Source organism: Callithrix jacchus, chromosome 4 (genome assembly GCF_049354715.1).
Source record: "Callithrix jacchus isolate 240 chromosome 4, calJac240_pri, whole genome shotgun sequence".
NCBI lineage: Eukaryota > Metazoa > Chordata > Mammalia > Primates > Cebidae > Callithrix > Callithrix jacchus.
The window spans coordinates 145,863,878-146,005,040 of NC_133505.1; the positions used below are offsets into that span (position 1 = coordinate 145,863,878).

Sequence of the window (141,163 nt, forward strand, 5' to 3'; positions counted from 1 at the left end):
CCACCTGTGCAAATTGGGAACCATGCTGTCCACCTTGCAGGTTTAAACAATTTTAAGATTAAATAAACTTATACAAAAAAATCATATGTCAAGCCTGTAATCCCAGCACTTTGGGAGGCCAAGGCGGGTGGATCACGAGGTCAAGAGATCAAGACCATCCCGGTCAACATGGTGAAGCCCTGTCTCTACTAAAAATATAAAAAATTAGCTGGGCATGGTGGCACGTGCCTGTAATCCCAGCTACTCAGGAGGCTGAGGCAGGAGAATTGCCTGAACCCAGGAGGCGGCGGTTGTGGTGAGCCGAGATTGCACCATTGCACTCCAGCCTGGGTAACAAGAGCAAAACTCCGTCTCAAAAAAAAAAAAAAAAAAAAAATCATTTGGAATAAGGTAGGTGGCCAATACATGTTAGTTTCTTTTCTCTTGATTTTGACATTGCAGAACCACAGACTCAAAGTCTGATAGGCACCCTGACAGGTGTGACCATGGGCCAAGTATTGCTAATTGTGCAGGCTTCCAAAGGGACTGCACAGGTCTCTGGAGTCAGACTGCCTGGGCTCAGAACCACTCAATAGCTTTCTGAGCTGGGAGAAGTTACTTATTCTCTCTGTGACTCATATTTCTTACCTATCAAAGAAGATAGCAATGTCCATGCACAGGGGTTTTGGAGTGCTAAGTGAAAAAATCCACATAAGGCATTTGGGATGATCTGAGAAGGGCAGGACTGAGGTGAAGTTCATGGAGATAAAGTTTCAGGGACATTAAGATAGTCATCTCTGGAGTTACCTGGCTAGGTTTTGGTCAATGGTAGCACCAGAGGGCAGCATGGTGATTGCAAGGCCCTCCCAGGCTCTGTGGATGATTTTAAATGAGCCACAGCAGCCTTCTAAGGAGACTTTGTGGCATAAGTATGGAACCTGGGAATGGCCCCTTCTGCTTAAATAAAATGCCCATCCAACCCAGTTCACTCCCTTAGGGCTAGCTTTGGATGGGGAGCCTTTACTTCAAATTCTACTGTTTATTTTCTTATTTGCTTATTTTCTTATTCCATCATCAAAATGTAGCCTAGTTGGGTACAGTGGCTCACACTTGTAATCCCAGCACTTTGAGAGGGGATGGTGGGTGGATCTCTTGAACACAGGAGTTCGAGACTAGCCTGGGCAACATGGAGAAACCCTATCTCTACAAAAAACACAAAAATTAGCTGGGCATGGTGGTACATGCTAATAGTCTCAGTTACTCAAGAGGCTGAGGTGGGAGGATGGTTTAAGCCTGGAGGCAGAGGTTGCAGTGAGCCGAGACAGTGTCACTGCACTCTAGCCTTTGTGACAGAACAAGATCCTGCCTCATGGTGGATCATGAGGTCAGGAGATCAAGACCATCCTGGCCAACAGGGTGAAACTCTGTCTCTACTAAAAATACAAAAAATTGGCCAGGCGTGGTGGTGTGCACCTGTAGTCCCAGCTACTCAAGAGGCTGAGGCAGGGGAATCTCTCAAACTCAGGAGGCAGAGGTTGTAGTGAGCCAAGATTGCACCATTGTACTCCAGCCTGGCGACAGAGCAAGACTCCATTTCAAAAAAAAAAGGTCCTGCCTCAAAATAAATAAGTAAAATAAAAAATAGAAAGAAATGTATTGGCTCGTATAGCCAAGAGGTGCCAGGGTTGAATCCATAGCCTCAGAGAAGTAATCAGGATCCCATAATGCCACTTTCCTCTGTGCTGGTGTCATAGGTTTGAGATGAAGATTTCGAATGCAGCGAGTCTGCTGGGGAGTGCTCTCAATAGAAGCACGGCTAAGAAGGGTAAAGGAAGCAAGACTGTGCAGTGGGAGGCAGCTGATTCTGTGATGAGCTCTGGTTTCAAATAACCCTATCAAAGGTTGTCTGGTCTTGAGGGAAGGGGACTGGGCCTTTATAAGCTCTAAGCCCCACAGCCATCAATCCTTGGGTGAGGTGGCTTTTCTGGCTGAGGGCAATTCATGGAGAACAACTCAGCTGAGGGCCATCAGCTGCCAATATTTCAAGCAGCTGAGAAAATCAGTGCCTCTGTCCAGAGGGAGTGATTTGGGTAGCAAGCCATGCATCCAGTACAGTTGTCTTTATTTTCAGGCAGCGTCTGTCCATGTGCCCCCCAAGATGGCTGCCCGCAGTTAGGCTTACATGGTGGTTCTCAGCCCCTGCAGTCTTTCCTGATCTTAACAGTGAAAGTCCTAGTGAGGATTTTGATTAGCTTGATTTGAGTCATGTGGCCATCCCTAAACCAATCATAATGCCGGGGCAACAGGCTTCTCTGATTGTTTAAGTCTGGATTGTATGTCTGTTCCTGGAAGTCGTGGTGATTACTGGAAAAGATTACTGAAACGAGGTTTTCAGTTCAAAACTAACAGTTGCTTATACAAGCTATGTTATGGGTTAAGTAGCAGAGCCATGCACAAATTCCTCTCTTGAAGTCCCACCCTCACTCCCACAGAATGTGATCTTATTTGGAAACAAGGTTTTTATAGAGGTAGTCAAGTTAAAATGAGGTCATTGGGGTGAGCTCGAATCCAACTCCTCATGCAGGAGGTGAAATTTGGACACAGCCAGCCATGCAGGGAGAATGCCATGGGCACATGAAGATGGCCGTCTACAAGGCAGAGAGAAAGAGAGGCCTGGAATAGCTCTTCACTTCACAGCCCTAGAAGAAAGAAACCCTGCCAAAACTTTGATTTCAGACTTTCTAGTCTCCAGAACTGTGACATAATACATTTGTGTCAGACGCTCTCTTTGTGGTACTTTGTTACAGCAACCCCAGCAAACTAATAAGAATCTGATGAGATTAAAGTTTTTAGGCCACAGGATTTCCTGAGGCCATAATGTGGATGTTAAAATAGGTTATTTGTCTTATTAATTTTGCCTGTCTAGTACTTAGTGGATTTGTCAGAGGTGTTTGAACCAAAGCAACTCCATCTTGAATAGGGGCCGGGTAAAATAAGGCTGAGACCTACTGGGCATTCTAAGTTACAGGCTGAGACAGGAGGTTGGCACAAGACACAGGTCACAAAGACCTCGCTGACAAAACAGCTTGCTGTAAAGAAGCCAGCCAAAACCCACCAAGACCAAGATGACAACAAGTGTGACCTCTGGTCAACCTCACTGCTACATTCCCACCAGTACCATGGCAGTTTACCAGTACCATGGCAGTTTACCAGTGCCATGGCAACATCAGGAAGTTATCCTATATGGTCTAAAAAGGGGAGGCATGAATAATCCGCTCCTTGTTTAGCATAGCATCAAAAAATAACCATAAAAGTGGGGAGCCATCAGCCCTTGGATTTGCTCTGTCTATGGAGAAGCCATTCTTTTATTCCTTTACTTTCTTAATAAACTTGTTTTCACTTTACTGTATGGACTTGCCCTGAATTTTTTCTTGTGTGAGATCCAAGAAGGCTCTGTTGGGGTCCGAATTGGGATCCCTTTCCAGTAACTTTGTTCTGGCGACCACGAAAGGGACAATACTGAGGAAAGCCCCAAGCTGACGGCTAGCTTTGGGTAAGTGGTGGGGTCCAGTAACAGGTTGAAACATCAAATTGCCCAAAGAAAGTGGCCCATTTTGCTCTGCTCAAGTGTAATCTATGTTACCTCTTCTCAAGTAAGATTTCATGAGAGGATTAAGCTAGGAAGCATTCAATGTACACAATGAATTAACTTCTTTCTTTCTTTTTTTGTTTTGAGTCAATCTCACTCTATTGCCCAGGCCAGAGTGCAGTGGCACAATCTCGGCTCACTGCAACCTCCACCTCCGGGTTCAAGTGATTCTCCTGCCTCAGCCTCCCAAGTAGCTGGGATTACAGGCACCCACCACCACACCTGGCTAATTTTTGTATTTTCAGTAGGGACGGAGTTTCACCATGTTGGCCAGGCTGATCTTGAACTCCTGACCTCAGGTGATCCACCTGCCTTGGCCTCCCAAAGTGCTGGGATTACAGGTGTGAGCCACCGCACCCGGCTGCATTAACTTCTTTCTTATGTGTCTGTAATGGCAGTAGCAGTGTATCATTTGGAGGGAAGGGTGCAATTGAGACATAATCAAAATCATTTTCTCACAGAACTCCAATTGAGAAAGGTCAGTAGGCTCTAGTGGTACCAAACACATCTAACTCATACATTTCTACTTGGATTTGCACCAGTTATCATTTACGCACATGGCAGTTATCGTGGCCTGACAAGCCAACATCACTGAGTAGAAGCAATTGGGAAGGGTAGCCTGTGGACACAAAAATAAAAAATTTCATGTCATCTTGAGTTCATAAGAAGGGGAAATCCCTAAATGGCAGAGACTGAGAGCAATATGCACAAGCTAAAAAAAACTTTGACAGTCCCAAGTTGAGGTATTATCAGATTCAGTACTGGCTTAATAACTTAAAAGTAATTTTAATTTTAATAGCCCAGAGACATTCTGTGCTATTCGCCTATTCTTGTCTATCTGTTTTGTACATTGCTCTCTCATGATCTGTTTATTCTTATGCCAGCCCAGATACAATGGGATATATAATAAGTCCTCAATGTCATGGATGGGAAACTGTAACTTTAAGCCCAATAATATGGAACAGATCCTTGTATAATATCATTTCCTTCAATGTCGCTAGTAATAAAGTTGATGAGAAAAAAAATTGTTTGTTTGAGACAGTCTCACTCTGTCACCCAGACTGGAGTGCAATGTCATGATTTCCGCTCACTGCAACCTCTGCCTTCACCTCCCAGGTTTAAGTGATTCTTCTGTCTCAGCCTCCGGGGTAGCTAGGATTACAGGCATGCTACACCACATCTGACTAATTTTTGTATTTTTAGTAGAAACGGGGTTTTGCCATGTTGGCCAGGCTGATCTTGAACTCCTGACCTCAAGTGATCTGCCTGCTTCAGCCTCCCAAAGTGCTGGGATTACAGGCATGAGCCACTGCGCCCAGCCAAAATTGTTTTTTTTTATACATTGTTTCACGCAAAGTCACAGTTTCCAAGAACCTATCCAAGTCCTTAAGTGAAGACTGACTTTTTTAACAGCTGGAATGTCTAATTTCTTTATATTACCCTTGATTTTCATTTTAAAAGTTTAATCTCACTCATTTCTCCAGCTAAAAATAAAACTTTTTTAGATCCTCTTCCAAATTCCGTGCAACGGTGATTGGGTCATGATAAATCCATAAATTAATTTGAAAATACTGACATCTTCATAACAGCTGGGCTTCCATCAACTCACACAATGTGTTCCCTCCAGTTATTTGTTTCTTTTTATTTGAAACTTAGATTCAGAGAGTTGAGTCAAGCATGCTCCTCATCATCTTTAGTTTGTACAAAGCTACTCTCTTATTTTGCTTGTTTTAAATCACTTTTCACGTCTGAGGAATTCCATCTGTAGCCATAGAGAATCAAGGTGACCTTGACTGTGGACACCTGACATTGAGAGAGGCGCAACAAGAGAAACGAGAAACAGGGGCAGCTCTGCTCTTCCTGGATCTCAGTCGCTGGATTTGCTTTATTAGAGAGTCCTGACTCCATCCTGAACTCTGATTCAGATACCTCTAAAGTGAACTTCAGGCTGGGTGCGGTGGCTCACACCTGTAATCCTGGCACTTTGGGAGGCTGAGGTGCATGGATCACCTGAGGTCAGGAGTTTGAGACCAGCCTGACCAACATGGTGAAACCCTGTCTCTACTAAAAATACAAAAAAATTACCCAGGTGTGGTGATGGGTGCCTGTAACCTTAGCTACTTGGGAGGCTGAGTCAGGAGAATCACTTGAACTCGGGAGGCGGAGGTAGCAGTGAGCCGAGACTGCGCCACCGCACTCCAGCCTGGGTGACAGAGAGACACTCTGTCTCAAAAACAAAAAGGAAAACTAACTAACTAAATAAATAAATAAAGTGCACTTCAGAACCTTTCACCACTGCTTGTCTCAAGAATCTTTGGCTTATTGTCGTTGCGACCAACAAGTAAGGGGTTCTAGGTGGGCTTTTTCTTGTATGCACAATTGGACAGGGCCCTGCTCCCAACACCACTTGCCTCTCCCCTTCCCTGTCACCTCCTTTCTGGGGCTTCCCTTCTGATTCTAAAGTATTGATAAATTTCAGAATCTGCGTGGTGCCCATTTATGATGGTGCAACTTAAAAGTACGAAGAAGTCAGCTCCTTGTGGGGCCGTCCACTGTCCAGTGGAGTTAGGAGCTGTTGGATAGGCTGTCCTGATATTCAATCATTTAAAAAGCTCCCTGGAAAACGGAGGCTCCTGTCAGATCTGGTAGTCTATCTCTTTGGATACCAAAGGATGACACGCCTGGTAATTCACTCTATTGTTGCTCTCCCTCCTTCCCATCTTGGCTCTTTGTCCGTTCTCTTCTTCCTAGGCTTGTATGTTCTAATAAAATAGTAGCACATGAACTTTTGCTTCAGGCTTTGGTTTCTAGGGGATCCAATCTAAGACAGATTTTGTAAAGTAGCTTTTTTTTTTTTGAGATAGAGTATTGCTCTGATGCCCAGGCTGGAGTGCAGTGGCACAATCTTGGCTCACTGCAACCTCCACCTCCTGGGTTCAAGTGATTTTCTTGCCTCAGCCTCCTGAGTATCTGGGATTACAGGCATCCACCACCATGCCTGGCTAATTTTTGTATCTCAGTAGAGACGGGGTTTCACCATGTTGGGCAGTCTGGTCTTAAACTCCTGATCTCAAGTGATCTGCCTGCCTCGGCTTCCCGAAGTGCTGGGATTATAGGCATGAGCCACCTTGCTGGGCCACATAGATTTGTTTCCTTATAAAAACTCACCTTTTTGCCTAGCTAGTTTACATAGATTTCTGTTACTTGCAAACAAACAAAATAATTAATATGTCTTTTATGATTATTTATTTTCCATTTTTCTGGAGAAAATACTTAGGATTTTTTTTCCCCAAAAGTTGATGTGGCAGGATAGCTCTTTGATTCCGTGTATATGTATCATTTTTCCCTTTAAGAAATACAGTTTGAGTATAGACCTATGGCATAGTCACAAAATCTGTTATCCTTAAAAGTTTGCGGAAATATTATTTTCAACAACCTGTCTAGCAGCTGAGAAGTCTGATGCCACTATGATTCTTCTCTTTTCCAGTATGTTTTTGGATTTAAAAGAAATAATTTGAGGTCAGAAATTTCGTGATCATATGTACAACTGTGCCTTTGTGTCCTCTGGGAAACAGATGCTGAGAAGCTATTTTAAATGCAGGAGATTTATTAGTGTATAAAGCTTGGTAAAAATAAAATGAGTGGGGAAAAAGGTTGGTTAGGGAAATCATAGATTCCAAAACAGAGCTGATACTTCTCAATCAACTGTGTCAATTTGGTTTTATCTGTTCTCTCTTTTCCAATAAGTTTTGAAAATTTGTGGTCAGCCAATGATACTCATCCATATTTTCTTTTTCATTTACCTTTTAAAAGAATTCAATGGACTATGTGGTAAAAGGATGGTAAACGTGCACTCAGTCTGCCATTTAAAAGTATTCAAGAACTTTCTGTGTGTGTGTGTGTGTGTGTGTGTGTGTAAAACAAACTTGCTTTCCATGAAAAGCTTTACAAAGTTACATTTCCACAATCTGAGTATCAGTGAGAATATTTCACTGTAACATATCCACAGTTGGGTTTTATTAGACAAACAAATAAAATATTTAATTTTATAGACATATATGCTTAAAATGTGCAATCGTCTTTAGTAAGGTGAAACTTTTATCTTTCTAATATGGAAAAATTTCTAGCATATCCAAAAGTAGGGAGAATTGTATGAAGAATCCCGTGTGCTCATTACCCAGTTTCACCAATTATCAGTTGCTCCAGGAACCAAGGTAAATGTTTTGCTAAATATGTATTAGCTATTGTATTTCTTTCTTTGTAAATTTTTTAATGCTTCTAACTAGCTGTTTTCTTGGATTTTGGGGTTTTTCCTGTAAAAAAGTATACACTACTTAGAAATTAATGTTATTTTCTCTCTGTCATAATATTGTTGCAAATATTTTTATCACATATTTTTCTTTTGATTTTCTGTTGTGTTATATTGAATTTTTAATTTGTTTGCTAAATGGAATAATGTAGGGTTGTTATGATTTTTAAAAATTGTTATTTAATTATCCAGCACCACATATTTAAAAAAACTAACAGTCCTTATTTCAGAATAATAATATTGCAGGTTAGGAAAAAGTTCTAATTATAAAAGGAAAGAAAAAAAAAGAAAAATGTTCTAATTATTTTCTAGATTTTGAGATTTTCCATTAGCGTTTTTTTCATAAAAGGAAGTTTATTGCAACATTATCTTTTTAAAAAAAGCCTGTATTTTTAGAACAAATCTAGATTTACAGAAAAATTGGAAAGACTACACAGAGTTCCCATGAATGCCATACCCAGTTCCTCCTACTTCTACCAACTGACATTAGTATTCATACAACTAACGAACCAATCCTCACATATTAACAAATGCATTTACTCACATTTTATGTAATGTTGTTTTTCTGTCCCAGGGTTCCATCCAGGAGACTGTGTTACATTTAGGCATCATCTCCTTAGCTCCATTTGGCTATGATCATATTTCTCAGAATTTATTTGTTTTTGATGATCTTGGCAGGTTTGAGAAGTGGTCAGATATTTTGTGTAATGTCCTTCTACTGGGATTTGTCTGATGCATGTCTCAACTGGGGTTTTGGGTTTGGGGGAGGAAAACTGTAGAGGTCAAGTGCTATTTCATCACATTATCTCAAGGACACATAGCAGCACGACTTATCCCTGTTGATTATGACTGATCAGCTGGCTGAGGGAGTGTTTGTCAGGTTTCTCTACTATGAAGATGCTTTTGTTTCCCTCTCCGTATTACATTCTCTAAGAGGGAGTCACTTTATGCAGCCCACACTTGAAGGCTGGGGAGTTATGCTCCCCCACAGGGGTGCAGCTTCTACACAAATTATTTGGAATTGTTCTCCCTAGAATTTTATCTTTTCTCCCCCCAATTTATTTATTTAATCATTTATTTATGTAGTATCGGTAGTGACAGGAGGTAGCCAAATGATTAGGTGGATAGCGACAGGTTCCCAGTGAAATCCCACCTCCAAGCCAAAGAGAGTTTAAAGCCTGAAAGCCAAACTACAAATTAAATCCCCAGGTTTGGTTGAGAACTTGTCCTCCTGTTTGGCACCCTTTCCTCTAATCCCCACCCCTCACCTATTTTACATATACTTACCCTTTCCTAATTTGTTTTCTACACTGTCATGCCCACCTTTGAATGGTGTCTTCACTTTAACCTTTTTTGCATACTCACAAGCCAATCAGCATGCATGCCCCATCCTGTGCCTATAAAGACCCCAGACTCAGTCAGTGGAGGTGGAAGTGGCCTGACTTCGGTGAAGATGACCTGACCTTCCTGGCCCCTTTGTAGCTCCCCTGGCTGCTGACAGCCATTTTCATCACTCAAAATTCTCTGTCTTCACTATCCTTCAGTTATCTATGTGGCCTCATTCTTCTTGGATGCTGGACAAGAGCTCGGGATCCACTGAGTACGGGTACCCTGAAAATGTTGTCACACTGGCCCTTTACCCTCACTGGCAAAGGGCAGTCACCCTATGCAATGAGGCAAGAGGCAAACTGAGCTGCTATCACAGTGCTGTCCATCAGACTGCAGATGGTGGAACTAAAAGAGCACCGTGACACCCCCTCTGGGGCTTCAGGGTCATAATCGGACACTGTCACCTGGGCATGACCATGTTCCCTTCAAGGCAACACACCTGGTCTGATCACAGGCCCCCACGGAGCTTGCTCCTGTGTTGACACCCAGAGCAGTCATTTGGAGCAGTCATCACCTGCTCACATGCTCCCTGCTGCAAGGGGCTGAGCGTGGTGGGCCAAGTAGAGGCAGTGCCCCTGCCACAAGTCTGGTGAAGGGGCCTAGAAAAATCTCGCATCAGTATGGATTCATAAAGATTTATTGTATATTTTGTGTTATAATCCAATGTTATTTCTTTTAGTTGCTGTTGTTGAAGAAATTGTTCCAGCTTTGGCCATTGGAAGCTCTTTCCTTTGACTCCTGGGTCCTTTTGACTACTCTCATTGTTTATGTGTGTTGGGAGGCAGGCAGGGGCTGCCTAATTTAATGCTTTCTGGCACTACAAGATGTTCCAGGTCCATCTTGTATATTTCCTGTTTCAATCTTAGAATCAGCCATTTCACCAAGGTGCTCTGGTTACTTTTATTGGAAAATGATATTAGAAACCAAGATGTGGGTGCTAAGTGTGCTTGTTACTCCAGTTTTATTGTTTCTAGCCCTCTTAGCCAATAATGCAAGAAAATATATGTGTGTATATTTCCTGTATATACACATACACACACCCCTATACATATTTCTATATGTAACCATCTGTAGCTATATTAAGCTAAAAATGAATTCATATTGATGCCTCCAACTTTATTCCTTTACCACTAAGATCACACTAGACTCTCCCCTTGCTTATCTGTAACCTCCAACTTCAACAGTGAGAAATCTGGCTCCTACCATCTGCCATGTGTTTACTTCATTGTTCAAATACAGTATACATGTAGAATAGTAGCAGAATTGGTAAACTGTGTGGGAAACAACTTTCTCAGCTAGAGGTCTAGTGCCTATGTAGTTTCTTTCATCTTTAGTTTTGCAGACTTTGCTCATTTCCAAAGTTTGAGGTCAGCACCTGAAACATTTGTAAAGCTGTTTCATGCATTTGTTGTATAGTTAGATTGTTTTGTCACATTCTGGATTCCATCCCGGGATTCCCCTGAACTCCCAGTTTTGTTTTAATTTTCTTACATAATTTCACTCTTTAACAAAATAATTCTTTTCCTCAACATCTAATTTGTAAGGCTTTATCACACATTAAAATCTTGTGTCTACTAATATCTGTAGTTCTTTGCTTACTGTGCGTGTGGTACATAAACCTCCTATCTAGCAGTTAAATAAAAATTGATTTCAAGTTAGAGGAGAGAAAAATATGAAAATTCCTTGGAAGCACTATCCTACAATCCAGGCTGATAGGATTCCTAGAGAATAAAACAAGTTTATTGGCATACACAGAAAGTTACAAAACATATCGTTAACTATGGGTGAGAGAAGATACAACAAAGATTTATACCCCCAGGAATTTGAAATATAAAGTAAACAAGGAAATAAAATATTAAAAAGTAAGTAAAACACAAATAGTGATGATTTTGGGGGGAGTTAACAAAAAATAGCTACATGTTAAACTAGTTACATGAGAGATGAGAGAGTGTTTGCGAATATAGGTAGCTCAGGTTCTCCTATTGTCATGTGTGAGGTCCCAAGTTACTAACGAATTTATATATTTTTTATACTTTAAGTTCTGCGGTACATGTGCAGATTGTGCAGGATTGTTACATAGGTATACATATGCCATGGTGGTTTGTTGCATCCATCCCCCTGTCATCTACATTAGGTATTTCTCCCAATGTTATCCTTCCCCAATCCCCCCACCACCTGCTATCCCTCGCCTAGCTCTCCCAGTCCCCAACAGACCCCAGTATGTGATGTTTCCCTCCCTGTGTCCATGTGTTCTCCTTGTTCAACACCCACTTATGAGTGAGAACATGCAGGGTTTGGTTTTCTGGTCTTGGCTCAGTTTGCTGTGAATGATGGTTTCCAGCTTCATCCATGTCCCTGCAAAAGACATGAACTCATCCTTTTTTATGGCTGCATAGTATTCCATGGTGTATATGTGCCACATTTTCTTTATCCAGTCTGTCACTGATGGGCATTTGGGTTGGTTCCAAGTCTTGGCTATTGAAAACAGTGCCACAATGAACATATGTGTGCCTGTGCCTTTATAACAGAATGATTTATAATCCTTTGGGTATATACCCAGTAATAGGATTGCTGGGTCAAATGGTATTTCTAATTCTAGATCCTTGAGGAAGTGCCACACTGTCTTCCACAAGAGTTGAACTAATTTACACTCCCACCAACAGTGTAAAAGTGTTCCTGTTTCTCCACATCCTCTCCGGCATCTGTGGTCTTCAGATTTTTTAATGGGGTTATTTGGTTTTTTTTTTTTTTTGCAAATTTGTTTAAGTTCTTTGTAGGTTCTGGATATTAGCCCTTTGTCAGATGGGTAGATTGCAAAAAAATTTTTCCCATTCTATTGATTACTGGTTCACTCTAATAAGAGTTTCTTTTGCTATGCAGAAGCTCTTAAGTTTAATTAGATCCCATTTGTGTATTTTTGTTGCCATTGCTTTTAGTGTTTTAGTCATGAAGTCCTTGACTATGCCTATGTCCTGAATGGTATTGCCTAGGTTTTCTTCTAGGGTTTTTATGGTATTAGGTCTTATGTTTAAATCTTTAATCCATCTGGAGTTAATTTTTGTATAAGGTATAAGGAATGGGTCCAGTTTCTGCTTTCCACACATGGCTAGCCAGTTTTCCCAACACCATTTATTAAATAGGAAATCCTTTCCCCATTGCTTGATTTTGTCAGGTTTGTCAAAGATCAGATGGTTGTAGATGTGTGGTGTTACTTCTGAGGACTCTGTTCTGTTCCATTGGTCTGTATCTCTGTTTTGGTACCAATACCATGCTGCTTTGATTACTGTAGCCTTGTAGTATAGTTTGAAATCATGTAGCATGATGCCTCCAGCTTTGTCTTTTTTTTTTGCTTAGGATTGTCTTGGCCATGCAGGCTCTTTTTTTGGTTTCATATAAAGTTTAAGGTGGTTTTTTCCAGTTCTGTGAAGAAAGTCAATGGTAGCTTGATGGGGATAGCATTGAATCTATGAGTTATTTGGGCAGTATGGCCATTTTCATGATATTGATTCTTCCTAACCATGAGCATGAAATGTTTTTCCATCTGTTTGTGTCCTCTCTTATTTCCTTGAGCAGTGGTTTGTATCATGATCATGTCAGCTTCATCCCAGGGATGCAAGACTGGTTCAACATATGTAAATCTATAAACGTAATCCATCACATAAACAGAACCAAAGACAAAAACCACATGATTATCTCAATAGATGCAGAGAAGGTCTTCGACAAAATTCAACAGCCCTTTATGCTAAAAACTCTCAATAAACTAGGTATTGATAGAACGTATCTCAAAATAATAAAAGCTATTTATGACAAACCCACAGCCAATACCATACTGAACAGGCAAAAACTGGAAGCATTCCATTTGAAAACTGGTGCGAGACAAGGATGCCCTCTCTCACCACTCCTATTCAACATAGTATTGGAAGTTCTAGCCAGAGCAATCAGGCAAGAAAAAGAAATAAAGGGTATTCAAATAGGAAAGGAGGAAGTCAAATTGCCTCTGTTTGCAGATGACATGATTGTATATCTAGAAGACCCCATTGTCTCAGCCCAAAATCTCCTTAAACTGATAAGCAACTTCAGCAAAGTCTCAGGATACAAAATCAATGTGCAGAAATCACAAGCATTCCTATACACCAATAACAGACAGAGAGTCACATCAAGAACGAACTCCCATTCACAATTGTTACAAAGAGAATAAAATACCTAGGAATACAACTAACAAGGGTTGTGAAGGACCTCTTCAAGGAGACCTACAAACCACTGCTCAATGAATTTAGATTTTGTTAAATGTCTGGGCAAAGTAGTTCCACCAAGGGCTGATTCTAGGTCTTAATGAAAATGAGCACTTTGACAAATAAATTGTGTACTGTTGCATTTTACTGTGTTAAGCTCTAAGCATTACAGAGAACATCAGACAGGCAGATGTGTAGTGAGCATGGTTTTCTAGTTCCTCCAAAGATTCACAGACGTGCCTGAGTGGGCAGAGGTTTTCCACCATTTTAGGATAAGGTAATGTTTACCATGCCTCTTGTACACCAGTTTCTAATGCTACAACATAATTACCTTTTATGTTTGCAAATGCTGCCGTTAGGTAGCTGTATCATTGAACTTCCGTTTCTGGGTACACAAGTTATGAATAATGTCTAGGCTATGATTGTATGCAACTAGTTATCTCCTGGGTTGCAAAGCTGAAGAGTGATTGGGTAAGACAAGCTTGGCCAGAACTTATCATAGCCTGTTGCAAATCTAAGAACAAAATGAAACTAATTGGAATACTATAAAGTAAGATTTCTAAAACAGTTGAAGAATAAAAGGAAATGTAGAAAACGAAATTCACCAAAAAGAAGTCAGGAAAGAAGAAAGAGAAAAAGGAGGAAGAAGAAGAAATGAAAAAGGCATATTAAAAGCACAAAATAAGAGGCTAAAATTAAATCGAAATATATAATGTATTAAAACACATTGAATATAAATGAATTAATAGAGTATTTAAAAACCAGAGATTGTCAGATTGAATTTTAAAAGCCCAGTTAAATGGGCAAGGCTCAGTGGTTCACGCCTGTAATCCCAGCACTTTGGGAGGCTGAGGCAAGTGGATCACTTGAGGTCAGGAGTTCAAAACCAGGCTGGACATCATGGCAAAATTCTGTCTCTGCTAAAGATACAAAAATCAGTGGGGAGTGATGGTGGGCACCTGTAATCCCAGCTACTCAGGGTTGAGGCATGAGAATCACTGGAATCTAGGAGGTAGAGGTTGCAATGAGCTGAGATTGAGCCACTGCACAATAGACATGGTGACAGATTGAGACTGTCCCAAAAAAAAAAAAAAATGCTGTTACACACTTATTACACTGAACACAGGATAGCATGGAGACACTGTAAATAAATAAATAGAAAAATCATACCAGAAAAATCTCAATCCAAAAAAAACTGGTATAACTGTAGTAATTCCAGAGAAATAGACTGTAAAGAAAAAAAGAGTGTTATTAGTTACAAAGAGGATCATTACATAATAATACAATGAACCATTCATTAGGAAGCTTACCAACTCTAAATCTATACCTCATACAATATAGCCTTAAAATAAATATCCAAAATCTGACAGAATTACAAGAAATAGATAAATTCCTATAATTCCCTCAGTAATAAATGAAGCAGTCTAAAAGAAATAAGTAAAGTTATAGAAGGTTCATATCACACAATTTAAAAACTTGGTTTAATGGATATAAATGGAATTCTGCACACATTTAGAAAATGCTTTTCAGCCAGGTGCAGTGGCTCACGGCTATAAACCTAGCACTTTGGGAGGCTGAGGCCAGTGGATCATCTGAGGTCAGGAGTTCGAGACCAGTATGGCCAATAAGGTGAAACCCCATCTCTATAAGAATTAAAAAAATAGGCTGGGTATAGTGGTGCATGCCTGTAATCCCAACTGCTTAGGAGGCTGAGGCAGAAGAATCACTGGAACCTGGGAGGTGGGGATTTCAATGAGCCAAGATCGCGCCACTGCACTCCAGCCTGAGCAACAGAGTGAAACTCCACCTCAAAAAAAAAAAAAAAAGAAGAAAGAAAAGAAAAAGAAAATATACATGCTTTTCAAATTGTCAATATTTGAAATTATACATGCTTGAAATTTTGAATTGAAAATATACATGCTTTTCAATAGCACTGTTACAAAAATTGGATGACTACCAACTACAAAACATATTTCAACAAAAACCAAAGAATAAGTGTCATGCAGGCTACACGATCTGATGTAAGTTCAATAAAATTAGAAATTAACAAAAGATCATCAAAATCTCCATTCAATTAAAAATAAAATAATGTACCTGTGTAAGCTTAAATTATATTGATTTTTTTTTTTTGAGACAGAATCTTGCTCTGTCACCCAGGCTGGAGTGCAGTGGTGTGATCTCAGCTCACTGCAACCTCTGCCTCCCAGGTTCAAGCAATTCTCCAGCCTCAGCCTCCCAAGTAGCTAGGATTACAGATGCGTGCCACCATGCAGGGCTAATTGTATTTTTAGTAGAGATAAGGTTTCATTGTGTCAGTCAGATGGTCTTGATCTCCTGACCTCGTGATCCACCCGCGTCGGCCTATATATTTTAAAAAATTATTTATTTATTTTGAGATGGAATTTCACTCTGGTGGCCCAGGCTGGAGTGCAGTGGCACGATCTTGCCTCACTGCAACCTCTGCCTCCTGGGTTCAAGCGATTCTCCTGCCTCAGTCTCCCGAGTAGCTAGGATTATAAGCACCTGCCACCATACCTAGCTAAGTTTTGTATTTTCAGTAGAGATGGGGTTTTGCCACGTTGGCCAGGCTTGTCTTGAACTCCTGATCTCAGGTGATCCATGTGTGTCTCAAAGTGCTGGGATTACAGGTATGAGTCACCACGCCTGGCCCAAGTAATATATTTTTTTTAAAAAGAACAATGATGGCATGAATTAAACTTGCGTGTGCAATCATTTGGGAAAGAAAGTAGCCTTGAATGCACATATTAAAAAAGACAAATGTTTCAAAATGAATGTTCCAAGTATTACTCTTAAAATGTTAGAAAGGAACAAAATAGTAAACCCGAAAAATAAAAGTAGAAGGAGCCAAATAATAAAAATGAAGACTAAAATTAAGAAGTTTTAAAAATGAGTAATAAAGAGGACTAACAAAAATTAGATACTGGTTCTTTGAAAAGGTTAACAAAATAGATAAATTACTGGTGAGAAAGACAAGTAGAGTCACACCAAAAAGTTAAATGCAAAAGAGGATATAACCAACATATAATTGGTATTTTAAATTATAATAGAATATCAAGAAAAAATGTGTGCATAATTATGAGAACATACGTGAAATGTCCATTTTCTTGAAAAACATAATGTAAAAAAATTAAATAAAAAAGAAACACAACCTCCAAAGAGACCTTAGACTATTTAAGAAATTGAAACAGCAGTTTTTAAAAGTCTGGAGCTGGGTCGGGAGTGGTGGCTCACATCTATAATCCCAGCACTTTGGTAGGCTGAGGCAGGCGGATCACCTGAGGTCAGGAGTTCGAGACCAGCCTGACCAACGTGGTGAAACCCCATCTCTACAAAAAATACAAAAATTAGCTGGGCATGGTGCCGTAAGCCTGTAATCCCAGAATTGCTTGAACCCGGGAGGCAGAGGTTGTGGTGAGCTGAGATCACACTACTGCACTTCAGCCTGGGTGACACAGCGAGACTCCATCTCAAAAAAAAAGTTTGGGGCTAGAAAAATTGATCACATGGAGGTACAGAGGTTCTGTCTGAAGGACCAGAGACTGGGAAGAGTAAATGGTGTGGAGTGGAGGGAAGGGTGGATAAAGAGGGGCTGGTTAATGGGTACAAAACATGCAGTTAGATAAAGTAGGGTGTCTATAGTAAACAACAATGTATTATATTTTTCTTTTCTCTTTCTTTTTTTTTTGAGACAGAGTCTCGCTCTGTCACCAGGATGGAGTGTAGTGGTGTGATCTCAACTCACTGCAAACTCTGCCTCCTAGATTCAAGCAGTTCTCTTGCCTCAGCCTCCTGAGTAGCTGGGACTATAAGCACGTGCCACCACGCCCAGCTAATTTTTTTGTATTTTTAGCAGAGACAAGGTTTCACCATGTGGACCAGGATGGTCTCAATCTCTTGATCTCATGATCCACCCACCTTGGCCTCCTAAAGTGCTTGGATTATAGGCATGAACCACTGCACACTTGGCCAATGTATTATATTTTTCTAAAGAGCTAGAAGAGTGGACATGAAACATACCCAATACGTAGACAAGATAAATACTTGGGTGATGAACTCCCCAAATACCCTGACTTGATCATTACACATTACATGCATGTAACAAATTTCACATGTACCCCATAATGTACAAGTGTAACATGTCAAGAAAAGAAGTTTGCCTACAAACAAAAGTAAACATCCTAAGGCCGAGGTGGTTTTCTAAGCAAGTTCTACTTAATCTTCAAGCAACAGAACAGATAATCCTCATCTTATACATATAATTCCCAGAGAATAGTGAAGTAGGGACAATCCCGCCCCACCCTCCTTGGTTCATGGTATGCCAATAATATAACCTTGATTCCAAGGGCCAAATAAGGAAGGAAAATTACTGGGTAATTTTAGCTAGGGATGTAGGTACAAATGCAGCTACATGAGACTGGTTTCACTACATCATTGACTTTTCCAGCAGGGGGAGTGCATGCACAGCCTCCCTCCTGGCAGCTTTTGAGTGGTTGAGTAGATGGGCCTCCAGGATCAGGTTCTGTTTTTGAGACAGAGTCTGACTCTGTCATCCAGGATGGAGTGCAGTGGCGCTATCTCGGCTCACTGCAACCTCTGCCTCTTGGGTTCAACTGATTCTCCTCCCTCAACCTCCCGAGTAGCTGGGATTACAGGCATGCACCACCACACATGGCTAATTTTTTTTTTTCATTCTTTTAGTAGAGATGGAGTTTCACCATGTTGGCCAGACTGGTCTCGAACTCAGGTGATCCACTTGCCTCAGCCTCCCAGATTGCTGGGATTACAGGTTTGAGCCACCGCTCCCAGCCTTCAGGACCAGGTTCTGATCCAAGAACCTCCCTGATGCTCCTGAGTCTCTCACAGTATCGATAGTCAAGTTGGTACTTGTTACAGGCTGAATTATGAACCCCCCCACAGCAAACGTGTTGAAGTTCTAACCTCTAGTATCTGTGAATATGACCTTATTTGAAAATAGGGTCTTTGCAGGTGATCAAGTTAAGATAAAGTCATTAGGATGGGCCCTGATCCAATATAACTGATGTCCATAGTAAGAAGGGAAATTTGGGCTGGGCATGATGGAGCCCAAATTTCCCCTCCCCTTTGGGAGGCTGAGGCGGGTGGATCATGAGGTCAGGAGTTAAAGACTAGCCTGGCCAAGATGGTGAAACCTCATTTCTACTAAAAACAAAAAAACAAAATTTTAGCCCAGCATGGTGGTGGGTACCCGTAATCCCAGCTACTTGGGAGGCTGAGACAGAGAATTACTTGAACCTGAGAGGTGGAGTTTGCAGTGAGCCAAGATCGTGCCACTGCCCTCCAGCCTGAGCAACATGAGACTCTGTCTTAAAAACAAAAACAAAACAAAAATCTCCAAAACCAAAACCAAAACAAAACAAAATACAAAAGTTAGCCGGGTGTGGTGGCATGTACTTGTAATCCCAGCTACTCAGGAGGCTGAGGCAGTAGAATCACTTGAACCCAAGAGGCAGAGGTTGCAGTGAGTTGAGATCGAACCACTGAACTCCAGCCTGGGCAACAGAGTGAGACTGTCTTAAAAAACAAAAAAAGTAGAAGCAAGGAAGTTTCTTTTCCATTTGTTTTGAAATTTCAAATAGAATAGTTGGGTTATGTATTAGTTTGCTCTGGCTGCCATGACAAACCAGCATGAAGGGGATACTACTTTGGATGGCTTAAAACAAGAGACATGTATTGTCTGATGGTTCTTGGGGCTGGAAGTCCAACATCAAGATATTAGCAGTGCTGGTTCTGCCTGAGGGAGAATCTGTTCCACGCCTCTTGCTGAGCTTCTTCTGGTTTGCTGGCAGCCTTTGGCATTCCTTGACTTGTCAATCATCACCTTGCCTTGAACTTTACATGGCATTCTCCTTATCTGTCCAGATTTCCTCCCTCTGCCTTTTTTTTTTGCGACAGAGTCTCGTTTTTTCACCCAGGCTGGAGTTCAGTGGCATGATCTTGGCACACTGAAGCCTCTGCCTTGCAGGTTCCAGCAATTCTCCTGCCTCAGCCTTCTGAGTAGCTGGGACTACAGGTACATGCCACCACACCTGGCTAATTTTTGTAATTTTGATAGAAATGGGGTTTCACCATGTTGGCCAAGATGGTCTTGATCTCCTGACCTTGTGATCTGCCCGCCTTGGCCACCCAAAGTGTTGGGATTACAGGTGTAAGCCACAGCACCTGGCCAGATTTCCCCTTTTTATAAGGATGTAGTCATATTGAATTAGGGCCCACCCTAATGACCTCAACTTAGCTTGATCATCTAAAAGATTCTATTTCCAAATGAGGTCAAATTCACAAATACTGGGGGCTAGAACTTCAACATATTTTTGGTGGGACACAATTCAGCTTATAACAGAGTGTATGAATTTCTTATGTATATAAAAAGGGGTGTTGGTTTTAAAAAGCTAAGGACTTCAAAGCTAAATAGTGTAGCCACAGCTGATGTCTTGTCACATAGGTCCTCCTGAGATGTTCCCTAACTTGCTGGCATGAATCACATACTTAAAAGCTCTTGTTATAGAATTTCTATTCCCTACCCCTACTTACCTCAAAGAGTTAGTGTGTCAGAGGGTCCACAGGCCTTTCTGAAGTGGCTTCCACACTGTCAGTGTGTTTGGCCTTTCTGGCAAGCAATGTGAAGAATAATCACCCATTTAGTTTTCTTAAAAAATTGTTTGTGGCTAGGCACAGTGGCTCACATCTGTCTGCCCAGCACTTTGCGAGGCCAAGGCGGGCAGATCACAAGGTAAGAAGATTGAGACCATACTGGCTAACATGGTGAAACCCCATCTCTACTAAAAATACAAAAAATTAGCTGGGCGTAGTGGTGCATGCCTGTAGTCCCAGCTACCTGGGAGGCTGAGGCAGGAGAATCACTTGAACCCAGGAGGCAGAGGTTGCAGTGAGCTGAGATCATGCCACTGCACTCCAGCCTGGGCAACAGAGCAAGGCTCTGTCTCAAAACAAAAAAAAAATAATAATTTTGTAGCTACAGGAAAAAAAATAATAAGTAACTTTATTTTTTTAAAATGCTGAGGCTGGGTGCAGTGGCTTATGTCTATAATCCCAGTCAACACTCTGGGAGGCTCAGGTGGGAGGATCACTTGAGTTCAGGAGTTCAAGAGCAGCCTGGGCCACACAGTGAGACCCTGTCTCTATGAAAAAAAAGAAAATCTTTAATTAGCTGGGTGTGGTGGCACACACCTGTGCTCCCAGCTACTTGGGAGGCTGAAGCAGGGGAATCACGTGAGTGTGGCGGGTCAAGGCTGCACTGAGCCATGATTGCAATGCTGCATTCTGGCCTGGGAGGCAGAGTGAGGCTGTCTCAAAAAGAAAAATTAAAAATAAGTAACATAAATTTAAAACTGTGAATTATGCTAGCAATATGTACCCCCACCAACACACAGAGACACATGGAGAAACAAACCCACACCCCGCCCCTGCTCCACCCACACCCCTGACAGAAGCATGCATGCATATAAAACACAAGGCTGAGTCTGCTGCGGGAGAATCTTCACCAAGGAGACAGGAAGGCACCAGCTCAGTTTGGACTCTGTAGAAGGTGTCCTTGGCTCGTCTCAGCTCCTGGTGCTGGGCAGCAGATAGGATCCAAGCTGAATAGAAAAGACGTCTGTAAAACCTGGCTGTGACCACCTTCCTCTTCAGCCTCATCTACAGCCTTCTCTCCATGTGCAGAGTTGATTCCTTCTTACACATCTCTCATATAATCCATTGTTAATTACCTTCATACCATTTATGTTTCTGTTTTTAATGATAATTTTTATTTGTTTAACTCTTAATTGCTAGTTGTCCTCACTAGACCCTATGAAAGCAGAGAATAGCCTGTCTTGCTTAGTGTCTAGCGTGTAGTGCTGCCTCAGGAAGTGTTTGTTGAATGAATGACTTTGTGAATGAATTATGATTGAGAGATGGTGGCACTAAAGACAAACTGTGACTGTTTACATGTTTTTCAAGATCAGATATTACACTATTTTCACAAATCATATTAATGAGTCCAGCATACCTTATGACATTTCCACCTAAAGACAGTTAGGACCTTTTGTTCTGCCATGCCTTGCTACTTGTGAATTGTAACTGCTGGTAAAAGCTTGTTGCGTTGATTGGATGCTGGTCTACCATTTACTGATCTTTATGCATTGATTGCACAGTCCCCAAGGGAAGACAGGATAACATAGTTTGGCTGTGTCCCCACCCAAATCTCATCTTGATTTGTAGTTCCCATAATCCCCATGTGTCAGGAGAGAGACCAGTGGGAGGTAATTAAATCACAGGGGCGGTTACCTCCATGCTGTTATTGTGATAGTGAGTTCTCAGGAGATCTGATGCTTTTATAAGAAGCTTTTACCCCTTTGCTCAGCACCTGTCTCTTGTGCCACCATATGAAGAGGGACGTGTTTGCTTCCCCTTCTGCCATGATCATAGGTTTCCTGAGGCCTCCCCAGCCATGCTGAACTGTGAGTCAATTAAATCTCTTTCCTTTATAAATTACCGAGTCTCAGGAAGTTCTTTATAGCAGTGTGAGAACAGATTAATATATAGGACAAACATAACAGGAAGGTCATGTTTGATTTTCAGGTAAGTATTAAAATTTCACTCTAAATTCATTAGCTAATGAATAGTTCCTTTACATATTTTATAAACTATCCATATTTTGACTTACCTCTCTATTGAACAAAAAAGTAATATTTAAAATAGGTTGGAAAATATTTTACAATTTTTTTGAAGGAACTAGACATAATTCTTGGGCTGGGCACAGTGGCTCACGCCTGTAATCCCAGCACTTTAGGAGGCTGAGGCAGGTGGATCACAAGGTTAGGAGTTTGAGACCAGCCTGGCCAACATGATGAAACTCCGTCTCTACTAAAAATACAAAAATTAGCTGGGTGTGGTAGCGAGCACCTGTAATCCTAGCTACTCGGGAAGCTGAGACAGGAGAATCACTTGAACCTGGGAGGCAGAGGTTGCAGTGAGCCAAGATCGAGCCATTGCACTCCAGCCTGGGCAAGACTCCATCAAAAAGAAAAAAGGAACTAGACATAATCCTTAAGGTAATATTAAATTATAAAATTCAGTGGAAATGTTTTGTTAAAATGTAATCTTTCTCTCCTGCAGTCATGGGACCATCATCACAAGGACCCTTAAGAGCAATGATGCACTATTTTTGTGGATATTGGGACATTTTAAAGATCTCATTATCTTTCATTGAATGGAGTTAGAGGATCTGCTCAAGACAGGAAGTGGAAGTTGCTAGTAGTATCTATTTCCATTCATTGTGCTGCTGCAAAGTTGACATGCCATGGAAAGAGCAGATGAACAGAATCATTCCTGGGTTTTAGTATTTCTGAATCTGAGAGAGCAGACCCAGGATTAAATGGATACAGTGATAAATACAAAAAGGTAATCTGAGCCACTTGATGGCTTTGCACTAAGAGTATTTCAATTCAACTACAGTGAAATTTAATTACTACTTACTGAGTGCCTAAAGGAAACCAAGTAGGGGTCATGGGTTTCTTGGTATTCTTTAACTGCTCTCAGCTTAAAGCTTTGTTCCAACTCTGAACATAATTCACTCTTACACGTCTAAGTTTCTGACCTAATTTTGCCTCATTTTTCTTGTAATAAAATTATGCCCTGTTCTCTTTCAAAACTCTGCCCAAGCTTCATCTCCTTTAATTGGCCTCTGCAGACAAGGCAGATGAATGCCTGTTGTGGTGGAAATGTAGACCCTCAAGAGGGCCATCCTCGGTCCAGATCCTGTTCCCCAACACCTCGCACCACAGGCCCTCCCTGTACATCCTAAATCAGTGGCTCTCAATTTTGGCTGCACAATAAAATTCCCTGGGGAGCTCTGAAAAGCTTAATTTAGGAAGCCAAAGAAGAATTTTTAATCTGGTATCCCTCCGTAGCTGTAAAACAAAAACAAAAGCAAAACAAAATAAAAGAACAAAATTGGGAAAATGGAAGCTGTTAAAAAAAAAAATGGGGAGCCCAATAATCAAAAATTATGATTTAATTGGGCTAATTAAATCATAATCTCTGAAGACAAGTCTCCCACAATTTGTTTTTTAAAGTTCTTAGGGTACATAAATATTTGTTCACAGGTGAGGCTTGTCTTACACAAAGCAGGACTCTTACCTTAATATGTCTATACTTAAGTATATGTTTCTTTATTTCTCTTTGCTTTTTTGTTACATGTAATCTCACAAAATCACATGTTTTAAAGTTGTATGTGGGTACTCCAAAGAAACAGAACAATAGGGGATACACAGACATATATATGTAAAGATTTATCATGGGAGTTGGCTTTATCCCTCACAACCTGCTGTCTATAAGCTAGAGAACCAGGCAAGCTGGTGCTGTGAGTTTCAGTCGGAGTTTGAAAGCTTGAGAATCAGGTGGATGGTGCAAGTCCTGGTCTGAGCCTAGAACTCCAAGAACCAGGAATGCGGATGTCCAGGGGCAGGAGAGAAACGGAAGTCCTAGCTGAAGGAGAAAGAACAAATTCACCTTTCCTCTACCTGTTTGTTCTATTTGAGCCCTCCATGGATTAGATGGTACCCACCCACATTGCTGTGGATGGTCTTCCTTACTTGGTTTACAGATTCAAACGCTAATCTTTTCAGGAGGTACCCTCATAGACACACCTGAAACAGTGTTTTACCATGTCTCCGGGCATTCCTTAGCCCAGTGAAGTTGACATAAAACTAACCTTCATAGGAGTTGAAACATGTCATTTCTTCCAATTTACCTGTGGAAATCTCCAGCAAAGGACATATCTTACCCAGCCCATAGATTGAGAACAAAAATATCAAGATTTACTAGGCTAAAGATGTTTGGGAGATTATTGTTACGATGATGATGATTATTATTTTGGACAGAGTCTTGTTCTGTTGCCCAGGCTGGAGTGCAGAAGTAAGATCACAGCTCACTGCAGCCTCAGCCTCCCAGGCTCAAGCGATCCTCCCACCTCAGCCTCTGGGGTAGCTGGGACTACAGGTGTGTGCCACAATGCTAGCCAATTTTGTATTTTTTGTAGAGACAAAGTCTCACTATGTTACTCAGGCTGGTCTCAAACTCCTGGGCTCATATAATCTCTTGTCTCAGCCTCCCAAAGTGATAGAATTACAGCTCTGAGCCACAGTGCCTGGCCTGAAGACAGTTATTTAGAAAGCAAATTCAAAGGTCTGTTTTATTTGTAATAGCGGACCAAACTGAGCCCACAGATCACTGGAATAGTCATGATAGAGTGAACACACCTGGGCTCTGAAGTCCCGAGACTCCTTCAACTTCAGCTCCTGGGATTGTCAGGCATGTCTCAACTCTTCCTCTTTAAGTCAGTTTCCTTATTTTCAAAAATGCAGACAGTAATGCCTCGAGGCTTATTTAAGTATTAAATTGGGTAAATATTTACGAAAGTGGGTGACATATAGTTAAATTTTTTAGCAGTTATAAAATTGTGAGAACCTTCTTTCACTGACTTTAAAAGGTAAAGAGAAAAAGAACTATTTTGTATTTGAATAGGTGTTTATTATTTTGTCAGTTCTGAAGATTTTTAATATCTCAAAATTTCTCAGCATAACCTGGCTTGACCCAGCCATTTGGATTCAAACGTGTTTCTGGCATGCTTCCTAGAGCTTACATTTTTATATTCTTTGAAGCATCTGAAAGAAATATAAGCTCCACTCTTGTCCAGAAGGAATTCAGCATATTAGTTACCTATAAAAGAACAAACCTATAATGTTTACAATATATTCCTTTCAAAAATCTGTTTAGAGGAAGAAAGCAAAAGTATGAATCTATAATGTTTACAATATATTTTTTTCAAAAATTTGTTTAGAGGAAGAAGAAAATCCCCAAAGCACAAAGAAGACATGGTGATTCATCCATCACCAAGGAAGAAGGAGACTCAGCAATGCAGTGAGAGGCCAGGCACAGTGGCTCATGCCTGTAATCCCAGCACTTTCGGAGGCTGAGGTGGGTGGATCACCTGAAGTCAGAAGTTCAAGGCCAGTCTGAGCAACATGGCAAAAACCCATCTCTACTAAAAACACAAAATTAGCCAGGTGTGGTGGCGCATACCTGTAATCCCAGCTACTTGGGAGGCTGAGGCAAGAGAATCACTTGAACCTGGGAGGCAGAGGTTGCAGTGAGCCAAGATCGTGCCACTGCACTCCAGCCTGGGCAACAAGAGTAAAACTCCATCTCCAAAAAAGAAGAAAGAAAGAAAGAAAAAGAAAGAAAGAAAGAAAGAAAGAAAGAGAAAGAAAGAAAGAAAGAAAGAGAGAGAGAGAGAGGGAGGGAGGGAGGGAGGGGAGGGGAGGGGGGGGGAGGGGAGGGGAGGAGAGGAGAGGAGCGGAGAGGGGAGGGGAGGGGAGGGGAGGGGAGGGGAGGGGAGGGGAGGGGAGGGGAGGGGAGGGGAGGGGAGGGGAGGGGAGGGGAGGGGAGAGGAGAGGAGAGGAGAGGAGAGGAGAGGAGAGGAGAGGAGAGGAGAGGAGAAGAGAAGAGAAGAGAAGAGAAGAGAAGAGAAGAGAAGAGAAGAGAAGAGAAGAAATGCAGTGACAGTGTGGGCCTCAAGTCCCCAGGGCGCTTATTGCTTGTGTGTGTATATATGCGTGCATGCATGCCTGTGTGTGTGTGTTTTCTGCATGTTCCTGATGATCTTTCAGTTTGAGCCATGAAGAAAGTAAATATCAACCACTTTTCTGTTTTGCCTCCAGGAAAAATACCAGAACAGCCCAGCAGAGGTAGAAAAACAAGAGAAGATAAGATCTTAACTATCATAATGAGGACAGGCACTTGCTTTTAACCTCAGAAGCAGGGGAAGTGGCAGAGTTTGAGTGCTGCTTGCAGAATCCGGAAGCTCTACCCAAGGCTGGAGCAATGCAGATGTCTACCAAGACCTCTGATTATAAGTGACAATTTCAACATCAACGTTTTTGGACTGAAAAAGTAAATTCCATTCACTAATGGACTTTGGGGGAAAATTCTTCAAAAAATTATTTCCCTTACCTCTCCTACTCCCAAAACTTTTAACCTGCTTAACCTTAGGCTGGGGAGATTACAGAAATTAGATCAACATCAAAAATTAAATGATGAGAAAGTATTGCATTCTACTTACATGTTACAGGTCTTTAAATCTTAAATATATATGCTTAACTCTGAATATACCTTAAATAAAAGTTATAATAATGACCTATGTTATTTACTTAGGCCCAAAAATAATTGTTGGATTTAAAAGTATGTACTTATTTCACCTCTGTTAATTCCCTACTCTTTGGATCTAGGATATCTTAAATCATCACCCTATCTAATCTAAGCAACCTAAGGGATCTCCATAAATTATATTACAGCATCTTCCAGATAGCAAAACCACGATCAATGGACAGAAATTATAGAAATGCAAGATTCATCTCAACATAAAAATGAACTTTCTGGGAACCAAAAATGTCCAATAATATAGTAGACTGCCTTACAGAGTGCTTAGCTCACTGTTATAGGAGGAGCTCAAGCTATGTCTAAATGATCAGGTTAAGTCCAGAGTCAAACTAAGACTAAATGACCATCTGCTTGGGCTATTGTGGAAGGAATTCTAGTGCTTGATGAAAGGCTGGATTGCAAGGTCTCTTCCCAATATAAAACGATATGACTTTGAATAACATGAATCTGACACTGAATACTTTGGTTGGTACTGCATTTGTGATTTTAGATAATTCAGCTCATCAAGAATAAAGAGTATAGCTAATAAGCTGGAGCCCATCACATTTCATTGGGGGTCCCTTAGATGACTCTTAGTAACTTTCAAAAACTGAAATATTACCTAGTTTATGGTTTTGGATTCCATTTACATGTGTTCCTCTGGTCCCCCTTACCTCTTACCTGCCAATGTGTTCTTCTGTTTCATGTTTTACCCATTCATTATGTCAATTATACCTGATTACAGGGTACTTTCATGGAAGATTGATCTCCCTTGTAGACCTGAGTGAAATCACATATATCATTTCCACCAATAATCTTTGTGGCTGGAAGTCCTGTGCTCTGTATATGCCTCAAACATAAGGAGGGCCCTAAAAGGGTCTGTCATTAGTCCCTTGAGTCAAAAATATATTGCATAAAACATAATTTATTTCTTTTAACTCATTAGGAGCCATTTAAAAGTTGATAGCAAAGTTTATTCTTTACCGGAAAAAAAAAAAAAAAAGGTGAGGGAGGCTGCAGATAAAAGTGTCCTCCCCCTCAGCACCCAGGTGTTGCACGTCTACTAGGCATAACAGCTGGCACGGGGATATTAATAGGCAGCCATTGTTTTTGCACCTGGCTGGGGATCACAGTCTGAGACTATAACCAGTGCAGCTGCAGAGGTTCTTGTGAGATTTTTCTGAACCACAGAAATGAGAAAACAATCATTTTGATCTATGACATACTAGTCTTCATGAAATACCTCAGATATTAAAGAAGGATAAATGAAGTTAAGAGTAAAATATGATTATTTTGAACAGTCTCCAAACTATTAGTGAGCTTTTCTATTATCTTAAGAATAAAGAACATTGATTCTAAAGAAAAACAAAATAGAAGAGATATTTGAGTAAGAGAAAAATACAGCACTAGCTATTGGTATTTGGTTATGTGTAAATGTTGTGTGACTTCAGTTCTGAGAAGGTACAACTAAGACACTCATTCCAAAGGAAATGAGGATCAGGTTATGGAAAAATAAAGATATGAAAAATCTTATTTTGAACAGGAATAAAATTAGACTTTTTCTGAAAGTCTATTACATACTCCACATAAAAAGACACTGTGGAATTTCTTCCATTCCCTTCCATTCTCTCCTCTTCCATGCTGTTCCTTCCTGTGTCCTTCTGGTTTCCTTTTCCTCCCCTTTGTCCTTTTTTCTCCTTTCCTTTCTCATAGATTTCCTAAAACACTTAAAATCCTCATATAAGGTCATCTCAATCTACAAAGGTGAGAAAAAGCAGCTCTTACATAGCAGCTGCTGCACTAAGGGATACAGCATCTTCATATATTATTCAAATATAAGCTGGAATGGGCACAACAGGGTAAGTGAAGTAGAGAATAGTGTGATGGGTATTGAGAGGTAAAGAGACCACATTCTGCCAGGAGCCAGGGAAGTTCACATTGGGGAACTGGCAATGGAAACGGAACAGAGGGCAGTCCACATGTGAGGGAGTGTGGACACAGAATCCACAGGGCCTGGGCTTTCCATGGCTAAAGTTGGCAAGAGTGAGGTGAAGCCAAAGAGGACAGCCATTTTTCAATTATTTTTACTAGTTTGCCAGAGTTAAGAAAACATAAAGGAAGAATGTGTCTCTCCTCGCACATAGTTTAGGATTGAACATTACTATCGATTCCTAAAAGAAAATCTACTTCATAAGCCAGTGTTGAGAAGTTGGTATTTGACTTGCGATTTTATATACGTATGTGTGAGTAGGTGGAGACTGGGTGGGTAGAAAGTGGTTACAGGGCAATATGTTTCACTACTGGAGATTGGTCTCCTCCTCCAAATCCATTTACTCCCCCAGATCTCTCTGTCCCCCACCTGCAATGATGGGACTCTTATTCTCTTTCATCCTCCCTCCCCCTCATACAATCTCCAGCTTCTTTCTTTTTTCCTGGTTTTCTCTCCACCTACCTTTGCATTCTCATATGCAGAGAAATGTGTCTTATCCCATCTCCTCCTCACTCATCACTTAATACTGTCTTCAAGTGTCTACAGTCCTGAGGATGACTTCATGTGTGTTCAGCAAACAAAAGATCCTTTCACTAAATGGTCCACCCCCTTTATGGAGTGACAGATGAATTTTAAACACTTATTTATTTCTGGAATTTATTTCTGGGACACCCCCAAATGTTGTCAACCTTGGCATCTAAAGTACTGCTGGGTAAAGATATTAAATACAATTTTGTCATCTCAGAAAATAATTACAAGTACTCTGAGACAGAGGAGCCTATGTAAACGTTTCCAAAGGTCCTCAGGTGGTCAGCAAGGGAGATCTTAGCTTTCTCAACTGTGCCATTCATTCTCATTTTGTGCATTTTTAATTTTTAATTCTTTTGAGACAAAGTCTAGCTCTGTTGCCTAGGCTAGAGTGCAGTGGTGCAATCTTGCCACTGCAACCTCCACCTTCTAGGTTCAAGTGATTCTCCTGCCTCAGCCTCCCAAGTAGCTGGGATTACAGGCGCCTACCTACCACCATGCCCAGCTAATTTTTGTATTTTTAGTAGAGATAGATTTCACTGTGTTGGCCAGGCTGGTCCCAAACTCCTGACCTCATGATCCACCTGACTCAGCCTCCCCAAGTGCTGGGATTAAAAGCGTGAGCCACCACACCCAGCCATTTTGTGCATTTTCATCTGTGGGAACCTAACATTATCCTTAGTTATCTGGTGTTAGTGCCAATCACATTGCTGTGGAGGTCCCTTCTGCCACATACCTGCACTGAGCACAGAGGCTCCTCTGTTTCTGTTGATGAGGAAGCTAGTCATGCTACGAAAAGATTGGAACATGCTACTTTCCTTTCATACCTGGCTGAATGCTGAAGAAACCAACTATAGAAGCATATTACCTTCCTTTTATTTTTCTTTTGCTTGAAGGCAAATCTTGTTACCCCTTTTTATTAAATGAGTTGGAAAACTAAGACTTTTTCTTTGACGCCAGATATGTGGGTTATTTTATGTTTAAAATTCCCCTTTCTGTTTTACTCTTCTCTTTCTATTATTAGGTAGAAATATAACTCTTGACCATATCATTTTTTTAAAATGCAATTCTACATGGAACCAAAACCATTCTCCAAACAACATCTGTCATTTTGTGGTCTTGGATTTCTGAGGAAATCTGCTTTCACTTACTATAACTCTAACACCTTATTGATTCTTTAGACAATGACTTCTCAGATGGATAGACTCTACTTTCTTAATTTATTATTTCTTATATTTAATATCAAGGGAAAGCCAAGATATGCAAAGTAAAAAGAGAGAATCTTTCAGTTAAAATCTGCTTCGATTTTTTTTTCAAGTCAAGCTTGTTTGTTGTGATGGAATAGCCTGTTAAACACAATATCCCATCCATAATAAATATTTGCAGAAAGTTAGGTGTTTACAACAAAATGTATATATTTCCTTTAGAAACCGAATAGAAGTTTCCGGAAACTCTTCTCAATGAGATTTCTGCTTCAACCCTGAAAAATAGAAACACAGTTGTGTCCTGTTATCTCATAGCACCTTCAGCATATTTTTTGTCATTGTACTTGCCACATTATAATGAAATTGTCTTCTTAAGTAAACCTTGTAGAGTTGCTTTTACTGAATTGGGGTTTGGTTTCAAGCCATCAGCCCATTCTGAGATATAATGCAATGAAATGTAAGAGGTGAAACTATAAAAATACTAGAAGAAAACTCTTCTGGATATTGGTTTTGGCAAAGAATTCATGAGTAAGACCTTAAAAGCACAAGCAACAAAAACAAAGCAGGCAAATGGGTTTTAATTAAACAAAAGCTTCTGCACAGCAAAATAAATAATCAACACAGCGAACAGACAGCCTCCAGAATGGGAGAAAATATTTGCAAACAATGTATCCAGCAGGGGGCAAATATCCAGAATACACAAGGAACTCAAACAACTCAACCACAGCAAACCAAATAACCTCATTAAAAAGTGAGCAAAAAACATGAATAGACATTTTTCAAAAGAAGACATACAAATGGCTAACAAGCATATGAAAAAAAATGCTCAACATCACTAATCATCAGAGAAATGCAAATTAAAACTACAATAAGATACCATCATATATCAGTCAGAATGGCTATTATTAAAAAGTAAAGGCAGGATGTAGTGGCTCATGCATTCTAGTATATTGGGAGGCCAAGGCAGGTAGATCACTTGAGGCCAGGAGTTTAAGACGAGCCTGGCAAATATGGTGAAACCCCATTCCCTACCAAAATACAAAAAATTAGTTGGGTGTGTTGGCATATGATAACACCCAATTGCCTGTAATCCTAGCTACTCAGGAGGCTGAAGCATGAGAATTGCTTGAACCCAGGATGCAGAGATTGCAGGGAGCCGAGACTGTACGAGTGCATTCCAGCCTGGGAGACAGAGTGAGACTCTGTCTTAAAAACAAAAATAAAGGTAAAAATATAACAGATGTTGGCAAGGATGTGGGGTAAAAGGAATATTTATACACTGTTGGTGGGAATGTAAATTAGTACAATGTCTATAGAGAACAGTATGAAGATTTCTCAAGGAACTAAAAATAGCATTACCATTGGATCCAGTAATCCCACTGGTATCTACCCAATGAAAAGGAAATCATTATATCAAAAAGACACCTGCACAAATATGTTTATCACAACACTGTTTACGATAGCAAAGATATGGAATCAACCTAAAGTCCATTGATGGATGATAAAGAAAAGATTATATATATTTATATATACTACTCAGCCATAACAAAGAATGAAATCATATATTTTGCAGCAAGATGGCTGGAACTAGAGGGCATTATCTTAAGTGAAATAACTCAGAAATAGAAAATCAAATGCCACATATTCTCAACTATAAGTGAGAGCTAAATGATGTGTTCACATAGGCACAGAGTGTGGAATGATAGACATTGGAAACTCAGAAGGCTGGGAAGGTGGGAAAGGCACAAGTGATTACTTAATGGGTAAAATGTACCTTATTTAGGTAATAGAATAATAAACAATAAAAACCCAGACTTCACCATTACTAAATATATCCATGTAATACAATTGCATTGTACACCTTACATTTATACCAAAAAAAAGAGGTCAAAAGAAAGAAAAGAAAAAAAGCCCCACAACATTTACCATAAGGATAGTGTTGAAAATGTTCTTCAGTATATCACATACTATTTGCCTTTGGGCTGGATGCAGTGGCTCCTGCCTGTAATCCAAGCAATCTGGGAGGTCGAGGTGGGCAGATCACCTGAGGTCAGGAGTTAGAGACCAGGCTGGCCAAGGTGGTAAACCCCATCTCTACTAAAAATGCAGAAAAATAGCTGGGTGTGGTGGCATGTGTTTGTAGTTCCAGCTATTTGGGAGGCTGTAGCACAAGAATTGTTTCAATTCAGGGAGGTGGAGGTTGCAGTGGGCCCAGTTGCATTCCAGCCTGAGCAACAGAGTGAGACTTTGTCTCAAACAAACAAACAAAGAAAACAAAACAAAGCAAAAAAAGAGGGTATTTGCCTTTGAATGATCGTTGAGGGTTTTGTTTGTTTGTTTGGCCTTATGTCAGGAATAGGTATGCTATTCCTGAGCCATTGGTCTGCTTTTATCTGGTGGAACTGAAACTGTCCCAATTGTCACATGGAACTGATGTTTATGGTTTCTTTGAATAAAGGTAAAAATTAACCTCCCTTAAAACTTTCGAGAAAGTTAACATTTGTCTTATCTGAGTTCCTTTCTCAGGAAACTAACCATGAGGCCTCCCAGATAGTATCAAGGAACTGAAACTTATCAGATCACCACATCTGAACAATGAGACGCAGGACCCTTCACTCATGATCATTGGCCTAACTGACCACCTGCTTCCTGTGAACCAACTCCCTTTCCTTATCCCTTCCTAATTCCTGTTTTTCCACAACTGGTTAAAATTCTTCCCTGCTGTATAAACCCTTAGTTTTAGTCAGTCAGGGAGATGGATTTAAGACTGATCTCCTATCTTCTTGGCCATAGCACCTAATTAAAGCCTTCTTCCCTGACAATACTCATTGTCTCAGTGACTGGGTTTCTGTGTGGCAAGTAGCAAGACCTAGACTAAAACCCCAGCGTTTTGGTAACAGAACCTGTGGATTTTCTCTCCCTTGACAGAGATTGTCAAGCTTACAGCCAAATTCCTGGTGGATCCTTAGCAAATACATGCAGATCTTCATTGCATTTATTTTGTGTATTACCCTGCCTCTAGTTGTATCTGTATCTTTCTCTCACCAGGCTATGAGCTCCTTGAGAATGTACTGGGACTGTTTCTCTATCACTTTGCATTTGGATGTGGCACAGATTTCACTGTATGCTCAGTAAATATTTTTGAAGGTAAACTAAATGAAGTTGCCATTGGAAAATAAGAAGGAATCATCTGGTAATTTGAACAATGCCAGTTTTCTCTTTCATAGAAGACAAAAGGCAAAGACTGAGAATCCAATTGTCACCTACAAACAAGAAGGCAGAAGATATTCCTTACTTAAGTTGATGATAAATAAATGAATTCAATAAAACAATTCCTTGTTTTTTAACCTGTTGTGTTGTGATCATGACAATTTTGTGGCGTAAAAACCAAGGAAAATGAAAGATGCTTGTTATCTATCACAGAGCTTTGCACGTAGTTGGTACTGGATAAATACATGGTGTACCCAGTTTCTCTGAATACTAGTTTGGAAAACAGAGTCACTTAGAACACTTAACAGGAAATGTCTGGTACTTCTTTGATCTCAGATTGAAACCTAAAAACATCTCAGGAAACCATTGACACAGGATTGTCAACTTAATCCAGAGTCATACAAAAGACATCTAGCTCACTGGGCAATGTTTTTTAATGACAAAATGCCCCATTTCACCTAGAACTTTCAAGTCTTAATTTATAGTAGATTAATTTTGTCCTTTAAAAGAAAACAAACCAACATAGCAAATATTGGGTTATTTTTTCCACTTACAGGCTTTACTAGAATAGAAAATGCTAGCAATTTATTTGTGGGTACTAAAACTTATGGTAATCTTTTTTTTTCTTTTTATTTTTTTGAGATGGAGTCTCGTTCTGTCACCCAGGATGGAGTGCAACAGTGTGATATTGGCCCACTGCAACCTTCAGCTCCTGGGTTCAAGTGATTCTCCTGTCTCAGCCTCCCAAGTAGCTTGGATTACAGGCGCCTGCCACCACACCTAGCTAATTTTTGTATTTTCAGTAAAAACAGAGTTTCACCAGGTTGGCCAGGCTGGTCTTGAACTCCTGACCTCAGGTGATCCACCTGCCTCGGCCTTCCGAAGTGCTGGGATTACAGGCCCATGAGCCACTGCACCAGGCCCAGCTTTTCTTAAGATCAAATTTTTGTCTTTAAGTCCTATGATTCTTTTTTTCCCCTTAAAATGTCTCTGATATGCATCCTTTTCTTTGGTTCTCCTTTTAACTCCCTAACCCCAAATTCTCATCATCTCATCCCAACAATGATATGATAGATTTGCAGCTGGCTTCCATGTCACCGCTTTTTCTATCAAATCAATACTGAATGTTACTATCAGAGTATTTTTCCAAAATGATGTTTTCATCATATTATTCTTACCTAGTAACTTACAATAACTTCTTAGAGCTGGACAAATCAACTTCAAACTTGGGCAAAGCACTGCTTCTCGCGATCTCCTCCCATCCTGGCTCCCAGCTTTGTACACCAGAGTGCGCTCTGTTGCAATCTTAGCATCCTGCACAGGTCCTTGATACAAACTCTCCCTTTAAGGTATCTGTATCTGCATGCAACAGGAAGTGGGTTGTGGTTTGTTCTGGGATGAGGCTACAGTTGTATGTCAAAAAGGGTTTATCCTTGACCTAGAACTAGTATTGCTTTTAGAAAAAAAAAACAAAAAAAAAACTTGTTTACAGTTAAAAAGGAGACAGTTAAATAGCACTTACAGTTAAAAGGAAGAAAGGCAAATAGCAATAGGCAAAGAATATAAAATTTAAATGCTCCTGGTAATAACAACTACTACTGAGAGCCTACAATGTACTAGGCACTACACATAGGTTATCAATCTTAACTCTGAAACAGATACCATTATCCCCATTTCACAAATATCTTGCCCAAGATCACACAGCTAGCAAGCCAGAACTGCAACCCGGGAAGTCTGGCTCCATACACAGGCCCCTAACCAAAAAACTAAATAACTCTTCATTGGATCTAAAGCTGGCATCTACCCTGAAACCCGAGAAGTGCCTGCTGTAGGAAGTAACAAATGTTTTCTGCTTCTGTGCTGGAAGGAATTTCCCCTATCTTGAAGGGAAGGTTTTTTTGTTTGTTTGTTTTTTACTTAACAAAAGCACACTATACTGTGGGTCCAAACAAGACCATGTACTCGTATTACCCTTGCTTCCACTTTTGAGCAGCCCCTTTAGTTATTGCTCAGGTGTTTCATTTTACAAAGAAACCCCACAGATTAGCGAGGACAACGTTTTAACCCAAACAAGACCATTCAATACAATATTACAAATTGGAGAGTGTGGTAGGATTGGTTCAGAGTAGGGTTCATGCTGTGATCCTCTGAGGGAGACTCTTGACTAAACCCAACTTGGCAATTTTAATGGTGCAAAAAAAAAAAAATGGCTCAAGCCAGGAAAACTGGAGAATCAATATCTTGGCATTTAAAATAGAATCTTCTAGTGGAAATGTTAACACAATATACAAGTAGAGAACTATGACTAGGTGATCAATAGCATATAGGAAATGGCCATACCTAGATTTTCAGGCATAAGAAGATTTGTACATGGACGTTGCCTCCGTTGCCTATTTAATGTAACAACTTATTCATTTCCCATTGGCTCAGAAGAGCTAGTTGTGCACATCTATTCCCAACCTTGAGTTCAGTGGCTTGTGTTGATAACCTAAAATTGGCCACAGAAGGAGCATTTATACCATGGGCAACTGGAAATGCTACAAATCAGGGTTCCCTTCCACCTCCCTTCCCAGCCAGTTTAGCAACAGCACGGCACTAAAACTACCCCAAGAGTTGCTTAAAACAGCAACTATTTATTATTTCTCACAATTCTGTGGGTTGACTAGGCTCATCCGGGCAATCTGTTCCATGTGGTAAAGCCATGGTGACTCATACAGCTATATTCAGCTAAGATAGGATTTCTCAAGCTTGGCACTAGATTTGGGGCTGGATGATTGTTTGTTGTTGTGTCCTGTGCTGGGGACTGTTTAGAAGCATCTCTGGCCTCAACTTACGAGATGCTAGAAGTGACAACCAAAAATATCTCTGAACATTGCTAAATGTCCCTGAAGGCAAAGTTGCTAGGGATTGAGAACCACTGAGCTAAGAGCTTGGCTGGGGTTGGAACATGAATATACCTTCTTATCTTCCATGTGTCCATGATCTTTATTAAAGAAAAATGTTATTCATGACACTAGCTAGAGATGATAAGACAAACTTTTTTCAGGGGAACTACTACCGTGGAGTTTTATATTAGGAGAGAGAAATTGGCTCAACTCCAAACACAAGGAAAAGTGGGAATTTGTAGCCAAAGAGCAGGGATGGGAGTTAGTGGATGGAAAATTACTAAGAGGAAACATCAAGGTTGCGGGGTTGTGGCCAAACACTTGAGAGGATTCTTGCTGAAGGCAGGCCAGGCTGATCTTTGGGGATTTTTATGAAATTGGCCCCACAAGATTCTTGCTAAAATGGAACTAAGCAGGCCAAGGACAAAGCAAGGTTGGGGCCTAGTCAAAAAGAGGAATCAGAGAGGCCTGACTCAAGTTTGGCCAACAAGAGAGTCTTTGTTACCTTCTTCATGTGGCCTCTCATCATTCCGTAGTCTGGTTCAAGTTTCTTTGCGGCATAGTGGCTGGCTTTTGGGAGAGCAAAAGCAAATTGAGGGTCCAAACTAGAGCAGTTGCACTTTTGCTGCATTTCTAATTGGTCAAAGCAAGTCACAAGGCCAGGTTAGATTTAAGGGGAAGGCAAATAGACTCCACCTTTAGAAGAGAGGAGTAGCAAATTTGTGGTCATCTTTAATACATACAGTACCATGTTTGCATTTTAAGGACTTAGAACAAATATTCTGCAGGAGGAAAGGAAATCTTAAGACATAATTCTATTCAATATTGACTGAAATTAACTCCAGAACCAGACATAGCAGTCCTTATTACTGGACTAAAGGTGAAACTGTAATCAGTGATGGTAAATTTTTGTTCCATATAACAATTATAGGATAATTTAAATTTCTTAAAATGGAAGCATTATCATGAATGTTTAACTGTTTACATTATTTAGAATTAGTAATTAATGTATTATATCTTCTGACAGTTTCCGTTTTATGGTTTTGAAGATATTTCCCAAGTTTTCCAAAGAACTGGTTGTTTACTAAAGGGATCCAAGATCTGTCTTTTCACCATTGTATCAATACTCACCTGATTGCTAGTGTCAAAAGTAGACTTTTTTCTTTTCTTTTCTTTCTTTTTTTTTTTTTGAGATGGAGTCTCACTCTGTTGCCCCGGTTGGAGCGCAGTGGTGCCATCTGGGCTGACTATAACCTCTGCCTCTCAGGTTCAAGAGATTCTCCTGCCTCAGCCTCCCAAGTAGCTGGGATTACAGGCATGCACCACCACGCCCAGCTAATTCTTATATTTTTGGTAGAGATGGGGATTCACCATGTTGGTCAGGCTGGTCTCAAACTCCTGACCTCAAGTGATCCAACTGCCTCAGTCTCCCAAAGTGCTGGGATTACAGCTGTGAGCCACTGCGCCCAGCTAGAAGTAGATTTTTTAGTTGTTGTTGTTCCAACGCATTATTTCCCAAAAAAATATTGAGCAGGACTCCACTTCCACAGAATGTTAATGGGCATTACGTGTAAAAGGATTTATAGGTTATGTAAACTTGGGAAATTCTAAGTTGAGAGTAAACAGATTTCTTTACTGCTGGACTTGTTAGGTTCTTTACTATGCTAATATATATTGTGACTCATACAATATACAGTGTTTCCTAGACTTATTTTACCACAGAAATAGAGGCATGTCTTATATAACTAGTGTTCCTCAGAATATTCTTGGTAGAAATCATTCCAAGTAGAAATAAAGGAGGACGCAGAATCTTGAGAGAAAATTCTAGCCAAGATCAATCAAAATTAACTCCCAAAACCAGCCAAGCAGTAGCCTTAGCACTTAGAAGAAAATAGGTGTCCTTGAAGTAGATCCTCAGATCCAACAATGTACTAACTACACTGATTGTGTTTGTTCTAAAAGTCAATAGTTCTTTAACTACAGAGGCCTGAAACACTTAAGAATCTTTTGCAAAAGTTATTGTAAATTCATGAAATTTTATCATCCAAGATCATCAAAGATTCATGAGTTGAACCGCAGTGTGAAAAAGAAGAACTGGAATAAGTTCCTACCTTTTCCCATGCTTTTTGTCTTAGAAACTGAACTTGAAGCCCTTGAAAAGGAGAACTTAGAGTGCAAGCAGTATATTAACATATTTGTGGTAGGCAGCTTCTAAGCTGGGTTTAATGATCCTCACCCCTTCGTGTTCATGCCCTTGTGTAATCTCCACCACTTGAGCTTGGGCTAAACCTGGTTACTTGCTTCTGAGAAACAGAGTACAGCAAAAATGATGGATGTTACTTGTGAGATTAGATTACAAAAAAGATTGGCATTTGTCTTGTTTACTCTCTCACGCTCCTTGGCTTGCTCTGTTGATGAAGCTAGCTGCTCTGTTGTGAGCTGCCCCAGGCTGAGGCTCCTGTGGTAAAGAACTGAGGGGAGGTCTGGGGCCAGAAGCCCACAGGGAATTGAATCCTGCTCACAACCCTAGGAGTGAGTTTGTAAATGAATCCTCCCCCAGTTGGCTGACTGTAGCCTTGTGAGGACTCAGCTAAGCCATACCTAGATTACTGATTCACAGCAACTGTGAGGTAACAAATGTTTGTTGTTTTAAGCTGTTAAATTGTGGGGTCATTTGTTATTCAGCAATAGATAACTTGCTCCTATCAAGAGGCATTTAGAAAGGGCCAATGCTGTATAATCTAAGCCAAATCCTGCAGATAGCCTACAGAAGCACTCTTGTGGTTAAGTCATGCTTTAGAATGGCAGAATAGAAAAGTACTGATTTTAATTGGGAAGAAACAGGGGATATTGATAAAAACTAGGTGACAAAAATCTTTGAGTTTTTCAGTGCTATGCCAGAGGAGATATCAGAAATACAAGGTGTAGAAATTGGTAATTCTATGGCCACTACAATTGCTGATAAAGGTATTGCTATTATATGGCTCCTTGTTATGCAAATCTAGATCAAAATGAGTCATCCCTTTTTGGTTTAAATATTATGGTAGCTGAACATAGAAATGTAGTTTTAGAAGAATTTTTTTCTTCTTGAGGTCTGGCTGGAATTATTCCTTTTAGGTGCTCCTCTTCATTATATTTTATTGAATGAATATGCATTAAATAAACACTATATGGCAGGTCCTGCTTTAGATATAGAAGATTAACAAAGAAATCCTCACCCTCTTGAAACTTACATCCTAGTGTGGAAGGACAGAAAATAAACAAAGTTAATAAACATAAAAATAAATCTCTTAAGCTGAAAGCTGTGTCTCATGCCTGTAATCCTTTGGATTACACTTTGGGAGGCTGAGGTGGGCAGATCACGAAGTCAGGAGTTCAAGGTCAGCCTGGCCAATATGGTGAAACCCTGTCTCTACTAAAAATACAAAAATTATCTGGGCGTGGTGGTGGGTGCCTGTAATCCCAGCTACTTGGGAGGCTGAGGCAGGAGATTCACTTGAATCTGGGAGGTAGAGGTTGCAGTGAGCCGAGATGGCGCCAGTGCACTCCAGCCTGGGGGATAGAGTGAGATTCGTCTCAAAAATAAATAAATAAATCTCTTGGAGGAAGCATCCTTTTGGGGATACTGGGGTCTCAGACAGCATTGATGCTGAACTAGGACAATAGTATGAGCAAGGAAGGCACAGAGGTTTGAGTAAGCAGCAAGATCAGGGGTCACTGAGAACAAAATTCTGACTCTATTATGACTGCTTTTCTAGATCACGAAAATAATGCAAAAGTCACAACTAAAGGATGGAGAAGAGATTTTAAGGGGAAATATTTGAAAAAACTATTAATATTGGTAATCAGGAACAGCCTAAAGGGAGAGTCTATGGAATTTATTAATCAATATTATTATTTGCTTTAATATTCCATTTTTTCAAAGTTTTTTTTTTTTTTTTTTTTTTGAGATGGAGTTTCGCTGTTGTTACCCAGGCTGGAGTGCAATGGCGCGATCTTGGCTGTCCGCAACCTCCGCCTTCTGGGTTCAAGCAATTCTCCTGCCTCAGCCTCCCGAGTAGCTGGGACTACAGGCACACGCCACCATGCCCAGCAAATTTTTGTATTTTTAGTACAGACGGGGTTTCACCATGTTGACCAGGATGGTCTCGATCTCTTGACCTTGTGATCCACCCACCTCGGCCTCCCAAAGTGCTGGGATTATAGGCGTGAGCCACTGTACCCGGCCTTCAAAGTTTTTATAATCACAATTGTCATTATTCCTCAAAGAAAGCCTGTGGCCATAGAAGAAGCTATTTCCATAGGAAAAAAAACTGATGCATAAAGACAATACATTGCTCCAGGTATATTTATTTGAAGTGACTTTTTGGCAGATCAGGCATTAGTACCTTTCAACTTACCTTTCAATTGTGGACATATTCTTGTGTGCACTACTGTATTATCTGCAGAATTCCTTCTGAGTTCCTATATGATTTTTTGGATCAAGGTGTATGTTGATATTTGGGTTCTTACCTATGTTCTATGTCTTCAAGTATCCTTAACACATATATTTTGTACTTTAAACCTGAACCAAACTTAGCTGACCCCAGGAGCTCTGAAGACAGGCACAATATGTCAAATGAACAAAACTAGGGCACAGAAACAATGTCTGCTTATTTCCGTTTCAGCCCTGAAGATTAGCCCACCCCTTTCTCAAAGGTGTAAACTGTTTGCTTTTGATGCCCTTGATTTGTTGCTGTGCTTTATTTTGTTTTTCCAGAGAAGGGAGCGATAGGGTGGGTGAGGTTTGGGGGAAAGAAACCTAGGATAGAGGTATAATGTTTCTGAAGTTTATTTCAGAGCATGAGTTAATCAGGGAAATTGAAGAATTAGAAGGCAAGTGTAGATGTACAGAACAGAGTGGCTTCTTCAGTTCTTCGGAGTTCTTTATATTTCTGGAAGCTTCTGAGGGGAAGTTTCCATTGTGCCACCTGCCACCTTTTGTCCTTTGGTATGCTCTCTCTCTCTCTCTCACCTTCAGAAATGGTGGGAAAAGAGGTAGGACAGCAGGATTCCTGAGAAATTCCACACCTTACATAGAACATAGGAAATGAAGTCCTTTAACGTCACCTAAATTTTGTTCCTAACAACTTAATTTTAGTATATTGTCTTTGTAGCAATAAAATCGGAACTATTGACTCTCCATCAAATTTGACTAAAGCTAAAAATAGATTAGCGAGGTTGAGCATGGAAGAAGTGGCAAGCTTCTCCTTCCTCCTTTTCATTTTGTTTCAGTTTGAATAGAAGGAGGTGGCTCACACAATTAATCAGAACAGCAACTGGCTGGATGTCTGGGTGCTTTGAGCCAATTAGGATATTTTTGTGGAAAGTTTCCAATTCTTAAGTCTCAGTTATGTAGAGGTGGGAGGCAGCTGGTGTGAATGTCTGTCTGCAGGGTACATGCATACTAACTCTGATCCAATGGCATGATCGCAATGTGCTTATTCAAGAAAATAATTATCTCAATTTTCTTGTACTCTAACCTAAAATGTCATCATCTTCACAACTTATAAAACAACAACAAACAGAAAAAGAAAAAAAAAAAGAAACACCAAAGCTAACATCACCAACATATTTTAAGACCTCTAGTGGTATCAATAATGAAATTAAGCTAAGTCTGAATGGGCAACAGTAACTCATTATCTTCCTCCACAACTCCACTGTCCTCCCTCAGAAGTCTCCCTTTAATGAACTACCATCATCATTTCCTCTCATTTTCAGAATTTCTTGACTTCACTCTTTCATCCCTCATTTTTGGTGTCCAAGTGGCCACCAAAGCAATATCCCAGTGTGTAAGCTGTTGTGAGGAAGGTGCAGGGAGCGTATGGAGACAAGTCTAGTTTTGGGTTGTCAGAAATTTCCTAGAGAATTGACGATTTAGCTGAGACTTTAAGGTTCTAAAAAATGTAGCCAGAAAAAGAGTGCTTTAGGTATCTTCCATGCAACAAATTTTTATTGAATACTTACTGTGGGTCAGGTTTTATGTTAGACTCTGCAGCATTAGAAAGCTAGGCACAATCCCTGCTATCTTAGCACTTAGAGGATTTCAAGATAGGGGGAGAAATAGACATGAAAATATAAGCACAAAATATCCATCAATAAGGGCCTTCTAAATGCTCACTATTTTCTAACATATATTAGACAATTAAAAGTTTCATCATTTTTTTCCTATTAAACAGTCCAACCTATCCAGGGCTCCTGCTTGCTGCTCCAGGCTCTGTAATGCACTCTGCTACGGTTGCCCAGAGCTCCCAGTCAGAATTCCCTCTCCATTACCTGAATGTGGAGAGGGTACTGTGTCTTGTACTTTCCTGTCTGTATCTCTATAGTTCACAATGCAGCAGGTGAAGAGGGTCTGGAAGCAGGGAATCTAAGGCCTTTTCGTCCCCCACTTCCTACAAATACATTGAAAGGAAAACCCTAATTTTCCACACCAAAGTAACAAAAGGGCCAGAAGCTACTCCCTTTGCAAACCCTCACCTTCTTGCAACCGATCAGATGTTTGCACAGAAGTGTAACCTTTTTAACTCCACTTCAGCCTTGTGGGCAACCACTTCATTTACTTGAGGCGAGCATGAAGTGGCCAGTGGGAAACCTCCAGGGGTTATTTGGACCCGAGATGATTCTGTGTCCGGGTCCTTGAGCCACTGCTGGGGCCGCTTCCACATTGTGGAGTGTCCTTTCATTCTCAGTAAATCCCTGCTTTCTTCTTTCTGTACTTTGCTGGGCGTTTCGTCCAGCTGTTTGTTCAAAACGCCAAGAACCGGACAATTTGCAGTCAATACTCTCTAATGGTAACGACACCACCATGACAGAGCCTTTACTGAAGAGGTGAATTAAAGATTACACTATAAAAGGGGACACTGCAAAACTGTCAGCTAAACTAGTCTTTCCTCCACAGTTCGTGAGGAAAAGAACCTAATTTATACATTCAACAAATTCATGCTAGCTGTTCTCTGACGTGCCCAAGGCAGATAAAATCTATCTATGGAGGTTTCATTTGAGTGAGAGGGAGATATACAAGAAATAAGTAAACACGTACATTGCCCACATAATTAAGAGATGGAGGAGGTACACCACAGGGTGGAACTTCTGACAGGTCTCCTGGGATGGTCTCTGTGGAAGTGATGTATCTGAGCTGAGACCTGAGGGAAGGGAAGGAGTTGGGCAAAAAGGCAGAACAGAATTGCAGAAAGAGATCAAGTGGAGCTCTTCCCAGGGGTCCACTGCCCTCAGGTCACTGCCTGTCTTCACAGGTGTCACCTCATCACCTCCTGTCATAACGTGGCCACCTATCTTTCAGGACCACTCAGTCCTACCCACAGGAATGGGTTCCCCCCAAGCAGGGACTGCTTCATAGTCCAGGCATCTAGCTACATCCTTGGTGGGTCTTGCTTGAATGAACTGTTTTCATGACCAGACTGTGAAGGCTTCACATCTTCACATTCAGGGCCCTGCTGTTTATCCCCATCGTCTGGGAACTCCACCCTGTTATTTTTGTTTGTTTTTCAGACAGAGTTTTGCTCTTGTTGCCCAGGCTGGAGTGCAATGGCACGATCTGGGCTCACCACAACCTCCGCCTCCCAGGTTCAAGTGATTCTCCTGCCTCAGCCTCCCGACTAGCTGGGATTACAAGCATGGGCCACCGCGCCCGGCTTACCCTGTTTCTTTAATTACTGATACTGAATGGCATAACCTTTGAATAGGTTATTAATCCAAAATCCTTTGTTTTCCATTCTTGCTCTAATCACACAGCTTATTTTTCCAGACCATACTGTTCTAAGCCTCAATTACATTAAGGTCAGGAGGCCACCGAAAAACTCCACATGCCACCGCACTAGCGCGTGGAGCAAGTCAACAAGAGCAGCCATGATCGCCAGGGAGCCCAGGAGGCCCGGGGTGGAAACGCCTGTATGACGTCACTCGAGGTGGGCCAGCCCCGCGCATGGCGTGACGTCACGCGGGCGGTGCCGCCGGCCGTGAGGTCACCTGGTGGGCGCGGCCAGGCTGAATCCCCAGTGTCGTCACGAGACGGGGTGGGCCCAGAGCGTGTCAGCGCAGCCGAATCAAAACAAGCCGGAGACCCGCCTTTTCTCTCCGGCTCGGGAGCGTCTAGCTCGTGCCCCGGGCCCGCGGCGCCCGCGCGGCTGCGAGCCTCGGGTGGCCGCGCGCCGGCTCCAGGAAGCCGGAGAGGGCGCGGCGGCCCGTATGGCGCGGCACGGGCCGCGGGGCTAGACGGGCGCTGAGGGACCGCAGGCTTGCGTCCTCCGTTCTTTCCCGGAGCCGGCTCCACGTAGGGCCGGGAGCGGCCGCGCCGCTGGGAGCCGCCTTCGTTGACGCCGGGCACCTACCTGGACGCCCGGGAGCGAGATGCCCAACCCCAAAAACAGCAAAGGGGGCCGCAAAAACAAACGCGCCAACAGCAGCGGCGACGAGCAGGAAAATGGAGCCGGGGCCCTGGCAGCGGCGGGCGCGGCAGGAGCGGCGGCCGGGGGGGCCCTGGCGGCGGCGGCTGCAGGCTGCGGGGCGGCGGCGGCAGGCGCGCCGGGCACCGGGGGCGCGGCGGGCGCCGGGGGCGCGGGGACTGGAGCCGCGAACGCCGCGGCCGCCGCGGGGGCTGCAGCCGCGGGCGATGCTAGGAACGGTAAGAAGGGGCTGGCGGGGCGAGCGCCAACTTCCTCCCCGACGGGGACGGCGCGGTGGCGGGGCCCTGGGTGGCGCGGGTGGTGCGTGGACAATGCGAGAGTCAGGAAGTGCTCACCCCGCCCCTCCGCCCCGCCGCGGCTGCCCCTTCGTAGTCCCCACGCCTGGCGGCGGGGAAGGATCTGCGGCCCCTGCCCAGTGTCCGCGCGGGGGGCAGCCCGCGACCCACACTCCGAGGGGCGCCCGGCGGCGGCAGCGCTGCCCTGGGGCCCAGCCTACTGCCCGCGCTGGCACTGCCCCGCCTTGTGTGCCGGGCCGAAGGGAGGAAGGAAGGGAGGAAAGAGCCGCCCAAGTTGAGAAGAATGATCCGATTGAAAACTTAGGCACCGGTTCGTTCTTCCTGATGCTCCCAGGCCGCCCGTAACCCGCTGAGAGAAGGAGATCCTTAATTCTCCGCACACCCAGGCTTGCTGCGTCGATTGCCCCAGGTGAAGAGGCCTCGAGACATTTAGGGCCTGTGTGTTTGCTCTTTAATTCTCTGGCTTGCTTGAGGAAGGAAGAGAATCTGAACTTGACTTCCGTTCCCAGCCCGGAGTTAAAAAAAAATCTTTCTCTGTGTCATTCTGCTTAACATTTTCAGAAGGAAGCCTCATAGTCTTAGGTAGTGCCTGAATGCCCCTTTTGAGGGGGCACTTAAGAGCTAGCCAGGATGTGACAGGATTTGTTTTCTCACTACAGAGACACGGTTTTCGTTATAAGGTGCTGGGCAAACACTTTTACTTATTTGGACAGTTCTTTGAATTCCTTTAGTCAGGCACTTTTTCCAGGAAGACGATGTAGGTATTTTAATGAAGGTAGATTTGAATTTTTATATCTGGTTTTTAATTTACAGCCTCAGCTTTTGAAACCATTCTTTGTGTAGATGAGGCACTTTTTAAACAGGGCACCTGCCCTTATAAGCAGCCCACAGTGCTCTGAACAGAGGCGGCTGAATGTAGCCTGTTAGAACTGTAGGCCCCGTTGGCTGTGCCTCGGCAATATTGAAGTAGGGAGATTCATTTATTTATTTTCAGGAACAAACTTGTCGCATTTGAGTATGTTTGAGAATACAAGTTTTGGGCAGCCTGTGTTCTTCAGGTTCTTTTGTTTTTCTCCTGACTTTAACCTTCATTTTGGTATTGATGTGGCAGAGAGAAAGGTGCTCACACTCTGGGTGGGACAGACTTGTGGCTCAGCCATTTAGAGCTTTGTCATCTTGGAAAGGTCAGTCTTCTGAGCCTCAATTTCCTTGTTTGTAAACTTGAAAATAAATTACCCTGGCTCTCTCCTAGTGTTATTGAGAGGCTTGGAGTGCCCCTTCCCTATTATGCTCCTAGTTCTTGTTATTTTAAAGGTTACTTATATAATGAGCTTAAAGTTTCTCACAGAGTGCATGAACATTGATGACAGCTTTCATTTATTCATTCAAAAAAGATTAACCAACTGCAGTGTTACAGGTACCGTGTTCAATACTAAGGGATCCAGCGGTAATCAGGAGGACACATCCTGGTCCTCAGGGAGCTTGCCTTCCCGTTCTGGTGGTGGTTTTGGTTTGCTCTGCCCGCTTTTTCTTTGGCCTGTGTGAAGCTTCAAGTTTGCCCTTTCCTTTTTTTCTTGCTCCAAAAGATTAGACCACTTTAGGGTGGCCTGAGGAAATTTTTTTCTTAGGGTACTTGTACTTTCTAGTTTGTACATATCAAACTGGGTAAGGGTTATTCTCTGAAGTGGCCAACTCAAGAATATTTAGCAGCACAGCAAGTGTATGTCTGTGATGCTATGTTTCTGATTAGGAGCTTATTTTATCAAGCGAAAGTGGGGGAGAAAAAGGAATGGGCCCAAATTCCCATAGTCAAGATCAGAGAATATAACTTACATCAAGAGGGGTGAGCCAAATTTTATGATGCCCAGTTCTTGATTCTGACATTGTGTGAAGTCTTCGTGAATGATTCACCTTAATTTGAAGAACCCCTCACTGCAATTCTGCAGTTAATGATAACTGAACTTGGATGCTGAGGACTCCTGTGTGCAAGATCAATGAATAAGGAAATTACACATCCCTTTGTTTCTGTTTGGCTCTTTAAAGCTATACTTTATAAGGGGGAGGTGTGGGAGAGGTATTATTGGTAAATTTTTAAAGGAAGGCGCAATATTCATAATTACAATTGAACTGGTTGCAGTTATGTATCTTAAGTTACTGTTAATTATAAGGATATTGTACCTCTAATAAGAGATTTATTAGATACTAGTTTATGAGGCTTTTTTTCAGGAATTGGAGATGTATAAACCTTCAAAATTAACTAAGGACCAGCGTTTGAATTTTTAGTGTTAACATTATTATTAGTAGCATTTTAAGTGTATTTCAGTTTTTTACTTAACTGTGACATTAGATTTTGTAATTATGAATATTGCAAACAAATCAAGTAATTATTCCCAGAAAGGAGGTACTTAGTATTCTTTGAAAACTTTTGAATAGTTTGTTTTCACTGTTCAAGTCAGCTATCTATATCTGCAAACATGCAAACTTAATGATTTCAGTTAAAATTAATAGTGTTTATTTGCAGTTGTTTGGAGTTTATAGAATGGTTTTGTGTCTTGTAGCTCTTGGGCGGTGTGGCCACCAGGGCAGGGCAATATTAGCTCTTAGCTGTTCAGTTTGTCTAGTGAGCATAAACAAATACTCTATAAAAGAATATGACTAGCTAGGGAGAGCTTGGGGAAGCTATGGTATAGTTGTAGTTGAAGAAGTTGAACTGGTTGCAGTTATGTATCTTAAGTTACTATTAATTATAAGGATACTGTACCTCTAATAAGAAATTTATTAGATACTAGTTTATGAGGCTTTTTTTCAGGGATTGGAGTAAAAGAGCACTCCATCCTCTTCCTACATGGTAAACATCTGTCTGCCCATATTGTTTGCATTTTCACTGTAGGTAGACAAGATTGCCAATGGTTATATTTAGAATCTAATAATCAAAAGGTAGATACGTAGATTCATGGTGGTTCCATTAGGCCTCTACATTTTTGCTTCAGGCCTAAAAATATTTGAAACCCTGATTATAGTATATCTAGTTTTCGATGGGCCTGGATCGTAAGTACTTTTATAAATTCCCGTTATTGGATGACCATGGTTCATCACTCCACTCATTCCTGACTTGCCACCAGAACCTGTGGGCTGTAGTCTGCCTTAATTCATGGAACTGTTTCTACAGATGGAGTTCATTTACATAGTGATTGGCTTTGCATTTGGTGGACCTAGATTCAAATCTTGGCTCCTCAAATTACTTGCCACATGACCTTGGGCAAGTCATTTAGCTTTTCTGAACCTTTGTTTCTGCTTATGTAAAATGGGATTAGTGTACTTACTCATACAGATGTAGTAAAATATATCTATCTAGTAAATATATTTAAAATAAATAGATTGCATACATTAGAACAGTGTCTAACTTACACTACCAGCTTATGAAGTGTTAGCTATTTGTCTTAGATCCTGGAGATAGTGTGAGCAGAGATACATGTGCTGGAGGTTTACTGGAGGGTGCTCTTAGCATCATTCCTAGTGGAGGAGGGAAGGAAGCAGGATTGGGCAGAGGCAGGAGTTGAACTGTGATGCTTCTGTAACAGAGACCCCAGCTGATCCTCTCTTGGGGAGCTCTGGAGGTGGGATGGCCTTTCAGAGTTATCTCACCTTAAATAATAGGGGCAGGGCCTTCTTCTACACTCTCCCCTGACTCCCAGTGGACTGGTCATTTGGACTTGGGCTACCCCAAGGAAGAGAGTATGACCTTGAGGATGGCATCTCTTTACGTGGAAACCTTTATGGAAAGGGACTCAGCTGAGAGGCTTCAGCTCTGAGTGAAAGAGCCATACTTATTCCCCTAGCATTTTGGGTGTCTTCACTTAGACCACCAGTACCATTCACATAAAACTCAGATGTGGGATAAATGTTTCTCACTAACAACTAAATAAGCATTGTGGAGGAAACTGGGAATTATCCACCACTGTAACAATGTTTCTATGGGAAAATGCATTCTGAATTCCATATATCTGTTTACAAGTAGATTTTTTTTGGCATACCACCTGTTCCCTATGCACAGGATTTGTATTCTGTTACATATTTAGGCCACTAAATACACTTTTTATAACCTAGATTTGTAGTATATTTTAAATAGTTTCTTTTTAGATGTTTAATTCTACTACATTTAAATTATGTATATCCATCAGAAGGAAAATGAAAAAATGTTTGCTGTTTATTTTCAAATCAAGGAGCATCTGTTGAGGATATAAGGTATATAGAGCACCATTGTCATCTTAAAAACATTTTCTTTCCTTACCTAGAAGTCAGTTTTTTGGGTCTCAAGAAGTATTTGCCACCTTCAGATGTTGTCTATTGAAAATGCTGCCTCATGCATCAAAGATTCTTCCTGTACACTTTGCATATTAAAGTGAAGAACTCTCTGTGCTCTGCTCATGGTGCTCTACGCTCGGTCTTTTCTTTCTCTCATTCTTTACTTGTTATAGGACCTGTGACCTGCCCTTAAGTTCTAGAAACTAAACCTTCAATGTCAGTTTTTCTGTAAGTCCAAGAATATATTTTATTCCATGGAGAATTGAAAATGGGAGATAAAATGGGAAAATCTCTTGCAGCTTAATCCTCCTATGAGTTTACTTCAGGCTTTTAGCTATGAATAATTTAAAACACTTGAAGGTATCAGAAGAGATTCTTTACAGAAAAAAAAAAAATCTGTCCTAATTTTGATCACCAGCTTTTTGGCATTTTAAGTACTTTATTTATTTGAAAATATTATGTTATTTTATTATTTTGCCGGTAATAAAATAAGCATTGTAGAAAAAAGTTTTCTTTGCCTTTCTGGTTAAACACATAATTCCACCACTTAGAGATCAGCATTATTAATATTTTGATATATATTCTTGCAGCCTTTAAATTTTTTTCTCACAAGACTTTTCAAAGTACATGTATAGTTTCTGCAAAAAGAAGATCATATTTTTATATGATTTTTACACTTAGAATACTTCATGGACATTTTAGCAGAGCAATAAAATATTCTGTGCCTTGGAAATTTGATCATTCCACTATTGTTTACTTTTAGGTTCTTATTCATATATCTCTGGGCATTTGTCCACTTACTTAGTTCATGTTTTAGTTTGTTTCTGCTGCTTCAACAAAATGCCTCAGTCTGGATAATTTATAAATAATAGAAATGTATTTCTCACAGTTCTAGAAGCTGGGAAGTCCAGGGTCACAACGCCAGCAGATTCTGTAGCCGGTGAGAGCCTATTCCGTGGATGGTGTTTTCTCACAGCATCCTCACATGGCCGAAAAGTTGAAAGGGATGAACTTGTTCCCTTAAGCACTTTATGAAGGCTCTAATCCCATTCATGGGAACACTTATGGCCTAAATACCTTCTAAAGGCTCCACCTCTTAAAACTGTTGCACTGGGGAAGAAATTTCAGCATGAATCATGGAGGGACACAAACATTCAAACCATAGCATGCACTTAGGAAAAAATTCTTCCCTTTGGACTTGCTGTGTCAAAGGATATGCATATTTTTTATGACTTTTAATACATGCTGACAGATTGCTCTGTAGAAAGGCTGTACCAGTTTGACATTGCTGTGGTCAGAGTGCTTTTCCCCATGGCTTCATCATTTCCTGGTTGTTTTAAAGGCATGCTGGAGAATTGCTGGTACCCCAAAATGTCTCAGCAACTGGAGGGCCCCATTTGCATCCAGAATCTGGAGCAGATGCTGTCATACCTAGGGGGAGTTTGCAAGGCTGGTTGTATTTCTGCTGGAGACTTTACGTGGTCTTTAGTGATTTGGTGGTAAACAGATTTTAAAAAGTAGTAATGGATGCCGGGCATAGTGGCTCACACCTGTAATTCCAGCACTTTGGGAGGCCTAGGCAGGTGGATTATGAGATCAAGAGTTCGAGACCAGCCTGACCAATGTGGTGAAATCCCGTCTCTACTAGAAATATAGAAATTAGCCAGGTGTGGTGGTGGATGCCTGTAATCCCAGCTACTCAGGAGGCTGAGGCAGGAGAATCGCTTGAACCCAGGAGGCAGAGGTTGCAGGGAGCTGAGATCACGCCGTTGTATTCCAGCCTGGGTGACAGAGTGAGACTTTGTCTCAAAAAAAGAAATAGTACTAATGGTAAACAATATTTTAGTAACTGGTGATAGAGTTAGTGAAGATGAAAGCATAGACCTTTGAAATTCTGTCTGTATCATGATTCTAATCTAATGAAGTAAGGTCTGGAGTTTTTAAAGATATAGTGAAAAAGACTGGTTACTTCAGGTCTGGGTGTAAACCTAGTTGCCATACTTACTAGCAAAGTGGCTTTGGGGCAAGTTATTTAAGCTTTCTCCTCCTCCATTTTCTAAATGCAATCCTTTGGGGTGGTTTTTTTTTTTTGAAGGAAAATAATATATCTGAAAGACCTTGGCACAGGGCCTGGCAGAAATGAGCCCTGTCAACAACAGCTTTGTAAATTTTGTGGTTTGTTCAGCTTTATCCAGCTAAAAAACTTGTTAAGCCATTGTGCTGTTAACAGACTGTGAGAGACATTAGGTTAATGTGGAAAAAGACTATAGTATGGTGCAAGTTTTTATTCAAGGACTGCTTTGACTCAAAATGATTATCTACTCTTCTCTCATCTTCTCTTTCTTATCATAGTTTACTGGGAAAAAAATCAGATGCTTTAGCTAAAAATCAGCAAACAAAAAGCAACCTGTAAAAATGGGTACATCTTCCTTATGTAGAAATAAATATAAATAAGTTATTACATGTATCAAACAAGGACTGCTGTGAAAGAGCAGGAGTGTATGAGTGGCAAAATATTGGGTTAAGTGTAAGTATTGGATTTGAAGATGGAGAAGTCAAATGAGTATGTGGAGTTGTGTAGCTGAAAGGAGGTGAGGAGCCTAGGATATACTTTGGGGGATCAGCCAGGGCTTAGTGTTACTGAGAATTAAGCAAAAGACCCTTCCCTTTCTCTAGACAACTACTGGAGAGTTCATCCATTAGATCATCATTCATTGTTTAAGCACGCCTCCATTTACTACACATTTATTATGTACCTACTGTCTCCTATGACTGAGAAGTACAATGTTAAATTATACTTGGGGCATCAAAATCCACACCCTCAAGGACTCACTGTGAAGCTGGCAAAGAGATATGAGAACAACAGTAGCCATGATAATAGACTGTGGGCACCCATTGGAGAAAATGATGTCTCCTGGAGGAGGGATTTTTGGGCTGAATCTTAAAGGAAGAGAGACAGTCAATTCTAAAGATCGAGGAAGGATGTTCCAAACACAGGGAGATGAGAGAGGACCTTGAGGTTTGGTTGGTCCAGGAGTTTGTTGTGGCCAGTGTGAGGTGCCATGGTAGGACTAGAGGCTGGAAAGGGGGCTGGGCCAGTCAAATCTGGATGTTTTGTAGCAAGTGGAGAACCATCCACTTAGGTTTATAAGCAAGGACACGGTCAGCTGAATTTGAAAAGGGAGTAATCGTAGGTTGTTGACAAGTTTGTAAAATTATATATTTTTACACAATGAGTATCTTTTAATACAGCTAATAAAGGATTGGAGGTGGAGCCTACCATGGACCCTCAATTGTGGTTTTTCAGTGAAGCAGTGGGCACATGGAACATGCTGCTTTTCTGCCCAGCAGGTTGACAGTATTGCAGGATGCAAGACTGATGTATGGAAAGCCTGTCTTAATTGTGGGCAGCAGCAGCCCTCGGACAGCAGTGCTGTCTGAGCCAGTGTGATTACTAATTGAGGTTAACATCAGACAACTAGATGCCAAGGGGAGGGATTGGGACCATTTGAGCAGATGAGATTTTCTCTAGAGGTAGGGACTTCACCCTGTGGTTTATTTTTCATACCGTGATAGAAAGTATACATCTCTGTGCCTAGTTGTACTAATTATCTTGTTTTGTCATTTTATTTTTGTTAACATCTTATCAGTTTTTAAAACAATAAATTCTGGTGAAGGGAGATGCTATTATTTTGTACAGAGTGACTGTGTGTATTTTGTGTATTTCAGAAAACTTCCAGTTTTCAGTGGTTACTGAAATAACAACTTTATTTGATCAACGGGATGTTTCAGCTTAATTGTACTTGAGATCTTTTTATAAACTAGCAAAAAGTGAGTAGCATTTCTAATACTTTAAAATGTTATGATTTTTCAGACAAATTATTTTTGCTAGATTATACAGATGAGGATAATACTTGAAAGGTCTAAGAGTGAGAAATAAGATATTAAGCAGAAGTGTAAAATGTGCAAAGAGGAAGATGGAGTGTTAAATGTAGTCATATAATTGCTTAGATTGCATTTAATAAGGAATTTAGCATTGTTCTCATATACTCATAATACAGTGTATTTCATAGATTTAAATTGTCAGGGAGGAAAAAACTTTCTCTGCTCTCTTAGGCTTAGTGATTGAGGGTTTTGCAAATTAAATTGACAGGAGACAGATTACAAGATAAATGACATTTAATCACAGAAAAATGTGACTCAAAGGAGTGGTTAGAAGTGGGGGCTTGTATGTTATTTTAATAGGGGAAGGGGAGGGGAGAAAAGAACTTATGGGAAAATAGAGGACTTTTTGGAAAGATAAATGGGCCTTTAGGAGAATAGATGGAAGATACGGTAGTTTTGTGGTAATAGCAGTTTAGTGTGGTATAAAGACTTCTCATCTCTAGTGATGAGTCAGTTTTCCTTGGTTGCTCTTGGGGAGGGGATTTATGTTAATTGAATTCTTTTTGGGAGCATCTGCTTTTAGGCCAGTAAGAGATTTCAGGAGCTTAAACACTTTTGGGTCTTTAATTTTTATGCCACAGCGGCATATTCTGGACCCCTTCAAAATATATTGCCATTCAAATCATATTACTCCCACCCTCCCCCAGCCCAAGAACAATTACAGATAGATAGGAAAAGATGGCCTAGGTGTTATAATTCACATTTCTTTTTGTTTCATTTTATTGGAAATTAAAAATAGAATGCCTTAAGGTCTGTTCCTTCATAACACTGATCAAGAGGATGAATTCAGATGAAAGTTAGTAAGGTATCAAATTGCTCATGTAAGTTAAGTAGCTACTTGCCACATTTAAAATATATGTTTGTCCCTAGGGGTCAGCATAGGTTTGATTAGATCATGTCCCTTCAAGTTATAAAGTCATCTCAGGAGAGTCTTTTGACACTCATGTTGAAACTGAATCACAAGCTTTGTTTTTGTTTTATAAATGAGCACTCCTGAGTGTGGTGCTTATTTCAGTATAATATTTGAGCACTCCTGAGTGTGGTGCTTATTTCAGTATAATACTTAGTATAACACAACTTTTTATTAAAGTAACACGCTAGTTGTTATGCCTAACACAGCTGTGGGCAGAAGTGGAAACAGAAATGTACAAAAACAAGTTCTGGCTATTTTTTTTTCTTTTTTTTTTTTTTTTTTTTTGAGATGGAGTCTTGCACTGGCGCCCAGGCTATAGTGCAGTGGCTCAGTCTCAGCTCATTGCAATCTCCACCTCCTGGTTTCAAGCAGTTCTCCTGCCTCAACCTCCGAAGTAGCTGGGAATACAGTTGTGCGCCACCATGCTCATCTAATGCTTTTGTATTTTTAGTAGAGATGGGGTTTCATCATGTTGGCCAGGATGGTTTCAATCTCCCGGCCTTGTGATCCACCCACCTCGGCCTCCCAAAGTGCTGGGATTACAGGCGTGAGCCACTGTGGCCGGCCTAAGTTTTGGCTATTTTTGATTGGCAGTGGGTACAGTCTGTAATCTGAGAGTGGGAACCTGAGATGGCTGGTGATGGGTGTCAATGAACAGACACAGAGAGCCTAGAGCAGTGCTGCCAGCAGCCATGAAGAGGGCCTGGCATTGAGAAATAAGAATTGCCCTGCAGAGGCAGAGCTGTACATGCCTGAAACACAGGGAAACTCAAATAATTCTTCCATATGGTTTCCAGCTCCTTGGATCTGTTCTTACTAGGCAGTGCCTACCTGCCACAGTGACTTTCTTTACCTCAGTAATGATACAGTTCCACTATGTTAGGCATTTACTTTTAGTAGTGAAGGTGATGTGCTACAGTGCAGAGGCAAATTAGGGAAGATTCCTGGGTGATGGGTGTGTTGGGGCTGTAGAACTCACAGAAGGGAGAAGCAGCCATTCCTGGTGACAGGAACAGTAAAGATGCCATAACTCCCCTTTTTGAGAGCTTAATAGGAGTCACGTGTGACATCTGCAGTCTGCAGTCTACATTTGAGTATGAGGACTCTAAGCTTCAGAGATGGCCTTCCCTTCTTGCAGAAAAAGCTTGCCTGTAGGGAAGTATACCTGACCCCCATGCTATATAGTTGGATTTTTGTTGATGTTGGGTCTATTTTGACTCACACACACGTACATAAATAATGAAAAACTATATGCAGGTTTTCAAAGGAGAGGACTTAAATTCAGTATAAAAACATCAATACTGTTTTTATTACACCAATACTGTTTTTATACTGAATAGGGACATTTACATTACTTTTAAAAGGTCTTATGGATCGGGCATAGTGTCTCACGCCTGTAATCCCAGCACTTGGGGAAGCTAAGGTGGGTGAAACGCTTGAGTCCAGGAGTTCGAGACCAGCCTGGGCAACATGGCGAAACCCTACCTCTGCACAAATACAAAAATTAGCCAGACATGGTGGTGCATGCCTGTAGTCCCAGCTCTCGGGAGGCTGGGGTGTGGAGGATCACTTGAGCCTAGGAGGAAGGGGTTGCAGTGAGCTGTGTCTAGCCTGGGAGACAGAGCAAGATGCTGTCTAAAAAAATGAAAAAAGCTCTCTGGGCACAGTAACTCATGCCTATAATCCCAGCACTTTGGGAGACCGAAACTGGTGGATTACCTGAGGTCAGGAGTTCGAGACCAGCCTGGCCAACATGGTGAAACCCCATCTCTACCAAAAATACGAAAATTAGCTGGGTGTGGTGGTGAAAACCTGTAATCCCAGCTACTCGGGAAGTTGAGGCATGAGAATCGCTTCAACCCAAAAGGCAGAGGTTGCAGTGAGCCGAGATCATGCCACTGCACTCCAGCCTGGGCAAGAGCAAAACTCCATCTCAAAAAAAGAAAAGAAAAAAGCCTTATGCTTGTCATTCTGGTACTTGAACTGAAATTAAATTTGTAAAACAAGAAAATATTTGACAAGGGAAGCACTTTACTCACACATTGTACACGTATGTTGATCTAATCCTTCTATCACAGAAGGACCTCCTGGTGTCAGCTTGGGAGATTGTGAACATTTGAACTAGCACTTCCTGTTCTTAATGGACCAGAGTTCATAACTAGCATGTGATTATCTTTAGAATAAAGTCTTAGAAGTAGGATTACTGATTTGATACATATTGTCAAACTGCTCCTAAGGACGAGGTTTGCCAGTTTACACCATTAGTGGTGACGCAGTTTCCTCACATTCTGTAATGTAAATTTCTATACCATTTTAATCTTTGCCAATCAGATGGATGAAAAAATCACATCTCATTGTTATATGTGCATTTGTTGGATTGTCAGTGAATATCTTTTTTTTTAATTTTTTATTGCATTTTAGGTTTTGGGGTACGTGTGCAGAACATGCAAGACAGTTGCATAGGTACACACATGGCACTGTGTTTTGCTTCCTTTCTTTCCTTCACCCATTTGGCATTTCTCCCCAGGCTATCCCTCCCCAGTTCCCCCCCGGCTGGCCCTCCCCTTTTCCCCCCAATAGACCCTAGTGATTAGTACTCCCCTCCCTGGGTTCTCGTTTTTCATCACCCACCTATGAGTGAGAATATGCGGTGTTTCATTTTCTGTTCTTGTGTCAGTTTGCTGAGAATGATGTTCTCCAGATTCATCCATGTCCCTACAAACGACACAAACTCATCATTTCTGATTGCTGCATAATATTCCATGGTGTATATGTGCCACATTTTCCCAATCCAGTCTATCATCAATGGGCATTTGGGTTGGTTCCAGGTCTTTGCTATTGTAAACAGTGCTGCAGTGAACATTCGTGTGCATTTGTCCTTATAGTAGAACGATTTATAGTCCTTTGGATATATACCCAGTAATGGGATTGCTGGGTCAAATGGAATTTCTATTTCTAAGGCCTTGAGGAATCGCCACACTGTCCTCCACAATGGTTGAACTAATTTACACTCCCACCAACAGTGTAAAAGTGTTCCTTTTTCTCCACATCCTCTTCAGCATCTGTTGTCTCCAGATTTTTTAATGATCGCCATTCTAACTGGTGTGAGATGGTATCTCAGTGTGGTTTTGATTTGCATCTCTCTGATGACCAGTGACGATGAGCATTTTTTCATATGATTGTTGGCCTCATATATGTCTTCTTTTGTAAAGTGTCTGTTCATATCCTTTGCCCATTTTTGAGTGGGCTTGTTTGTTTTTTTCCTGTAAATCTGTTTGAGTTCTTTGTAAATTCTGGATATCAGCCCTTTGTCAGATGGGTAAACTGCAAAATTTTTTTCCCATTCTGTTGGTTGCCGATTCACTCTAGTGACTGTTTCTTTTGCCATGCAGAAGCTGTGGAGTTTCATTAGGTCCCATTTGTCTATTTTGGCTTTTGTTGCCAATGCTTTTAGTGTTTTGTTCATGAAGTCCTTGCCTACTCCTATGTCCTGGATGGTTTTGCCTAGATTTCCTTCTAGGGTTTTTATGGTGCCAGGTCTTATGTTTAAGTCTTTAATCCATCTGGAGTTAATTTTAGTGTAAGGTGTCAGGAAGGGGTCCAGTTTCTGCTTTCTGCACATGGCTAGCCAGTTTTCCCAACACCATTTGTTAAACAGGGAGTCCTTTCCCCATTGCTTGTTTTTGTCAGGTTTATCAAAGATTGTATGGTTGTAGATATGTTGTGTTGCCTCTGATGCCTCTGTTTTGTTCCATTGGTCTATATCTCTGTTTTGGTACCAGTACCATGCTGTTTTGATTACTGTAGCCTTGTAGTATAGTTTGAAATCCAGTAGTGTGATGCTCCCCACTGTGTTCTTTTTGCTTAGAATTGACTTGGCTATACCGGCTCTCTTTTGGTTCCATATGAAGTTCATGGTGGTTTTTTCCAGTTCTGTGAAGAAAGTCAATGGTAGCTTGATGGGGATAGTGTTGATTCTGTAAATTACTTTGGGAAGTATAGCCATTTTCACGATATTAGTTCTTCCTAACCATGAACGTGGAATGTTTCTCCATCTGTTTGTGTCCTCTCTTATTTCGTTGAGCAGTGGTTTGTAGTTCTCCTTGAAGAGGTCCCTTACGTTCCTTGTGAGTTGTATTCCTAGGTATTTTATTCTCTTTGTAGCAGTTGTGAATGGCAGTTCGTTCTTGATTTGGCTTTCTTTAAGTCTGTTATTAGTGTAGAGGAATGCTTGTGATTTTTGCACATTGATTTTATATCCTGAGACTTTGCTGAAGTTGCTTATCAGTTTCAGGAGTTTTTGGGCTGAGGCGATGGGGTCTTCTAGGTATACTATCATGTCATCTACAAATAGAGACAATTTGGCTTCCTCCTTTCCTATTTGAATACCCTTTATTTATTTTTCTTGCCTGATTGCTCTGGCTAGAACTTCCAGTACTATATTGAATAGGAGTGGTGAAAGAGGGCATCCTTGTCTAGTGCCGGATTTCAAAGGGAATGCTTCCAGTTTTTGCCCATTCAGTATGATATTGGCTGTTGGTTTGTCTTAAATAGCTTTTATTACTTTGAGATACGTTCCATCGATACTGAGTTTATTGAGGGTTTTTAGCATAAAGGGCTGTTGAATTTTGTCAAAGGCCTTCTCTGCGTCAGTTGAGATAATCATGTGGTTTTTGTTTTTGGTTCTGTTTATGTGGTGAATTACATTTATAGACTTGCGTATGTTGAACCAGCCTTGCATCCCCGGGATGAATCCTACTTGATCATGATGGATAAGTTTTTTGATTTGCTGTTGCAATCGGCTTGCCAATATTTTATTGAAGATTTTTGCATCTATGTTCATCATGGATATTGGCCTGAAGTTTTCTTTTCTTGTTGGGTTTCTGCCGGGTTTTGGTATCAGGATGATACTGGTCTCATAAAGTGATTTGGGAAGGATTCCCTCTTTTTGGATTATTTGGAATAGTTCAGAAGGAATGGTACCAGCTCTTCTTTGTGTGTCTGGTAGAATTCGGCTGTGAACCCATCTGGACCTGGGCTTTTTTTGTGTGGTAGGCTCTTAATTGCTGCCTTGACTTCTGACCTTGTTATTGGTCTATTCATAGTTTCAGCTTCCTCCTGGTTTAGGCTTGGGAGGACACAGGAGTCCAGGAATTTATCCATTTCTTCCAGGTTTACTAGTTTATGTGCATAGAGTTGTTTGTAATATTCTCTGATGATGGTTTGAATTTCTGTGGAATCTGTGGTGATTTCCCCTTTATCACTTTTTATTGCATCTATTTGGTTGTTCTCTCTTTTCTTTTTAATCAATCTGGCTAGTGGTCTGTCTATTTTGTTGATCTTTTCAAAAAACCAGCTCTTGGATTTATTGATTTTTTGAAGTGTTTTTCTTGTCTCTATCTCCTTCAGTTCAGCTCTGATCTTAGTTATTTCTTGTCTTCTGCTGGGTTTTGAGTTTTTTTGATCTTGCTCCTCTAGCTCTTTTAATTTTGATGATAGGGTGTCAATTTTGGATCTCTCCCTTCTCCTCATATGGGCACTTATTGCTATATATTTTCCTCTAGAGACTGCTTTAAATGTGTCCCAGAGATTCTGGCATGTTGTGTCTTTGTTCTCGTTGGTTTTGAAGAACTTCTTTATTTCTGCCTTCATTTCATTGTTTATCCAGTCAACATTCAAGAGCCAGTTGTTCAGTTTCCATGAAGCTGTGTGGTTCTGGGTTGGTTTCTGAATTCTGAGTTCTAACTTGATTGCACTATGGTCTGAGAGACTGTTATGATTTCAGTTGTTTTGCATTTGCTGAGGAGTGCTTTACTTCCAATTATTGGTCAATTTTAGAGTAGGTGTGATGTGTTGCTGAGAAGAATGTATATTCTGTGGATTTGGGGTGGAGAGTTCTGTAAATGTCTATCAGGTTTGCTTGCTCCAGGTCTGAGTTCAAGCCCTGGATATCCTTGTTGATTTTCTGTCTGGTTGATCTGTCTAATATTGACAGTGGAGTGTTAAAGTCTCCCACTATTATTGGGTGGGAGTCTAAGTCTCTTTGTAAGTCATTAAGAACTTGCCTTATGTATCTGGGTGCTTCTGTATTGGGTCCATATATGTTTAGGATCGTTAGCTCTTCTTGTTGTATCGATCCTTTTACCATTATGTAATGGCCTTCTTTGTCTCTTTCGATTTTTGTTGCTTTAAAGTCTATTTTATCAGAGATGAGAATTGCAACTCCTGCTTTTTTTTGCTGTCCATTTGCCTGGTAAATCTTCCTCCATCCCTTTATTTTGAGCCTTTGTGTATCCTTGCATGTGAGATGGGTTTCCTGGATACAGCACACTGATGGGTTTTGGATTTTTATCCAATTTGCCAGTCTGTGTCTTTTGATTGGTGCATTTAGTCCATTTACATTTAGGGTTAATATTGTTATGTGTGAATTTGATACTGCCATTTTGATGCTAGCTGGCTGTTTTGCCCGTTTGTTGTTGTAGATTCTTCATTATGTTGATGCTCTTTAGTATTTAGTGTGATTTTGGAATGGCTGGTACTGGTTGTTCCTTTCTATGTGTAGTGCCTCTTTCAGGAGCTCTTGTAAAGCAGGCCTGGTGGTGACAAAATCTCTGAGTACTTGCTTGTTCGCAAAGGATTTTATTTTTCCTTCACTTATGAAGCTCAGTTTGGCTGGATATGAAATTCTGGGTTGAAAGTTTTTTTCTTTAAGGATGTTGAATATTGGCCCCCACTCTCTTCTGGCTTGTAGTGAATATCTTTTTATATGTATATGGATCATTTGTGTTTTTTTCTTGTTTGTGATTTTTGTCTATCTTACTTATAGTATGTTTGTGTTCTTACTGATTTTCACAAAGTGTATATTCAGGATACTTTTTGACATATGCTTTCCCTAGTTTATTGTTTGTTTTTCAGCCTTGTTTATCGTTGTCTTTACTGGTTATAAATTTTATAGTTTTGTATTATTACGTTAACATCCACATAGAAGTAGAACCTCAATAAAGGTACGGGGGCGTGAGGAAAGTTGTAAAATTACTTGTAGGCAAAGCAGTTTGGGCAGCTTTGAGTTATAAAGTTAAAAGTTAGCAGCTTTGAGTGCATTTGTATACCAGTATACAGTAATACTATTATATTTATGAGGTTGTGTTTACTTTTTCATTTGGAAGGCTCTGTTTCTCAAAATTGGTTGCAACTGGCTGGGCATAGTGGCTCACGCCTGTAATCCCAGCACTTTGGGAGGGCGAGGCAGGCGGATCACTTGAGATCAAGAGTTTGAGACCAACCTGGCCAACATGATTAAACCCCATGTCTCTACTAAAAATACAAAAATTAGCTGGGCATAGTGGAGCATGCCTGTAATCCCAGCTACTCAGGAGGCTGAGGTGGGAGAATTGCTTGAACCCGGGAGGCAGAGGTTGCAGTGAGCTGAGATCACACCTCTGAACTCCAGCCTGGGTGTTAGAGCAAGACTGTTTCTCAAAAAGAAAAAAAAACTGGTTGCAACTCTTGCTGCCCTCCCTTACCTCCTCTCTGAGTCTCTGCCCACTCACTGCTGTCCAGTCAAAAGCTGAGCTCCAGGGCTCAATACCCGTTTCTTGCACATTTATAAAATCCCTTGTAGTTTTTTCCCAGCTATATAGGACTTTGACACTTGTAGATAAATACTTATTATTTACTTGTAATTACCTCTTCTCAAGAACCAGGCTGCAAACTGAGGTCTCTGAAGGCTAAACTGCCCGTAACTTGCTCATGATAACAAACTTAAATGCTGAATCATAAGAAAGTTCTCATTTTCCTCCTTCTGGCACTTGAACTGAAATTACATGTGTATATTAATAAAATGAGAACATAGCACTCAATTGAAGCAAGAGTTTATTCACACACCATGCATCATGCTGATTCAGCCAGCCTCTGTGCCTTCTCAGATGTCTGATTTGGAAAAGTCTTCCAAACTCATTCCTGTTCTAAAGAGTGTGAGATTTGGGAGACAGGTTTTACAAGACCGCTGAACCTTGTTAAGCCCAAGTTGTATCTGCAGAAAGTAAAGATAACATGATATTGTTTGTGACAAGCTCTTTGCAAACCATAGAGCTGTTTGGAAAAGCAAATCGTCGTGCCATCATTTGGGGATTTTAGTTTTTTTCTAGGTGAGTTTTTTGGTTCTCTGTGATGTGGTAGTGTGACTGCTTCCCAGCCAGTGATGAATGCACACACTGATTTGTTGGAAGAACCAGTGCAGACCTTGGCTTTCCCCCAGGGAATTTGCAGTGAATGCTGGTCTTCCAAATCTGTATTCTGCTGCTTTTGGGGAGCCTTTGGTTTCTCTGCAAGTTTGGATCTGGGAGCTCTTGCTGTGCAAATTTTGCCCAGGGAATCTATAGTATTCATTCTCCTGCTGGTCTCAGGGCAAGCCCAGTTTTTTGAATGAGACCTTCTGGAGCTGCTGCTGCAAACAGCCTTTCTGACCCCATAGTGGGGAGAAACCGAGGCAACAGAAGCCTGGGGGAGGGTTCTTTCACCAGTGTGAGTATAGCTGACTTTGGGATTGTTTCGTTGTGATCTATGGATCAATCCTATCCCGAAGCTCTCCTGATTTTGTTATAACAGCAGAGTTCACTTAGATTTTAACCATTTGATTAGCAGAGCCTTGCTTTTGGCCTGTTGTACTGCATGATTTACAGTGTGCGTCTGGATTTGTAATTATGCTTCACATAGTTTATATTTTGATTCACTTTAGGCTTTTCTGCTTTCTCCTCTTTACCTGCCTCTAGGACCATGTGGAGTAGAAGTTTGCATGTTGTCGTAAAAGCATTTTGAAATGTTCATGATTTCCTTACTTCCCTTTTAGGTTTTGCATTTTAAATTAGGTGATAGAATTGTGAATTTATCAAACTGTATTGTGGATTTTATCCAAACAGTTTCTGTGGGTATGAAATACCAGTCATGTGTATGTATCAATATTTTATATGGAATCATGATCTTTCTTGGGGTTAGGTTGGCAAAAATCAATTTGTTAGCTTCATCCATGAGAGATACATTCAAATTTCACATTTTTGACTTTGGAATAAATCAGTTTTCCTCAACTTATGTTTTAATGTTCTGTGATATATGTGATCTAAAGATAACTTTTAGGGTGGGAGTGGGACTGAAAAAAACGATGATCAAAAGATGACTTCGAATAATTTTTATAGAATTAATTTTAAGTATTTTTTTCTTGATGAATTTTGGCCATATGAGTTAGAATTCATTTAGGATATAATTACATATGTTGAGTATAATCATATTTAACAAATTCTCTTATGGTAGGAAATTCATTTTAGATTTTTTTTGGTGATTCTTTTCTCAAATGTTACATTATTCTTCCCTTCTGGTTTTGAAATGAATAGCTTTGAGTCTTTTAGAATGGTCATACTATAAAATTATAATTGTGTGCCACAAAAGTTAGTAATTGGAAAAGGAATGAATGTTTAGTTAAAATATCACTAGCTTTAACTATCAATGGGAGTAATTGTAAGTTTACTTAGTTTTCCTTAGAAAATTTTATGAGATAGTCTCTTGAAATCAAATCATATTATAGCAAGTTGCTTCAAGTTTGTATATGTGGTGAACTGCTAGGCTAAGACGTAGTCATGACTGACTGTTGAGTCTAGTTTTCATTTTTACTGAGGTCTGGATAAGACTTAGACACGCCCTCTTCTTTGACAAGTTTTTCCTTGTTGCTTGTTGCAACAGATTCTCTAACTTGCCTGTTGGTTGCTGATGCAGCTTTTCTGAAATAGGCTGGGCACTGTGGCCCCAGGCAAAAGCTTTGTCTTTTCTCCTCAGAACCTAGCAGAATGACTGCCAGGGTAATCACTATAAAGCATTTTACCAGGTTATTTGGAAGGAAAGCAGGGAGCAGAAAGAGTACATTTCAGGAAGTTCAGTAGGGCCGAAAAGGCCTGTGGAAAACAAAGGAGTATAAGGATTTAATTTATTTTAGGGTATGGATAGGGTAAAGAAGTGAATTTAGCTACCTTGTGCTGAGATTTTGTTGATTTAAATACAGTGTTCTTAAAATCATCTTGGGAGTTGGTATGTTAACTCAATCCGTTGACCCAAACAGAATACAGGCAAGGCAGGCTGAACTTCTGTTTCTCCCTGGCAGTGGTTTTTCTGCTACTTAGTATCTCCATACTGAGAGAATGCTGTTTCTTTACATTCTTTCCAAGGAAAATCCTCCTCTTTTGAGTTTAGCAGTTCTCTTAACTAAAGCAGATTGACCTCCTTGTCGTTATTTTTAAGGAGTGCAAAGATTGGGGTCAGGAAACCTTTATACTATAATTGAGTTTAAGTAATTTTTAAAGTACTTATATTAGGTTGGTGCAAAAGTAATTTTCAGTTTTTGCTAGTTTTTACCTACTTTTTAAGTACTCTTAAGGATTAATATGAGTATTGAACATTTTGAATAAGACACTATTCTTATACTACAATCTGGTTACACAAAGCTGTGGGGTCACTATCTCTCCAAATAAGCTGCCTCTGTGCTCTTGATTGTCCTATGTGCAGTATGAGTGGAAATACAAAAGAGAAGACCACTTACTGGCTACATAGTCTTAGACACATCACGGAAGGAGCCTTCCTGTGCTCAAAAAGAGTTTGTGGAATCTGGACCAAAGTGATTGTGCTATTTCTATTCTGTGAAACATTGATACTTTTAAGAAACATTTAGGATAAACTATGACACCATTGTCTTCATCCTGATGTTCAGCCTAAACCAGGCATATTCTGGGTCCATGTTCTTTTGGGTGTTGACATGGCTTCTATTAGACGAGGAAATTATGACTCTTCTACTTTATAGCCATTAATGATGTCATTTCTTACTGATATCAGAGTATCAGAACCAGAATGGAAAAAGCAGGTAAAATAGAAGCCTGTAATTTTTTTTTTTTTTTTTTTGTTACAGAGTCTTGCTTTTTTGCCCAGGCTGGAGTGCAGTGACATGATCTCGGCTCACTGCAACCTCAGCCTCCCAGGTTCAAGCGATTCTCCTGCCTCAGGCTTCTGAGTAACTGGGGACCACAGGTGCACACCACCATGCTTGGGTAATTTTTGTATTTTTAGTACAGAAGGGGTTTCACCGTGTTGGGCAGGATGGTCTTGATCTGCGACCTCATGATCTACCACCCTTGCCCTCCCAAAGTCCTGTGATTACAGACAGGAGCCACCGCAGCCAGCCAGAAGCCTGTAATTTTTTATTAGTTTGAATCTGTGGCTGGGTAGACTTTGGGGTTTTAATTCAAAGTAAGGAAAGGGTGGGTCTAGGAGAATAGACTAAATATATTAAGAGAATGTTAAAAAGCCCAAGTTGTTAAATATAGTTGAAGAACTGTGTGTGTGTGTGTGTGTGTGTGTGTGTGTGTGTGTGAAGCTTCCATGTTTATTTTGACAGAGTGGTTTGCCTAAGTAAAAGTTTTGTGTTTAAATCCTAATCTAAGCAAAGAAAAACGTGTTTAACTGAATGTAATTGCCTTGTGTTCAATTTGCTACTCACTTTGTAGCAGTTTCACACACTAAAATAACATAAGGGAGGTTAAATTAAATCAAAGGTTAAGACAGATAAGCTTAAGTGAGCTTATTGTAGCTCCTATACTAATTAAAACAAGTAGACAAAATATTTTTAAGTACTAGCCTTTATGTGTAGTGCTTAGTGTCTTTATTTTTCATAGAGAAAAGGTCTTAAAAATATTTAAGGACATTTACATTAAAATCTTTTGAGTTTTCATTTAAATAATACTTGCCAGTTAATCAGGAAATGATTCTTAAAACAATTTTTTAAAATTTTTAAGTTTTGTGGGTACATAGTTGTGTATAGTAAATGATTCTTAAATACCCTGTGAATTTGAGGTACAGTGTGGAGCATCAGTGGGCTGCAGTTAGTCTCTTTGTCTGCTCCTGTCTCTTCTCATCTAATTTCCATGTTACAGTCACAGGGATGGGCCAAGGCTGAAGCAGAGACTTTACTTGTGGCCTACCCAGTGATCAGATGGAAAAGCAAGGCTGGAGCCTAATTATGAAGCTCCTTGAAGATGATCCAAGAACTTGGAGCATTAGTCTGAGTTTCTGAGGTTTCTGAATGTGTATATGACATGATCATAGTCAAGTTTTCAGAATGTCCTTTTGAAGGTTTCAATCAAACTTTTTTGCTGTGTATCTCCTAAGAGAGTTAGGAAAAAAAAAAAAAAGCATTCTTGTACATTTTTAAGTTGTCACACCCGGTTTTTAAAAGGCTTTAAATAGATGCTGAGGATATAGTTTCCAGTTTATTGTAAACATTGTCATTTACTTTTATGCAAACAGAATCCTAACTATCATAGTAACTTGGTAACCATTATCATCCATTTAAAAAAATAGAATTTTTTTTTTTCCAAGATGGAATTTTGCTTTCTTGTCACCCAGGCTGGAGTGCAGTGGCACAATCCCAGCTCACTGCAATCTCCACCTCTCAGGTTCAAGCGATTCTCCTACCTTAGCCTCCAAGTAGCTGGGATTACCATGGCATGTGCCACCATGCCCAGCTAATTTTTGTATTTTTAGTAGAGGTAGGATTTCACCATGTTGGTCAGGCTGGTTACTCCTGACCTCAGGTGATCCTCCTGCCTCAGCCTCCCACACTGCTGGGATTAACAGGCATGAGCCATTATTTCCATTCAGTTTGTACTCAGAATTTGATCCTAAGACAGGGTATTGTCCTTTTATTAATCATGGTTTATTTTTCTATAACTATATATATATATATATATATATATGCTTAAATTTTTATTAAGATGAACTTCTGGGATGGTAGAGTAAGGGCCTCCAGAAATTCACTCTTCAATAAAAGCAATGAGAACACTGATGAGAATTAACAACATCAACTGTTTCACAACTTTAGAAATTAACCAAAGGCTTGTAGTAATTCTAAGAGTCTTCCTTCAAGAAAAATGACTACATAATAACAAGTGAACTGTGGTATTTTAACTTGTGTTGGTCCCACCCCCTTTCCCTAGCTCCTGGTATCTTTCAAAGGAGTGTAATGTTATGTAAATAGTTGTTATACTGTATTTAGGGAATAATGACAAGAAAAATAAGTCTGTGTATGTTCAATACAGAAACAACCATCTATTTTTTTTTCCCTGAATATTTTCCATTGACAGTTGGCTGAGTCCATGGATGTGGAACCCACAGTTATGGAAGACAGACTGCATATGAATGGGGTTGAGAGGGAGTCCTAGCTACCTAGAGAATGTGTGCTGCACCAAAACAGAGTTGTTCTGATTCACATTCCATAACAAAAACTCTTGACTGGTTTAATAAGATGTAGTGCAGGCCAAACTGCCCCATTGGAACTCTGATCTAGGGGATATGTAGACATCATATCACCTATTAGTTGAGCTTTTAGAAGATTTTGAAAGCAGGGAGTTGTGGGTTGTATTTTCTAACAGGTGGTCTACAGATGACTCATATTGCCAGTTAATCATGCAGTCATATCCTTTACCTGTTGGGTGGACTAGAGAAGGGGTAAAGTCATTAGTCTTTTCAGCAGAGGTAAGGGGAAGGGGCCAAATCAGCCAGGGCCTTTGGCCTCCAAGCACCATTTTGGGCCTCATCAAGAGAGAAGAAGCAGGTCCAACATTTGGGGACACTGCATTGTAACTTACATGGTGAATGGAAATCACATAGATAAAATGTAAATAAAGGAGGTTTGACTATTGCCACAATTTTGTGCTGACAAAAGAGGATATTAATATGTATAATCAAAATCAAGCTTATTTTACAAAATCAAGCAAGGATAATATTGGAATACAATGCTAAAGACTGACACGAAGTTTTTAAAAATAATATCATTTAATAACTGGTTGGACAGTTTCTTTGTAGTTGTACATATACAGTCATGCATTGCTTAATGACAGGGATACATTCTAAGAAGTATGTTATTTGGTGATTTCATCATTGGGCATACATCATACAGTATACCTGTACTAAAGTATAACCTACTACACACCTAGGCCAGATGGTATACCCTGTTGCTTCTATGCTACAAACCTGTAAACAGGTTTGTACTGAATACTGTAGGCAGTTGGAACACAATGGTATTTCTGCATCTAAACATACAGAAACATAGAAAAGGCTCAGTAAAAATACAGCACAAAAGATAAACAGTGGTACGCCTATGTAGGACACTTACACATGGAAGGAGCTTGCAGGACTGGAAGGTACTCTGGGTGAGTCAGTGAGTAAATCTGAAGGCCTAGGACATTACAAAACTGTAGACTTTTATAAACACTGTATACTTAGGCTACCCTAAATGTGGGGAAAAATGAGGTATGTATACTAGGACGTCACTATGCAATAGGAATTCGGTCAGTTCAGTTATAATCTGATGGGACCACTGTTGTGAATGGAGTTCATTGTTGAATCAAACATCATTATATGGCACATGACTATATATGCACACATACATATACACACATATATACTGACACGTATGCTTCATCTGGACTCCTCTTCCCATTTTATGATAGTGTGATTTGGTTCCAAGAACTCCTGGATCTACATTTCCTTTGGAGCATGTTATGCAGTGCATGTATGTACATGCTAGGAGGCTGTGTAGTTTTCAATGATTTAGTACCCTCAAGATCTAAATCTTCAAACAAGAGATAAATAAATAAATAAATCTTCACATAAAAAGGCAGCCTGCTAATTTGTTTTCTAGTACACTGTGATCCCATTATATGCAAATTGTATTATGCAAATTTCAACTAATCCCATATAAATAATATTAATAAAAGCTTCACATTGTGTGCAAAATTTCAATAAGCATGTTTTCCCAAATGAGGCATGAAGCAATTTCATATTTTCAAAGCTGTCAGGTCACCTAAATTATAAAAATGCTTTCTTACCCAGTGGACCATTTATATCTTTATATTTTAATATTTTATAAATATGTTTATATTTTCTTAGAAATATCTACTAACTTGTGGCAATATTATATGAACTCTTGTTGCTAGAATTTCTGTAAGGATTTTGGTGATGTTTGTAGTACTATTTTTACATTCAGTGTTATAATTTAAAATCTTTCATTATAGCTTTTTCTTTTTTTTTTAATTTGACAGGGTCTGGCTCTGTTGTACGGGCTGGATGTGGTAGCATGATCTTGGCTCACCGCAGCCTCTGCCTCCCAGGCTCAAGCGATGCTTTCACCTTAGCCTCCCGAGTAGCTGGGACTGCAGGCCGGTACCACTACACCAGGCTAATTTTTGTATTTTCTTTTTGTTTGATTGAGATGGGATCTTACCATGTTGCCCAGGCTGGTTTTGAATTCCTGGGCTCAAGTGACCTTCCTGCCTCGGCCTCTTAAAATGCTGGACTTACAGGTGTGAGCCATTGTACCCAGCCTATAGCTTTCAAAGTGTCATCTAAGTGTGCTGATACTGATGCTGAAAAGCATCCTGAAAATCAGTAACTTCAGAACAGAAATTAGATGTGATAAAAGATACTGTGACATGACATGCTATTTATGAATTAAAACTCAGAAGTATTCGAGTTAATGCTGATAGAATTGAAAAGTATGAGTAAAGCAAAAATACAGCACAATAACTGAATGTGTATGTGTTCTGAGTGTACATTCCCAAACTCTACCCTTAGACTGGAATAATCTGTTCTGAATTATGTAAGTTCTTCAAGACCATGTCCCATGAATAAAATGCAGCCATGCTTTGTGAATCTCTGTTACCCATGTTAGGGAAAGACGGCTTAGGATTAAAAATACATATTGTTACAGAACAGGGTCCCAGTCCAGACCCCAAGAGAGGGTTCTTGGATCTTGTGCAAGAAAGAATTCAGGGCAAGTCTGCAGTGCAAAGTGGAAGTAAGTTTATTAAGAAAATAAAGGAATAAAAGATTAGCTACTTCATAGAGCCAGCCCCAAGGGCTGCTGGTTGCCCACTTCATGGTTATTTCTTGATGATATGCTAAACAAGTAGTGGATTATTCATGCCTCTTCTTTTTAGACTATATAAGGCAACTTTCTGACGTTGCCATGGTATTTGTAAACTCATGGCACTGGTGAGAGTGTGGCAGTGAGAACGACCAGAGGTCACTCTTGTTGCCATTTTGGGATTGGTGGGTTTGGCCGGCTCCTTTACTGCCACCTGTTTTTATCAGCAAGGTCTTTATGATATGTATTTTGTGCCGACCTCCTATCTAATCTTGTGACTTAGAATGCCTTAACTGTCTGGGAATGCAGCCCAGTAGGTTTCAGCCTCATTTTACCCAGCTCCTATTTAAGATAGAGTTGCTCTGGTTCACACGCCTCTGACAGTATTTGTCTGACAAATTTGTCTGACACTGGGAAGAACATCTTTACAGGGTTAAAAGAAGATACTTTTGAAGGTCTCCTTTTCCTTTACTTCTTTGAAACTGGTCAGTAAGTATTGAGTGAATTGTTTTATGCATGCCACAGTACTGCTTTGTGGTGAAGAAGAAATCGACTTCTTGCCCTTCAAAAGCTTAAAGTACACATAAAAAGTAATGACTGACAAAAGTGTAAGTTGGGAGAGCATGCAAGTGGCAACATTTGGCCCAAGAGTTGATATAGAGGGCAATAGAGAGGAATGGTACTTTTCCAGCTAAGAGAGGCTGTCACCTCTCTGGGCTTGGGATGGTGTGGAAGGGATTTGGGCTTGGGACAGGATTGAGGAGAGGCACAGGTGAAGGAGGGTGTGTGCCTGTATGTAGTGAAAGGAGCAAATGAGATGGGGTAAATATAACACTGAAGTGCTCATCTCCTGGTGGCTTGGCCAGCGTTGCACTTAACGTGAAGAAAGGAGGATGGATGGTCACTTCCTGGTTGTGGCTTTCCTCTGAACTTGTTCAGAAATCCCTTGATTTTTATGACAAGTAATCTGAAGTGATATGGCACTTATTAACAATTGCTTATAGTTAAATAGTGCTCGGCTAGGTACAGTGGCTCACACCTGTGATCCCAGGACTTTTGGAGGCCAAGTCAGGATCACATAAGCCCAGGAATTAAGACCAGCCTAGGTAACAGAGTGAGACCCCACCTCTACAAATTTTTTTTTTAAGTCAGCTGGATGTGATGGCATGCACCTGTAGTCCCATGCTGAGGTGGGAGGAAGGCTGGAGCCTGGCAGATTGAAGCTGCAGTAAGCCATGACCATACCACTGCACTCTAGTGTGAGCAATGGAGTGAGATCCTGGCTCAAAAAAAAAAAAAAAAAAAAAAAAATTGGTTCTTAGGTGTCAAGCACTGTTCAAACTACCTTAATAACTTTTCTTTCTCACTCTCTTTTATTTTGAGATGGAGTCTTGCTCTGTTCCCCAGCTGGAGTGCAGTGGAGCGATCTCGACTCACTGCAGCCTCCACCTGCCAGGTTCAAGCGATTCTCCTTCCTTAGCCTCCCGAGCAGCTAGGACTGAAGGTACATGCTACCATGCCCAGCTAATTTTTATTTTTTTAGTAGATACGTGATTTCACCATGTTGGCCAGGATGGTCTTGATCTCATGACCTCGTGATCTGCATGCCTCAGCCTCCCAAAGTGCTGGGATTACAGGCATGAGCCACCACATCTGGCCACTTTAATAACTTACTTATTCCTCATGGCAACCCTTTGGGGGTAGGTATTAATACTATTATTTTTGCCATTTTACAGGTACAGAAACAGAGGCACAGGGAAGTTAGGCGATTTGTCAAAGGTCTTTAATAAGTTGCAGAGCTGAGTCACATCCAGGCAGGCTGGCTGTATGTCATATACCACAATCTGGGTCGGGAAGCTGGAGATGGAGGACACTGGCCAGAAATTCATACCCTAATGAGGCCATGCTCTCTGCAAACAAGGGGATTTGTTCCCACATAAGAGGAATAATCAGCGATATAATAGTTTTGAAACCCTACATTTTTGTTTGTGACCTTAGATGCCAAAAGGAGGGTAGCAGGGATGATGTTAGTTTGAGGAAGTGAGGGTAAGGGTCAGGCTCTGCCCTGACAGAGGAGGCCTGGATGAATCTAGGAGACCTGGCTGGAGCTCTGTGGCTGCCTCCCCAGCAGCTGGGCTGGTTCTCCCCAGGGGTTCACCCTCTCTAGCACTATGGTCACCATCAAAAGACTAAGTCTGGTTGGATCATTCTTTTCTTCAACAGAAGATTTATTAAACACTTATTTACATAGAGTGGTTTATAAGGATGAATGTGACTAAGTCTCTAATTTAGATTTTGCCTGGAAAACCTCTTAGGACTTAAAAAGACTCTCCTTACCTTCATTCCACCCAACTCCCCACATGCTTATGATGCAACTATTTTAAGAAGGATAAAAATATTTAATTCACAGTTAAAAAGCTGCAAATAGCAATGTCTGGTTTATGTGTGAGGGGCTCCTCAGTGTGAGTGAGTTTGTCAGGGGGCTTGGGCTCATTGGGCAGTCAGTGTGTAAATGACTGCTGTCAGATCCTCTTTCAATAGATGGCGAGCACAGAGTTCTGAAGTGAGGGTAGGATGCAAGGCAAGAAAGCTGGAGAGACAAGATAGGCTTGGCCCAGGTGACCTCAGCCTGGTTACCCTGTTGTCCAGACTTGAAACTCTGAGATTTGTGCCCAGAATCACATAAACCCTGTTTATTTTAACTTGAGCAGGAAAATATAGAAGCTGGGTACTGAATACTTGATGATGAACCTAAAATATAGGCCTTGGAGGATTTATATACTTTTTAAAAACAATGCTAACTCTGTGTAAAGGAGCATTTTTCTGTTTTGCTTATTAGATTATCACAGTTGAGATTATTGCCCCAAGGGAAGTTGGTGGCCCCAGTGTGGGATACCCTTCTCCCATCTCTCCTGTTGAAGATTTAGTTGTGTCAGATCAGTCTGTGTTCCATTTATACCTTTGTGGGACTGCTGTTCTCTTTTTTCTTTGGAGATAAGGTTTTGCTCTATTGCCTAGGTTCACTGCAGCCTCAGTTTCCTGGACTCACTTGATCCTTCCACCTCAGCCTCTTGAGTAGCTGGGACTATAGGCACATGCCACTGAGCCCAACTAATTTTTAAAAATTTTTGTGGAGACAGGGTCTCACTATGTTGTCCAGGCTTTTCTCTAACTCCTGGCCTCAAGCGATTCTCCTGCCTCAGCCTCCCAAGTGCTAGAATTACAGACGTGAGCCACTGTGCCCAGCCATACTTACTTATTTTCTAAACACCTACTGTATGGCTGTTCAAAACATTAGAAAAAGTAGAAAACATTGCAGTAGTTCGCATTTATCTGGGAAGTGAAAAACACAGGTTTAAAATTGTGGTAGAAGTAGCATATGAGAGTAAACATTTTTATGGAACTTTACTCTTTATAAAGTGTTTCCATGTACATGAGCTGAATAGGGCAGCATTTTATCTCCACTTTACAGATGAGGAAACCTACTCAGTCAAACAACTAATCAGGAGCAGAACTGGCACCAAACACCTCTCTTCTGTTGTTCCCTGCTGCTTTTCCAGTTTGGACAGTGTGTGTGTGTGGTGGCGGGGGGTGTGAATGAGGGAGGAAAGTATGTTTGAACCGAGCCTTGAAGGAAATCATGTCCGAGTTTAGAGGCCAACACACCTTGGCAAAAGCATTGTCAGACATTCTCTGACTGTTCCCCAGACCCACCCTGTTATCCATTTTGTCTGCCTCCCTGGGCGCCTCGCCCTGCTGGTGTGTAATAGGGTGAGTTGTCAGTTGTGCATGTTACTGGGTATTTCACATACTCTTGGCCTTGTATTTGTTTTTGAAGCCTACCCGCAAGGCCACATCAAAGTGGCTGACTGTAAACAAGCAGGGCAGGCAAGTTGGAGTGAGGATTCTTTATACAAGGAAGAAGCTTGCTGGTTAAGAAACAGTGGAGCATAGCTGTGAACATGACACTGTTAAAGCGACAGGAACAGGGCACAGCTGTGGTTCGTCGCATGTGTTCCATGCATGCACTTCTGTTAGATCATTAGGGCTCTTAGCTTAAGACCTGGTATGTAGGAAGTGCTCAATATTGGTTCAGTGCTGTATTTGCTGCTTTTTGAAAAGATACAGAATTTTTCCTCTTAATCTACCTTTCTTTAATGTGAAAATACTTTTCTTTCTTTTTTTTTTTTTGAGATGGAGTTTCGCTGTATAGTCCAGGCTGGAGTACAGTGGCGCGATCTTGGTTCACTGCAACCTCTGCCTCCCAGGTCCCTGTTGAAGCAGTTCTCCTACCTCAGCCTCCCGAGTAGGTGGGATTACAGGCACGAGCCACCATACCCAGCTAATTTTTGTATTTTTTAGTAGAGACAGGGTTTCACCATGTTGTCCAGTCTGGTCTTGAACTCCTGACCTCATGATCTGCCTGCCTTGGCCTCCCGAAGAGCTGGGATTACAGGCATGAGCCACTGCGCCCAGCTGTGAAAATACTTTTCAAATAAATACCAAGTCTCTCAGCATTTACACTTGGAATATTGTGAATGCAAAGATTAGTTAGGTCTTCCTTTGATCTAATTTGATTTCATTATTCTTGGGTTAGTAAAATTTGGTTACTGTGGTTACATTTCAGTGATGTTCACTTCAAGGCTCTTCATATGAAGGATCAAGATTAAAAACAACTAAACTTAATAATTGACCAGTTAACATTTTAAACGACTCTAAAGGTCACACTCTAGGTGACTGGTTAATTTACTCAGTTTCAAACCACTCTTCTACTTCTTCTTGGTGTGCTTCAGTACATTCAAGTCTTTCTGTCCAGGATGACAGCTCTCTTTTTCCCTTCTGCTCCTCTTGTCATGTGTGGGTTTGGTGAGCCAGTGTCTTTAATGCGACTTTATTCAATACTGGAGTTGTACAAAGCTGGGGCCCAGTGGTTCCAGGAACACTAAGATGAGTGAGAGGTTTCCTCTCCTGAGTCGTCAGCTGGTGGGGATCCATGATGGGGCAATCTGGTAAAATTGGTGTGTGGAGAGGTGAGCCTTGAAGGATCAGAGTGGGGAGGAAGTTGACTAGATGCCTGGTGCTGTTTTCAGCACTTCATGCATATAGTTTTTTTCGTTTCATTCTTCTGAACCATTTAAGGTACATTCTGTTGTTTTCTGCATTTTATACAGAAGAAACTGACACAAAGAGAAGTTAAGTAACTTATCCAAGAGCACTCAGCTCATAAATGATCCTGCCTGGATTCTAACTCAGGCGGTCTGGTTGCGGAGTCTGAACTGTGAATGGCTCAATGGGATTTGGTCAAATGAAGATTAAGGGGAAGCCACGGTGATCAAATATTAACATGGAGGTAGACAAATTAGTTTAGGGCCATTTTGCTGAGGCTCTGGAATCCCATACCTGAAGGGGGGATAATTGTAATACATGACAGAACTAATATTTGTACAGGTTTTATGGGTCCACATTACCACCACCTCTGCTGATTGATTTGGTGGAATGTTGTGTCTGTGGTTCAGTGTGCAGGATAAGGTTGGGAAGGTTGTTAAGTAGAGGAGTCCCATGGTTTGTTCCCTCTCCTCTATGTTTTTTTTTTTTTTTGAGACAGAGTCTTGCTCTGTCTACAGGCGCCAGGCTGGAGTGCAGTGGCGCAAGTCTCGGCTCACTGCAACCTCCGCCTCCCGCGTTCAAGCAGTTCACCTGCCTCAGCCTCCCGAGTAGCTGGGACTACAGGCATGCGCCACCACGCCCAGCTAATTTTTTTGTATTTTTAGTAGAGGTGGGGTTTCACTGTATTGGCCAGGATGGTCTCGATCTCTTGACCTAGTGATCTGCCCGTCTCGGCTTCCCAAAGTGCCGGGATTACAGGCATGAGCCACCACGCCCAGCCTGTCTTTAAGCTGTCCTGAGGTTTTGGCCTGCATTCCCTGTTCATGGTTAAGGCTTAGCCTCTGCTGCTTCTGTACCCTGCCCATGCTCTTTCCCTGCCCTACTCTTTCCAGAGAATAACTTTCCCCAGTTATTCTCTGGAAAGTTTCCTGGAATCTCCCTGTTTTTGCCTTTTCACCTCACTGTCCACCTCTAACCTGCCCTCCAGCATCCCGCTGGAGCTGTTCTCCCTGAGGAGACAGTACCTGGCTCACTGCTTATTTTGACTGGGACTTTTCAGACTTATCGCATCCAGTTTGTTCTCAACCAGGGGTGATTTTTGCCCCCTGGGGGCTACCTGTCAGTGCCTAGAGACATTGAGAGGGGCTGGCCTCTACTGGATAGACAATGAAGTTGCTGCTAGACATATTATAGGATGGCCATTTTGCAGTTCTGCATTCTTTTTGTTTGTTTGTCTGTTTGTTTTGAAAGGAAGTCTCGCTGTGTCACCCAGGTTGGAGTGCTATAGCACAATCTTGAACTCAGTACAACCTCCATCTCCTGATTCAGGTGATTCTCCCACCTCAGCCTCCAAGTAGCTGGGATTACAGGTGTGCACCACTACACCCAGCTAAGTTTTGTATTTTTAGTAGAGAAGGGCTTTCACCATGTTGGCCAGACTGATATTGAACTCCTGTTCTCGTGATCCCGCCTGCCTTGGCCTCTCAAAATGCTGGTATTACAGGCGTGACCTACCATGCCCGGTCACAGTTCTCCATTCCTAAAACTGTCCTCTGACTGCCTGCGCATAATTCTCTCCTGACTTGTTTTTCAGTAAATTCTCAGTTCATTTCTTACCAGTCTCTAGGGGGATCTTCTCCTCCAGCCTTGGTTCCAATCCGTGCATCCCAGGATTCTTTCCCTGGCCTCTGGTCTCTGCCCACTCCTCACATTCCTCTTGGGCATCTCATTAGTCCTAGGGATTTAACTTTCATCTCTGGGTGAATGACCCCACATCTGTATTCACAGCTCTAGCTCGCTTGAGCTACAGTAAAATTCATATCTTCTCCACCTCAGTGGTGCACAGGCACTTCCAACTCAGTGGTTCCTAAATAGAGCAGCCAAAAGTCTTCCATCCTCCCTGCCCCTCTCCCACATTGCTGTCCATCAGCATGGACACACACACACACACACACACACACACACACACTAGTGCGCACGCACTCTCCCTCTCTCATCACAGTCAACTAACGACAAGAACAGCAGCAACATTAATGATCCTTTATGTGCCAGGTACTGTGCTAAACTCTTTATAAGCATTTTTTATTTAATCTTCAAAAAATGTCTACAGGGTAGCTACTATAATCATGCCCATTTGTGGTTGAGAAAATTGAGGGTTAAACAGATGAAATAACCAGTTCACTTTTACATAGCTAGTGTCGCATGGAACTGGGACTTAACACATACATGTCCTTTTTTTCCTAATTTAAAACAGATTTTATTTTTTAGAACAGATTTAAGTTCACAGAAAAACTGGAAGTATAGAGTGTTCTCATACACCTCCTACCCTCCTCCAGCCTCCCCCACTATGAACGCAAAATGGTACATATGTTACAGTCGATGAACCTGCATTGACACATCGTTGTCAATTCTGTAGTTGACATTAGGGTTCCCTTTGGGTGTTATAGATCCTATGGATTTTGACAAATGTGTAACGGCATGTATCTACCATTATAGTATCATAAGAATGGGTTTGGTGCCCTAAAAATCATCTGTGCTTCACCTGTTCATCCCCCACACCCCATGGCAATCACTTGTTTTTTTTTTTTTTTGTTTGTTTGTTTGTTTTTAACTGGCTCTATCATGTCTTTTTGACATTTTAGAAATAAATTCTAAGCTCAGATGTTCAGTTATCATTGAATAGCTATAAGGAATCAGTAGAGTTCCCATATCCATGAATCATGTTTAATTCTTAAGAATTGGGTTAGTGGATTCTAGTTTCTGTCACCATGTTTTCTGTCCTTTCTGGGAACACGCTTGGTTATTTGCACTGTGTGGGGGGGGACATGTACTTAAGATAGAGTACAAATATGTTGTTGTCCCACTTCCTGTCCTGCTAGCTTTGGAAGAATTCTGGTTTTTTCCTTCACAGCCTGGCTTTGTAATTCTGTATAGACCAACAATTAGTTTGATCCAATATCCCTGCCATTAGCTGTCAGACCACCTTTGAAGAGAACGGGGCATGAGGCCCCGACTATGTTCCAGCTTCTTTCTGGCATTCAGAACAACCTAAAGCTTTTGATGAAGGACTTTGAAGGCCCTTTTTAGAGATTCCACCAGGACTGATTGGTTAAGTACCTTCATCATATTGTTCCCTGGTTCACTGGAGTGGTTCATCTTTAAAGGAACCCAGGAACTGCCTTTCATTATATCCATGTCTTAGAAAAACCTCATACCATACTGATGCAAGTACAGTTGAGAGTATCTAATCCAGACATCTGAAATCTGCTATCTCTCTCTCTTCCTCCCCCAGAAGCCCCATGTGCCACTCCCCTGATCTGCAGCTTTGGGAGGCCAGTGGACCTGGAGAAGGATGACTACCAGAAGGTGGTGTGCAACAATGAGCACTGCCCCTGCAGCACCTGGATGCACCTGCAGTGCTTCTATGAGTGGGAGAGCAGCATCCTCGTTCAGTTCAACTGCATCGGCCGTGCACGCAGCTGGAACGAGAAGCAGTGCCGCCAGAACATGTGGACAAAGAAGGGCTATGACCTGGCCTTCCGCTTCTGCTCCTGTCGCTGTGGCCAGGGCCATTTGAAGAAGGACACAGACTGGTACCAGGTGAAGCGGATGCAAGACGAGAAAAAGAAGAAGTCTGGCTCTGAGAAGAACACAGGGCGGCCTCCTGGTGAGGCAGCGGAGGAGGCAAAAAAGTGCAGGCCCCCAAATAAGCCCCAGAAAGGGCTGAGCCATGACCTCCCCCGCCGGCATTCCATGGACCGGCAGAACTCCCAGGAGAAGGCAGTGGGTGCCTCGGCCTATGGTGCCCGCTCCCCCGGTGGTTCCCCAGGCCAGTCACCACCCACAGGCTACTCCATCCTCTCTCCTGCCCACTTCAGCGGCCCCCGCTCCTCCAGATACCTCGGGGAGTTCTTAAAGAACGCCATCCATCTGGAGCCTCACAAGAAGGCCATGGCTGGGGGCCATGTGTTCAGAAATGCCCACTTTGATTACAGCCCCTCGGGGTTGTCAGTTCACAGGGGGGGACACTTTGACACCCCCGTGCAGTTCCTGCGGCGGCTGGACCTTTCCGAGCTCCTCACTCACATCCCCAGGCATAAGCTGAACACTTTCCACGTGCGCATGGAAGATGATGCCCAAGTGGGCCAGGGGGAGGACCTGCGGAAGTTCATTCTGGCCGCGCTCAGTGCCAGCCACAGAAATGTGGTAAACTGTGCCCTGTGCCACCGGGCACTCCCGGTGTTTGAACAGTTCCCACTGGTGGATGGAACTCTGTTCCTAAGCCCGTCGAGACACGATGAGATCGAATATGATGTTCCTTGTCACCTTCAAGGTATAGGTGTTACTTCACCTTGCCTGCTTTACATTTGTTAAAACCAGACAGCAAACAAGATGGATTGCTTTATTTGGCTTAGTTTTCACCAAGTTGTTTTTTTGTTCTAGTCAGGTGCTAGGTAACGTTTGAATATTTCACCTTTGCCCAGTGAGGTGGTGATTTTTACTCTGATGTTGCTGTACCAAGTACAATTATCCAAGTGAATAATTTTGTGTGCTTGTTCTGTGTAATTTGAAGAGAGGATTGCTGGTGTATCATTTTGCATAATGGGGAAGGAAATTAGAGGAGTTGTTGTATATTTGTCACTTAACTGTAAACCTGTTTAATGGGCCCAGCTTGCCATGTATTCTCTTTGATCCTTATAAACATAACAATGAGGAAAAGCAGGGGTCAGAAAGGGCCAAGGTATTTTTAGATTAGTTGAGTTAATTTTGAAGTTTATGAAAGATGAGACTGTCTTGATAGCAGCAAAAAGAAAACAGGATTATTGAAAGCTCAGGCGTTAGCCCAGTGGTGGAGGTGGAAGGCGGGATGATGCGATATAAGGACTTGGTACATTTCAGCCATAAATTGAATGACAAGAGGTTGGTTAGTATAGGTGAGAAATTTGTCAGCTCATGTACAACTACTGAACTTCCATAAAGATGAGGCATGTCATATATAACATGTTTATACTTTAAATGTGTGCTAAAAAGCTTGTTGTAAAAATGATATATCCCCACCTGTCTCCTTCCCACCAACCCTGCTGTGTCAGTACCCAAACATTTCAAATCTCAGCCGATGCTTCATGTTTTTAACATCATTATTGTAGATACTGCTGTCTTCATTCTCCAGTTTTACATATTGTCTGTTTTTTGACTGGCTTTGAGGTGGATGACTGTCCATCACCCTTCTTCCTCAAGATGACATATCACAATTCTTGATTAAATCCTTAATGTTTACTATCATGAATACATATTAATATTGAACCAAGAAGTATAGGGGTTTTTCTTGTTAAATAGAACAGGATATCCTAGAACACCTTTTGTTTTTATTAGGGTTAATTGATTATTGTTTTCATTTGCATAGTTTTTTTTTTTTTTTTTTTTTAACTTTGGCTAGTTGTCTGACTCTCCAGCAGCTTTACAAACCAGCTTTAAGAAGATGGCAGTGGCTCACGCCTGTAATCCCAACACTTTGGGAGGCTGAGGCAGGCAGATCACCTGAGGTCAGGAGTTCAAGACCAGCCTGGACAACATGTTGAAACCTCGTCTGTACTAAAAACACAAAAAAATTTTGCCAGGCTGGTGGCGGGCACCTGCAGTCCCGGCTACTTGGGAGGCTGAGGCAGGAGAATCACTGTAAACCCAGGAGGCAGAGGTTGTAGTGAGCCAAGATCATGCCATTGCACTCAAGCCTGGTATCAGAGTGAGACTTTGTCTTAAACACACACACACACACACTCTTCCACATACCTGTCAGTTTTTTTTGGAAGAAAAATTTTTCCCCTGAAAATGTCTGTTGTAGAGACTGTTAACCTCTTGCTTCTACCTGTCCTGGTGCACTCAGGACCTGGTATACCACATAGCTGTCCTAGGAATGCCTTTATTTCTGTCGTATTTTTAAAAATCTTTTTTTCCTAGATCTCATATTTTATTTTTTCTTAGTTTATTCTCTCCGTTTTTAGGAAACATCCCCCAGGAGCTTTTTGAGAAAGGGAGCGTGGGAATAGATGATTTGAGACTTTGAACGTCTGAGAATATCTTGATTTTTATCTTCACATTCCATTGCTGTTTAGCTGGGTCTAGTCTTCTAAGTTATACATATTTCCCCTTGGCATTTTGAAGGCATTTCTTTACTGTCTCCCATCTTACAATGCCTCTGTTTTGAGAAGTCTGATATTACTCTTATGCCTGTCTTGGCCTCCACCTCCACCCCTCTATGAAGGTTTTAAGATTTTCTTTATATATCCCTAATGTTCTGAAATTTCACCATGATGTGGCCTTTTACAAAGTTTTCTCTATTTGTTATGCTTTCTCTACTCTTTTGGCTCTTTGGCTTTGTAAACTTACCATCTTCCATTTGGAGACAGAGTCTTACTCTGTCACCAGGCTGGAGTACAGTGGTGCAATCTCGGCTCACTGCAACCTCTGCCTCCCAAGTTCAAGCAATTCTCCTGCCTCAGTCTCCTGAGTAGCTGGGATTACAGGCATGCGCCACCACGCCCAGCTAATTTTTGTATTTTTAGTAGAGATGGGGTTTCACCATGTTGGCCAGGGTGGTCTCGATTTCTTGGCCTTGTGAACTGCCTGCCTGGGCCTCCAAAGTGCTGGGATTACAGGCGTGGGTCACTGTGCCTGGCCAGAAATTTACTTTTGTGTTATTTCTTTGATCATTTCCTCCACCCTATTTTCACTTTTAAAAAAGTCTGTCAAACTCTGATTAATCAGATATTAGACCTCTTAGATTATTTTTTTGTTGGAGTAGAGAACGCCTTTATTTTATATATAATAAAGGATGTCTAATAAATATATACATGGACCTTTTCATCTTTATATTTTTATTCTGCTTTATGGAAAATTTCCTTGACTTTTTATTCTGGTGTTTTTATAGAGTTTAAAATTTTCTGTTCTTACATTTTTAATTTACAAGAGCTCTGCTTAATGGCATTATTTTCTTGTTTCATGTATATAATTTCTTGTGCTACCTTTCTGAGCAAGGAAAGGGAGCTGAAATTTCAGAGAGTAGTCTCATTCATTTTGAGAATTGTACCTAACTCTCTATAAGCATTTGTTATAAAGGAGAGCATCACAAAACTTAGTGATTTAAAAGGATAATTTAATGACTTTTCGTAATTCTATGGGTAGATTGATTAGGACAGTTAGGTTGGCTTAGGGGACCTCAGCCAGAATGGCTTGTCTGTGTTCGTTCACCTTCTAATAAGCTAGCTTGGGCTTTTTCACGTGGTGCTCTCAGAATCGCCTTTAAGAGATGTGAGTGGAAGTTGCAGAGTCTCTATCTAGAGGCTTAAGCTTGGAACTGAGTAACATCACTCTTACCACATTTTGTTCATTAGCATAAGTCGGAAGACTAGCCGAGATTCAGATGATGCTGAAATACTCTGCTTTTTGATGGAAAGTGTTGTATAAAATTTATGGTGGTTTGAAATGTATTGCTCCCTATGATCTCCCTTTCCACACTCTCTAGTGCTTGTCCAGTTTCAGAGCTTAACCATTTACTATTCATCAGTCTGCTTTCTGACCTCATAATTTGATTCAGGGTTGAAATAACCTCATTATTTCATGGAATATGGAGGGTTTTTTTTTTCTGTTTAGGGATAATTTTAGAGTGAAGTGGATGGAAACACCTTTATTTCTCCATTGTAAAACTTGAAACATTTTTTATGAAGATAATATGGGTACATCATATATGAGAATAGTAGTGTTCTTTTTCTATCTATGGTGGACAAATTCTTTTCATGTAATCAGTTGATCAAACTTAACGGATTTTACACATGCTGAGTACTGTCAGTTCTTGCTTGTCATCAATTTATAATCTTAGGATAAGATGCTTTTATAAAATGTAACTAACCAGGCTTAAGGTTCTAGTATCACACCTGGATATGATGTATGTTAAGTATCATGTAATTTCCAGAGGAAGGGACCACTTTGGCTTGGATCGTACAAAGAGGCAGCATGAAGACTGATGTCAAAAGGTGGGCTGGATCTTGGTAAGCAGAGGGTCTACCCAGGTCAGATGTTTGTCGAGGAGGAGGTAGTGCCTGCAAGCAAAGGAAGGATGGTTAAAAAGAAAAAGAATGGCAGGTTGTGATCAGGAGATAGGGAGAGGACTGTTTGGTTGGAGACAAGGTTGTTCTAGAGGGGGAAAGGAGTAGGATAGGGAGAGAACAGATAGCAGACATACTTTCAAGCCATAATAAAGAGCTTTGCTACATGTTCTTCATGAATGTGAATGGAAAGATTTTCAACCTTTTTTTTAAAGCAGGTAATCACATGGAGGAAAGGGGTGGAATCTGGAGACAGAGTTGAGACTTTACAGTCTGTAGTCTAGATGCAAGGAGAAAAGAATGCTAAGGTGGAGACAGAATGGAAGGGAGGGGATATTGTCAAGAGGTTATTTCAAAGAAAAATTACAGCTTGTGAATTAAAAACAAAATTCACTTTACTTCTAGACCAGATAAATGGTGCAAGAGTAGAGAAAGGAGATGGGTAGATAAAGGTGGGGAAAGGAAGGGCCTGACTTTAGGGGACAGAAGATGAGGTTTGTGTGTGTTGGGTTTGAAGGGATGTTGAGACTTGTGTGGAGATATCTAGCAAACACAGTTAAAAATAAGCATTTGGGTTGAACACTGAGGAGTTTATAACAGTTGTGGTTAAAATCCTAAGGGTGGAAGAGCTCTTGGATATGAAGAAAAGAGAAAGAAAGGAAGGCGGATATGATAAACCTACGAGTAAATCTTGAGGGTACCTTTCAGGGAGCAGATGGAGAAAGGTGAAAATTAGGCCTGAGTACTTGAGTGTGTGTGTATACACATCAAAACATAGACATAGAAATGGATAATGTGCGCATTAGATGTGCACCACAAAGATACTGAGAAGTTGAATGTTTGATATAAAATCTGAAGATCAGGGTGTTTAATCATTACAGAGAAGTCATCGTTGCCACAAGTGGGACCTTGACCACATATCAACATTTTTATTGCCACATCTTTGAGTAACCCATGCTATCTTATTTGTAGTAAGAAAGTGTAAATCATGTCTTTAATCACCAATTACTGATCAGGCATTCTTCTATTTTTCTTTCCCTTTTTTTATGTTTATTTTTGAGTATGTTGCTCTGTTACCCTGGCTGGAAAGCAGTGGAGTGATCAAAGCTCACTGCAGCCTTGTACTGTTGTGATCAAGCAGTCCTCCTGCCCCAGCTTTTCCAGTAGCTAGGAATATAGGCTCAAGCCACCACTCGGCTTATCTTTTTCAAACTTTTTAAAGAGATGGGGTCTCACTGTATTGCCCAGGCTGGTCTTGACCTCCTGGCCTCAAACAATTATCCCATTTCAGCCTCTCAAAGTGCTGGGCTTATAGGCATGAATCACTGTGCTTAGCCTGGCTATGTGTTTTTTAAAGTATTTTCAACTCTTAATAGAAGGACCACACTGCAGGCCATAGGATTGTACAGCATTCAGGCTGACCTGTTGCTGCAGTACTTGCTATATTGAGTGGCCCTCTCTGGAGTATTACTCCCTCGCCCTGCCCTTACCTCTCACTGCCCTTTCCAGACTCTGTCTCTGGACTCTTGTTTGCTCTCGTTTCCTCTGAAAATAGGAAATTTCCTCTGAAAATAGTTTTTTTTAGCTTTAATAATTTATTAAGATTGATCTAATTAGGAAGTTCTTACTGGGCTTCTTTACCACTTTGACTCACATGTGATTGTTCTCCCGGAATCGATTTTTTTGTTTCAATTCACAAAGGGTTTAGAAATTCAAAATTCTCTATGCTCAGGACAATGTGTAGTAGAACTGAAACAAATCTAGACTCAGTCCAGACCAGGTGTTCCAGTGAGTTTGCCTGTAGGTTATGGATGAGAGAGACATGAATCAGTCTGGACTTGCTACTTAATTATCTTATGAACTTGGGCAAGCTGCTCCACTCTCTAAACCTCACTTTCTGCTATCAGAAGTCAGAGCAACAGTAATGCCTATTTTGTAATGTTGCTTTTAGGGTTAAATGAAGTGATTCATAGGGAGCTGGTAGCATAGTGCCTTGCATAACCCTTGGTTAACCCTTTGTAAAAGTTATTCTGTCTTCATCACTATGGTCATTGTTAGCAACACATGACTTTTGTGTCTATGGCTGCTGGTACCCTTCTCAGCTGTGGCCTCTGTACCTGTGAATGTTTGGGAATTGCACTAAGTAAGCAGGATGGAGAGTGCAACTCAAGTTTTTTCCAGTGGTTCCTGGATCTTTGAACAGACTTCCTGACATGCCCCGAGGCCCCAGTAGATGTGGCATGTGAGACCCTTTTATTTTCAGTGTCCTAGAGCAGAGGTGGGCAGGCAGTATTTCAAGAAGCTCTTGTCATCCTTCCCCTTTTTGCTATAAAGGCCCCCAAGGTTATGCTGTCTTTGGCTGTTAACATGCCCCATCCATTTACACTTATAAAATGCTTTCTACATCCCAGACAATGTGTTAGTCAGCTAGTCTACAAGGATGAATAAGACATAGTTCTTGCCCTCAAGGAGGAAGAGGGTCATACAAGCAAATGCAAATGAAGGGCTCCCCTAAGTACTGTAGATAGAACACAAGCCCTTCCATCGGGTAGGGAGCAGGTTGGCCCTTACCACTGAGTGCTCAGACCCATTGTCTGACTGATGGCAGTGAGCAGCACATTCTAAATAGAAGGCTACTTAGGATTATGTGTTCTCCTGATGGTAGTTTTTAATATTGGGGGTCACCCTGGGTCCCACACACAGCAGAAATGTTGCTGTTTTATATGTCGCCTGGGCAGATTCTGGACATTTTGACTAATTATTTGAACTGTGATGCTTCCAAACACACTAGACATCTTTTCTTTATAAACATTAAGATGTTATCAAATAATGGAGGGGAATCGTGTTGTAACTTTTAAGGGCCCAGTGAATAAGAAGACATTGAACTTCTTTTAAAAAGTTACTTAGAAGTGAAATACAATTCTGTTTCCCAAATTAGATGTGGTAATGGCTGAACATTTTGAGAACAAGGACAGTTAACATGGTAATTTTGGTTGTGTTGTAATTCTGGGCTATCCATCCCCAAGACAGATTTTTGACTTTTTTATGTTGGGACTTGGGATGAGAGAGCTTGTGACAAGACCAGTGTTGCTGGTTAGGTCTCCATATGCTAAACCTAAACTTCTGATCAGGAAGTCCTGCATGAATATAGTACAGGCTGGTTTTGAGTATATGTGACTTTGTTATTTGAATTTGGATGGACCTATAATGTAAAGCCAGCAGGACTTTTTGGAAAAGTGAATTGAAGACAAGTTTTTACTATTCTTGAACTTAAAATACATGTTTTATTGAAAATAGTAATTCATCATTATCCTGAAAGGGCAGCTTGTGTACTAAATATTGATTTTTCTTTTTATATTTATCCAAATGACAAAATGTTTGCTTATAATTTGTAGATGAAACACTTTTTATCCCCTTAGAGATGAAACGTGATTTCCATGATGGCCACTCTGAGCCTTGTGTCTTCTGTGCACAGGGAGACTCATGCACCTGTATGCAGTATGCGTGGACTGCCTGGAGGGGGTTCACAAGATCATCTGCATCAAGTGTAAGTCACGGTGGGATGGCAGCTGGCACCAGCTGGGCACTATGTACACCTACGACATCCTGGCTGCCTCTCCATGTTGTCAGGTAGGTATTGAACACACTGAGAGAGCAGTGGGTGATATTAGGCCTCCGTCCCCAAGTGAATGTAGGGAAGATGCTTCCAATAATAAAGAAGAAATTCAGTCCAGCAATGATGGCTGAGTTACCACTTGTAATGTAGTCATTCGGTGGAATATTATACAGTCATTAAAAGGGATGGTGTAGAATAATACATAATTATGTGGGAAGCATTTCTAGTATATTAGGTCAAAAGAACAGGTTATAAAATGGCACAATAATATGCTTGCATTTGTAAGTAAGTGAGCATGAAAAGTGAACTACTAACCTGTTACCAGATGGTCTCAGTGGTAGGAGGCTGAATGGCTCCTTTAGTTTTCTTTTTGCTTGAGTATATTTTCATTTTTTTCTTTTTTCTTTTTTTTTGAGACTGAGTCTCACTCTGTCGCCAAACTGGAGTGCAGTGGTGCGATCCCGGCTCACTGCAACCTCTGCCTTCCCAGTTCAAGCAATTCTCCTGCCTCAGCCTCCCGAGTAGCTAGGACTACAGATACGTATCACCACGCCCAGCTAATTTTTGTATTTTTAGTAGACACAAGGTTTCACCATGTTGGCCAGGATGGTCTCGATCTCTCTACCTCATGATCCACCCGCCTCAGCCTCCCAAAGTGCTGGGATTATAGGCATGAGCCACTGTGTCCAGCTACTTGAATATATTGTCTAAGATTCTGTATGATTAGCTTATACTAAATTTCTAATAAGAAAAAAGTTACTTAACAGGAAGAAAGTCACTTTCTTAGACAGGATTTTCTTGTTGATTTCTTTCTGTGGGATAGTATAATTACTCAGGAATTGCCTGTCTTGTAAAGTGTTAGAGGTTGTTGTAATCCTTAAAGCATTACCAAAAGGAGGCATTGTCTCATGCTATGAGAACATCTGAAATTCAGCTGTCATCATAAACAGAGGAAGTATTCACATATGCAGACACGAATAACCTGTAGCATCACAGGAGACAAAATCCTTGGAAATATCTTTCTGTACTTCCAAGTGCTGGGGAAGAGAACATCTTGTTATATAATTCCTTGATACTCATGGGCAGTAGAGAAATTTTTCTTTGCTCTAAAGTGTTCCAGCCTGTTTTTTTTTAAATACAAATAGCTGATACATACTTTATTAGCTACTGTATAGTTTTATGTCTTTAGCATTATGGCTTGATTTTTGTAAAGAGAATATTTTTTACTATTAGTAGATGTTCACTGTAACATTTTATGATAGTTATTGTTCCTTAATGCCAGCTCTTGAGAGAAACCAGAGGAAGTAGCTTCCCTCTGCATACACACCACGGAGGATTATCTTTTAAATTAAATAAGGAAGTGAAAGAATGTTTGAACCTGTTAACTCAGAAGATTAGCACTGCAAAGGACCTGGGATCTAGACCAACCTCCTCATTTCCTCATACAATGGAGGCTAAAACTTTGGGATGTTTTATCCAGGTCTGCATACATAGTGTCACAGCCATGCCTGCACCCTGTGATTCCTGTTGTGTTCTTTCTAATACACCACTAAAAGGTAATGAGTTTATTTCCATATCTTTAGGAAGAAAAACAGAACAGCATCCTGAGTGCAGCCTCTTCACCATGCACTATATTTTTTCCTTAAAATAATTGGAGCCCAGACCTTTGTTATCTGGCCCCCTACTGAAATGGAAAACATATTTGATTACATGTTTAAATTTAAAAGTTTGATTACATTTTTAAATTTAAAAAAAATCTGTGACAATATTCACTGTGAGGTTACAAGTTTTAGACATTACTAATGAATCAAGAGAAATCTTCAATAAGATGGAGCCAAAAATAAGCAATTATTGATTCTTAGAAAAGCATAACAGGGTGAAGATGGGTTTGTTCAGAATCACACTTTTAATGTTGTTCAGATCTCTCTTGATTTTGTTAAAGGATTTATTTCAGGTTACAGAAAAGTAGTTCCTGCCATGGGTGAGGGTGAACAGGCTGCTTTGGTTCACTCCCTGCTTTGCTGCTTTATAACTGTGGTCTCGAGCATGGTGCTTTATCACATGTGCCTCAGTTGCATTATCTAAAAGTCAGCTAATACTATCTACCTCCTAGGAATATTTTGAGAACAAATTGAGATTATACTTTCTAAGTACATTTTAGAAATGTGTCTAAACTGAGTCTATTTTATTCATAATTTCTGGTTATTCACTTAAGTCCTAGACCCATTGCTGACAGGTTCCAGGACTGTGCTGTTAAGGAGAGGCCAGGCATAAGTGAAGCTGGGAACTCCAAAAGCCTCAGACCGGCACCACACTTCCTGGATTGCTAACTTTACTTATGTATTTTGGGAAATTTTCTTTTTACATCCAAATGCAGTTGTTGTATAGAGTAGAATGAAAATATGTATGAATTTTGAAAATAAGCCCAGAATCTTCAAAGAGGTTTGGGTGAAGGAAGTCAGCTTCTGGAGGGGAGGGGTTTCTTATTGTTAGGGAACTTCAGTGGAGAGTGTTTAGGCAGTACCAGTTTAGAATTTTCTTCTCATAAGTAGGTGAAACAGCTAGCAGTGCTGCATCTCAGGAGAGAAGTTGGGAGTCTTTCAGGCATACCCTGTTTCTCTGTTTCTGGTAATAAAATGGATGCTTTATGAAGCTCTTGCTCAGTTTCCCAGCATTTTGGTTTGGATGATTTTGACAAGTGTTGGGAAGTTAAGGGGTGTTGTGGTTGATGGTGTCTGTTTCCCCCAGGCCCGCCTGAACTGTAAGCACTGTGGGAAGCCAGTGATCGACGTGAGGATCGGGATGCAGTACTTCTCCGAGTATAGCAACGTCCAGCAGTGTCCACACTGTGGGAACCTGGACTACCATTTCGTGAAGCCATTTTCCTCCTTCAAAGTTCTCGAAGCTTATTGATGAAAGCTTTGCTTTAGTAATAGCTATTTTATTGATATTATTACTTTATTACATATCTTTTATAGGGAAGCATTCTGTGACATTAATTTCTTTTCTAATTTAAAGGAGAGTTACTTTGTTGTATGTGTGCCACTAAAATAGGGGCCCTTGCCCTGTGTTGATTCCCGAGTGTTAGTCTGTGGTTTTGACAAGAGCCCAAATGGGTAATCCTGTGCATTTCAGTCGGGGTTCACTCTTACCAAGAATGTTCGATGCAGCTTTAAGATGATGGGGGCGATGGGGTGAACTTAGGAAAGGAATTATGTGGCTGTAAACTAAAGGCTTGATGGGAGTTGGAAGGAAATGCTTACTACAATGTTAACTTTCTAAAAACCTACTTTGAGATCTTCCTTGGGTCTTTGAAAGAATATGTGACAAGTGAATGTAAGTCTGTGCCTGGAGAGCCATTAGTCTATCTCAGCCTAGTGTTCTGCAGCACACGTGGGCAAGCAGTTTACTCACACTGACAGATGACCTGAAAGTGGTACCAGTGCTGTTTCTATCACTATTGTAATTTGCCAATCCATTTTTCATGCTGAAAATAATATCCAAATTGTAAGACATATGAAAGATATTAGTGTTGCAGGTATTGGTAAACTGACCTATAGCAGAATATGTGAAATGGATTTGGAAATAATGCAAGAAGGCAGAACTCAATCATTTGAATTGTGTCTTTGAAGTTGGTAAAATAGCTCTTAAGGAGAATCCATGAATAACATGATGTAGGCAATGATGATTTATTACAGGTTGCCCTGTCGAAGTGTCATTTGGTGTCAGATTCTTCTCACAGGTAAATCTCTCAGCCACAGACTCTAACTGGTGAGCTTCAGAACCAATAGTTGCACACTTACTGTCCTCAGAATTACTTAGGGCCATTTTTAACCCATTTAATTCTGAGTTTCCAAAAGCAAAGATTTGACCTTAAGAGGGAAGGAAAAAAAATGTGAAAGGATGATGAAGAAAATAATCATTTTACTATTTCTTTTAAAAGTTTGTTTTATTTGGGAAAAATCAGTGATTGTAATGTACACCAGTATGTTTGAAAAATAGACCATTCTAAAAAGCCCAAGATACCTTACTCTTGATGAAAAAAGATGATCATATATATATAGAACTTGATTAGTCAAAGATTGGGCATTCCAGAATACAGCCTTTGGTTCAGTAGATTTTGATGCATTAAATAGACTGACATGCCATACCCTTATAGAATTGGAATATGATTTCTCAAAAGTGAATTTGATAATTTCATGTATGATATGCATAGAGAATGCTAAAAGAATGCTGAAAATAATTTTATGAATAGCCAAATTTGGGGTTGATGTGAACATTTTATATTACTCATTTACCTTTTTTTTATTGTGTGGTTTTTCTTTTCAGAAGCATTTAGGCAATATTGCAAGTGAGCTTCAGTTCCATATGAAGTATTTGATGTTTTGTTTGAAACAACACAGCATTAACCAATGTATTGACTAATACTTTTCATCTTTCAGTTTGGATGATTGGGTTTGCTACATCTAGGTTGGTATTTGATCATCTGAAAAATATTTCAGTAGGAAGAAATGCATAAAATGCCTATAAGAAGTAGAAGGTCATTGAACTGACAGTGTTTGATGTAACTAAAAGAGCACTGTAGGACATAGCTTCCTGCAAACTTGTTTTTAATGCACAAAGCTGTAGTTGTGAATTAACTATTTCCTTATTGATTCTCTCATGTACCCAGATACAAAAAGTGTTAAGTTTCTCTTGTCCTCGTAATACCATTTGGATTTTATTTCTGAATTTAAAATAAATAGTAAAATATTTACAGTGCTGATCTTTAACCCACCTAAAATTTTATAGTGAAACCTGCTTTATATTGTTGTTCTGAAGCTTACAGTTGACCTATACAAACTCCTGAATTTAGAACTGCTGTCGGTGTAGTATATGCTGTGTTCCATGTTGCCTTTTTAGATGGCTTTCTATCCCCTGAAAAATAAATATGATGAGGTTTTATGGTCATTGGGTAAAATTTACTCTTGGACATTATTTCGTTGATAAAGTTAGGATTCTGTGGATATATTCAGTTACATAAAGAGAAAAGCATGAAGAGCATGAAGCATATCTGAGAATATCTTTTGCCTTTAAGACGATTCATTCTTGTCTAGAGGGAAAATTTGGCTGATGTGGGAATAAAATATAATTGAGTATTCAACACCATGAAGGTAAATCTTATTTTGCACATCTACTGACCTTAATACCCCAGACACTTCTTGAATACTTTGATTGGAATTGGAATATATAAAAAAAGAATATTATTTTTGTTGTGCTTAGGATACTAAAAGGATATTAGTTACCCAAGAGATCCAATTTCTGTTTTTCTGATGAATAGTGTTCAGTAACATGAAGCGGTCTTAAGAGTGACTAATAATTTCAAAGTGATTTTTCTTCTACTCTTAGTATTTTTTAATTATTTATTTTTAAGAGTTTTATACCTTGAACAAGTACAATGATTTGCTTTAGTTTAGTGAGAGGACAATTTCTGATTGATAGTTTTCTCTTCAGGCCATCTCACCTCTTCATTCTCTTGTTACATTTGGAACAGTCAATATAATGGGTTTATACTTTAAAAGATGGTGCCATGAAGTTGAGGAGTTGAGTAAATTATCCTGTTCTAATTGCAGAGGAGCTTTCCTCAGATGCCCTGTAACTTCTAGTTTTTGTGCAAGAAGTTCATTTTCTGAGTAAAAGTTATTTTCATATACGTTGGTGGAAAATTAACTCATCAAAAAATAATCTTATTAGGTATTTGAACTCTAAAACTAACAGATAAGACTGATACGTACCTTATCAGAGCACCAAAACTAATTTGCTAAAGTCTTCTGTTTAATTCTGCAAGACCGATGCCTAACACGCAGTCTGTTCTCCTCCTGTGTCTAGGTCGAGAACTCAGGTTTGCTTTTCTGTTTAGTGTCCTGGTAGCGCTGTTGAGTAACTTTCATTGGAGGTTGGGAAGGAAGTGAGGAGAAAGTGTTCTTGTTTAGTGTTTATTTCCCTTAATAGGATGTTGCCCAACCCTGTTCATCTCTGTGTCCTGTTGACTGAATATTCCAGGTAATTGAAAGTAAATATAACGGATGGGCTCCATTAAAACCAGCTCAAAAATAAGTTCCTGTCAGTAAAGATTTCTTGTCAAGATGTCTTGGATTGCACTTTTGTTGAGGAGGGACAGTGTAAATAGTTAAAGAGTGTTGATAAAGTTGAAACATTTGGTTGTGGAATTGTATGTGGTTTTAGAGGGTTTCTGTTTGTGAAATGTATGTATTAAAAATAATAAAATTCCAGAAACTTAACATTTTACTCTGTTGTTACTTTGTCACTTTATTTTTGGTTGAGATTTTTGAGCGGTGGGATTGTCTGGTCAGAAAAAATGAAGAGAAAGCTTTCACGGGTTTTGATCCGTATTCAGGTAACCATTTCAGAGTCGCTCCTGCAGCTGTTAAAAACAACTTTTTGTGCTGCTTGCAATTCATGTATCACAAGTAAACTCGCCTTGCAACAAAAGCTTTCTGTAGGACAAAGTTGATTCTATATGGATAGTCCAAAATTATGGTTCTGGTTTTAGGGAATTCTATTGGATAGATAGTATATGTTAAAGAAAAGTAAAAACAGAGGCCACCATTTAGATATATCCCAAGGCCAACCACCCATAGTCACATAGCTGAAACTTAAGTCATCCTGATGTCCCTGAAGTGCTAGTTCTAATCAAACAAAACACAAAATGTAAGACCTTGTCAGCATGGTTTAGTGAAATCAAACTTGTTAGCTATAGTAGTCACCCCTTATTTGCGATTTTGCTTTCTGTAGTTTCAGTAACCCATCCATGGTCAACCTCAGGCTAAGAATATTAAATGGAAAATTCTAGAAACAATTCAATGATTTAAGATATGCACCATTCTGAGTAGCATCATGAAATCTCAAGTCCTGTGCCATCCTGTCCAGCAGGCAAATCATCCCTTTGTCCAGTGGATCCATGCTATAGACGTCACCTATTAGTCACTTAGGAGGCTACTAGATGAGTCCTGTTATTGCAGTGCTTGTATTCAAGTCACCTTTATTTTACCTAAAAATGACCCCAAAAGGTGACCGGGTGCAGTGGCTTACACCTGTAATCCCAGCACTTTGTGAGGCCAAGGTGGGTGGATCACCTGAGGTCAGTAGTTTTCTACCAGCTTGGCCAACATGGTGAAACGCCATCTCTAGTAAAAATACAAATAATTACCTGGGTGTGGTGGCGGGCGCCTGTAATCCCCGCTATTCGGGAGGCTGAGGCAGGAGAATCTCTTGAACCTGGGAGGCAGAAGTTGGAGTGAGCGAAGGTCATGCCACTGTGCTCCAGCCTGAGCAAAAAAAGCAAAACTGTCTCAAACAAACAAACAAAAAACCAAAGTGCAAGAGTAATGCTGGTGTACTGTTAGACTTGTTCTGTTATTACTAGTCATTGGTGTTCATCTCTTATTGTGCTTAATTTATAAACTTTATCAGAAGCATGAATATATAGGAAAGGTCTTGGAAAGGATTCCCCAAGGATAAGGGAGGGCCTACTGTATAGACAAATCAACAACTGGTCTGCTTTCCTTTTAAAGAATGTTAACATGTAATAGCCAGTCACAAAAGGGCAAAAATACTGTCTCCCTTATGCTTTATAAATGGTGCTATAACTGCTTTGCACAGACTTCTAACCATTTTGGTTTGACATCTCCAGGTTTGCCAGCTGTTCTTTTGTATGCACAATAAACTTTGATCTGATTTTATTTTTGACAATAGATTATTCTACAGATGTTTTCTTTGTTTCCTAGGTCTGTAACAGTTTTCCTAATGAAAATACTTGATCTTATGCATCTTCATTATAAGCAAAGAGAAAAGTAGTCTAATTGAATGTCTTGCTGACTTCATATATGGTGATCAAGAATAGTTTATCCTTAAATCTCCTTGTCCTCTTCAATTCAAATATCATTCTTGTCCAATGTATTAAAATCCACAAACACTAGAACACAAGATAAGTTGGGAAAACCTGAGTAAAGAAAATCTTTAGTCTGCCAGTGGATTCAAAGCCTGTGTTGTCATTTATTAATGCAGATATCTGAGTCATAAATTTTGTTTAAAGCCTTGTAAAGGTCTTGGGATATGATTTCTACCAATATAACTTATGGTCAAGAAATAGTTTGCAATTTTAAGGAAAGTACAGTTCTTACTGCAGAAGGAAAAAAAGTTGCAGGAAAAAAATAAATGGTAATTGGTAAGCATTACATTTAATGGAAGAAAATTCTTATTTCTTCTTAGTGGTTTCCGTTACTTTAGATCTTGCTTATACTGTTTTGACTTAAATTTGGCAAATTCAGTAGCAATTAGATTGCTAATTATGAAGGCTGTTTAAAGGGTTACATTTTCAAAGGGGGAAAAATTCTTGCCTTGAGCTTTTCTTCTTTTTCTGTTCTCTCAACTCTCCACAGTGGGGTAAACCTTACCTATTGAATGTGAAATACCTTTGAGGACAATAAGGTGCTGTACAGGTGTAATATTTGAAATAGCAATGTATTTTTAAGGCGTATTTGTCTTTAGTAGAATCTTTTAGCATTGTAATAATTATGCTAGCTCTATCTGGCATTGCTAAGCCTCAAACAGCAAAAGTAAAAATAATGCAGTTTGTCTCACCAAGTTCAGTAGACAGACACTGGTTTCATTCATCAGTGTTCAAATGGAATTGGCTACCATAACACCATGTTTTGGTGATGGGCACCATGTCAAGCGGTTCTGTTACACTTGATTAAAAATTTAGATATCTAAATCAAGTATAGAACTGTCTAATTATAATTCCTGATAAACCCTGTTATTTTAAGAATGAGAAAGTCATAACCATAACAGTGATAGAATTTAGATGTGTCAGAATTTGGAACAAGGGCTATGGTGTTTCTTTTACTCACATGGTAAATGTTTGTTAAATTTCATTGACAATTATACTCATTTTAGAGGTAAACTGAGGCTCAGAGAACTTTCAATAAGTTCACATAGTTAATGACTAACTAGGAATTAAACCTGGATCCTCACTCCTAGTCCTCACCATGAGATTTGGTAACATATTCAGCTAGCTAACTGTTGTTCAGAGTAGAGAATCCAAGCACTTTCTTTCTCTTTTGTTTTCTGTTACCATTTGCATACTGGCCACCTTTAGCATATTAATTGTCAGATATAGACATTAGTAGCCTAAAGAGATCATTGTCAGTTGTCCATGTTACTTTTGAAACTGTTTTAAATGTGAACTTAAGACTCTGAAGTTTATTTTTTTGTTGTTGCTTTTATTTTGTGTTTCCTGATTTCATTTTCTGATGCTAAGGGTAACAAATCTGGGGGCATAGATGAATGGCACTTCCACTTGCTGTAAAGGAGAGAAAATGTCAATTACAGGCATGTATACTTTTACCAGGTATGTAAATAAGATCTCTATCTAACTTAATGTTGACTAAAGAAAAAATATCAAGCTTTTAAAGAATTAAAGTTAGTTTTATTCAGAGGTCTTACTGAACACTTGTAGGCTGAGGCCTGTAGCCCAGGAGTAGCCTTTGAGAGGTGTTTTGTCCGGCTGCTCCAGCACAGATACTTCATCCCACTGCTGATATACCGATGCTGGAGGTTGGTGCATGCAAAATCACATCAATATTTGGGTGTAAGAGTACATCTGGTTATAGATTACAGAAGCATAATCACTAAGCCTGTTAGACATTTTATGTTAGAAAAGACAAGGATTAGGGTCATTTATCTTTTAAATAATAGAGTGACAAGGCAAGAGATATGGGGACCGTTTGCTAACACTGCATCGTCTTCAAAGCATCCTTTCGAAGAGCTGCACATTGTTGTGGAGTCAGGGGCTTTGTGAAATTATGTTAGCAAGCAGAAATGAGCAGACATGGCTGCTGATGTTTGCTACTTTCTCTCCTAGGAGGTTGGGTGTAATACACAACAAACATAGGAGAGGTGTTTGGACATTGTACAGAGCAGCGAGTCCCCAGAAGTAAGTGAGAGGAACCTTGTGATGTGGAAGCTACAGAAATGATAAATATATGTATCAGTGGATGGGCACCCTGTTTTCAGTTGAGGAATAATTTGGGCTTAAGACAAGGCAGTAGATTTAAAAGCTATAGTAGCCCTTGCTTTAGCAACACAGGTGCCAACATAGAAGTAATCCTGTGAGGCCTAGCTGGGCCCTCTGCATAGGGGTGACGAGCACATTGGAAGCATCCCGTTTTAGAAGAAGAAACAACACTTTCTAAAAAAGAAAAAGTTAGAAATCAATAGTTGTGTCTTTTCACCTCATTTTTAAATGCACTAATTTGTTAGCATCTGTTTTGTTAAGATAAATGATTGCTTGAGGAGAACTCAAACTCAAGAGTTCTGGTTATAAGGTGACATTTTCAGTCTACACCAAGAATTCATTTTATTCTTGGGGATCTAGCTTTGAGTTATTTTTAGATTGAAACATGTCAAGCTGTCAGATTTTAGAGAATTGATCTATCCAGTTGGGCTGGGTTTTCTTTTTGACTAACGTTTCTAACAGTTTCTCTAGGTATGTTTAATTTTCAATTTCTCACAATCTTGTTAGAAGCTCTTCCCAGACTTTTCAGAGTTGCTTAACTTGATCAGGGTTTATTGGAATTCCATATAGTCTTAGAGGGAAAAAGTGTTGGTTACATGTTTCTCTTAAGGAATTACAATTTTTTATGGTTTAGGGGCTGTCCCTTGCTAATTAGCAGTATTCTGAGTTCCTGCCAAACCATTGGTTGAATAAGTGCTCTATGCCTTTTTGTTATTTTCATTACATTAACAAATTGCGTATTTTTCTAAAGTTCTGGTAACACTGCAGGTGACTGAGGAAGGAAGTAAAGCCGGGTGAAGCCTACAGGCTTGTGTTGTTCTGAGGCTCCAGAACCCCATGGTTCTAAAAAGAGAATGATTTGGACAGAGAGTCGGGTAGTAGGAGTCCTGGGCTACTGTGAATATTTCAGAAAACTTAATGGAGATCATAAAGTCACTCACCACAAGGCTGCACAGGATACCTAAAAGGTCAGTTTACTTTTGGCAGGAGTCATGGCAACCTTGGTTATCAAGCTGCTCAGAAACACTGGCAGTAGCATATGCCTTTGATGAATAATATATGAAAACAAATGAGTTATTATTTAATGTAGTTTAGTTTAAATAAATAAGTTTTCAAAACATAGGATAGAGTCATATTGGGTTGAGGGTGGTCTTTGGTGATGGGAAAATGCAATTTTAAAAAATCTGCACTTTTTTTCTAGTCCTTTTTCTTCTATCTGTTGTGATAGTTTTGCCTATCTTATTTATCCTCACTTGCTCATCTCTCTCTTTCCTACTTTGGCCTTTCTCTTGCCCTTCTTGTTGCAACAAGTTTTTTAACCACCAGGATATAGTAAAAGGTCCTTGACAAACCCGGACATTAGTTAGTCAGCAAATCAAATAAGAAGTTAGTTAAGAAAACAGTTACCTACAATCAGCAAAATCGACAAGTTGACTGGTCAGTTGATTTTCAGCAAAGGTGCAAAGAGAATTCATTGAATAAAGGATAGTGTAACAAATGGAATTGGAACACTTTGATATCCATATGCAAAAATATATAAATAGCCAAATCTGGATCCATATTTACACCATATTTTTAAAACTAAAAATGGATCATAGATAAAATGTAAAATCCAAAAATGGATAGATTAGATGCCATTAAAATTAAGAGTTTCTCAAAAGACATTAAGAGAATAAAAAGACAAGCCACAGACTGGAAGAAAAGGACTTTATCCAGAATATATAAAAAGTTCACCCCATATATGTTAGTTATAAGACAAATGACCCACTTAAGAAAGGGGGCAAAAATATTTGAACAAACACATTACCAACAAAATAAGGGAATGAGGAATACATAAGGTACTCAGTATTGTTAGTCATTACGGAAATGCAAATTAAAACCACAGTGAGGTACCACTTCACACCCATTTTAATGACTGAAATTAAAAAGAATATGAAGTGCTGGCAAAGATAGGAAGTAACTGGAACTCTGTTATACTGCTGGTGGAACACAGCTTCACAGTTTTCTTGAAAAGTTAACATGTGCCTATCCTATATCCCATCCATTCCACCCCTGTGCATTTATTCAAGAAATGAAAGTATACATCTACTCAGGGACTCATTCATGAATGTTTATAGCAGCTTTATTTGTAATAGCCCCAAACAGAAACAATCCAAATGCCCATCAACAGAAGAATGAACAAAAGTACAAGATGCAAATGTAGACCACTATCCAGCAATGAAACATTCCTATGCAACACCATGGACGGACCTCAAAATAATTACATTGAAGTGAAAGAAGCCAGAGAAAAAGACTATACCGTGTATGATTCCATTTATGTAAAGCTCTAGCAAATGCAAATGAATCTGGTGACCGGTGGATGGTTGCCTGGAAATGGGTGGAGGAATATTAATGAGAAAAAGAAAATGATTACAAAGGGGCATGAGAGAATTTGGGGGTGACTGATGTGTTCATCGTCTTGATTGTAGTGATGGTTTCTCAGATGTAAACATCTGTCAGAACATTAAATTGTATACTTTAAGTATGTTTAGTTTATTCTATGGCAATTATACCTCCATCAGCCAGAAAAAAATACCGTCTTCTCTCCCCCTGCACCTCTCCACCTAGGATAACTTGTATATCATAAATATTTTATTTATATTTAAGTCAGTAATACACTTTCATTTGACAGATTTGGTTCTTTGTTTTAGTTGCAGGACTACACTCTCTACAAAACCATCATTTATGATACACTCTAAGAATATTTCCCGTTTGGTTCTCTTTAAAGTGGAATAAGAACTTAATGACACGTGAGAAATACTATAAATACAGACCCTCTCTAGACTTGTAGGATTTCCATTTTTTAATCTTTTGCTGTTTTTTCTTCCATGTTTAATTCAGTATTTTTTGTGTATGTGATTCGTCTCATCTGCTGAAAGCATCCTACTGAGTTACTGAAACAGTATTTTTCTTTTAATAATTATATTTCATTGGTTTATGCACTATTTTATTAAATTACATCACTGCAATGGCAAACATAACTGTGGCATAAGCAAGTTTGGGAATAAACCTGAGTAACTTCTGGTAAGTACACAGCTCTGCTGAAAGAAACCATATACAGATGGTGCCTGAGAGAGAGGAGGCTCCCAGCTCCCAGCATTCATCTAGCTGGGGTTATTCATCACAGTGTGGCTTTACAAAGTGATTTCGAGGCAGTTAATTGCTGAATTGGTTAAGGTGAGGTTGATTAAGACAGGATTCTACTGCACAAGCTTGTTTAAATCCTTAGTTCCCTCATCTGTAAATATTGAGGGTCTCTATCTGGGGATGTTAAATGAAATCATGTAAATAAAGTGTTCAGTGAAGTCACTGGTGTAGAGTAAGTGCCAAGATGTTCCATGTTAGGATCATTTATGTTATTTCTGGAAGCATTCTTGTAATGTTAGGGCAAGATTGTCTGACTCAACACGTTTATTTTACAGATGAGAAACATGGCTCAATATTAGATGGCCTTTTCCATCACCAACCAGTTGGTAACCCCTAAGAAAGCTTCCCAGGGGCCTTCTTACTAAGAGGTTCCTGAAGACCTGAAGAGTTCTCTAATGGCAGTGGAGGACTTGCAGACCCTATGTCATGGATACAGGAGCTTCTGAGAGCAGTTTTACTTTGTATCTCTCAAATCGATAGGTGTGTTTACGGAAAGGGAGTTTCAACCAGGCCTCAGTGAGGCAGTGAGATGAGAAGAAGGTTGAGAAGGTTGTGCAACTGGTAGGCAGATAAAATCCATCTTAAAAAGGAGGGACAGAAATTTTGTGAAAGCCACATTTGTTTTTTCCTACTTGGGTCAGCTTCAAACTGAGACCTATGCTCAAAAACCTGTTTCTTCTTTGGTTGGAAAAATGACCCATTTGTTTCTTTTATGTAGAAAAAATAACTGCCCATCAGTTATACTGGTTTGTTTTTTTCATCTGAAGTATGCCCTTGAAGTATGGCGTCTGCACTCCTGACAGTGCAGTGAATGTCACTTACCAATGATAATGCAGTCATTCTGTCCTGGCCAGGATAATGCCTTTTAGCGTTATCCTGGTCTTATGTGTCTTAGGGAGTGTTAGAGTCTCAATGTTTGTGTCTCTTCCAAATTCTTATGTTGAAATACCCAAAAGGTGATGGTATTAAGAGGTGAGACCTTTTGGAAGTGATTAGATCATGAGGGCAAAGCCCTTATGGATGGAATTAGTACCCTTCTGAAAGAGACCCAAATAAGCTTGTTTGCACCTTCCACCATGTGAGGACACAGCTAGAAGGTGCACCTATGAGAAGATGCAACTCACCAGACATCAAATCTGCCAGCACCTTGAGCATGGACTTCCCAGGTTCTAGAACTGTGATCAACAAATTTCTATTGTTTATGAATTATTTATTCAAAAGTATCTTACAGCAGTCTGAATGGATTGAGACAAGGGCTCTCACTTGCAAGACACACCTGCTGAAGTGCCACAGGCTTGCTAATCCCTGGCAGGCATCTGAACTCACTTAGCCAACTAGGGCCAGTGCAATGCATGGCCACAGTGCTGAACTCAGACAGGAAGTCTGGGTTTGAATTGTGATTCACACACTGAAGCAAATCACTTAGCCTTTGGATCATGTTTTCTATTACAGGTTGAGAAACCATGTTTTCTATTACAGGTTGAATATTAGAATGTATTCATAGGGAAATTTAATGAATTATTCATCTAAAAGAATTTATCAACTTTTCAATAAGAAACAGGCACAAGCAATTAAGATACCTTTAATCTTTGGTGTTAAAGAGCTGTCTCAGTCTGGGTGTGGTGGCTCACACCTGTAATCCCAGTACTTTAGGAGGCCAAGGTGGGCAGATCACCTAAGGTCAGGAGTTAGAGACCAGCCTGGCCAACATGGTGAAACCCCCTCTCTACTAAAAACACAAAAATTAGCCCGGCATGGTGGCACACACGTGTAATCTCAGCTATTTGGGAGGCTGAGGCAGGAGAATCACTTGAACCCGGGAGGTGAGGTTGCAGTGAGCTGAGATAGTGCCACTACACTCCAGCCTGGATGACAGAGCAAGACTCCATCTCAAAAAAAAAGAAAAAGCTGTCTCACCAAATTTAGTCTTTTCATGTGCCATGCTTGACATGCTAAATGCTATTCAATTCAGCATTTATTGAGCACATGAGCACGTTATATGCAGGAGATAAAAGGTGCCATGATTATTTGTCCAGAAATCTGATTATCTTCGATAACTATGAACCTCTTTTAAAAAAAAGTTTACCAGCCGGGCGTGGTGGCTCACGCCTATAAACCCAGCACTTTGGGAGGCCGAAGCGGGTGGATCACGAGGTCAAGAGATCGAGACCATCCTGGTCAACGAAGTGAAACCCCGTCTCTATGAAAAATACAAAAATTAGCTGGGCAGGTGGCGCGTGCCTGTAATCCCAGCTACTCGGGAGGGTGAGGCAGGAGAATTGCTTGAACCCAGAAGGCGGAGGTTGTGGTGAGCCGAGATCGTGTCATTGCACTCCAGTCTGGGTAACAACAGGGAAACTCCATCTCAAAAAAAAAAGAAGTTTACCAAGGAGAGAAATCCAAGATGGCCCTTTAGGAGCAGCTCAGGATTGCAGCTCCCAGTAAAAGCGCAGAGGGTGAGTGGACATTGCATTTCCAGATGGATCTTTATTGCCCACAGACCAGGAGATTCCCAGGTGGAGGAACCCCACGGGTTGCCAGTGCGGCTGTTTTGGACAGCACGGCTGTTTCGGCTGGTGCAGCAACTCTCTGTACAAAATACACTGGTCTGGTTGCCCTTTTAAGCTGGCAGTTGGAACTCTGGGAAGGCATATTAGCCCATTCATCTGATTTAGCGGGACTGAAAAAGACAGGCCAGGAGATTCCCAGGCAGTGCTGTTGTTTTAGCCGGTGCAGTGGGTTGCCATACGTGAAATCACACAGATCCTGGGGCCCTTTCAGCAGATGACTGGAACACCTGGGAGAGAGTCAACCGTTTAACTTTAAAAAAAAGGCACTGAGGCAGGGAGCCAGGTGATCAGGCTTGGCAGGTCCCACCCCACAAAAAAACAAAAAAACAGGAATTGGAAACGCTCGGGGTTGAGAGTTTCATGGCAAGCACAGCTGAACCCAGGACAGTGCAGCTCAGTGGGGGAGGAGCGTCCGCCATTACTGAAGCATTCCACCCCTATGGAGGTAGTCCGCCATTGCTCAGGCAGCCTGCCATTGCTGAGGCAACCCACCATAACAGAGAGAGTCTGCCATTATAGAGGCGGGCCACCATTGCTGAGGCAGTTCTAACCACACCCATATAAACAGGACTGCAGGGAAGCTAACATGGCAGCAGGGCGGAGCCAGCAGCAGGGCGGAGCCCACATCAGCTCAGCAAAGCCTCTGCAGGCAGACAGTGAGGAGGCTGCCTCCTTGCTGGGCAGGGCAGCCCTCAAAAAAAAAAGGCAGCAGCGTAACGGATACTCATAAATAAAGCCCTAACTCCCCAGGACAGAGCACCTGGGGAACAAAAAGGGGGTTTATGAGTTCTGCTGCAGCAGACAAACATACCCGCCTAGCAGCTCTGAATGAACAACAGAGCTCACAGCTCAGCACTTGAGCTCCTATAAAGAACAAACTGTCTCCTCAAGCAGCTCCCTGACCCCCGTATATTCCAAAGAGTCACCTCACAAAGGACTGATCAGACAGACATTTGGCGGGCATCATTCTGGGACAAAGATAGCAGAAGAAGAAACTGGTAGCAACCCTTACTGTTCTGCAGCTGCTGCAGGTGATCCCCAGGCAAGCAGGGCCTGGAGCAGACCTCAGCAGTCCTACATCAGAGGGGCCAGACTGTTAGAAGGAAAACTAAGAAACAGAAATAACTTCATCATCAACAATCTGGACATCCACTCAGAGACACAATCTGAAAATCAGCAACTACACAGACGACAGGTGGATAAATCCACAAAGATGGGAAGAAACCAGCGCAAAAAGGAGGAAAACACCCGAAACCAGAACACCTCTCCTCCTACAAGGGATCACGACACCTCACCAGCAAGGGAACAAACCTGGATAGAGAATGAGTGTGATGAAATGACAGAATCAGACTTCAGAAGGTGGGTAATGAGAAACTTCCGTGAGCTAAAAGAACATGTTCTAACTCAATGCAAAGAAACTAAGAACCTTGAGAAAAGATTTGACGAAATGATAACAAGAATGGACAACTTAGGAATATGAGTGAATTGATGGAGCTGGAAAACACAACACAAGAACTTTGTGAAGCATGCACAAGTTTCAACAGCTGAATTGACCAAGCTGAAGAAAGGATATCAGAGGTTGAAGATCAACTCAATGAAATAAAACGACAAGGCAAGATAAGAGAAAAAAGCTCAAAAAGGAATGAACAAAGTCTCCAAGAAATGTGGGACTATGTGAAAAGACCTGATCTACGTTTGATAGGTGTACCTGAATATGAGGAAGAGAATGAATCCAAGCTGGAAAATACTCTTCAGGATATTATCCAGAAAAACTTCCCCAACCTAGCAAAGCAAGCCAATATTCAAGTCCAGGAAATACAGAGAACACCACAAAGATATTCCTCAAGAAGAGCAACCCCAAGGCACATAATCGTCATATTTACCAGGGTTAAAATGAAGGAGAGAATGCTAAGGGCAGCCAGAGAGAAAGGTCAGGTTACCCAGAAAGGGAAACCCATCAGACTCACAGCAGATCTCGGCAGAAACCCTACAAGCCAGAAGAGAGTGGGGGCCAATATTCAACATCCTTAAAGAAAGGAACTTTCAACACAGAATTTCATATCCAGCCACACTAAGCTTCATAAGTGAAGGAAAAATAAAATTATTTGCGAACAAGCAAGTACTCAGAGATTTTGTCACCACCAGGCCTGCTTTACAAGAGCTCCTGAAAGAGGCACTACACATAAAAAGGAACAACCAGTACCATCCACTCCAAAAACATACCAAATACTAAAGAGCATCAACAAAATGAAGAATCTGCATCAACTAATGTGCAAAACAGTCAACTAGCATCAAAATGGTAGGATCAAATTCACACATAACAATATTAACCCTAAATGTAAATGGGCTAAATGCACCAATCAAAAGACACAGACTGGCAAATTGGATAAAAAGCCAAAACCCATCAGTGTGCTGTATCCAGGAAACCCATCTCACATGCAAGGATACACAAAGGCTCAAAATAAAGGGATGGAGGAAGATTTACCAAGCAAATGGAGACCCAAAAAAAAAAAAAAAAAAAAAAAGCAGGAGTTGCAATTCTCATCTCTGATAAAATAGACTTTAAAACAACAAAGATCAAAAGAGACAAAGAAGAACATTACATAATGGTAAAAGGATCGATACAACAAGAAGAGCTAATGATCCTAAATATATACGCACACAATACAGGAGCACCCAGAAACATAAGACAAGTTCTTAATGACTTACAAAGAGACTTAGACTCCCACCCAATAATAGTGGGAGACTTTAACACTCCACTGTCAATATTAGACAGATCAACCAGACAGAAAATTAACAAGGATATCCAGGACTTGAACTCAGACCTGGAACAAGCAAACCTGATAGACATTTACAGAACTTTCCATCCCAAATCCACAGAATATACATTCTTCTCAGCACCACATCACACCTACTCTAAAATTGACCACACATTTGGAAGTAAATCACTCCTCAGCAAATGCAAAAGAATGGAAATCATAACAACCAGACTCTCAGACCACAGTGCAATCAAGTTAGAACTCAGAATTCAGAAACTAACTCAGAACTGCAGAGCTTCATGCAAACTGAACAACTGGCTTTTGAATGTTGACTGGATAAACAATGAAATGAAGGCAGAAATAAAGAAGTTCTTCGAAACCAACGAGAATGAAGACACAACATACCAGAATCTCTGGGACACATTTAAAGCAGTCTCTAGAGGAAAATATATAGCAATAAGTGCCCACATGAGAAGAGTGGAGAGATCCAAAATTGACACCCTATCGTCAAAATTGAAAGAACTAGAGGAGCAAGATAAAAAAAACTCAAAACCTAGCAGAAGACAAGAAATAACTAAGATCAGAGCAGAACTGAAGGAGATAGAGACACAAAAAACCCTTCAAAAAATCAATAAATCCAAGAGCTGGTTTTTTGAAAAGATCAACAAAATAGACCACTAGCCAGACTGATAAAAAAGAAAAGAGAGAATAACCAAATAGATGCAATAAAAAACGATAAAGGGGAAATCACCACAGAACCCATAGAAATTCAAACCATCATCAGAGAATATTACAAACAACTCTATGCACATAAACTAGTAAACCTGGAAGAAATGGATAAATTCCTGGACACTTGTGTCCTCCCAAGCCTAAACCAGGAAGAAGTCGAAATCATGAATAGACCAATAAAAAGATCTGAAGTTGAGGCAGCAATTAAGAGCCTACCACACAAAAAAAGCCCAGGTCCAGATGGGTTCACAGCTGAATTCTACCAGACACACAAAGAGGAACTGTTACAATTCCTCTGGAAACTATTCCAAATAATCCAAAAAGAGGAAATCCTTCCCAAATCATTTTATGAGACCAACATCATCCTGATACCAAAACCTGGCAGAGACCCAACAAGAAACGAAAACTTCAGGTCAATATCCATGATGAACATAGACGCAAAAATCTTCAATAAAATACTGGCAAGCTGATTGCAACAGCACATCAAAAAGCTTATCCACCATGATCAAGTAGGATTCATCACGGGGATGCAAGGCTGGTTCAACATATGCAAGTCTATAAACATAATTCACCACATAAACAGAACCAAAAACAAAAACCACATGATTATCTCAATTGATGCAGAGAAGGCCTTTGACAAAATTCAACACCCCTTTATGCTAAAAACCCTCAATAAACTCGGTATTGACAGAACGTATCTCAAAATAATAAAAGCTATTTATGACAAACCAACAGCCAATATCATACTGAATGGGCAAAAACTGGAAGCATTCCCTTTGAAATCTGGCACTAGACAAGGGTGCCCTCTCTCACCACTTCTATTCAATATAGTATTGGAAGTTCTAGCTAGAGCAATCAGGCAAGAAAAAGAAATAAAGGGTATTCAAATAGGAAAGGAGGAAGCCAAATTGTCTCTATTTGCAGACGACATGATAATATATCTACAAGACCCCATTGTCTCAGCCCAAAATCTCCTGAAACTGATAAGCAACTTCAGCAAAGTCTCAGAATACAAAATCAATGTGCAGAAATCACAAGCATTCCTATACACCAATAACAGACTTAAAGAGAGCCCAATCAAGAATGAACTGCCATTCACAATTGCTACAAAGAGAATAAAATACCTATGAATACAACTAACAAGAAATGTAAAGGACCTCTTCAAGGAGAACCACAAAACCGCTGCTCAACGAAATAAGAGAGGACACAAACAGATGGAGAAACATTCCACACTCATGGTTAGGAAGAATCAATATCATGAAAATGGCCATACTGCCCAAAGTAATTTACAGATTCAACGCTATCCCTATCAAGCTACCAATGACCTTCTTCACAGAACTGGAAAAAAACCACCTTAAACTTCATATGGAACCAAAAGAGAGCCCACATAGCCAAGTCAATTCTAAGCAAAAAGAACACAGCGGGAGGCATCACACTACCAGACTTCAAACTATACTACAAGGCTACAGTAATCAAAACAGCATAGTCCTGGTACCAAAACAGAGATATAGACCAATGGAACAGAACAGAGGCATCAGAGGCAACACAACATATCTGCAACCATACAATCTTGGATAAACCTGACAAAAACAAGTAATGGGGAAAGGATTCCCTGTTTAATAAATGGTGTTGGGGGAATTGGCTAGCTATCTGTAGAAAGCAGAAACTGGACCCCTTCCTGACACCTTACACTAAAATTAACTCCAGATGGATTAAAGACTTAAACATAAGACCTAACACCATAAAAACCATAGAAGAAAATCTAGGCAAAACCATTCAGGACATAGGAGTAGGCAAGGACTTCATGACCAAAACACCAAAAGCATTGGCAACAAAAGCTAAAATAGACAAATGGGACCTAATCAAACTCCACAGCTTCTGCACGGCAAAAGAAGCAGTCATTAGAGTGAATCGGCAACCAACAGAATGGGAAAAAATTTTTGCAGTTTACCCATCTGACAAAGGGCTGATATCCAGAATTTACAAAGAACTCAAACAGATTTCCAAGAAAAAAACAAGCTCATTCAAAAGTGGGCAAAGGATATGAACAGACAGTTTACAAAAGAAGACATACATGAGGCCAACAAACATATGAAAAAATGCTCATCGTCACTGGTCATCAGAGAGATGCAAATCAAAACTACATTGAGATACCATCTCACGCCAGTTAGAATGGCGATCATTAAAAAATTTGGAGACAACAGATGCTGGAGACGATGTGGAGAAACAGGAACACTTTTACACTGCTGGTGGGAGTGTAAATTAGTTCAACCTTTGTGGAAGACAGTGTGTCGATTCGTCAAGGACCTAAAAATAAAAATTCCATTTGACCCAGCAATCCCATTACTGGGTATATATCCAAAGGACTATAAATCTTTCTACTATAGGGACACATGCACACAAATGTTCATTGCAGCACTGTTTACAACAGCAAAGACCTGGAACCAACCCAAATGCCCATCAATGATAGCCTGGACAGGGAAAATGTGGCACATATACACCATGGAATATTATGCAGCAATCAAAAACAATGAGTTCGTGTCCTTTGTAGGGACATGGATGAACCTGGAGAACATAATTCTCAGCAAACTGACACAAGAACAGAAAGTGAAATACCACACGTTCTCACTCATAGTGAACAATGAGAACACATGGACACAGGGAGGGGAGCACTACACACCAGGGTCTGTTGGGGGGGAATAGGGGAGGGACAGTGGGGGGTGGGGAGCTGGGGGGAGATAGCATGGGGAGAAATGCCAGATATAGCTGAAGGGGAGGAAGGCAGCAAATCACACTGCCACGTGTGTACCTATGCAACTATCTTGCATGTTCTTCACATGTACCCCAAAACCTAAAATGCAATTAAAAAAAAGTTTATTCCAAATTCAATTTTTTTTTTTTAGGCAGAGTCTCCCACTGTTACCTAGGCTGAAGTGCAGTGGCATAATCTTGGCTCACTGCAACCTCTGTCTCCTGGTTTCAATAATTATCTCTGCCTTAACCTCTTGAGTAGCTGGGATTACAGGCATGCGCCACCATGCCTAGCTAATTTTTGTATTTTTAGTAGAGAAGAGTTTTGCCATGTTGCCCAGGCTGGTCTCAAACTCCTGGTCTCAGGTAATCTGCCCACCTCGGACTCCCAAAGTGCTGGAATTAGAGGCATGAGCCACTATACTGAGCCCCAAATTCTAATTTTGAAGTGACAGTGGTGTTCCAGGAGAGGTGACAAGACTCCTGGTGGTATAGACACCAAAAATAGTTCTTGCTGAGAATTGCTGGCTCCTCTGTGATCTACCCTGACATGAAATTTTAAATGGATTATTTTTTTAAAAATCTAATTGAAATTCTGAGAAAGCATTTGACTTAAAAGGTTTGCATTTTTACATTAAGAATTTTATTGAACTGAAACAAATTCTAAAAGAGAAATTTCACTCCTAATGTCTCTTTTCCAGATTTTTTTTTTCTTTTTTTGAGACAAAGTCTTGCTCTGTTGCACAGGCTGGAATACAATGGCATGATCTTAGCTCACTGCAACCTTGGCCTCCAGGGTTCAAGTGATTCTCCTGGTCTCCTGATTAGCTGGGATTACAGGCATGAGCCACCACACTTGGCTAATTTTTTTTGTATCTTTAGTAGAGACAGGGTTTCACCACCTTGGCCAGGCTGGTCTCGAACTCCTGACCTCAAGTGATCCACCTGCCTTTGGCTCCCAAAGTGCTGGGATTACAGGCATGAGCCACCACATCCAGCCCAGAGTTCTTTAACCTGGTATTCTATGTAGGTGAGATATAACCTGTGGTTCTTTTGGAATTGGAGTTTTAACAGTAAGCAATTATATGATGTGTAGTGTAAGAAGCACTAATGTTTTATTATAGCTTTCAGGGTAAAAGAATTGCAAAGGAGATAACAGGCATATTCTGTTGCTAAAAAGTTTATGATTTCTCTTAATGTTTTTCATGTTGCATGTTTGGATTTGCATTAGTTGAAAGTTTTAAGAAAATATCTAGCAAATTAAGCTACATGAGAAAGCTTATTCAAAACTGCTAAGCATTAAAATTCAAAAGTGATTTTATCTAAGAAGAATATTTAAAATAGTCAAATTGATGTTTTTATTATTAGAACTGCCTCTTTTGAGGTTAGAGCAAGTACGTTGGCACTTAGTTTTCTTGGTTTACATATAATTTTAATTAACAAGATACTATGAGTCTGAGGATTACAGAATTTATTATTAAACCCGAAGGAAAAGAAATAAGAAAAGTCTTAAATAAATGGAGTTCTCAACTTGTAGAGATGTGCTCTTTTTGAAAATACAAACTTCCAGGTCAGATTTCTAGTTCTGGCCAAGGAAGTAAGCTTTTAACTCTTCAAAGACAATATTGTCTTTAGAGCTGTGAGGGTTTGGGAGTAGAGAGGTCAGAGCCAGATGAAAACAGCTTTACAGGATCTATGTCAGTATTTAGCAATGTTGATCTTGTTGGCATGAAGTCACTCAGATGGGATACAGAGATATTGCTAAGCTGTTGTACAGTGGAAATCATGTGATGGGATTCCATGTAAATATCACTCCAAATAGGCCCTCCTCTAGGGCAGGGACTATGTCTTGGACAACTTGTATCCAAAATGCCTATTATAGGGCTGTGCCCATTAGCTATCTGTCAAACAAATGTGCTGGCAGCTGTGGGGAATTCAGACAATTTTCTTTCCTAGTTTTGTGTTTTTGATGCCTGCTTCTTTGGGGATATCTTTCAGAAAACCGAGTGTCAAAACATTAACAGTAAAGAAAATCCCTGGATCATAAGAACTAACTTCTTAGCTTACACGTTTAGAATAAAAGTGATTGTCTTAGTCTGTTCAGGCTGCTATAACAGAATACTTTAGACTGGGTAATTCATAAACAAGAGAAATGTATTATTTACTGTTACAGAGGCTGGGGAGTCTAAGATCAAGGTGCCAGCAGATTTGGTGTCTGGTGAGGGGCTGTTTCTTATAGATGATGTCTTCTGGCTATGTTCTCACATGGCAAAGGTGTGAACAAAGCATGCTTGGACTTTTAAGGGCACTAATCTCATTCTGATCATCTAATTGCCACCCCAAAGGCCCCACCCCTTCCATTGTTTTTTGTTTTTTTCTCTTCACAGGTGTTGGAGGCCCCATCTCTTAAAACCTTAGGGCTTAGAGTTTCAATATAAGAATTTGGAAGGAGTTGGGGAGGCACAAACATTCAGACCATAGCAGTGTTCCTGTGTGGGATTATTTAAGTAGTTAAGATTAAAAAGTTAGAAAACATCGGAAAAAGAAGTCACCTTAAAAATCCTGTTTCCCAATCCCTGTACTGTATAGAAGGGGGAACAGATATAAGAATTGCTTAGAATCAAGACCTCTAGAGCTGTGCTTCATTCATTCAAATGAAGTTGTTTTTTTTTTAAATTAAAAATCCAGTTTCTCAATCACACTAACCGTATTTCCAATTCTCAGCCGTTGCGTGTCGCTAGTGGCTACCATATGGGACAGCACCAATTATATAACATTTCGATTTCTGGAGAAAGTTCTGTTGGGCTAGATATTTTCCACCAAAATCTTTCCTCTCCTCTGTGAAAACCTTAATGAGTGGGTTCCTAATAATTAGCCCTTTACACTGTTTCACATATTTCAATACATGATTTAAAATTAGAAACCATGGGTGGAATGTTTGTTACTTACTCATTTCTGGTTATCCTTTTTGTGGGGTGGTGTGCGTGGGAGACTCAGGGAGTTGTGCTGAGTTCATTCAGACATCAACAGCCTTAAATGAGCAACCACAGTGATGTGAGACAGAACAGAAAAGGGCGCTCTCGGCCTTGTCTGTCTCCTAAGAAACACAAGGCTAATTTCAGGTCTGTGTCAAGTGAAAGTAACTTCCCAAAGCTGGAGTTCTTAACATCCCTGCTCAATTTAGCCTCTTCTGTGAGCAGCTAAGCATACAGTTAATTCAGTTTTTAATAACTTAACATTAATGACTTTTTTGAGTTGATAATCCCTTATGAACTTCATTGGACCTAATCGAAGATGATTTTTCTTTGTTCAATGGTTCTCATAGATCACAGTACTAATTTAATTATTCTAAGTATAACAGTGAAATAAGTGGAGGCTGAATCTTAGGTTTTTTACTTCTGATTTATTTATTCAACCATCTAACAATTTGGGAAGCCTCTGGAGTCACAAGTCTTGCAGACATACTTGATGGCTTAATGCCAGCTGAGGACTGTAAAGTGAGGGAATTGAGGAAAATAAAAGCCTTGAAAAAGGTCTTGGATCAAGGAGTCAGCTCTTTAAAGCTGTTAATTAAACGTCACCATCTTTATGAAGCCTACCCTGCCTCACACTGTTTAAATTGCAACCCTTTTGGCTCCTTTTCAATCACACTTAACACCTTTCGTTGCATTTAGCATGCTTATTGTTTATTGTGTGTCTCTCCCCACTGAAATCTAAGCCTGTTGAAGACATGGGTATTTGTTTGATTTGGGGGAATCTATTTCACTGATACATACCAAGTGTCTAGAATAGTGCTTGTCACAAAGGAGATGCTCAGGAAATAGTCATTGAATGTATTAAATAATAAATGAGTATGACCACAAAGAGTGACTGTTTTCACTTGATCACTCTATTAAAACTGTTGTGAAGATCACCGGTGATCTCCATGTGTTAAAAACTGATCGTTTCTCAGTCCTCATCATACTTATATTCTTAAAAGCCTTTAATACAATAACTTTCTCTTCCAGGACTCCACGTGTTTCAGGTTTTCCTCCTACCTTGCTGGCTAGCTCCTTCTCAATTCCTCCTTAACTGTCCTTCTTCCTCTTCCAGTCTCAACAATACCCCAGTGCCCAGTCTTTGACCCTCTCCTCTTCTTATCATTGTCTTGGTGATCTCAGTCTGTCTCATGGCTTCAATCACAACCATATACTGAAGACTTCTAAATTGATATATCTAGCCTAGAGCTCTCCTCTAAACCCTAGACTGCATTATTTTGAAAACAACCTCCAAATGTCAGTGGCTGCAACAAACACATATTGCTTGCTCATGGGTTTTCAGTTCGGCTGCGAGTTAGCTCCAGGCTGTGAATTGGGTTTACATTTTCTCCCTGTTTCATAAGTGGATTTTTTTGCTGGTCTTCTCATTCTAGGACCCCAGGCTGAAGACACTATCTGTATCTGGTCTGTACAATTCTCTTGCAACAGAGAGCAAGAACAAGAGGGCAAGCGGAAGTTTTTGATGCTTTTAAACATGGCATATGTCACATCTTCTCACATTCTATTGGTCAAATCATGTCCATGGCTAAGACCAAAGTCAATGAAACAGGAGTATACTCCATCAGCTGGAAAGGGAGTGAATGGTTTTGTAACAACAATACAGCCTCAGAATATCTATTAGCCATTTCAGACTTAGTATGTCCAACATTGAGTTCTTGATCTCTCTCCAAACTTGCTCCACCTACATTCTCCCCCATTTCAATTACTGACAACTCCAATTGCTTACATCAAAATTTTTAGAATCATCCTATATTATTCTTTTTTATATTCCATACCCAATGTTTTAGAATATCCTGTCAACTCAGTCACCAAAATCTGTTTCGAATTCAACCACCTCACACAACTCAGCACTACTGCTTGATACAAGTCATTGTCTCTTGCTTATCTTATTGCAAAAGACTTTCAGTTGATCCAGCTGCTTCTGCCTTGGCCTCAATGTATTTCCATCACGACAGCCCTGTCTGTGCAAAACTGCATAATGTGTTCCTTTCAGAGTAAAAGTCAAAATCCTGGAAATGGCCAATTAGAATCCACATGATCTGGCCCCCAATTACTTGTGTAAACTCTTAGAGAAGTGTTACTACTCTTCCTTTGCTCGCTCTGTCTCAGTGAAGTCCCTGCTCTTCTTCTAACATACCAGGCATGTTGGCCCTTGCATTTGTTTTCTCTCACTGCTGTAACAAATTACCACAAACCCTGTGGCTTAAAACAACACAAATTTATTACCTTACGGTTCTGCAGTCAGAAGTCTGATGCAGGCCAGGTCTTGCTGTACTAAAAATCACAGTGTTAGCTGGGCTTCATTCCTTTCTCAAGGGCCTTCAGGGAGAATTTGTTTCCTTGCCCTTTCCAATGCCTAGCGGCCATCTGTGTTTCTCGGTTCATGACCCCTTTCCTTGTCTTGCATGCCAGCAAGGGTGGATGGAGTCCTCACATTGCATCACTCTAACCTCGTTTTCTGCCTCCTATCTCCACTTCTTTAAAAAAATTTTTAAACATTTATTTTGTAAGTTTTATAGAAACAACATGAATTATTCCTTTCACTTGGTAGTTTTATGATAGTTATATAATATAAATAAAACACAATGATTATTTTCACCTAGGCCCATGTGAGATGTCTCTAAAATTCCTCAAAATTACCCCAGTGTACCACATAAGTATTTTTATTTTCTATATGTGACATTGATGGGAAGAAGTCTCTGAGAAGCCTTGTGCATAGCTAGAGTGTCTAACATGGAATTCTCCAGAATATGTACAGTACATTTGAATACGGTTCAAGAGATACCTTCATCCAAATATAGTGAAAATTTAAAAAAAAAAACCAGAAAACTGTGACAGATTTACATGAGGCCCATCTTTTTTTTTTTTTTTTTTGAGACGGAGTTTCGCTCTTGTTACCCAGGCTGGAGTGCAATGGTGCGATCTCGGCTCACCGCAACCTCCGCCTCCGGGGTTCAGGCAATTCTCCTGCCTCAGCCTCCTGAGTAGCTGGGATTACAGGCATGCGCCACCATGCCCAGTTAATTTTTTGTATTTTTGGTAGAGACGGGGTTTCACCATGTTGACCAGGATGGTCTCGATCTCTTGACCTCGTGATCCACCCGCCTCGGCCTCCCAAAGTGCTGGGATTACAGGCTTGAGCCACCGCGCCCGGCCCACATGAGGCCCATCTTTACAAAATTGTATTGAAAAATAATTCTATCACATTAAAAAATTAAACGACAAAACTGAAGACAACCTAAAGTAAACGAAGTCATCACAAATGATAAACTTCAAGCTGATGCCATAATTGTAGTTGTATGGTTAACTTAAGAAAAATTGACTATTAAAAGCCCAATGATTACTATGTATGCTCACCTGAGTTATTTCCTTGAATAATGGTTATATTGAAGAGGTGTTCAATTTTCCCTTTGTTCTTCTGCTTGTTTTGTTGTTTTCCCCAAATATGTCTGCTGAGATGAACTAAAGAGGACATTTTTCCATCACGTTCTCTAAAAATCTACCAGATGGGATCTCCTAAAGAATCCAACAGAAAGTATACTCTTCCAGGAAATCGCTGATGGTCCCTAACTGCTCTGTTATGAATGACACCAGACCTCAAAACTAGAATTGAAAGTGCACAGGTAAGACATAATAATTGTCAGCAGCAACTATTTTCTTTGGGGAGGAAAGGGTGAGATAATAAAAAAAAGGAAAGGAATCTACCATATAGGCTGCAGAAATCTTAAATGCTCCAATTAAGCCATATAATAAGTCTTCCATGTATTAGAGAAACATTAAAACATATTTGAAACAAGATTTCCAGCAACTGAGTGCTTCAGACATGCGAGTTTAAAAAATATTTGTAGCAATAATGATTATTGCTATTGTTGTTAATCCTTATCATACTATTTTTATAATACAGGAAGTCATAGCCGCTGTATCTCCAGATCTCTTTATACCTTAATAAATATATAGCACTTAGAAAAATTTTTTATTTCAATATCCCTTATATTCACTTAAAAGGTAAATTAAAACCTCAGCCAAGATAGCAGTTTCTAAGACATCAGAAACACTTATTACATTGTATACTATCTGTGGTTATTAATTTCAATGCTGAAAAAAAAATAAATGAATTCAAGCCATATTCACTTTTAAGGACTTTTGTGAGTAGATTCGGCCCACCTAATAATCCAGAATAATTCCCTTCAAATAAGAGCTGCTGACTAGTAACCTTGATTCTGTCTGCAACTTTCATTAACCTTTGCCCTATAACATGTTCGCAGTTAGGGATTAGGGGATGTAGGGATTGCAGGGATTAGGGGATGGACATCTTGGAGAGTGGGGGTTTATTATTCTGCCCATTATATCCCTTCAGGGAACTACCCTTGCTATTCTCTTTTCCTATTCTACTCTCTCTTCAATGATCTCCAGATCATGCACTCTTAAAGGGTTTTACTGAGATGTGTTTTTCTCCATTAGGTCTTTTCTAACCTGAAAATCCGAACTGCTGCCTTACCTCCTATTTCCCTTACTAATTTTATTTTTATCCAAGGCATTTATGACCAACTAACATCCTGTATGTTGTATTTATGTATCAAATTTGTTGTCTGTTTTTTCCACTAGAATGTAAGCTCCATGTAGACACAGACTTTTGTCTGTTTGTTCACTGCTATATTCCCAGCATCTAGAGCAGTACCTGGCACCTAGTAAGCAGTACCTGGCACTCAGTAAATATTTGTTGAGTGAATGAATGAAGACTTTTCATCTTTCACTAGTTGGAGGTATGATATATTACAATCAGTTATAGAAATCAATCATTGATGGACAAATATTCCTTGAGAATTATGTGACTAACAAGATGTAAAGAAAATGGTCTCTGTAGTCTAAGAAAGTTATACAGAGGAATCAGGAATCTGAGGAACCCAAGCATATGTTAGGTTATTCCGTTAGCATCTCAGTCCATTTGTGCTGCTATCACAGAATATCTGAGACTGGATAATTCAAAATGAACATAATGGTTTTTTTTTTTTGAAGTGGAGTTTCGCTCTTGTTACCCAGGCTGGAGTGCAATGGCGTGATCTTGGCTCACCACAACCTCCACCTTCTGGGTTCAGGCAATTCTCCTGCCTCAGCCTCCTGAGCAGCTGGGATTACAGGCATGCATCACCGTGCCCAGCTAATTTTTTTGTATTTTTAGTAGAGACAGGGTTTCACCATGTTGACCAGGATGGTCTCGATCTCTTGACCTCGTGATGCACCCGCCTCGGCCTCCCAAAGTGCTGGGATTACAGGCTTGAGTCACCGCGCCCAGCGCAGAAATTTATTGACTCATATTTCTGAAGGCTGAGAAGTCTAAGGTCGGAGCTCCAGCAACTTCTGGTGAAGCCATTCTCTTTTTCCAAGATGGTGCCTTACATGCTGCATCCTCTGGATGGTAGGGAGGCTGGATTCTCACATGGCAGAAGGCAGAAGGATTAAGAGGTAAGAGTGGGCTGAACTCTCCTTTTATATGGCATTAATCCCACCCATGAGGCCAGAACTCTTGTGGCCTAATCATCTCTTAAGGTCTCACCTGTGAATACTGTTAGATTGGCAAGTACATTTCAACATGAGTTGTGGAGGGGACAAACATTCAAAGCATAGCAGTTGGTATATGAGGCAACATAAGAAAAATTCCTAAGAAAACTCCTACCATCTTTCGGTAAAACTATTTCTGGCAATGTTTCCTCAAGCATTGTTTTAGGAGGGCCTACTCAATATCCACTGTACTTTTTTTTTTTTTAACTAATAAACCCAGATTTTGTTCTGGGAAGCAACATGCCCAGAGAAAATAATCTATGTGGAAGTCCTGGGTAGCACTGCTGGAGAACTCCTTAAAAAGGCCCTACTCAACTGGAAGGTACCCCTCCCCTTTCTCCTTCTTCCTTCCTGGAAAAAAAGTGAGAAATCAGGAGCTCCAGAAGTCATCTTGGAATGGGAGGTGACTGTAAGGAAGGCGGCTTGGGCTCCTGCGGACCCTGGAGCCAGCATCTCAGTCCAGGGGTGCCTACCTCCAGATTGCTATCATGCAAGACAGATAAACTACTGCATTGGTTATTTTCCTTTTGCAGCCCTCTCCACAAGACCCCTCCTCCATTCTGTCTTCCATAATCTGTGCCCTAGGAGGCTCCATTGCTCTCTGGCTTCCAATTGGGTTTGGCCAATTGAGGTACATGGCAGATCAATGCAGGAGAAGGGAAGGATTATTTTCCCCACTCCCTGCTTGCATTGTCTTGGGTCTAGCAGAGGCTCTGTTCCTCTATGGTCATAGCACCTGCTCAGCAACTCCTCCTTTCAGGCTGCAGCTCTTGATGGGCTCCATTCACACCGTCCATCCGCTCAGCCTAAGGTGGTAATGGTCTCCCACTGCTGCTAACCTCAGGGAGCGTCCTCACTCCTTTTTGTTTCCTTAACCCTGTCCACACCTCTATAAATAGTGGCTTCTTTCAACTTTGTTTCAGCTAAACTCTTTCGAATATGCCATCTGTTTCTTTCATAATTTTTTTTTTTTCAGATCAGCCAGCCCAAAATGTCAATGTGCCATCTCTTTCATGCTGGGATCCCTAACTGATAAAGGTTCATATTTAGGTTTCCTGCTGTATGCAGCTAAATTTAATCCTGACTGGTACAGCCTACAGAGGCCGTGTTGTTAGAAAAATAGCTATATTTAGATCCTAGATTCACACTCAGTTCAGCAAAATGATCACATTGTTAGTATGATCTTTACCTTAATTTTTTTTGCAAACTAAATTATTTAAAAAATTTTTCTTTCTAATCTTCTTGTTCTACGTTTTTCACTAAGTTCTTTCTCCTAAGCTTCAAGTGTATCCAGCCTTCTAAGCTCACAACTCTACCAATTTCTTGCTAACAGCTGCCTTGTACCTGATATCCTTTTACCAGTCAGTCAAATGTGTTATTGAACATTTCTTGAGCATCACCCTGGGTTTGGCTCTGGGGTCCAGTGGTGAGTCAGCAGGCAGGCTCTTCTGCTGTGGAGCCACCTTATCTGGCAGGAAAGTCAGATGCCAAACAGACCACTGCTCATCTGACTTATCTATGAAGAAGAACTTAACACTGCAAGTGCACATAACAGTGCATTGAACCCAGTCTGGGGAGATAGGCAGAGGAGTTGGGGAGATGGCATCTAAAGATATGAGCAAAGACCAAGTAAAAATATAGCCATGCATAGGTGGAGATGGGATCAGAATGAGCTTTCTTGGTAAGGGGTGCTGAAATAATAAAGGCCTTGACTGGGGAGACTGAGCATGGTGCATTTATGGAATTGAGAGAAGCCTGGTATGGCTGGAGCAGTAAAAAAGTGGGGTGGGGTAAGGTTGGAGTGCTAGGTGGAGACTAAAATTTATAGGGTTCATGATGCTTTTTTAAGGATTTAAGACTCTACCCAAAGGCTAATGGGAAGTGATTTCTTGTGGCGCTAAGAATGGGCCTCACAGACCTCCAGCGACAGGAAGCAAAATCATCCCCAGGCCCAGCAGCAGTGCTCTGAAATCTATCAAAGTGTTTGCTCCGAGACTTTCACAGGTAGCTACAGCCAATGCCTGAGCACAGCCAGGTGATCAAGGCAGACCCATTCCTGGAAGACACGGGAGTTCTTTGAAGTCCATACTTAGCTGAGAACTCCCCTGCCACCTTTTCAGGTTTTCCTCAGGCTCCCTGGGAATCCGGGGCATTCCCACCTTCCTTCCCTCTCTTCTATACTTGGGGTCAGATCTATATTGTGTACTGACAGCTCTTCCGGTGTCTTCTGTTTCTCTATTTTCTCTCACAGCTCACAGATAACACCACTGCATATTTAATCCTGTCTTGGTGTCTAGGATCTGGGAGATGTGTGTGTGTGTGTGTGTGTGTGTGTGTGTGTGTGTAATTTATATAATTTTTTTTCTTGAGACAGAGTCACTCTGTCGCCCAGGTTGGAATGAGCTCACAGCAACCTCCACCTCCCGGGTTCAAGTGATTCTTCTGCTTCAGCCTCCCAAGTAGCTGGGACTACAGGTGCCTGCCACTTTGCCCAGCTAATTTTTGCATTTTTAGTAGAGATGGGGTTTCACCATATTGGCCAGGCTGGTCTCAAACTCCTGACCTCATGATCCTCCCACCTCGGCCTCCCAAAGTGCTGGTACTACAGGCATGAGTGACTGCCCGGCCTGGGCTATATGTTTTAAGAGGGACATTTGCTACCTGGTAGGATGAGAGAAATAAAAGACCATGCCACATGCAGCATGGTCAGATGACCTCCATGTTTGTAGGGTGGTTGAATGATCTCCATATCTGTGCAGCATGGTCAAATGAACTCCATATTTAGTGAGTACCCTGTCTAGCACACCATGGAAAAATAATGAGCAGGCAAAAGCCATGCAGAAATTTAGGGATGCTGTGATCAATAGTGGATGTGGGGAGATGAGTCAGGAGGTAAGAGATGCTGGTGAGAGTGGAAGTGGAGAGAGGTAGAGAGAATGGAGAGAGATTAAGGTGTTAAAATCAATAGGGCTTAGTGATTAGGTTGGTGTGATGTCTCTATTAGGTTTTTAGTTTCCAATTTTCTTTTATTTCCCTGTTAACAGAGATTTATTGAGAGATTGATACCCCAGCCCAGCCTTAACTTCATGTCCTAGTGTTTCAATTCCCATCTTGTCAATATTTTTCTTGTTACCCCGTGTAACTTCAGTGATAAAACACCAACTTTAAGCTGCCTTCTCTGAGCCTACTCATGGCCTGGAGAATACCCCACACCATGCATTTGGGTCATTTTATCTTCCTGGTCTCAATCCGGTCTCGAAGATCTACAGTCTTATGCTCTTTTAATCATTTTTCCTTCCCCCTATTCTTCCTGGCAGCTTTTATTTTATTTAAATCTCTTTTTTCTTTAAACCCAGCTCACTAACTCCTCCTCAGCCACGGGAGATAACCTTGCTTTTTACTTTACATGGAAATAAATTAAAAATTCTTTCAGCTTCTTGCCACTAAATTACCAAACTTCACACTATCTGGAACTTTATTCCATCTTTCTCATCTTTAGAGTTGTCCAATTTCCTGTTAAGTGAAATTGATGGAGGCCAGTGTTTTGGAATGAGCTCCTGCATTAGGCCCCAATAGAACAGACCTCAAAATGGAGCCACTCACACTGAAGCTCCACATCACCAAACGGAGGCTAAACTGTTAAGCTGACCTTCCAAAAAATCAGGGGAGTTGATAGCCAGATCCCCAAATAGGCCAGTGTTAGCTGGCATGATAAAGAAATCCCCTCTGCTTTAACCCTTATAAGGAAAGTAACCTGATGTTAACTAATCCACTTGTAGTAAGTTGTCTCTTTTTTTCCTGCTCAAGCTACCTTACAAAAACTGACTGCTCCAACATGTCCAGCATATTGCCTCTCTATTTCTAGGTGAGATGCTGCCCAATTCATGAATTACAAGTAAATGCCAATTAAATCATTTAACTAAATTTGTTGAGATTTTTGTCTTTTGACACTTCTCTAATGCTAGTACCTTTTACCTATTTCCGCTGCATTATCAGAGATTCTCTCTGTCCTGATTCCTCCTCAATTCCCTCTCTACTGGTTCATCCATGCTTCTTTGGTTGGTTGGTCTGTGTTTTTATTCGTCAGTGTGAAAGAAGAAATGGAAGACAGAAGGCATGACCCTGCTCACACTGGCTGACTCAAACACTTTGTGATAAACACTGGCCAGCCATGTTGGAGAAAGGCCTTAGACTGGCCTCAAAGCTGAAAGCACTGGGGAAAATCAACTGCTTCCTGCTCATTTCAACATTACCTTCCTAGCATGCTATGTCCAGTCAGCCGCTGCAGTCCCCACACTGTAACCACTCTGTGTCCTCTAACAGTAATAGATATTCTTAGTTTTATTTTCTTTTGATTGAAAGGATACCGTATGAAATTTCTATTTGTAAGTTTCTCAGTTGTGTCTACTTACACAGTACAGTTTAAAAACCTGTCCCAGACTGATTTATCAGGAACCTAACTGGCATAGATCATATCCATGTATACATGGTTATACATCTTTTCTATTTGACTAACCCAGAACCATTTCAGTGATGCAAATCATGTGACCTCTGGTTTCGCTGAAAAAGTCCTGGACTTCTCAGAAACCTTGATCAAATTTTGCACTATTGTACAAGTTGGCCATTTTAGGAATTTCAAACTTTAAACATTTGATTTCCTTTGTATTTTGTTTTGATTAGTGTAATGGAACTTAAACAAATAAACTTTGATATTTGTTTTAAAGGTTATTACAAAGTTACATGTATGTACATATAGGTCTTAAAGACCTGCACCTTTCACTATGCTATATGATATTGTCTCTGTGTAGTACATATAACATTGCAGGTTAATTTTCCTTGAATGCTTTATACTCTTATTTTTCTAGTCAATCTTTTAAAATTGACATGTAATAATTGTACATATTTATAAAGTACATTGTGATATTTTGGTACATGTATACAATGTGTAATAATCAATTCAGGGTAATTAGCATATCCATCACCTCCAACATTTATCATTTCTTTGTGTTGGGAACATTCAAAATCCACTCTTCTAGTTGTTTGAAAATATACAATAAATTATTGTTAACTGGTCACCTTACAGTGGTATAGAACACTAGAACTTCTTCCATCTATCTAGCTGTAATTTTGTGTCTGTAAACCTTCGCTTCTTATCCTCCCTCCCTGCCTTCCCAGCTTCTAGTAACTATCATTCTATTCTCTACTTCTATGAGCACAACTTTTTAAGCTCCCACATATGAGTGAGAACATGCAGTAATTATCTTTCTGTGCCAGGCTCTTTTCACTTAATATCTTCTAGGCTCATTCATGTTGCTGTGAATGACTGGATTTCATTCTTTTTTATGGCTGAATAGGATGCCATTATTTGTATATAAGTACCACATTTTCTTTATCCTGTCATCTGTTGATGGACACTTACTTTGATTCTATGTAATGGCAATTATGAATAGTGCTGCAATAAACATGGGGGTGCAGATACCTCTTTGCTATACATATTTTCTTTCCTTTGGATAAATATACTCTTAATTTTCAATCTTAAAAATTCTTCCCTGGAATGTACTTGTACCTCCAGTTACTATCTTTCTCTCTCCTTTCACAGTCTAATTCGAAGAATTGTGCGGATTTTCTCTCATTAGCACTTCACCTACTGCAGTCTCACTTCCACCCTTACCACTCTGGGGAAAATTGCTCTAATCAAGGAAGCCAATGTCCCATAATTGCTAAATACAATAAATGCTTTTCATTTCTTAGCTTAACCTAACAGCAGCACTTGGTAAAGCTGCCTACTCCCTTTTTCTGGAAACACTTTCTTCCCTTGGTTCCCATGACAATGTACCCTTCTGGCTTTTCCCCCCTACCTCTCTGGATGCTTTTTAGTTTTTCTCTACCAGTCTCTTAAGTCTTCTTATACTATACAGACTGTCAAAGGAAGAAGGGAGAAACTGCTCAGCAGTCTAACAGTTATTTTCAAAGACATCCTCACCCATCAGTGTTTCCCCTCTTCATCATTCCAGTTTTCTCAAATATAAGCTAAAGGTGGATGACAGACCACTGATGGTGATTTGAGGCCACTTCCTAAAATTTCTGCAGAGATAGTCCAGTTCCACTCTAGAATATGAGGTACCTTAGCACTTATACTTAGTCTTGGGACTTGAGTTGAAATTGGGGCAAGAGGAAGAAAAATTCATTGGTGTACATATGAATTTTAAAAAAGCTTCTTATTTAAATTCTTGTTTTAAAGCAAACTGTGCTTTTCTCAACTTCAAGTGCATCTCTCTACTCTCTGACATGTTAGACAGATTGCTGAAATGAAGTTTCCATTAATGTCCTAATTTTTTTTTCGAGACAGTCTTGCTCTGTCGCCCAGGCTGGAGTGCAGCTCACTGCAACCTCTGCCTCCTGGGTTCGAGCAATTCTCCTGCCTTAGCCTCACAAGTAACTGGGATTATGGGCACCTGCCACCATGCCTGGCTAATTTTTGTGTTTTTAGTAGAGTCAGGTTTTCACCATGTTGGCCAGGCTGGTCTCGAACTCCTGACCTTATGATTTGCTTGCCATGGCCTCTCAAAGTGCTGAGATTACAGGCGTGAGCCACCGCACTCGGCCTGATGTCCTATTTTTTATATTCTTCTTGATGGAGGCACTCCCATTCGTCAGCACTCCCATTTTCTAGCTCAAGCCCAGGAAAGCCATCCCTGACTATATCTCATAGGGGGCTTTGGAGAAGGCAGCCAGTGAACCCAGAGAGAGGTCACAGAGTGAAAGAAGCTCCCAACTGAATTTTGTGATACAATTTTGAGTGGGCATGAATGCCCTTGATCAGAATATGGGGGGCACGTGGGAAGTGTGCTGACATGAGCACAGGAGCTAAGCTCCTGGCTTTATGGGCAGATGGGAGGGGTGAGGCCTAAAAGCTCTGCTTGCTTTCTCAGTGCAGAAGCTTATGGCTAGGGTCTGAGTTGTGTGTGCATGTTGCCTGGATCTAAACCCAGCACTGTTAGCAGGACACTGCAGGATTGAGACCAGCCTTGCCAACTGCATGGGAGCTAGATGAGGTCTATCACTGCTGGCTAGTCCCCACTCCTCTTGTAAACTCTACTGTACAACAGAGTCAGTTGTACTCCCCTCTGGAACATTACCCCAGTGGCCTGAGAGCCACCCTCATCCCCACAGTGGCTGTGGCAAGCCCTGCCCAAGGAGAGTCTGAGCTCAGATCCACCCAACCCTGCCCTCACCTGATTCTATTTCTCTACCTGCCCTGATAGCTTAACACAAAGGAAATAAACTCTTGGGAGCCCATTGCCTGCGAAAGCAGAATACTTCCCCTGGACAACTTAGGGCAAGCTGAAATCCCATTGTTACTACCATGGCTGGTGGTCTCTTGCAAGTGCTACCTCCTGCCTGGAGGCCAACCAACTGGCCATTACAGCAACTCTTGGCAGCATAACATGGCTCCCAGGAAGGAGAAGACAGCTGCAAACACCACTGCCTGCAACACCCTGGCTAATCAGAGGTCCTGAGTTTGTCCATGTGACAACTTCACCACTAGCATACCAACATTCAAGAAAGCCAGCACACTAAGCCTGTCAAGAACCAAGGAACTCATGGAGTCTACATGACTCCCCTGCCACTTCCATCAGAGCAGGTGCTGGTATCAATGGCTGGGAGACCTGTAGACAGGTCATATCACTGGACTCTGCAGATATTTCCCAGCACCAGCCTGGAGCCTGGTAGCCTCACTGAGTGGCTAGACCCAGAAAACAATAACAATCACTGCAGACTGACTCTCAGGAAGCCCCATCCCTAGAGCAAGGGGGGAGCACTACAAGGGATCAACCCATGGGTCAGAATAATCTGAACAGCAGGCTTTGCATTCCAGATCTTTTCACTGGTGGGAAGTTTCTCATAGCAGAGACAAAATTGCAGTGCAGGGAGCAGTAGGGAAAATCTGCACTTAACCCCAACAGGCATGTAGACTCTGTGTTCATGAATAGCCTTGTAGAGGGGTCTTTGTTCCCTGCTGGCACTCCACCACAGACACAGCCAGAGCTTCCCTTGCAGGAATACAGCATGAATGAACCTTTAGACAGCCTTCCTGGAACAATCCGGTATGAATGCAGCCCCACAGGAGGAGTACCCCCTTGATTTAGGCTTGCACAAGAGGCAGGGTCACAATTCCTCCCTACTTGGAATATCAGCATTCCTGCAGATGAGAAGAGGTGCCTATCTGATCTGGAGAGCCACAATATTTGGATAGGAGTGAGGCTATGAGATAAATACCTTTCCTGCTGCCTTGGCAGGGGAGCTGAGGTAGCTCCTACTCTTTACCCTGATAAAACTTCAGCACATCTAATTGAGAACTCCCTCAGCCACCCTCATCAAGGTTAGGACCTTGATCCACCATTGGGTATTATACTACCCACCTGTCTTAGCTACAACTGGTGCCTATCTAGGTATAGCTCCCCTACTGGTCTGAATCCATAATTATTAACTCAGTAAATAAAATACTGGGGGGAAATTAAATAAGTAAATAAACTGTACATTATGTGAGAACAAGATAAGCTTGGAGAGATCTCTGTCATTCCAACCCCATAGGAGACAGTGAACTTGCCCACACCAAGAACATAACTATTACAGCCAGCATCTGGGAAAGCCAGTGCACAAAACTTTATATAACTAAGGAACTCATACAGAGTCTTCACCCCTAAAAGCACCAAGAATCAAATTAGGCTAAAATGACCACTAAAGTCTAATTCTTAAGAGGGGAAAAAATTAAACATTTAAAAATTTCATTAAAATGAAAACCTAGTCCAGTCAAAAATAAAATCAAGAACAATCTGAAGAAATAGTCTACCCAAATGAGAAGGAACCAGAAAAGTAATTTTGGTAATAGGACAAAACAGGGTTCTATAACACCCCCAAAAGATCACACTAGCTCCCAAGCAATGGATCCAAACCAAGAAAAAAAATCTCTGAATTGCCAGATAAATCAGGAGGTTGATTATTAAGCTACTCAAGGAGATACAAGAGAAAGATGAAAACCTAAAGATTTTTAAATTTTTATTTACTTATTTATTTATTTTTGAGATACAGTCTTACTCTCTCACCCAGGCTGCAGTGCAGTGGTATGATCTTGACTTATGGCAACATCTGCTTCCCCAGTGTTCAAGTGATTCTCTTGCCTCAGACTCCCAAGTAAATGGGATTATAGGCATGTACCACCACACCTGACTAATTTTATATTTTTAGTAGAGAGGAAGTTTCACCATGTTGACCAGGCTGGTCCCAAACTGCTGACCTTGAGTGATCCACCCACCTCAGCCTCCCAAAGTGCTGGGATTACAGACTACTTAAAGGAATTTAAAAAATTATCCAGGATATGGATGAAAAATTTTCCAGAGAAATAGATATCATAGAAAAAGAAACAATCAGAACTTCTGGAAATGAAAGACACACATAGTGAAATACAAAATGCAGTGGAAAGTTTCTACAATAGACTAGAACAAGTAGAAGAAAGAATTTCAGAGCTGAAAGAAAATGCTTTTGAATTAACCCAATCAAAGACAAGGGAAAAAGAACAAAATGTCTTCAAGAAATATGGGACTACGTAAAATGTCCAAATGTAAGAATATATGGTGTTGTGGATGAAGAAGAGAAATCTATAAGTTCGGAAAACCCTATTTGAGGGAATAACTGAGAAAAACTTCCCTGGCTTTGCTAGGAATCTAGACATGCAACTATAAGAAGCTCTCCTGGAAAAGTCATTGCAAGAAGACCATCACCAAGGAATATAGTCGTCAGGTTATCTAAAGTCAAGATGAAGGAAAGAATCTAAAGAGCTATGACACAAAAGCATCAGGTAACCTATACAGGGAAACCTATCAGATTAGCAGCAGATTCCTCAGCAGAAACCTTACAAGTCAAGGAATTGAGGTCCTGTCTTTAACCTCCTGAAACAAAATAACTGTCAGCCAAGAATTTTGTATCCAGTAAAACTAAGCTTCATAAATGAAGGAGAAATAGTCTTTTGCAGACAAACAAATGCTGAGAGAATTTGCCACTACCAAACCAGCACTACAAGAAATGCTAAAAGGAGTTCTAAGTCTTGAAACAAAACCTGAAAATACACCAAAATAGAGCCTTCTTAAAGCATAAATCTCACAGGGCCTACAAAATAGTAGAACAATGATAAAAACAAGGTATTTAGGCAACAACTAACATGATGAATAGAATAGTTTCTCACATCTCAATACTAACATTGAATGTAAATGGCCTAAATGCTCCACTTAAAAGATACAGAATGGCAGAATAGATAAAAAAAAAAAAAAAAACCTACCAACCAAGTATCAGCTGTCTTCAAGAGACTTACCTAACACATAAGGCCTCACATAAACGTAAGGTAAAGCAGTGGAAAAAGATATTCCACACAAATGGAAACCAAAAGCAAGCAGGAGTAGCTATTCTTATATCAGAAAAAAACAGAGTTTAAATCAATAGTAAAAATAGACAAAGAAGCACATTATATAATTATAAAAGGATTTGTCCAACAGGAAGATACTACATATGCACTTAAATATGTATGTACTATGTGCCTAACACTGGAGTTCCCAAATTTATAAAATGACCACTACTAGACCTAAGAAATGAAACAGACAGCAACTCATTAACAGTGCGGGACTTCAATACTCCACTGATGGCACTAGATAGATATCAAGAAAGAAAGTCCACAAAGAAAAAATATACTTAAACTACACCCTAGAACAAATGGATCTAATAGATATTTACAGAACATTCTACCCAATAACAGCAGAATATGCATTATTCTCATCACCACATGGAACATTCTCCAAGACAAACCATACGATAGGCCACAAAACAAGTCTTAATACCTTTAGGAAAACCAAAATTATATCAAGGATCTTCTCAGACCAAAATGGAATAAAAGTGGAAGTTAACTCCAAAAGGACCTTCAAAACTATACCAATAAATGGAAATTAAATAATCTGCTCTTGAATGATCTTTGGGTTAATAATGAAATCAAGATGGATATTAAACAGTTCTTTGAAATGAATGATAATAGTGACACAACTTATTAAAACCTCTGGGATACAGCAAATGTATTAAATGCATCAAAAAGTTTGAAAGAGCACAAATAGACAACCCAATCTCACACCTCAAGGAACTAGAGAAACAAGAACAAACTGAATATAAACCCAGCAGAAGAAAAGAAATAGCAAAGATCAGCAAACAACAGACTGAAATAAAATTGAAACAAAAAGAACTACAAACAATAAATGAAACAAAAAGCTGGTTCTTTGAAAAGATCAACAAAATCAATAGATCATCAGTGAGAATAACTGAGAAAAGAAGAGAGAAGATTCAAACAAGTTCAATTAGAAATGAAATGGAGCCAGTGGCTCACACCTGCAATTCCAGCAATTTGTGAGGCTGAGGTGGGTAGATCACTTGAGGCCAGGAATTTGAGACCAGCCTAGCCGACATGACCAAACCCTGTTTTCAGTAAAAATACAAAAATTAGCCAGGCATGGTGGTGCACACCTGCAATTCCAGCTACCCAGGAGGCTGAGGTATGAGAATTGCTTGAGCCTGGCAGGTGGAGCTTGCAGTGAGCTGAGATTGCACCACTGCACTCCAGCCTGAGTGACAGAGTGAGACTGTCTCAAAAAAAAAAAAAAAAAGAAATGGAAGATATTGCAACTGATACCACAGAAATACAAAAGATCATTCAAGCCTACTATGAACACCTTTATGCACACAAACTAGGAAATCTAGAGGAGATGGATAAATTTCTGAAAAATATACAACCCTTCTAGATTAAATCAGGAAAAATGGAATCTCTAAATAAACCAATAACAAGCAATGAGATTGAATCAGTAATTTTTAAAATTACCAACAAAAAACAGTATAGGACCAGATGGATTCACAGCTGATTTCTACCAGACATCTAAAAAAGAATTCGTGCCAATCTTACTGAAACTATTCCAAAAGAGAGACAGAGTGAATCCTTCCTAAATTATTCTATGAAGCCAATATCACCCTAATACCAAAACCAGGAAAGGACATAACAAAAAAAGAAAACTGTAGACCAATATCCCTGATGAACATAGACATGAAAATCCTCAACACAATACTAGCTAACCAAAGTCAACAGCCCTTCAAAAAGATAATCCACCATGATCACCATGGGTTTCATACCCAGGATACAGGAATGGTTTAACATATACAAGTCAGTAAATGTGATACATCACACAAACATAATTAAAAACAAAAATCATATGATTATCTCAACAGACATAGAAAAAGCATTTGACAAAATCCAGCATTCCTTTATTATAAAAACCTTCAGCAAAATTGGCATAGAAGGGACATAGCTGAAGGTAGTAAAAGCCATATATGACAACCCACAGCCAACATTATACTGAATGGGGAAAAGTTGAAAACATTCCCCTTGAGAACTGGAACAAGATAAGGATGCCCACTTTTACCACTTCTATAAACATAGTACTGGAAGTCCTAGTCAGAGTAATCAGACAAGAGAAAGAAATAAAGGACATCCAAATCTGTAAAGAGGAAGTCAAACTGTAGCTGTTTGCCAATGACATGATCATATATCTAGAAACCCTAACAACTCATTCATAAAGCTCCTAGAACTGGTAAATGAATTCAGCAACATTTCAGGATACAAAATTAATGTACACAAATCAGTAACCCTGCTATACACCAACAATGACCAAGATGAGAATCAAATCAAGAACTCAACCTCTTTTACAATAGCTGCAAAAAAAAAAAAAAAACCAAAAAAAAAAACTTAGGAATATACCTAATCAAGGAGGTGAAAGATCTCTACAAGAAAAACTACGAAACACTACTGAAAGAAATCATAGATGGCATGAACAAATGGAAACATATCCCATGTTCATGGATGGGTAGAATCAATATTATGAAAATGATCATACTGCCAAAAGCAATCTACAGATTCAATGCAATTCCCATCATAAAACTATCATCATACTTCACAGAACTAGGAGAAACACACCTAAAAATCATATGGAACCAAAAAAGAGCCCAGCTAGCCAAAGCAAGACTAAGCAAAAAGAACAAATCGGGTACATAGACCAGTAGAACAGAATAGAGAATCCAGAAATAAAGCCACACACTAATAGCCAGTTGATCTTTGACAAAGCTTACAAAAAGGTAGAGTGGGTAAAGGATACCCTATTCAATAAAAAGTGCTGGGAAAACTAGCAAGCTACATATAGAAGAAAGAAACTGGATCATCGTCTTTCACCTTATACAAAAATCAACTCAGGATGGATCGAAGACTTAGATGTAAGACCTGAAACCATAAAAATTCTCGAAGATAACACTGGAAAAACTCTTTTAGATACAAAAGCAAATGCAACAAAAACAAATGAAATGGGACCTAATTAAACCAAAAAGATTTTGCACAGAAACATAAATATTCAATATTGGAAACAGCCCACAGAATGGGAGAAAATATTTGTAAACTATACATCTGACAAAGGACTAATATCCAGAATCTACAAGGAACTGAAATCAGCAAGAAAAAAAATTACCATCAAAAAGCAGGCAAAGGACATGAACAGACAATTGTCAAAACAAGATATACAAACAGCCAAAAAAAAAGAATGAATAAATGCTCAACATTACTAATTGTCAGGAAAATGCAAATTAAAACCACAGTGAGATACCACCTTATCTCACTGTGTGGCTATAAATAAAAATTTTAAAAAAACAGATGGTGGAGTGGGTGTGGTGAGAGGGAACACTTTTATGCTGCTGGTGCGAATGTAAACCAGTTCAACCACTATGGAAAACAGTATGGTGAATCCTTAAAGAACAAAAAGTAGAACTACCATCCAATCTAGCAACCCTACTACTAAGTATCTACCCAAAGGAAAATAAGTCATTATATGAAAAAGACACATGCACGCACATGTTTATAGCAGCACAATTCACAATTGCAAAAACCTAAATGCCCATTAACCAACAAGTGGATAAAGAAAATGTGGTAATTAGACACCATGGAATACTATTCAGCCATAAAACAGAATGAAATAATGGCCTTTGCAGCAACGTGGGTGGAGCTGGAGGCTATTATTCTCAGTGAAGTAACTCAGGAATGAAAAAACAATTATCATATGTTCTCATCTATAAGTGTGAGCTAAGCTATAAGGATGCAAAGGCATGAGAATGATATAATGGACTTTGGGGGGTTACAGGGAAGAGTGGGAGTAGGGTGAGAGATAAAGGACTACATATTAGAGGGATCAAAGACTACGTATTCAGTATTGTAAACAGACAACCCAAAGAATGGGAGAAAATATTCATAAACTATGCATCTGACCAAGGACTAACATCCAGAATCTACTAGGAACTCACATAAGTCAGCAAGAAGATATACAAACAGCCAATGAACATTTGAAACTCTCTCTGTCAAAAAAATAAAAAAAAGATTCCAAATTTTGGGTACACATTTTGGGTACAATGTGCGTTGCCAAAGTGATAGGTACACCAAAATCTCGGAAATCACCACTAAAGAACTTATTCATGTAACAAAAAAATCACCTGTACTCCGAAAACTATTGAAATAAAATAAAAATTAAAATAAAGGGACTTAGATAAGCTACAATGCCTATCCTTAGTGCAGATATTTTGGCGAGAATGAGGCTTGGAGTGGCCTCAGAATTTAAGGAAGGTTCTGAGAGATGTCCAGGGTGGTATGTGCCTGTTCTCCTAGCAGTACACTTAATGGCTAAATGTGGACTTGTAGCAGCCAACAGCAGCCTAGCACTTATAAAGTTAGTACTTGAAGACCTCCCTTTTGACTACATCATGAGAATTAAAGAATAAGTCATATAAGAAAAGTCTGGCCAGGCATGGTGGCTAACGCCTGTAATCTTAGCACTTTGGGAGGCTGAGGCTGTGTATCACGAGGTCAGGAGTTCAAGGCCAGCCTGGCCAATATGGTGAAACCCTGTCTCTAATAAAAATACAAAAAAAGTTTGCCAGGTGTGGTGGTGGGTGCCTGTAGTGCCAGCTTCTCAGGAGGCTGAAGCAGAAGAATTGCTTGAACCCGGGAGGTGAAAGTTGCAGCAGAGAACTGAGTTGAGCCGAGATTGCAACACTGCACTCCAGCCTGGGCAACAGAGCCAGACTCTGTCTCAAAAAAAAGAAAAGAAAAGTCTATGAAGTCAGCAGCTGAAAGATTGAGCGGAAACATGTTTGCAAAGCCACTTTGCACAGAAGCTTGCAAAAAGAAGGGCATGGGGATGGGTAGGAAACATAACTGAATATTTATGGGTGAAAATAAAAGCTAATATAAATATTTAATGCATAATATTTAAATTATTGCCCACCTGAACTGTATTTAAAAGTAAAATCATAGTAAAATACCAAAAACTTTAGCAGGATTAACGTCTGCCTCATCCTACTTCACATATAATTTTCACGGTAGTAGCTTAAAAATTTTTAGCTTAAGCCGGCTGCATTGGCTCATTCGTGTAATCCAAGCACTTTGGGTGGCCAAGGCAGGCAGATCAGAAGGTCAGGAAATCAAGGCCTCCTGGCTAACATGGTGAAACTCCATCTTTACTAAAAAATACAAAAATTAGCTGGGTGTGGTGGCACACAGCTGTAGTCCCAGCTACTCAGGAGGCTGAGGCAGGAGAATTGCTTGAAACTGGGAGGTGGAGGTTGCAGTGAGTCGAGATCACACCACTGCACTCCAGCCTGGGTGATAGAGCGAGACTCGGTCTCAGAAAAAAAAAAAAAAAAGAAAAAAAGAAATTTTAGCTTGGTTTGTGAATATTGCAATCAGTCTTAACACTATGAATATTATGTCCAACATGACACTGCTTTGCCCATTTCCAATAATATTTATTTACCTGGTCTCTCCTTTTAGAGGAGGATTCACACCTGTATAACTCCTTAGAGTATGCTTGGATGGCAGCTGTACATGGTGGCTGAAGCATTAGTGTCTTTCAGTAGGGTAGGGTTCCCTTCAGGGCGTTCAGCTCCTGTTGCTCAGCAGCAAATGTGTGACAAATTCAGTGTGTGTTGTGTTCTTGACTTAATAGGGTGCTTAATTACTAACTTATATGAGTAAGTACAAGCATGTTTGTATGTATGCACATATTTAAGTAAGGTTTTCTGATGTCATTAGATATTGAAAACATATAAACTATATTTTATTAATAATTGTCAGAAATGTGCTATTAACACATAGATGAGTTTGTCAATACCTTGAAAAGATTTAGCACTTTGAGAGCTGTCCTGGCAAGATTTTCCAAGGGGCAGGCCAAGTAGATACTTAGAGCATCTGCAAAGCAGCAATTTTGTGAAGAAGATTCCAAATATATGCCAGGCATGGTGGCTCACGCCCGTAATCCCAGCTTTTTAGGAGACCAAGGTGGGTGGATCACCTGAGGTCAGGAGTTCAAGACCAGCCTGACCAACATGGTGAAACCCTATCTCTGTTGAACACAAAAAATTAGCCAGGCATGGTGGTGCAATGCCTGTAATCCCAGCCACTTGGGAGGCGGAGGCAGGAGAATTGCTTGAACCTGGGAGGCAGAGGTTGCAGTAAGCTGAGATTGCACCACTGCACTCCAACCTGGGCAGCAGAGCGAAACTCTGTCTCAAAAAAAAAAAAAAAAAAAGAAAGAAAGAAAGAAAAAGAAAAAAGAGAAGATTCCAAATATATTATTTTTTAACTGATGAGTTTTATAAAACCAGTGAAGAAGTCATCATGACTTCTGGATCTCAGCTTGGTGACAGCAGCAATGGAACCCACAGGAAAATAGAAATCTGGTTCCCCCAGATTCTATCCTTGGAGACATGCTCTCTGTGGAGTAAATTGTGGCTGTGTTCTTTGAGCGTATTTTGTCAATTGTGGAATACTGGTATAGGTTCATCATCTTTCTATTGCTTCTCTAGTGTAGTTCATTCATGCTTCTATCCCAAGTGCCTCCCGCAGTGTCTAGCACAGGGTAAGTACTCACTAACAGTATTCAGTGTTCAATTCCACAACTGCTGGCTCGCCCAGTTCTCACTGAAGTGGGATATAGCCTGGATCCCAACTGCAATTCGGTTTTATTTGTTCAGAGAAAAATAAACTTCCTTGAGACTTTGTTCACCTAACGGTGGCAAACAATCACTCAAGTTGGCAGAAGAGGAGGCCTACCTAATCACTGTACAAAGGTGGTTTTCAGTCGGGTTGCTGGGTACACAGTCCTGCCAGATTTAATGACAAGCAGGCCTGGGCTGACCGAGTCACTGGCTACACCTCCAGCAGTTCAGTAGGTGGCACTGCTGTTCTCTCTGTGCAGAAGCTGGCGGCCACACGGAGGCTGTCTGTTTGGGCAAGCAGGAATGCAAATCATCAGCTCAAAGCAGCCTTCCTGGGCCAGCAGCAGCACAAACCCATTATCAGTGCGGTGGCAGCTGCTGCTGTTTGTCCCTGCGTGCAGGCAGTTTCAGAGTGAGGGCCTTTAGAATGTGGCCATGAGACTGAAGACGTCAAGAAGCGAAGCCACTGGGCTAAAATAAGCAGGTTAGGAGTCAGTTATCTGGTTCCCCACACATGTGTCTGGGAGCAGCTGGAAGGCTGAAAGGGCAGGCAGGCCTTTCCTTCTTCTAACTCTGGTCTGGAAAATCTCATCAACATGGTCAGTTCTCTAAAGCCCCATCTTGGAACCAAGTCAGCAAAAATCTAGAATATCTTGAACTGGTGGCAGAATTATATTTGTTATACCTATGAGCTAGCTTTTCCTGGTCAGTCTGGATTTCTAATGTTCTGGTTTCTTTTTTTGCTGATAGAAGAGTATTAGGCTTCGTCCAATAGGATTTCAACTTGTGGTTTAGAAAATATGGTCACCATAATTACCCTTCATTTCCTGAAAGCTGAATCTCAACTGATATTATAGGCTGACTGTGTCCCCCTCAAAATCTTATGTTGAAATGCTTACTCTCAAACTGATGTTATTAGGAAGTGGGGCCTTTGGGTGATAATTAGATCATGGGGGTGGACCCCTCATGAACGGGATTAATGCTCTTATAGAAGAAACCTCAGAGAGATCTTTTGCCCCTTCTGCCATGTGAGGTCACGGTGAGAAGACGGCTGACTGTGGAGAAGCAGACCTCCCATACACTGAGTCTGCTGGTGTCTTTATCTTGGACTTCTCAGCCTCTAGTACCACAAGAAATATATTTCTGTTGTTTGTAAGCCACCCAGTCTATGGTATTTTGTTATAGAAGCCTGAACAGGCAAAGACAACCAACAATGCACCCTCCCTTTCTATTTAATTCAAACTTCTCAAACTCTTACACTAAGTGGTGGCAAACCCCAAGTCACTGGGATTTGTTTTTTGCTAGTTCCTTAGTTTATGGGTGATTATCTGCCATTTTAGCAAATCCTTGTATACTATCCAAAGAGAAGCAGGAGTGAGATATAGCCACGAGTCTCCAACATTTAAGTGGATACAAAGCAACTTCTCAGAGAGCTGGTACTTATGTGTGTCATTATATTTGTGTTTGACAAACGCCTGGCATATGTGCTGTCCCTTTCTCTCCTTCTGGGGTTGGCATTATTAACTTATCGTGGTAAATTTCCTCCCAGACCAGTTTTGGCCTCAGACAGACTCTGGGATATAGGTTAAAATTTACTTGCCCAGTTTCAACTGTGGTTGACCTTTAATGTTCCTATTTTATCAGATAATGATAAAGGTCAAAATCTTAGCTAAAATAACAACCCAATCCCCCATAGCCAGCTCTTAAATAAAATAGAAACTCAGAGGAGCCCAAATCATAGAGCCCAAATACTAGAGCTCAAAGAAAATATGATGCATCTTCAGAATCTCAACATAATGAAATTGATGCTCAAGAGACAAGCTGGATGGGAATTCTGCTTCTTGTAAGGGTAGAATCAGATGTTGCAAGGTAACTCTGCACCCAAGAATAAACTAGAATAACTTGGTAAGACACTTAGAATGTCTGTTGGAAGGCACATGTCTGTTGGAGAGATACCTAGTCAGCAAAAATGTGAAGGGTCAAGAAAAGGAAAAAGAGAAATGAAGTAACACTCAGACTTGTTTTCCCCTTCAAGACACTTGCAAATATGCAACCTGTGACTGAGAGGATCAGATGCTAAGCAAAGCATCCTACAGTTTCATGGGGCATCAGAAACAAAAATCGAATTTTAGAGATAATTAATGGTTTAGGGCCCTGGCAAACGCTCCAGGCTTTTAGTTGGGACCCTCAAATGACTACACTACAGAAAATAATGCTCCCTAAAAAGTGTGACGCTCAACTTCAAATCACTCAGTTTATGTTTGGGTAAGATAATTAGTTCCATCTTAACTGCCCACTGGAAGCAAAAATAAGTACTCTCTTCAGGAAGATAACATATTCAGAGATTTAAAACATCTCAATTTTTCTTTCTCTTTCTCCCCCCACCCCCCAGAAACTGCCCTGCATTCAAACAAAAAGTATTTAGTATATCTCTAGGTAAAATTGTTGAAAACCAAGAAAAAAAACACTTAAGATATCCAGATATTGCAATGAATGGACGTGGGCTTTAAAATAATCGTGATTTGTACAGTCAACAAATGAAAAATGATGAGAGAGATTTGTACAAGAAAACTGGAAAGTATAAAAATAAAATTAATGTCTAAAACTGGAAAATACAATATCTGAAATTAAGAACTCAGTGGATTGGTATAACAGTGGCTTAGATATGAATGAATAGAGAATGATCATAAACTGGATGATGAATCAGAAGATAGGAGAAAAGGATTAGATGGAATTAAAATGTTCTAAGGCCTTCCTTCGGCCAGGAAGTGGCAAAATAATATTATTCATTAGACTTTAATAAGTCAAAGATGAATGTTGAAATTTCTATGGTAACCACTAAAAGCTTAAGGAAAGGCTGAATAACTAAAACGAGCTAACAGAAAGGGGAATCGGATAATAAAAATAATAAAAATGGATAATCCAAAGTCCAAAAGAATTTAAAAAGAACGGAATAAAAATAAACATGAAACAGTTGGCACAAGTATGAAATAAATAGCAAGGTGGTGAGTTTAATTTTATACATATGAATCAAAATCTCTAATTAGAAGAAAAAATTGTCAGTCTAGATAAAGCAAACAACAGAAGACTGTTTTGTACAGAAGTACATACTGCAAATTAAAAGAATTTGGGAAAATTGAAAATAAAAGTGTGGAAAAAGACACAGTATGAAAATAATAAACACAAGAAAGCTTGTGTACCTACACTTCTATCAGACAAGGTAGACTTTAAGGCAATAAACAATACTACAGATAAAATAGATATTTCACAATAAAGTGGTCAATCCAACATAAAGATATCACAAGTAAAAATTTTTATACACGTAATAATAAGACAATACCTCATAGAACAAAATAGGGACATAGAAAAATCTACAGTAGGCCAGGTGTTGTGGCTCATGCCTGTGATCCCAGCACTTTGGGAGGCTGAGGTGGGCAGATCACCTGAGGTTGGTAATTTGAGATCAGCCTGACCAACATGGAGAAACCCTCTCTCTACTAAAAATACAAAATTAGCTGGGCGTGGTGGCGTGTACCTGTGATCTCAGCTACTCAAGAGGCCGAGGCAAGAGAATCTCTTAGAACCCAGGAAGTGGAGGTTGCGGTGAGCTGAGATTGTGCCACTGCGCTCCAGCCTGGGCGACAAAGTGAGACTCTGTCTCCAAAAAAGAACTACAATGATAGTCAGAGCTTTAACTGACAGGACCAAATTTATTGGTCAAGGGACCAAAAAATGGTCAATATTTTAGTCAATGGACCAAAAATAAATAAGTAAATAAATAAACAATCAGTTGGGTTAAAGAAGATTTGAACAACAGGATTAATAAGATGACCTAACTAATACATATAGAACATTGCCTGCACTCAGCGACTGCAGGTGGAACATTTACCGAAATTGACTATATGCAAAACTGTAAATATAGTTTCAACATGTTTCAAATGATTTATATCATATAGTATGGCCCATGACTGTAACGGAATTAAACTAATAATTAAAAGCTAAAAGATAAGTAGAACATTTCAAACGTTTAGAAATGAATTAATATACTCTTAAACATGTATGAAAGAAGAAATCACAGAGAAAATTTAAAAATATTTTGAATGGAGTGATAATAAATATAATAGATCAAAACTTGTGGGATGCAGTTAAAGGCATTCTTAGGTGGGCTTAAATGCATTTATTGGGATGGGTGAAGGAAGAAAATGAATGACTTAACACTCTAGCTCAAGAAGTGAGAAAAAGAACAACAAATTAAGTATTAAGAAATTAACACAATGAATGAAATAGAAAACAAATGTACAATAAAGAAAATAAAATAGAGAAAACCAAAGGCCAATAGTTGGTCTGTGAACAATATAATATTACTGATAACTTTCTTATAAGACTAATAAAAGACATAGGAAGAAGACATAACCACTATCAGAAGTGGAAAATACTGCAGGTATTACAGGATTTTTAAAAATCAAGAGAATATCATAAACAATGATTTTGTGCCAATAAATATGAAAATTTAAATGCAATAGGTTGATTTCTTGAAAAATACAGCATACCACAACTGACAGAGAAAACAGAAAATATATTAAAGAAAATTAAATCCAAACTTCAAATCCTTTCCACAAAAAACTCCAGGTCTAGATAACCAAATAATTCTTCTAAATATTTAAGAAGAACACTCAACATATACAAACATTTCCCCCAAATAGAAAAATATGGCATACTTCCCAACTTATGACAAGAACATTAGAAAAAAAGAGAAAATTACAAATAATCTCTCTCATGGACATAGATGTAAGAATCCTAAATACCAGTAAACCAAATCCAGTTATGTAAAAAGAATATTACTTCTTACCAACCTGAATTTGTTCCAGAAATGTAAAGTTAGCTTGACCTTTGAAAATCAGTCACTTAACCCACCATGTTAACAGAAGAAGAGAAAAATCATGATTATCTAAATAGATACAGGAAGTGCACTTGGTAAAATTCACACCTATTTATGACAAACACTCATAGGAAACTAGGAATAAAAGTGAATGTCCAAAGAAAATGTGGTACATATACACCATGGAATACTATGCAGCCATAAAAAATGATGAGTTCATGTCCTTTGTAGGGACTTGGAAGAATCTGGAAACCATCATTCTCAGCAAACTAACACAAGAACAGAAAGCCAAACATCTTATGTTCTCATTCATAGGTGGGTGTTGAACAACGAGAACATGTGGACTCAGGGAGAGGAGCATCACACACTGGGGACAGTTGGGGGTGGATAGGGGAGAGACAGTGGGGGGCGGGGAGGGAGGGGACAGTGGGGAGAGATAACATGGGGAGAAATGCCAGATATGGTATGCACATAAAGTAAAATAATTTTTTTTTTTTGAGACGGAGTTCGCTCTTGTTACCCAAGCTGGAGTGCAATGGCATGATCTCGGCTCACCATAACCTTCGCCTTCTGGGTTCAGGCAATTCTCCTGCCTCAGCCTCCCGAGTAGCTGGGATTACAGGCATGCGCCACCATGCCCAGCTAATATTTTTTGTATTTTTAGTAGAGACGGGGTTTCACCATGTTGACCAGGATGGTCTCGATCTCTTGACCTCATGATCCACCCTCCACGGCCTCCCAAAGTGCTGGGATTACAGGTGTGAGCCACCGCGCCAGGCCCAAAATAAATTTTTTAAAAAAGGGAATGACCTTAATCTGATAGAAAATGTCTACAGATACCATATAGTAAACATTCTATTTGATAGCAAAATATAAAAGCTTTCACTTGAGATCAGGAATAAGCTAAGAAGCCCACTATCACCATAAATATTCAAATTGTACAAGAGGTCCTTGTAAGTACAATAATGCAAGAAAAATTAATAAAAGCGACAGGGAGTGGAAAGGGAGAAAAAAATGCCATTATTTCTAGATGACATGATTGTGTGCTTAGAATATCCAAAAACATCTACAAATAGCCTATTGTAATTAGCTAGTGGATCTGATGCGGTTGCTAACTACAAAGCCAGCACATGAAAAATTTACATTTCTGTATATCAGCAGCA

General features: G+C 40.3%; 1 protein-coding gene and 2 long non-coding RNA genes across 6 annotated transcripts in view; 1 reads left to right on the forward strand and 2 right to left on the reverse strand.

The window, feature by feature from the left end:
- Positions 1-8,650, reverse strand: part of LOC118152708 (uncharacterized) — a 9,764-nt gene extending 1,114 nt beyond the window's left edge. Inside the window, exon 1 of the long non-coding RNA XR_004741437.2 lies at positions 8,482-8,650. This is a non-coding gene — a long non-coding RNA (uncharacterized LOC118152708). The remainder of the gene's footprint in view (positions 1-8,481) is intronic.
- Positions 8,651-36,000: 27,350 nt separating this feature from the next.
- Positions 36,001-39,304, reverse strand: LOC144582275 (uncharacterized). Its single transcript, XR_013534708.1, has 3 exons — positions 37,765-39,304; positions 37,139-37,203; positions 36,001-36,236 (listed from the first exon to the last, which is right to left on the reverse strand). It is a non-coding gene; the product is annotated as an uncharacterized LOC144582275 (long non-coding RNA).
- Positions 39,305-44,716: 5,412 nt separating this feature from the next.
- On the forward strand, positions 44,717-93,627 carry HECA (hdc homolog, cell cycle regulator). 4 transcript variants are annotated; one of them, XM_035296870.3, is made up of 4 exons: positions 44,717-45,316; positions 78,914-79,954; positions 87,143-87,353; positions 90,088-93,627. In XM_035296870.3, the coding sequence occupies exons 1-4, from the start codon at positions 45,043-45,045 to the stop codon at positions 90,095-90,097; spliced, it is 1,536 nt and encodes a 511-aa protein (XP_035152761.1). In that variant the 5' UTR covers positions 44,717-45,042; the 3' UTR covers positions 90,098-93,627. The 4 variants fall into 4 exon arrangements, with proteins under 4 accessions (XP_035152761.1, XP_002806781.2, XP_035152759.1 ...); XM_002806735.6 differs by having other exon boundaries at positions 87,199-87,353; XM_035296868.3 differs by lacking the exon at positions 90,088-93,627 and adding an exon at positions 88,820-89,114 and having other exon boundaries at positions 87,199-87,353.
- The last annotated feature ends 47,536 nt before the right edge of the window (positions 93,628-141,163 follow it).

Bases quoted from the DNA above. Each gene is read 5' to 3' on its own strand.
- HECA (XM_035296868.3), top strand. From the start codon at position 45,043: ATGCCCAACCCCAAAAACAGCAAAGGGGGCCGCAAAAACAAACGCGCC. The intron at 45,317-78,913 runs GTAAGAAGGGGC...TTCCTCCCCCAG, and splicing joins CGCGGGCGATGCTAGGAACG to AAGCCCCATGTGCCACTCCC. The intron at 87,354-88,819 runs GTAGGTATTGAA...TGTTTTATCCAG, and splicing joins CTGCCTCTCCATGTTGTCAG to GTCTGCATACATAGTGTCAC.